At 35.5% G+C, this 144179-nt stretch overlaps 10 protein-coding genes, 5 long non-coding RNA genes, 1 other non-coding gene and 2 pseudogenes across 16 annotated transcripts; 7 read left to right on the top strand and 11 right to left on the bottom strand.

The window, feature by feature from the left end:
- Positions 1-4211: 4211 nt before the first annotated feature.
- On the bottom strand, positions 4212-4849 carry LOC124458351 (G2/M phase-specific E3 ubiquitin-protein ligase-like). The gene is made up of 2 exons (XM_047008382.1): positions 4806-4849; positions 4212-4590 (listed from the first exon to the last, which is right to left on the bottom strand). Exons 1-2 carry the CDS (start codon positions 4837-4839, stop codon positions 4325-4327), a joined length of 300 nt encoding a protein of 99 aa, XP_046864338.1. The 5' UTR covers positions 4840-4849; the 3' UTR covers positions 4212-4324.
- Positions 4850-7319: 2470 nt separating this feature from the next.
- Positions 7320-8289, bottom strand: LOC124456922. The gene is made up of 4 exons (XM_047007228.1): positions 8038-8289; positions 7879-7923; positions 7701-7772; positions 7320-7511 (listed from the first exon to the last, which is right to left on the bottom strand). The coding sequence occupies exons 1-4, from the start codon at positions 8122-8124 to the stop codon at positions 7320-7322; spliced, it is 396 nt and encodes a 131-aa protein (XP_046863184.1). The 5' UTR covers positions 8125-8289.
- A 4763-nt stretch (positions 8290-13052) lies between these two features.
- LOC124457663 (reticulocyte-binding protein homolog 2a-like) lies at positions 13053-13552 on the top strand (the record flags this gene model as incomplete). Its single annotated transcript, XM_047007878.1, is given in 2 exon segments — positions 13053-13215; positions 13218-13552. Coding segments are annotated over 2 exon segments (468 nt in total), but the record flags the coding sequence as incomplete, so codon positions are not given.
- Positions 13553-32585: 19033 nt separating this feature from the next.
- Positions 32586-36558, bottom strand: LOC124456920. The gene is made up of 3 exons (XM_047007227.1): positions 35803-36558; positions 35429-35740; positions 32586-33101 (listed from the first exon to the last, which is right to left on the bottom strand). The coding sequence occupies exons 1-3, from the start codon at positions 36556-36558 to the stop codon at positions 32661-32663; spliced, it is 1509 nt and encodes a 502-aa protein (XP_046863183.1). The 3' UTR covers positions 32586-32660.
- Positions 36559-40859: 4301 nt separating this feature from the next.
- Positions 40860-41207, top strand: LOC124456919. Its single transcript, XM_047007226.1, has one exon. The coding sequence runs from the start codon at positions 40860-40862 to the stop codon at positions 41205-41207; it is 348 nt and encodes a 115-aa protein (XP_046863182.1).
- Positions 41208-45639: 4432 nt separating this feature from the next.
- LOC124458013 lies at positions 45640-46329 on the top strand. Its single transcript, XR_006952948.1, has 2 exons — positions 45640-45835; positions 45969-46329. It is a non-coding gene; the product is annotated as an uncharacterized LOC124458013 (long non-coding RNA).
- A 266-nt stretch (positions 46330-46595) lies between these two features.
- On the bottom strand, positions 46596-49011 carry LOC124457556. The gene is made up of 7 exons (XM_047007788.1): positions 48911-49011; positions 48601-48715; positions 48392-48473; positions 48072-48251; positions 47885-47974; positions 47696-47773; positions 46596-47604 (listed from the first exon to the last, which is right to left on the bottom strand). The coding sequence occupies exons 1-7, from the start codon at positions 49006-49008 to the stop codon at positions 47591-47593; spliced, it is 657 nt and encodes a 218-aa protein (XP_046863744.1). The 5' UTR covers positions 49009-49011; the 3' UTR covers positions 46596-47590.
- A 158-nt stretch (positions 49012-49169) lies between these two features.
- Positions 49170-51096, bottom strand: LOC124456918. Its single transcript, XM_047007225.1, has 6 exons — positions 51060-51096; positions 50533-50998; positions 50260-50338; positions 49871-50144; positions 49548-49624; positions 49170-49192 (listed from the first exon to the last, which is right to left on the bottom strand). Exons 1-6 carry the CDS (start codon positions 51065-51067, stop codon positions 49170-49172), a joined length of 927 nt encoding a protein of 308 aa, XP_046863181.1. The 5' UTR covers positions 51068-51096.
- Positions 51097-59614: 8518 nt separating this feature from the next.
- On the bottom strand, positions 59615-60335 carry LOC124458051. The gene is made up of 2 exons (XM_047008162.1): positions 59954-60335; positions 59615-59801 (listed from the first exon to the last, which is right to left on the bottom strand). The coding sequence occupies exons 1-2, from the start codon at positions 60290-60292 to the stop codon at positions 59661-59663; spliced, it is 480 nt and encodes a 159-aa protein (XP_046864118.1). The 5' UTR covers positions 60293-60335; the 3' UTR covers positions 59615-59660.
- Positions 60336-62286: 1951 nt separating this feature from the next.
- Positions 62287-63117, top strand: LOC124457997. Its single transcript, XR_006952939.1, has 3 exons — positions 62287-62483; positions 62595-62744; positions 62873-63117. It is a non-coding gene; the product is annotated as an uncharacterized LOC124457997 (long non-coding RNA).
- Positions 63118-76680: 13563 nt separating this feature from the next.
- On the bottom strand, positions 76681-77436 carry LOC124456917 (protein ALP1-like). Its single transcript, XM_047007224.1, has one exon. The coding sequence runs from the start codon at positions 77434-77436 to the stop codon at positions 76681-76683; it is 756 nt and encodes a 251-aa protein (XP_046863180.1).
- A 5245-nt stretch (positions 77437-82681) lies between these two features.
- LOC124457728 lies at positions 82682-83414 on the top strand. The gene is made up of 2 exons (XR_006952755.1): positions 82682-82774; positions 82951-83414. It is a non-coding gene; the product is annotated as an uncharacterized LOC124457728 (long non-coding RNA).
- Positions 83415-83686: 272 nt separating this feature from the next.
- On the bottom strand, positions 83687-84392 carry LOC124457727. The gene is made up of 2 exons (XR_006952754.1): positions 84117-84392; positions 83687-83999 (listed from the first exon to the last, which is right to left on the bottom strand). It is a non-coding gene; the product is annotated as an uncharacterized LOC124457727 (long non-coding RNA).
- A 15094-nt stretch (positions 84393-99486) lies between these two features.
- LOC124458029 lies at positions 99487-100369 on the bottom strand. Its single transcript, XR_006952953.1, has 2 exons — positions 100299-100369; positions 99487-99914 (listed from the first exon to the last, which is right to left on the bottom strand). It is a non-coding gene; the product is annotated as an uncharacterized LOC124458029 (long non-coding RNA).
- A 9760-nt stretch (positions 100370-110129) lies between these two features.
- Positions 110130-113673, bottom strand: LOC124456916 (annotated as a pseudogene).
- Positions 113674-130509: 16836 nt separating this feature from the next.
- Positions 130510-130584, top strand: Trnaa-agc. Its single transcript has one exon. It is a non-coding gene; the product is annotated as a tRNA-Ala (tRNA).
- A 4881-nt stretch (positions 130585-135465) lies between these two features.
- Positions 135466-138036, top strand: LOC124456914 (annotated as a pseudogene).
- LOC124457979 lies at positions 137870-139667 on the bottom strand. The gene is made up of 2 exons (XM_047008105.1): positions 139428-139667; positions 137870-139327 (listed from the first exon to the last, which is right to left on the bottom strand). The coding sequence occupies exons 1-2, from the start codon at positions 139624-139626 to the stop codon at positions 137997-137999; spliced, it is 1530 nt and encodes a 509-aa protein (XP_046864061.1). The 5' UTR covers positions 139627-139667; the 3' UTR covers positions 137870-137996.
- Positions 139668-144179: the final 4512 nt, after the last annotated feature.

The following is a 144179-nucleotide window of genomic DNA, read 5'->3' as shown; positions in this document are numbered from 1 at the left end:
TAAAGCCTCTTATTTTACAGTGTTGCTTGCCGTTACTAACTGCATAAGCATAATTCTTAGGACCGCCACAGACAAATTCAGTAATGTGTTCGCCTTCACCAATTTCATTGGTCAAATCTCCTAAATAGTCTCCCAAAGGAGGCTTTGGAGAATTAGGCTTTGCAACATACACACAACTGTCAGTGTCTGCATACAGTGCATGATGTCCTAGTAAATCTAACAAACTGTAGAGCTCCAAACGTGCCCATGCAGTTGTAAAAATACCAATAAAAATATTTGTTGTTTTATTTTCTTTTTGAAACTCCCAATCACGCTTGTATACAACTTCGACTAATCATCATTCAGTAATTGTATGTCGTGAATTTCAGTGTCTGCACTATTTAGTCGTTTGTAAAATACAAGTGGATCGTGAATAAACTCCGTAATTAACATATCATTACGTTGTGCAAATTTACAACACAGCGAGTTTAAACAAAGTTTTGCTAGTGCTCTTAACCCAGGATTTTTCACAATTTTTTCCTTATGCAATAGAATTCCCTCATGCTTTAGATAGTCGTCGATATATTTTGCCTGGTCTGCGTCTGAGTTTACCCAATACGGAAAGCCCAAAGCTTGTTTCAACCTCAAAACGAAATTGACATATTCACTAAATAAACTGTCCGATGTTTCTTCAAAATGCCAAATTTCATGCACCTCCAAAATTTGTAGCCTTTTTCAATTGCCATGTTCATTTCAATGGTCGTAAAAGTCCCACAAAATGAACGCTGGTTTTCGGAATGATGGCTTTCTGCAGAGGCATTAACAGCACACCGCTTAAACCGCGGAAACATTAATTTACACCATTAACTTTGATTGAGGGGCACGGGATGAAACAAGCCTGCCGGTGCCAAAACGCGACACTTAATCAAACCGAAGTAATTTGGAAGATCTTCAAAATTTTTGCAAATAATTGTAGGGTGAGCTATAGGATAACGGTGATTTTTCATAAAGCCTTGTAAAATCGTTATTAAAGATTTTCTCATTTTCTTCGGCCTTACGAAACAGTTTAAAACCCTCAACTCTTCCACCAAAAAAGCTATCGGCAGGGTAAAGGTCTGTTATAATTTCATGTGTGTTTAAAAAATGCTGCATTTGAGGAGTTTGTCTGAGTTGCTTGAAATCATGCTCCCATATGGTTTTTACTTTATATCCTAACTCCGTTAATCTTTTTTAATGCTCAATGGTTCGGTTATATGCTTCTCTTAGCGTTGTACCTGTACGGTAAGGATTTTCACTCTTCAAATCCAGGCAAAAGGGTAGAACTCATACACGGTGTTTGTGTCTTCACAAAATCCATCGACATAATGTTTATTTAACAACGGATCATAAATAACTTTCTCCCCCCCATGACGAAGAGTGTGTTTGATTATTGCTTTTTGTTTGAAAGGAAACAAACTCCAGCCACTCAATGGAACTGTTTAAATACAGTTTATTGCTATCGCGATACATATTCTTAGGTACAATGCCAATGGTAATGATAAAACTCGCGGTGCTGTCTTGCTGTAATGACAATCAGCAAAATCATGCTTCTCATTTTAGAGTGTGCGTCTAATGGAATCCAACATATGGTAATTGATTCATTGCAAGCAGAATAATATCTTGGGGGTATTGTATAGTAAACACACACGCAGAGCGATACATTGCAAAATGTTTATTGTATGAAATTTTTATGTTTAGGTACAACGATAATCCATCAGTGCATGCATTATTATTGTTATTTATAACTGTTCGGTGTTTATTCACCATCCTGGAAAGGCCTTTGTTCTTTATCTCTGTTTCTTGGCGGCTGTAGTTTTCTCTCCATTTTCTTTATGTTCCTTTCCCCTGGATTCGGGCTCATTTTCCACCTTTCTCTTTTTCTTAATAATTCTGCTATTCATTGTAGTGTCCCCCCAGTGGAAAAGGCTACACTTTTCATCGTCTGGGATGGATTGACATCTGAGGAATGGTCTTCCCGGATTATCGATAGATTGGGAGACCCAGAGGCTGGCAGGATACCCGCATACACAGAAAGGAATCTTATTGGGCTTAAATTCTTTCAATACTCTCATTTCGTATGCGTCCATAACTGTAGGGTACCTTTCTTCAGGTCAGAACAATGTGCATCCCTCACTCCTGCATTTTACGTAAGCGCGTTCGTCCTTACTGGATACAATTCTTTCCAAACCAGCACCGCAGAAACACCGATATTTCTCAAGGGACACCATGATGATCACGTTTTGCTCTTTCTATCCTCGGGTTTAACTCCTAAATGAAAACGCAAGTGAAGCAAATGTGCTGTGAGAGCGTTTTTGCCGCTTTTTTAAAGTGTTGTACTACACATAAATTATCATTTACAGATTTTCTTTGAAGAATAGATTACACTCATACAGTGAAATGCTAAATTCACGTGTAAGATCAACACTTATTCAAATCGGCAATTTCCATTCAGTCACATTGTCAAGCATCTTCCCGAAGGTCCTTATCATTAACTGCATCGTTTCCCTTAAGATACCACACTTCAAATAGGCAATTTCCATTCAGTCACATTGTCAGGCATCTTCCCGAGGGTCCTTATCATTAACTGCATCGTTTCCCCCTTAAGATACCACACTTCAAATCGGCAATTTCCATTCAGTCACATTGTCAGGCATCTTCCAGAGGGTCCTTATCATTAGCTGCATCGTTTCCCCCTTAAGATACCACACTTCAAATCGGCAATTTCCATTCAGTCAAATGAGGGGTAAGAAAAGTTAGCAAATATTATGTGGTATTTCTATAGTACTACATTTGTATTGAACTCATTTCATTTTAATCAGTAACAATTCAGGAAGAGTTGGTCGACCAAAGAAAATAATTCCAAGGGATGTATTGGAAAATTTGCTTCAGTTACGACTTACGATTGTGGAAATTGCCAGACAGTTGAAAGTCGACAGGTCAGTGGTCTACAAAGCAATGTCGGAGTATGGGTTGTATCGAGAAAACTTTTCACAATTGTCACAAGACGAAATAGAGAAAGAAGTGGACGCCATTAAACAAAATCATCCTAAGGCTGGCGAGGTCATGGTTCAAGGGTACCTTGAATCTAGGGGTCTTTACATTCAGCGACAAAAAGTGAGAAAAGCCATTCATATGGTTGATCCATTAGGTGTCAAAGAGAGAAAAAGTAAACCAATAAAGCGTCGCATTTATACTAATCCTTTTCCCAATTATATTTGGCATATTGATGGGAAAAATAAACTTGTTAGATGGAGACTTGTCATACACCATGGTATCGATGGTTTTAGTCGATTAGTGGTATTTGCACATTGTTCTTCAAACAATCGAGCAACTACTGTTCTATATCACTTCTTATGTGCTGTCTTGAAGTATGGGCGTCCTTATAGAATTCGTACCGATCTTGGTGGCGAAAATGTTGACATCTGGCACAACATGATTTTAACACGAGGCAATGAAACTAAGCCAGTTGTTGTAGGGAATTCAGTGCACAATCAGATAATCGAAAGACATAACAGAGCACTAAATGAACAAGTTCTAACAAGTTTTAGATCTGAATTTATGCACTTGAAAGTGAAGGTGTATTGAATGTCAATAATGACACGGATATATTTTGCCTCCATTCAATGTATCTGCCACGAATCAACAAAATCCTTGACGAGTTTGTTGCTGCTCACAACAGCCATAAAATATCTACAGAAGGAAACAAAACACCTGAACAATTGTTTTGGGTTAACATTAGAAATGCATACCATGAAGATGATATGCTACCAAACACAAGCAATCTTGACATTGAAGAACTAGCGTCAAGTGATTTACCTCACGTCAATGTACCAGATATATCATGCCCTTTGCAAGGTGACTTAAAGTTGCAAAATTTTAGTACATTCATTCAATCTCTTTCAGCAGTGAGCGGAAAAGCAGCATACCTTGAGGCTGTTCGTTTCTTGGGACAGTCAATGCTTGATGAGCAGAACCCTGAAGATTTGCATGCACAATAGATGACTTGCCTTGTTTACTTTTGCTAGCAGGCAGATTTGGTCTAGGGCTTTTGGAGAACATTAGCAACAATGGTCAACCTCTCTTGGGATTGATCTGCCAGCCAGCAAAACGTAAACAAGACAAGTCATATATGAGTAGTAAAAAAATATAGTCTTCACTTACTATTTTATACAGTAATGACATGCTAGGAGGAATATAGATACGTCAGTTAGAAATACGTTGTTTTACATCATTACCAAATCGTAAATTAAATCAACACAAATATTGCTTAGACTCTAACTTCAACAGCTTTCTTATACATGCATGTCTATGGAGCACCAAATGTAGGTGAGTTCAGAATCCCATCGTTCATCATTTCTTGAAATTCTTCATAACTAAGATCATCTTTATCATTATGAAGTGGCAAATACAAAATGTGAGCGCAGGTGTTGCTTTTGGGACGAACATCTTCCCAGAAACAAATAGTTGGTTTGTCATGAAATCCTAAGGGAGGCTCTTCCTCCAACCCAGTTGCAAAAATCATAATCATCGGCAAAGATACAAGAGGCTCTGAAACATTGGCAAAGCAGTTTGCTAGAGAAAAATAAATAAAAGTTGTACTTTTGAAATGGATTGTTCGTCAAAAAGCAATTATTTGATAACACGTTTGATAACAAGCAATTGAATAACGTTTATTATGCAATTAATGCCTGGGGCATTAAATAGACCCTAGAGGTTATAGATACGAGGCGTTTATTTCATTTCTATCACTTCGATCTTTTAAGGTGATGGAAAAGCTTTTAAAGTACCTTCGCACTCTTGTAGATAGTCACGCCAATGCATTATAACGAGCTCCTCCTTTCACGTCTTCGACAACCATCTTCTGAAAATCTGGTGTAAATATTCTGTCAACTTCTATCGCGGTCAGCGGCTTGCTACGATGGCGGAAGTATGGGCGGAAGAGAAGTGGATTTCCTTTACTAAGCTAAGAACACCCAGTGTTTTAACCCGTCCTTGAACTGCTCAATTGCACTTCTCGCTTTATCAATTACAAAATTGACAAAGCTCTTCCACAAGCTGTTTTCTTGTTTCAAACTTTGGAATGCCGTGAAAGCCAGCTTGTGCAAAAACATCAATGGCATCATCAGATCCTACTATAGTTGCAAACGTTGTTTCTTCTGTAGTAGCACTGATCTACAGATGGGAAGTATGATTTGTGAAAATGCCAGCTCAATATCGAGATACAACGTCAGACTTTTCACTTTTGATAAAAAAGCAAATATTTACCCGTTCTATGATACTTTTTACTTCACAATCTTGTACGTCGTCGATACATGGGTGGCAATTTTCTTCACCAAATACAATGAAGTCATACATAGAGGGGGATAGACAATGTCCTGCAGTTCCACCATTACACAAGGAAACGGAAAGAAGTTTTCCACATTGAAAATACAAGTTTTTCCTCTTTGCTGGATGTAAAGGAAACACAATTATGCTGTTCGATACGTGCTTTTGTAGCTATGTAGCTAAATTGACAACGTACATTAATCCCTTCGGCTAAATTTAACAAAAATTTATATCTACGTAATTCAGTTTTAGCATGAAGACAATCAACGCACGACTACCTTCTTGGTTTATAACCAGCACCTTTTTCGAAGGCAATCCCAGGAACGCGTTCGAAGAAAAGGCTCCTGAAACTGCAAGGCGGAGAAATTCTCGTGTCGGCCCTCCTAGATACACAGCACCCTCGCTAGACCCGATTTCGTCGGCAAACATGACAGACAACGGACGTGAAGGATCAAATTTTTTTCTTCCTAGCTTGGCAATACCGTCTTCAAATACATGCTTGCGGCGAACGTTAATAATGTTTTTAGATATGGCTACGTCACAGGATTTTCCAACCATCACTTTATCTATGTGGTCATTCAAAACAGTACTAACCATTTGTTGCGCGCTTGAATCGCTAAAGACAAATAACCAAGTAAAAAAAATTAGCATGGCATCTTGTCTTCCCTTAACGCTTTTTTTAGCTGATTACCATACTTTGCTAAGCCCATGCTATTTTGAATAGCTGCCTGCACCTCATCGTTGTCATCATCGCTAATTTCAATGGGGTCTGGATCAAGCAATCCTAAGAATGACCTAAAAGAATTTAACACAGAAGAAATTTGTTACAGGACACTCTTTCATAACAGCATATACATTGCTAAAGATAAGCTGTACATAATTACTCGTTTTTTATTCTACTATGTCATTGTAATTATCATGCATATTAATAAACTGGAAATAACATAGTCGTTTGTACGTTATCATGTTTTTAAAGTCATAGCAATAAATTTGTCATTCCAAAATAGCTGGTGAATATATAAACCAACAATCACAAACAGAAACAGTAAATCCAGACGTTGCACAATAATTTTTAAAACAAAAATCAGTAACATAGTGTGTATCCCAACCTACTAGTGTAAAATGGTATCTGACAGTAATACATACTGACCTATAGTGATTGCTCTCAATGGTGGAAGTTGTATGATGGCTAGTTGATCCCTCTGAAAAACTTTGTGCAGCACCTAGTATAGTCATCGATCCCTCATAATGACTTTGTGCAGCGCCAGGTATAGTCATTGATCCCCCTGACACACTTTGCGCAGCCCGAGGCGTAGACATTGATATATTTAAAAGTTCGTTATCAAAATCATCCTGAAATTTTCATTCAAGGCAATGGCAATATACATTGAAATAGAAAAGAAACCAACACTACAATGAAGAACAATTACTGCTACAACAGACATAGCGAAAGTATCACCCTATATGACTCACTTCAACAATTAAAGCTCCATCAACATCCTCATTTTTCCCAATTTTAATTTTGGAAATGATGTATAAACATCCTTGAGAACACAGTGATATGACCTCTGGAGCATTCCATTGGAAGGAAGTTGATGTCTTAGGAATGTAAAGGTTTTTTGTACCTTTGGTTATTCTATAAAGATAAAACAAATTAGCTACTTTATAATTGGACACTTTCTTCTTCAATAAATATCATGGTGGAAATAAAAAATATCATCATTACATCATATCATCAAAAGTATCGTAAATAATGTCTAGCAATGACTCAATCACAAATTTTGTGCATATTGATATTGGTGACAGAATTCAATATAAGTGTAGTAAAACATAAAATACTTGCCCTAAGTAGTCAAATGGCAGCAGTTCACCAGGTAGCAAGTCAAAACTGAGGCAAATATGCTTGTTATTTCACGGGTAACATCCTTTGCTACCCATGGAGTTTAATGAGATTTTTCCAATTAAACCCATATTAGCTAAGCAACCTTGGCTATTTCCACGAGGAATTGGAATATCTTTGCCATTTTCTGATGGTAAAAGGCAAACAACATCTTTGTGTAAAGCTTTGCAGACTTTGATTGGGATGTTGATGACCTTTTCCGTTTTCTACCACCAACATTTGAATATTGAATACAACTGCTTTCAAAAATCGATGGAAGAGGTCTGGTCTGTAAGACATAATTCATTTGATTGATTGCCTGTAGTAAATTGCCATTGAAAAGCCACATTGAATCATAGTTATATAACAATGAGGTGCATTTATAGCAATTTTTTTAAGCAGACAAAACAAGGTGTTAAAAAAATTTTGATAGTGCAGTCATGCATGATAATAATCAGACAAACATTGGCCAACTTACAGCGCTAGAGCTACTTGTTCTACTTTGTGACAACTGTGTGAGCGTTGTCTGACGCTGTGGCTGTCGCTGGGGCTACGGTTGGATTTTGGAAAAAACTTTAATGTTAGATAATAATTTAAACGTTTTCAACGGCACATATTTCACAAGAAGCCTGCACCCATATACACTAGAATGTTACCTGTGGTTCATTATTATTTTCATCGGCAGTAGCTGCATCAGAGGACTAAAATTGTAAGAATTTTATCACGTAAAATCGACGACCTCGTTATTCGACGCATATCACACAACATTGAATATTTACAAGTATGAACGGAGAATATTTTGCTTTGTATCTTACCTCTTCATGTTGATCTCGCAGTGCCTCGTGTACTGCTCTTCCTACGGCCTCGGTAATTGCTCTTTGGAGATTGTGCGTTTGAGACATATTTATTTGACAAAAAAGACAAATAGAAAACACGCCGAGCGGGAAACTTACAGACAAAATGAAAATTTTTGCGACAAGCGATCTAATTTCAATAACGCGACAGTGCGGAAATGAGTGCTTATCCAGGGGGGGACTGAGAAAATTATTTTATTGCTTGCTGACGTCATTTGGCACGCCAAGGGTCTCGAAATTATTTTGGTTATTTATAAATAACCATTTTTCCGCGTGCGCAGAAACTGGTTATTTATAAATAACCATTTTTTCGCGTGGGCAGAAACTGGTTATTTAATAAATAACCAATTTTCGGCGTGTGTAGAAAATGGTTATTTAATAAATAACCAATTTTCGGCATGTGTAGAAACTGGTTATTTAATAAATTTCGATGTTTTCGATTAAAAAATTTTCGATGTTTTCATAAAGTGGTTATTTAATAAATAACCAATTTTCGGCGTGTGTAGAAAATGGTTATTTAATAAATAACCAATTTTCGGCGTGTGTAGAAACTGGTTATTTAATAAATAACCAATTTTCGATGTTTTCATAAAGTGGTTATTTATTAAATAACCAAAATAAGAAATTGGTTATTTAATAAATCAGGGAAAATCACAGGGTTATGCGGTTAAATAATAAAACCACAGATGGCGCCCCATACATATGAGGGATCATTACCGGACAGTGCAGCGTCCACACTTAAAGCTTTAGGGTTTGAAGGTTTTGAGAATATTAAGGCATGTCTACGGTTACTAGCCACTCTTCCAGTTACTTCTTGTGAGTGCAAACGCTCTATTTCAGCACTTCGCATGCTTAAAACTTACAACAGAAGTACGATGGTTGAAGAACGCTTAAATGGACTTGCACTAATGGGAATACATCAGGAAATAGAGCCTACTGTTGATGAGGTGATCAATAAATTTGTGTATGGAAACCGGCGATTAGAACTGAAATTGTAAAAATTTGACTCTTTAGGCTTGGTCATTATAGTTTTGACGAGAAGGAAAGAAAGAGCTTCTAATTTTTTGTATAGTCATGATATCTCATAAATCTTAGTGACAAACGTGTCACTTAGCCTTAATTTTGTATATTAAATAATTTCACTATGGGTAATCCTCTGAGCCTGCGTGAAACCATTTTGAAATTACTTGTACGATGTATTGCATCATTTTAATATGTCTATTCAAGTTTGAATTAGGAATATTGGATGCAGTATTTCATCTCTTTCTCGTAGCACTTTTTAAAAGAACATTGAAAACGTCAATTTATGTGTGTCATACACAGCACAATTGCTTTTGTATCTCTGTGAAAATGGTACAAATATACAACATCTTCTGTCACTAGACTTTTAAAATGACCACCACTAAGGTTGTCGAAACGTCAGTCAACATCAACACCAACAGTCCTTCTAAGGACTATACTAACCAGGCGATCTACATCTTAAAATATATATGATGCGCGTTTTGATGAAGTTACCTAACATACAAGAAATATTCACCTTTTGTAAGGTCTTAATTAATGCATATGCGTTTTGATCTGGGAATAACAACAACTTTGTCTAATTGTGATACTTGTGAAGGAACAATTGACCTTATGAAAGACCAAATATTTAACTTCATCATTAACAGGGTTATTGACATTTGGAGTCATGCTCTCAAAGGAATTAATAAGTTAACTGTGTCACCAGTCAATAGCATATCTTTTCCTAAACAATACCTTTTTATAAAAGAAATCAGTTTGAGCTTGGAGTATCGTCAAAATTTATGGAAATTGAATGTTTAGGTCAGCGTTTCGACGTTTTCTTTAGCGGTGGTTTTTGTTACTTTTCTGTTTAGCAAAATAACCATTAGATTCAGATTATGTGTGTGCATATTCTTGGGGCGAGGTTAAAGGATTAGAATGACAGGGATGATGTAGAAAACTGAGCAATTTTACATCTTTGAAATGTCCCACGTTGTCGCTTTTTCTAATCAAACTCCTGTTGCTTTGTTGCAAAGGTGTGAAAGGCGAGTATCTGGCGCCTTAAAACCAGACTGCTCTCTTTTTGTTTAAGGCTTCTCATTATGTTGAGGCTGTCCATGTCGGAATTGCATTTTCACGTGGTGAGGGTGCCATTTCCTAGGCATGCTGATGAGCTCTGATATAGGGTGAAACAGTCCTTATAATTCATCATATTAACAATGTTGCATTAGCAGAATTTTTAGCTAATGCTACCACGCCCATTTATTAAAATTTTGTTCGACCATGCCCTTCCGACTAAGGAATTAAAAATCCTGGACCCGCCCCTGTAGAATATAGAATATTTTACATCACTGCTATTTAAGAATAAAAACATTTTTTGACAGGTGTAAAGGTCAGCTCTTATGAATAGTCAAATAGTCACTTACTGGACACCAATTGAACATATTATAAAATACTGCATACACCTGGTTCTCTGGTGTTCGACGATTTGATCCTTCCTCACTGAAAGGTTTCAGCAAAGTGGTTAATCTTCTGGGTGTTAAAGTTTGTACTTGGCCAGCCTCAAAAATATTCAAAAATGTTAGAAGTGCACAGCCAAGCTACACATAAAAATTGAAGTTGCGTGAATACAAATACAAAATGCTGATTTTAATCAACAAACAATTCCTCACCTTTGTTTCAAATAATGGTCAATTTTCAATAGTACATGAAATTATGTTACCTGGTAAATGCCAATTTTTTCAAGCCTTCTTGGAGTTCAACAATGCAAGCTTCAGAACTTCTTTTCAGGAGAAAATATTTTGTGTGTCATATCATCAGGAATAAATCTTGGGATCTTGCCATTCTGAATAACACTTAAACCTTAAACATAAAATTTCAAATTAATTCTTTCTACAACATGTAATATTTCCCTGGTGCATAAAGTATCTGTAATTATAAAGAAGTGTTACAAATTCACAACGCACACAGCAGTATTCCAACTGGGACATATTTTTCTTGCATCATTTCTCTTAAACCCTTGTCAAAGAACATGTCTTTTATTTCCATTTATATTAGGCAAAAGAGCTCCTTGCGAGGGCCACCATGATGATCATCAGCCACGTATATATCTGCAACATATTCTTTGGGATAAAATATATATTAACAGAATTAATGCAATGATGGTTATAAAGGTTATTCTATAATATTTTCAATTGTTGGTAGTTTGTTGGTATGACGACATTACTAATATTTGATGATACTGCTGATGCCGATGGAAAACTAAAGCTAGATGTGATATGAATGCATAGGTCGCAAGTATATTTTCCCCTAACCTCCACCCATGCTTGACTACAAATCTTTTGCACCCCAACAATTGTTAATCACAGTGAGGTCACGGCAATTTGGTGAATAACGAAAAATTTCAAACCCACAGTAGCTTTTAAGTTTTGGATATCTGATTGGTTGTCCATATTGATCCAGATCATCAGACGTTATTTTCTGAACAACTGTTTCCTCATTGTCATCCAAATCCAATCGGATTTTTTTCACACCTAGACCAGCTTTATACAAAACTTGTTTATCAAACGACAATGGTGTTTTACGGGATGTTATCTCAGCCAAGCACACAAACGTCTGGGTGCACGAAGTTCCCTTGGCCACCCGCTTATTTCCACTTCTTGGATTAATCGTTGAAGAAATTGCTCTACTTCTGCTAGTGTGTCGGCAAGCATGACAAATAGAGACTCGCTCTTCCATGGCAGCAGCAGCATTACTTGTTGATTCACTCGCACTGCTACTATCGTTCGCTTTTTTGGCAAGCAGCACGTAGGAAAATTCGATCTCCAATGGTACTTATACCTAATCGAATCAATTCGTGATCAGATGCTGCCAGCATGTCGCTCACCTCAATTATTTGACTTAAAAAGCTTGCTGTTAAGGTTGACAAATTAACTGACTGAAGAATGTTCTCCATTGTATGTTAGATTTTTAAAAAAGACTCAAAGAAACGTTCTTAAATATAGCTTTAGTCACAGTAAGTTAAGCACATGTAGGCAATCAGGTGTTTCCACTTTAACAATAGATAATGACAGATCACTGACCGCATGTACAACAACATGGTGACCACATGTACAACAATATGAGCAAAGACATGATTCAATACAGCACCACAACATAATAGTGACCTTAAGATTTAACGACACGCTCATCTACAACGCGAGCGGAAATTAATTTTAACCAATGCGCATGTGCGGGCGTTGTTGAGGTTTGTCGTGCTTCTACGACGCGGCGTCTTTGCTTAATCCCACGTCGTCCTACATCGAAGGTGGAATTTTTCATAAAAAAAGTTTTAAAGTAAGTATTTCAGCTTTTAATTCAACTGTTACAATTGTCTGTGGAGTCTGGTATGTGATTGATGTGTTGATATTTATCTGTGAGTAAAATATTTTTGCATTTTTGCTTTTAGCAAGGCAAGAAAATGGCAAAACAGTTTTCATCAGCATCAAGTGATTGCTCATCAAGTACACCACGAAATTCACCGTCAGTTAAATTAATTGTTTAGCTAAATTAACATCCAGTGGCTTTGAAATTTGTCTTACTTTGTAATAATGGTTTGTGTTCCCCTTTTATGTTTGCATAAAAATACTATGCAACGGGTACTGATATATCAATTTTGGCCGCTATATATTTCTAAATTGTGTTAGAATCAGTTTTGTTTTGAAGTGGACAGCAAAGCATGATGTCTAACTGTGCAAAGAAGTAGTTGTGTCAAGACTTTTTGAAACAAGAAAAAAATCCCTTGAAAGAGGAAGGTGTGGGAAGCCGTTGCTAAGAAGTTAGAGCAACATGACCACCTTTGCTTTCGTGTTGACCAGCGTGCAGTAAGAGACAGAGTGCGAAAATTGCTTGCAAACTATTGCAAGAAAGAAAGAGAAGAAATAAATGCAAGTGGCATTTCTTCAGAAGCAACCGAGCTGGATGATTTACTCGAATAAATTCATGCTAGAGAAAAAGCTAGTGATGCTGTTGCTGCTGAGGCTACAGCTGCAGAAAGAAGAAAAAATAATGCAAACAAAGAAGCAGCAGAGGAGATAAGAAGAAGGGCTATGGAAAACCTATCCGAAACCAGGAAGCGAAAGGAAAGCAAGCAAGGTGGTTCTAGAAAAAAGTTAGGAAAGGAGGAGATTCTACTTTAGAGTTTCTAAGAGAAAAGGGGGAGAAAGAAAGAAAATTAAGAGAGGAAAGCTTACAATTGGAAAGAGAGAAAAAAGAAATACAAAGGCTGCAATTACAGAATGAGAAAGAAAGTCAACAGCAATTCATGGAGAAACAAAATCAGTTGCTGCAAAACATGATTGAATTGCAAAGGCAACAAAACCAGCAAATTCAAGCAAATCAAATGTTACTGGTTCAACAACAATCACAAGCCCTAGTAGCTCTTTTATCAAAAATTGCTGACAAATAAACTAATCATGTTTTTTTTAACAAAAATTGCAGACAAATAAAATAATTTGTAATTACAATGTATGAGAAACAAGAAATATTCACAAAAAATTATGAGAAATATGTTTGAAGAGAGGGTGGCTCCAACTGAAAAAAATCACTTGTCATCTTTGATTGAAGACAAGTTAGAGCATTTTTAAGCAGTGATGCAACTATATACATTTTGCCCACAGAACTTAAGCTAATTTTTAGATTCTTCTTAAAATCAAGGAATTTAAAGTAGTTTATAATGTCACCAAAAATCCACTCCACTGATATTCTCACAGCACTCATTGACTTATTGAATTCTTCCATTGGCATAGTTAGTGGTAGTTTTCGGTATGGTGCTTGCAAATGAATGTGCAGAGGATATGCGGGATCTCCATATAGGCACATGGGTTTTCCCTTCCAATGAGCAAACTCTTCTAGGTCATTCAGAAGTCCTGACTCAGCCAGCATGGCAGAATGATGCCTTCATCCTTCTAAAAGAAAAATAACTCAGTTTGTTTTTCAACAGAATTTACCCTTGATATTGCATTTACCTATTGGTCCAAACATGTTTGCAATTATTCCATTTGGAAGTGTAACTGATTGGAACTTAAGAGCATGGACCCTCTTGTGACCATTGTACACTATTCGTTGCATTTCACCTGGTCTACAAATCTGCCTTACTGTCCCATCAATGAGACCAAAGACATTATCAAGAACTGCTCTTTTTTGATAGATGATTTCAGTATAAATCTTCAGATTTTCTAAGCTGAGCAACTGGTGATTCCAACTGGTTATTTTGTGCCCATACCTCTCAAAAATGTAGTCAACAACGGTATTCATGATCATGCTGAGCTCTGGAACAGACCTTCCAAACTGCGGTACTAGATCACTGTATCTACATGGATAAGCAAACCGACGAAGGACAAGGCAGAGAGCTTCCAGCCCATCACAAACTGTTCCTTGTTTACATTTGAAACGATGAGGAAAATCTAACGCTTCAGCCAGCAAAGGAATTTCGTGTTTCTTAAAACGAATGTCTACAGCACATGTAACTTCATCAATTTCCTCCAAATCAAAAGATGAATAGTCGCCGTGTTTTAATTCTGGGTTCTTTGAACGCGAAATATCATACAAAAGCGCAAATTCTTCTTCGTTTATCAAAACGGCGTCATACGGTGGCCCGTATGTGCAATACACGAATAAATATGAGCGCACTAACTAAAGTTGAAATGCATAAATAAATTTTTCAGTACAAAATTCAAAATATATTGTCGCATAAAGAAGTTTAAATGCATGAGAAAATTGGAAAATACACAACTAAATATTTCACAATATACCAACTCCTTTTATATAAACATTAACATAAATACTTTATGCACAAATATATTGTTCTCAATACACAACAAAATGTCGCATCTGTGAACATCAACGATCATAAGGGAACACTTTACGAATAGTCCTGTTACTGCCATTTATCCATAAAACGATTGCAAAACGAAGAAACTACTTAGATTAATTACAGTTACAGCGTATAATGCAGCGTTTTCGAGCGCATTTTATTTTGGAAAATGAATAGTCAGAGTCGCGCTGAAAATCCATCTTGCGAAGAGATTATAGAGCGTTACTTTAAACAAGGCTTTGATTACCAAAAGATACTTTGTTTTTTGTCTCAATACCATGGCATCATAATTTCTTTGAGAACCTTAAATACAAAACTTCACTATCTTGGGCTTAAACGAAAGAACTATAACTTAGATAATGTTAAAACTCGTATTCAGCAAGAGCTTGACGGTCCTGGCAGTTATCGTGCGGTTTGGCATACATTGCGAATTGAAGGTATGCAGGTTCCAGGAGATGTCGTTATAGTTATCCTAAAGGAACTTGATCCTCAAGGTGTACAACAAAGAAAGTCCAAAACTCTTCGTCGTCAAATTTATCACACCCCAGGCCCAAACTATACATGGCACGTGGATGGATATAAGTTAAAACCTTATGGTTTTCCAGTTCATGAGTGCATTGATGGCTACAGCCACAAGGTCCTGTGGTTTAAGGTCTGCAGAACTAACAATGATCCTGCAGTAATTGGACACTTTTTTTTTAAATGCTGTGAAGGAGTTTGGAGGTTGTCCTACTGTACTTAGAACCGACAATGGAACTGAAAATACAATTTTGGCTGCCATTCAATCTTATTTTCGATGTGATGGGGATGATGAATTTGCTGGTGAGAAATCACACAGGTATGGTACTTCACCCTCTAATCAGCGCATTGAATGCAGGTGGTCCTACTTGCACAAGAATCGTTCCAGTTGGTGGATGAATTTTTTCAAAGACCTTGTTGGAATTGGTCAACTTTGCCTATCAAATCAATTGCAGAAAGAGTGTCTGTGGTTCTGCTTCAGTGAACTTGTTCAGTCAGATTTTATATCAGTCCAACTACACTGGAACACACATTACATACGGAAGTCTAGGTTTGAAACTGTTGCTGGACGACCAGATGAAATGTTCTTTTTGCCAGAATGCACAGGTGTTCAAAATCATATTAAGTGTATTTCTGATGAAAAATTTCATGATATGTCAGAATATTGTAATGGATATATAGAGGAAAGCCTTTATCAGGAATACCTTGCAGAGATTGCACAACAACTCAGCTTTGCCAAACCAACCAATTGGAGAGAAGCATTAGACAAATGTAATAGGTTGTGTCAGATTTCACAAGGCATGGAATGACCTACCACTTAAAATACAAGTATAAATACTTAATTAAAATTTAAATACAAAAAATTTCATGTCATAGTGTAAGAAAAGCATGTATTTTACAATTTACTAAAGATGCCACACCATTCATCAATGCTGTTAGAAGGTAATGTGACAAATTACCATCCTTGGTTCTACTATTTACAAATAGATTGAATGTATTTGTGCATGTCTGTGCACAAGGGATTGCTTTTTCACTATCATACACAAAATTAATTACAGGCTTTGGGTCAAAGCCTATAGATGGTATGCTAGCAGCCCCAGTGGCAAACAACAGCACATGGCTCATTGAGTTCCACATCACAATCCTCCAAACTTTATTGCAAAGTACCATCTGAAAAACCAGGAAAGGATTAAGTAAGCAAAAGGTATTGCAAAGCATTATCAGTAATAAATACACATATTACCTTCAATTGATTTCAAAAATGCAATGAACTTTGCCATAATGACTTCCTCAGGTATCCTTCTTTGGTTGCCCTGAGGTGCAAAGGCAGGACTCAATAGCTCCAAAACTTCTTGCACTGATAGGTTACCATGTTTCTTCTTTGCAAATATGTGATGGGCCATTCCTTTGTTCTTTCTGATGAACTCTAATACCAATTATGATGAATTAGTTGTCTCATATTTTATTTTGTAATAAAATAATTTTACTTATTCTTTATCTACAAACAATAAAACAATATAATGTTAAAAATATCATACCCCATAATAAGAAAGTCCTTCAATAAATTGATCCAACATGGACTTGCATTGTATTATGACAAAGTATTTAGTTATCTCTTTGACCAGGGTGTCTTGTTGTTGCAGGGCAATGTTCAAGGGCATACCATCTATGTCTAATTTCCATGCACATTCCTTCCACAAGTTGTCAAGTTCCATTAGGGATTTTGCTGAATTTGACTGAGAGTAAAATAAAGAAAGTGTTCAATGTGTTTGATAAACATTTAACTTTGATGGAAATAGCTGATTAAAAATGTCCTAATTCTTTGTCGATACATAATTACACACCTCCTTTAGAGATGTTAGAATGTTGCTATTTCGAACTTCATCAACAATGGGAAATGCCTCATCAAACCCACCCTGAATATATTGACATACACCAGGGCCAAAGATTTGTGGTAACTCTCCTCACTGTACAATCATAGTTGCCAACATCTTTCCAACCAACAGCAAATGCAACACTTTGCAATGCCTTGAAATTAGCTCTTATAACATGGCCTTCTGGTGTATCTAAATCAAAAAATCTTGCTATCTAGTTAAGTTAATCATATGTTGAATAATACAAAATATGCATAAAATTGCAAACAATGATGCATAAAATTTATGTTTAAATTTTGGCTATAGTAACAAAGCAGTTATGTACAACATACGCACTGACAATTATATATGCCTGATGAATAAAAATTGTAAACAATTCTTATGACGCACTTAACAAGGTGCCACTTTCTTTAGATATTGCACCAAGGAGCAGATGAAAACACTCACGACGAGGACCACCATTATCGATAGCATCCTCTTGCTTCTCAAATGAAGCGAAAGTGACACACAGGAAACTATACTTCTCCAGGAACTTTTTCCTTTCAAAATAAGGTTTTGCTGTATCCCACATGCTTAACTGGCTTACTACCACACTACGGGGTTCCCCATGAACAACTGCAGCTGAATGCTCCTTTATCAACCTAACAGCATGTTCATAGTCCAGGCCAACAGATTGATCATTCAGTGACACTATATCCTCATTACTTCCAAGTTGTTGGATGCTTTCATTTACAGCTTTTTGGACAGCCATGTTCTCATCTAAACCAACAGGCCTACAATAGAAATTAGGTTGAAACAAAAGTGAATTACTGAAAACATTACAAACTCAAACTAACATAAAAGGACAAGTACTCACAAAAATCAGCAACTTCGGAATGATTACATTTAGCTTTGTTCAGATTAATCGATGGTTCATCAACATTTTCACTGGATTTGCCAATTACATTATTTGATGATGGTACATTGTTGCAATCAATCCAGTCATCATCAGAATCACAGCCCATAGCTCTCTCTATCACACGAATCTCATTTTCCTCATCACATAACCAATTTGTAATAGGTAGCATACTGGTCTCTTTCTTTTCAGGTGCTGGACAAAGATACATATTAATTCAGCTATAGCTTTTAGCAAGGCCTTCCTTGTATTTTCTCAAAGTGAACTCTTCACAGCTGCCAGGTATCTTTTTAGCTATTTTTCCATCAGGAAAAAGCAATACGTAACCCCGGTCTGGGCTGAAGCTTCTGTCATAGTCTTCCCACTTCTTCACTGATCTTCTTTCCCTTACTTTGTCATAGCTCATGTCTTTGGTCAACTTCACAGGAAAAGATTTGCCACGTTGTACTTTCGCCTCACCATACTCGTATTCCATTAAACCAACGTTGATAATGACCTCATCTTTTGACTTGCTGCGTGTCCCTTCTGCCTGTCAATTTCTTTTATTAGGTTTAAAATGGGACTGCCTCTCAATTTCTTTTCGTTTTTTAAAATCGGCGAATGTGGCTGCCTTTGATGGCGTTCCACTCGTGAATTGATTATTAGTACTGGAAGTAGAAGCTGAGCGATTTATCTCGGCGTTGGCACCTCTTGTTTCACTTTTTTTTCGCCCACATGACGGGCAAGTACACAAAGCTGTCTTCTAATTTATGCCCACAAAAGCAACAATACATTTTGCGTGATTTTGTGGCGTCTGAAAGGAGTTAGCATGCAAGTTTGTCGGAAATGAGAATACCACTCAATGGAGAATACCAGAGAATACACATGTGTGCTTTGGTTTGTTGAAAGCAAGCCAAGTTGGGAACATGTGCCATTGACACCAAACGTCCCACATAATTCATAATCTTTCCACATGCAACTTTGTATTTTGTATTCAAAATATTTTATTTGATTCTACATTTCAGTGCAAGTGAAAGTAGTGTTTTTGACAGCTTTTTGTCGCGTATTATTCAATAATTAACACTTAATAAACCTTATTTACTTGTATCTAGTAGTTTGATTTATGTTATGATTATTTTGTTGGAGATTAATAATTTTTTTACGCACTTACATATTTATTCGTGTATTGCACATACGGCCCACCGTAGCGTCATAGCAACAGCTATAGCATTTCTTGTTTTTTTGAAGAAAGCCATTTTTTGAAAGTATAGGTTGTGAACTCACAATTCGCGTCGTTAAGGAAATCCAATCTTAATGACTTAACTTACAATGACACGCGGACGCATTTCCGCCATGCCATGCGCGCCAAACTCGCATCGTAAAATCTTAAGGTCTCTATTGTCAAAAGCACCACCACATAATGTCGAAAGCACCGCGTATAATTCTATAAGCACCGCATATAATTACTAAAGCACCGCGTATAATGCTTTAAGCACCACATACAATGACGAAAACACCACGTATAGTGCTAAAAGCACAGCATGCAGTCCTATTTCGACAGCCTATAACAATTAATAATGACTTAAGACAGCTATGGCTTTCCATATGCATGCATACATTTTATTGATATCATATATGATTACTATGCTGACACTGAGGATTCAAAATGGCGCATGTTTTAGACTATCTTGGATAGTTTTTCCGCAGAGTTTTTGAGATGCGTTATGGAGGGGATCGAAGCCAACGAACCAAATCGTGTTATTAATCATAGAAATTCAAAGTATCAATGAGATGGAAAGTGGAACATCACCTTGTCAATCTGGAACATCAATAGACTATGAGAGTAATCCTGAAACCACAATCCAAGTTTTATATGTATATGGGAGTAGAATACGATATACCTGTTAAGCATTTGCAATAAATAGTTAAATATGTAATAAAATAAACATACCAAAGACTGCAAACTGATATTTTGAGTCAACATTTCCAATGATATACAAGTACCCAAGGTGGAGAACTTAGGAGGAACAATCGATTGCCCAGATTGAATCTCCAGTCTTGTGGAAGGAGTCTCACATTGACAACCAAAATTTTTGAAAAAGCAAAAATTAACCATATAATTTGAAAGCATGTTTAAGCACAAAGAACAACAACAACAAAATGCAAAATGGAAACATCATCTTTTCAATTTAAAAGCCACTGCTAGTGAAAGACAGCAACCACAATACAAATTCTATATATGGGATTAGAATACAACAGCAATTCTAAGCATTTTCAATACATAATAAAGTTAGTAATAAAATTAACATACCAATGACTGCAAAATGATATTCAATGAGTCATCAACTCCAAGGATTTACCAGTAACTAAGGTAGAGAACTTATATGGTACTAACACCTTCTCAAGTTGAAGCTCAAGGCTTGTGGAGGGAAAAAAGTTTGTGGACAACCACTCAAAAAGAAGTTAACCATAAAATTTGAACACATGTCTTCAGCACAGATACAAAAAAACAATGAGATGCCAAGTGGAACATCCCCTTTTCAATCTAACAGCCACTGTCAGAGAAATACAGCTACCACAATCCAAATTCTATACTTGGGAGTAGAATACATTGTTTGACCATTTTCAATACATAATTCAATAAGTAATAAAAAAGCAAAAACAAGACTGACCATTGCCTTTACACTTTTTATTCAATATCAGGACAATGACCACGGGGATGTCCTTTCATTGGTGCTTTGCACTTGGTACACTTGCAAGTTTTTTCATTTTTGCATTCAATCTCATTTTTCTCAGTTACCTGCACACACAATACAATGACATAAGAGCCAGATAACAAATACGGCTAACCTGACGTTTACTCCTTATTTGACTCTGAAGATGACTACCGCTAAGGTTGTCGAAACGTCAGTCAACAATAACAAAAACAGTCCTTCCCAGGACTTTATTAACCTGGACGATCATCATTTACAAACATGTAACGATACTCCTGGGTTCAAACCATTTACTTTATGATTTATATGATTAATAATAAATTTATTTAAAGATAATCCACTTGTATAATTATAATTATTTGGTAAGCTCTATATATACACACATTTACTAGAAATAACTCAGTTAAAAATTGATATATTTGATCCATTATATTCAGAGTGTTATTCTTGCTGCTTCTCTTAATTCTATTGATTTAAAATGGAACAAAATTTAAAAAGAGCAGAAGCATATATTTCTGATTGGGAAAAATAAAATGAACACGATTTGTTTTTAAAGAAAAATGTGAATAATGGAGTATTTATTTACTTGGATGGTTGCTGTTATAAACATTTTTTGTGAAATTATTATTCAGTTTTATCAATATTATTCTTGCTTGATGTTATATTAATAAGTTTTGGTTTGTATATTGGATATAAAGATATAGATGGCATCAATCCCTCATGAAAATTTGGAAATAATTAATTATTCTTATATGGAAAAAGAAATGAAGAGAAAATTAAATTTAAGAAAATTGGTGTTAGAAGATCATGCTACTTTAATTTCATTAGTTCAATGATATATTGACTTGTTCAAAGATTTGTTAGTTTCATATAAAAAATTAATTATTTTTGAATAAAAAAACAAATAATTAAAAAAATTATAAAATTGTAAAAAAAAAACAAAAAACATTTAAGCATGCACTTAAGAAACCTTCAAGGTTATCATACAAATAGTAGCCATATATGTAATATATGTACATAATTAGCGCTATAAACTTCCGTTATGTTATATATATGATTGACATGCACTGAGGCAGGACTTCATTATTAGCACATGTAGAGCACAAACGTGTAAGCTGACATATAGCAGAATAAACGTACACTTATAACTATCAGTGTTATTACAATATATAGTAACAAAAACATGTAGTAGTTCCTCATTGACATCAAAAAAATGCAAAGCATCCTAATTAGTAACTTCTAGAAAGTCACTAATGTCAAACAAATTGAAAAGTCAAGGTTATGTTCTAAATTTAACCAAAAAATTAGTATCAGCTTGTATTAAGTACAACTGAGGGCAATCATACCATAAATGGGAAAAATGAAAGAAAATACAATTTTTTACATTAAATTCGAGTAGTATATAAAAGCATACTTGTTAAATATTTCTTCTACATACTTCTTAAATTATAACTATGTACCCACAGCAGGTACTATTATAAGACAAATAGAAAACGATGAGTTATTCAACCTGAACAATTGGTTCAAGATCAGGTAATTGCTCATCCCGATCAAGTATTTACAAGTCTTCTTAAGAATACTAATGATTGGATAATAAAAAAAAAGGAAATTGATGGTTGTCACTGAAACTATAAAAAAAAGAGAGGACAACCAAACAAAAAGCTTGATGAATTCAACAAAGAAATCAATACAAATCCTTAATACTCTTGCAATATGCTATATTTTTAAAGCAAAGAAAATTGTAGTAGTAGACAGTTTTATTCACTTATAAAAGGAAATATCATATGCAATAATGAGGATGAAGTAAATTTTTAAACTGAAGTATCTGAAAAAAGAAAAAAATTACTTGGTCAATTAAAACAACTCCACGAAGAAATTAATTTAAACAACAAAATAGAGTATTATTTTAGAAAAAAAAAGTGAAAATACGATCATATAACTACTTGTAAATACTTAATTAGTCATTCATACAAGAGATAGTAATAAAATGGTTTTTCCCATCATCTTCATTCAAATATCCTTGTTTATATTCTTATTCCTCCAGTTTTTTTAGAAAAATTTTTTCCAACATCTTTATTTATGATTATATCTCTATAGCATATTCTTCAAAATATATTTCTTGAAAAAACTTGTCTTTGAAGTAATGTTTATATGGAATTTCTATTAAAAAAATGTTCGTTAATGTACCATCCTCCTCATTAACACCAGCATAAATCAACACAGGTATCACTTAAATTTTTTCCTTAGTTTTCCAAAATGCATAACTAAGTTTTCCTTAGTTTTCCAAAATGTATTAACCAATATTTGGAAATAAATCAGCTCAAGATATCAGATAATAAAAAAATCGTTTTAAAATTAATTGTTTCATGCAAGCATAATGTAATTTAAGTCCACATTTTAACAATAAATGTCCAGTAAATGTATCTTACAAACATATTCAATCATCATGTGCACTATCTTTTTTGCAAGTATGATAATGAAATTTTTTTTCTTTTCGATACACTAACCACAAATATCACAATGAAATGATCTATGTGATCAAATTCTACAAATACCGCATTTTACACAATGATGAAGATCTTTTGAATAATCATTGTAAGCATTACAATCCACAAAAAAATAGTCAGCCACCTTTTTCTTACACTTGTTACAATATTGATGAATTCCTTGCTCAAATCCACAAAAATTACACATTTTCCCAGAAATATCTTTTTGATTAACATTTTTTATTGCAAAAATGATTTTTATTATGAGAAAATTAAATGGATAATATTTTTCACAACATTTAAAATCAAAAGAACAATATTTTTTATAGTGTTTACATTTTGTAAACATACATTGATACTTCTGTATCCTAGACGTTTTTTCCATCAATCTATTTTCACATGAAAAAGGTAAGCTATAAATATACATGTTCAACTTATTCGGGTACATAAAATATTATTTTTTCAACATTACTGTTCATTGACGAATTTCATTTGTTCAAAATGTTGATGTTTATCATTTTTTTTCATCCAAATATTTTTTTAATACTTTAATAAATGATTCAATATGAGATTTTTGTTCCAATATATATTTATTTTCATTCACAGCAATAAAAGAGTTTTCTCTCAACACATGTTTATTTTCATTTAGATCAAGTATAATATTTACAGTGTTTTCTTCACATTCATCAATAAATTCAAAAACTCTACAATACTTTTTCCGGAATATCACTGAAAACAGCAACACTTTTCCGGAATATCACCATCATCAGTTATGAATACAATAGTTTTACAGCGCCAATCTGCCATTATTACCAGCAAGAAATGATATTATGCAATTAACACTTAAATATCACTGACTTCAGGTTTGTTTTATTTTGTCATTATCAATATGTCTTTCATTGGCTTTCATTGGGAGGGAGGGGGTATAAAGGTTGAAATATTTTCCAATACAATGAGCATTATAAGTATTACAATTTTCTTGAAACAAATCCCTTGAGATAAATCCATAACAACCAATATCACATGGCATTTAATTATATATTATCATTTTCCATACCCCCACTAGTTTGTATGTCAGTATTTTACATGACTCAGATGAAGATGCTGATCTTCCAAATATTTATCTTTCAACAGCAAAGGAAGACTGGTATGTTATTAATCATGTACCATTGTTTTAGTGTTGCCTAATTTTTAGTTTTCCCCAATCATATCAACTATTCATTGATGCCATCGTTGAGGATATCTTAGCTTGATGTAGAACAAGTAAAACATTCACAACTATTTTAATTCCTAATGTGACCTAAATTTTTTCCTGTAAAATTACATCTTCAAAATTAACACTTGAGAATGTGATGAAATCACATGTTTGCCTTGTCATCAATTCAGATAAAGGATACCAAAAGAATTTAATTAATACAAGAAGACACCATTGCTGGAAAGATGCCTTAAGCAAGTAGTCAAAACCAAATTTTATTCCAGAGAGGAAGTTAAGTGTTAGGTTTGCTGATGATGTTGGAACATCAGAAGGCGTTGTTCATCAAGGAAGGCCTACACGCGAATTTCTAAGATTAGCTATTAAATCAATGTACGATACATCAGGAATGTTTGGAGGTATTGATGTAAACATTTGATTGATTCCAAATTCAGAAGGTATGTGCAACTAGAATTCTAGAAATGCTTGACTACAGTTTCATCCCCTTATAAGCAATATAAATATTAGAGCCCAACAAATAAATTTGAACATAGTCATAAACAATTTGGTATTGTGAAATTTTTTAAAATAGTAACATTTCGTCTTGACTATGACATCTTTAGACTAATAAGGAGGTTAACAAGAATTATAGATAAATATAGAGATATTTACATAGTTTGAGGTATCCGATTACTGTGGATGTGATGTATAGTTAGGGTTAGATGTTGAGACTAGAAAAGCTTAAGAGGTATGGAGCTGCCTTGAGTGTTAAGTGAAGGTTTTAGTTAGCCATCAACTCCAACAAAAATGTTAAGGCTAGTTGTGACATAACTTCTCTTTTCACCAACATTCCCCTTCATGAAACAATGAATATCATTTCTGATCTTATTACTAACCATAAACAATTTCATGGACTCACCTGCACTGAATTCAGTAATCTAGTAACGTTATCTTTCAAAAACTGACACTTTGTGTTTATTGACTGCTTATACCACCAAATTGATAGCGTTGCTATGGGTAGTCTTCATGGCTCTCTTTTTGTCAACATATTCATGTCTTTCCATGAACAAAACAGGCTGAAAAACTGCCCCTACAAATTCAAACCTATTCTCTACAGACGATATGTTGATGACTGCTTCCTCCTTTTTAAAACACTTTATCACGTTCCTCTCTTTTTAAAGTACATCAACCATCAACACTCAAACATCACTTTCACCTCTGAGACAGAAAATAATGGACGACTGCCATTTTTAGACATTGAGAGTTACCGCTCAAACAACAAATTCTCCACCTCTGTATATCGTAAACCCACATTCACCAGTCTCTTCACAAACTTTCACAGCTTTATGCCACTTTCTTACAAACACAACTTAATCTTTGGCCTATTACACTGCTTTTTCAACCTGTGCTCTAGTTATGAGACTTTTCTCGCCCAATTGCTATCCAACTAATATGTTCGTACAGAAACCACCTGTCCTTAGTGCCCCAAAGAAATTAGTGTATTTCTGTCTCCCATTCACTGGCTGTCACTCGTTACAAATCCACACACAAATCAATCGTCTCCACAACGTTGCTTTCCCTCATCTCAATGTCAGATTCGTCTTTTGAATTTATTTTTTCCCTATAAGGATAAAATTCTTGAGTCTCTGAGATCTGGTGTTGCTTATTTATACATGTGTCGATGCTGTTCGGCGTCCTATGTGGCTCAAACCACACGCCACTTACACACCAGAATCTCGGAACACTCGAGGATCTCTCTTTTGACTGGAAAACGCTATACTAACCCATTAATGTCAAGTATTCTTTCTCATAGTAATTCCTCCAACCACCCTGCTACACCCGAACAACTTTAAAATTAACTCATCCTTCTCCAACACATTTGACCTCATGATCCACATCTCCTCATCTCCAAACTAAAACCTTCACTTAACACTCAAGGCAGCTCCATCCCTCTTAAGCTTTTCTAGTCTCAACACATCACCCTAACTTTACATCACATCATACACACACATCCACAGTAATCTGATAGTTCAAACTATGTAAATATCTCTATATATATCTTTACTTCTTGTTAACCTCCTTATTAGTCTAAAAATGTCTTGAGTCAAGACGAAATGTCACTATTTTAACAAATTCCACTAAACCAAATTGTTTTTGACTATGTTCAAAATTATTTGTTGGGCTCTAATATTTATATTGAGAGTCTGTGTCCCGCTTGGCACTTCATTGGCAACAATATTTATAAACAATATTACGATTGCTATTTTTTACATTCATATTTTTACTTATATATGCAAAGCTTGCTCCAAGAGACATTATTTCATGGCTGGCAAATTGTTAGCCATTTCCATGTGTAATGGTGGATTGACCGGAAACTGTCTTTCTAAAGCAGTTTATTATTATCTGGTGAAAGATGTTCCTGAAAAACTGCCCCCACTGTGAAAGATGTTCCTGATTTTCAAACTTGCACTGCTGTTGAGAGGGTATTGTATGACTATTGGATTAAGGTTAAAGAAAAAAGCAAGATTTAATGAGACTAAAACGATATATCATTTTACTGCCTGCCTTAAAATCTAGTCAGAAACGATAGTGCAACCTTGCATTGTACATGAATAATTTACTTACTTTAGTAGCTAATGGGAGTAAAATTGATTTGCGAGACATGAAATGTATTGTGAAAGTGAAATATAATTATAGCAAATATCATATGAACCTCCCTGTACATAGTTATCTACATATTGTTTTATTGTAGATTATGTCCCCAAACTGAAATGATGAGAATCAGAATTTTGTGTACAGCAACTTTTACATTTTTTCCAGCTGGCAAACTCAGATGCTGACTCATTTCCAACAGCTTTAACAATTACGTGGAGCAATGTGGTTATTCCAAAAGGCATTGCAAAGAGAACAAACAAGATATGGCAAATGAACTTTGCCATTCCTAGCTATTGATATTGTTCGAGGCGCTCTTGATCAGATACACAAAAGGCTTCAAACCCTTCATGTGCTAGAGCTTATGAAAGAGCATACTGTTTTGATACGACAAGTATTTTGTGGTAAAGACAAAAAACTAAAAGCATCCAATGTTGATTTTTTGTTCACTCCAAATATGGATGAACCCGGAAGTAACAAATACCCCCAACAAGAACTTGCACTTATGCATTGAGGGATTATCTGCAAGATTGCTAAGGTACTGTAAGGCAGTTCATTGACTATAATTCTAGTTTAAAGTATTTAACAAATCTAAGATGTTAAGTTAGAATTCGTAAGTGTGCATTATTAGTTATGCAATTGAAAAATCGAAGAAATTAAATAATGCTAGTCGACATCAACATGTATACTGGTCTCTGTTTAGCTGGACGATGTGGTGCTATTTTGGAAGATGTACTAACCTTTGCAACAGGTAGTGATGACACCCCACCCCATGGCTTTACACCAATGCCTTTACTGCGCTTTTGGGAAGATGTTTATTCCAGATCAAACACATTTGACACCACACTTTACGTTCCTCTATTCCCTGGTTCAAAGGAAGAAGTGGAATATGATATTTTTAAAGAAAAAATTGAAGATGGAATTTTAAATTCTCCTTCTGGAATTCCACAAGGTTTTTTCGCAGTTGTTTATAACAAGTACATATCCAATTAGTTCAAAATTCTTATAACGTGTTTATAAAGCCTGGTTCACACTAGTCGTAAGAATTGTCGACGTATTTACACCGATAGATACGATTTGTTAGGGATGAATAACACCGAAACGTTCACACTTGCGTATTACGCACAGTAAAAAACTTAAACATGGTGGCTGTAAATAGACGTATCTTGTTGCATGGACAATTTCTTTTGCTATTAGCTATTGTCCATATGAAAAGTCGTTTGATAAAGCAACAAAAAAAGAAAATAGAAGGCGAAAGCATTGGGTACGACCACATTTGCAAAAAAGAAAAGAGTATGGCCAATTTCACTCACTGTTTTACAAACTACGATCTTCAGACCAAGAAGAATATTTTTCAGGTAGCTACATCCTACATGGCTTAACTTTGAGAGTAAATTGAAAAACAAGCAACATGCATTCTCATAGCCTATTCTGTTGCATGATCATTATAGTTATGTGATATCTTATGAAAAATTTAAAGATGATTTAATGAGTTAAATTTATATAGCTATTAAACATGATTGATAATGGCTCCCATATCATGATTATTATTACATACCTCCAAATGAGTCCAGAGCGGTTTGACCATTTGTTGTCATTAATGGGTCCACATATTACAAAACAAACGACATGCCTTTGCGAAACTATAAATCCATTTGAAAAGCTGGTGATAACGTTGAGATTTTTGGGCAGTGGCGATTCTCAGCAATCCCAATCTTTAACTTCCAAATAGGACAAAGTACTGTTTGTGTAGTAATGAAAGAGACATGTGTTGAAATTTGGAAGGTTTTGAGCTCTCTGTATTTGAAAGCACCTGAAACAATAACCGATTGGAAGGAAATATCAAAAAACGTCTTTGACGAAAGGGATTTCCCACAATGTCTACGAGCACTAGATGGGAAGCATATAATGATTGTATGTCCAGCAAGAGGAGGTTCTGACTTTTTTAATTACAAAGGTTTTCACAGTATTGTACTGTTAGCGATATGTCTGTTTATTGTGTCGTCCCCACTGTACCAAACTTCTTTAAATTCGCGTGCTTGTTTAGTCTGTGCACGTCCGAGTATTTTAGTTTCTGTCCAGTCGAATGTGTGGTTGTTTCCGTGGGTATGTTCTGCCCATAGTGAGTTCGGATCTCATCGTTTTATGGCGTTTTTGTGTTCTGTGAGTGGTTTTGATTTTCTTTGATGTTTATCCAATGTTTTGCTTTGAGCAGTCTTTACATAGTATCATGTAGATTGCATCAGTTGTATCATGAATTGTTATTTTGTCTTTATGTTTGGTGAAACACGATTTGAATTTATGTGTGGGTTTGTGGGCAACGTTAACATTAAACGTTTGAAGAAGTCTGCCAATCAGTTCTGATGTTCTGTTTATGTATGGTAACATGACAATATTTACTGTTTTGTCTGGTTTCTTGTTGCTTTTGTCAGTTTGTGTTTTGTTTTGTATTTTGTTTATAGTTTTGTTTATGAAGTTTTTAGGGTAATTGTTTTTAATAAATGTGGAGTATAAGTAGTTGCATTCTGTTTTCTTGGCTTCTTTGGGGTTACAATGAGTGTTTATCCTGTTAAAAAGTGTTCCAATGCAGCTTATTTTGTGTTGTGTTGAGTGATTGCTGTTGAAATCGAGTATTTGGTCTGTGTGGGTGGTTTTGCAGTACACTTAAGTGTTTAGTGTACTATCATCTGTTCTGGTTGGTAGGATGTCGAGGAAAGTAAGTTGTTGGGCATGCTCTTCATCTTTACTAAAGGTTATGTTCTTCGTGGTATTGTTTATGGTGTGTAAGATTTGTTCAGTTTTGTCTTTTTTGACTATGGCAAAGATATTGTCGACATATGTAATTGAAAACTTCCTTATTCTGATGAAGGCTCGGAGCAACGAGTCGAAAGCTGAATAACAATTATTTTATACAATCTGGAGAATCTTTTATTTTTATACATTAAATATGCCTGGATTACCAATCTTTAAACTTATAAAATCGACATATGGGATATTTATTCTCAAAAGAACAAGAAAATGGGAATTATTCACACGCAAAGAATCATACACATTGGAGCAGCTTACTTTCCTACACAAATGCAAACAACAACGAATCCTACCAAACAGCATCAACTACCGACAACCATTTAAAACAACTCACGCTGCACAAATTGCACAATCAAATGAAATGGTACGTATCTACCAACATAAACTACAAGAACATCGAGAAACCGTAACAAGATACACTACACAATCAGATGCCAAAGCCATTAATGAAGCCATCGAAAAAGTAACATCCACATATAGAACAAAACGACATCACGAACTTCATCGAAGATTACAAGAATCAAGATCATACATCAACTCCATCCCAACACAAACGAATTTGTCACAAACATCTCGAGGAAACCACTAACCCAACAACAAACTAAAATTCTAAACAAAGGATTCAATTACAACATTAAAGACACGAAGAAACTTGACTACGTTGCCGACTTGCAATCAGCTTTTAAGCACACAAACTTAACAGACCAAACGAAAGAAGACATTTGTCACAAAATCACCAATAATCTCTACCATAAACCACCAGTCACTCTAAACAAGAAAGAACTACGAGCACATAAAAACCTACAAAACGACGACGAAATAATCATATTACGAACTGACACAGCACGCAAAACAGTTATCATGGACAGATCAGAATACATCGACAAAGTCAAAACCCTCCTACAAGACACCACCACTTACGAACCTCGCCACGCAAACCCCAGCAAAACTACCACCAACTGCATCAACCAGAAACTGAAACAACTAAAAGACAAAAAGAAACTGACCGAAAACAACTACACAGAAAACAACTACACAAGAAATTGACTGAGTATATCGGTGGATTAGGATAATGCCCTAACATTGTAATGGATCACACCTATGATTAATATGTTACAAATCTGGTATAATGCTCTTGTTAAATATCTATGAATAGATGTTTTATATTTTTTCCATGGTTAAACTATTCCATCATCATCATCATCAGCCTTTCACACCACTGCTGGCGGATGGCCTCCACATCTTTCTCCACTCTTCACAGTCTTGGGCTCTCTGGATCCACGTGCTGCCCGCTCTCTGCTCGATGTCATCTCTCCATCTCCTTTTTGGTCTTCCCTTGCCTCTTTTCTTGTCCCACGGGGTCCATTCAGTTATTTTCTTTGCCCAATCATGGTTTTTCATTTGGGCTAGATGTCCTGCCCACTTTCCTTTGGCTTCAATAACTTTCTCGATGACATCCTTAACCTTTGTTCTTGCTCTCAGGTCTTCATTTCGGATCTTATCTCTCCTCGTGAAACCGAGCATTGATCTTTCCATACTCCTTTGGGTGATTGCCAGTTTCTCTCTTTGATGGTTGGTAAGTGCCCACATCTCTGCTCCATAAGTCATTGCTGGTAGTATGACAGTGTTAATGATCTTCCTTTTCAGACACATGGGCATTCTTTGATCTCTCATGAACATGCTGTACTGTCCAAATCTCTTCCAAGCTGATGTTATTCTCTCATTTATTTCTCTCGCCATCTCATTTCCTGGTGTTAGTACTTTTCCCAAATACTTGTACTCTTCAACCTATTCCAGCCGTTCTCCATCAATCAATATTCCTTTTCTTCTCCTTCTCTTCGCTATTTCATTGCACATGATCTTTGTCTTCTTTTTGTTCATTTTCATTCCATCTTTCCTCCCTTCTTCGTTCAGATCGTTCAAAAGTTTGCTGAGGTGTTCTTCCTTTTCAGCAGATAAGATGATATCATCTGCAAATCTCAGGCTGTTCATCCTCTTTTCAGGGCTTGTGAAAAGACTAGGGACACATGCAACAAAGCTGAACAGATTCGTTCATCAATTTCTGAATATTTATGGAAAGAAAAAACCTCTGGTACAAGCAGCACGTAAACATAGCAATTTATTACCATTGCTCAGTGGCAAAACCAGGTTGTGCTATATAAATTATAGATCATTAGTAATATTTATTTGTGTAGAAGTCATTTACATGGAGGGAGCCAGATGATATTTTTTTAGCATGACCAAACTGGCTAGCCAGGTTATGCCAATGCTCAAGGCATTAAATTGGAATGTTTACTTGGTTTTCATTGAAATTCTATGCACTATATACTTTATTAGAGATAACTGAATGTTTAGGTGAGGGTCATAACAGAAGTATTCTATGTTTAGGATTTTTTAGTGAATTATTAGACTTGAAGAACTTGTAAGATACACTTCATGCAGCTATAGTAAAATGTAATGTTCTGTTCATTCTCACATTTCTCTTAAACGTAAAAGAATACCTTCTTACAAAAACACTAACAAAACAGTCATATTTAAAAAAAACAAAAGAATGTTTCTCAATTTGTGTTCAAATAAAGTATTTGTAAAGAAATTAAAATACAAAAACAGTGTTATAAATGGTGATATGTACGAGGGCTATTAAGCATGTTCCATGTCATGTCCCCATTGCTAGATGTTTGTTGTTGTGCACTTGCATTTGATTGATGATCAAATGAATTCAATTCCAAGCCCCGATTGGTATTTGTTAAGTGTCCAACTGTACAGTCATAAGCAGATATTGGGGTTTGGCGATAAGTTTGAGATGATCCTGGATGTAAATTTTGTAGAACAATAATTGCCATTTGTTCCATAAATTTTTTGTCTTGCTCTCTGGATTGCTGCATTTCCTCTTTAATGATATTTATTATGTCCTTAGTGGGATCATTTTCCACAGCAGTTTTTAAAACTTTAGCTGACTCTAATATTGCATCAGTCAATAACTCAGAGTTTCTTATATGTGGTTTTTTTTGCCACAGAAAAGCTTGACCCACTTGATGGTTCACTGTCAAACATCAACTCCAAAATCATTTTCTAAGTTATTTTGATTTTCTATGTCTGTAACAGCATCGGGTTCAATCGCTTGCTCAGGCTGGCAAGAGTCACGAGACTTTATCAGCGGGTATAACAAAGTAAACCACTTACTGTAACCCTTTTCATCCTGGATCCGTTTAATGCCAGGGGCGGTTCGTATTGTAAGGCACATCTTCTTACAAATGGCAACACACCACTTGAATTTTATTCTGATTTGTTTGACATCGAATGGGAAGATTTCCTGGCCTGAATTGATTTGTTTCTTTTACAATCTACTTACAACGATATTTTGTTGGCTCATCACAAACAAAACAATCTGCATCTGCCATATTGTTTCATGACTATTTTTGCTGAATTGCCGCCATGAAATAGAACGCTGTCTATGATTGGTTGAAATATTTTTATATAATTAATGAATTTAATTCAATGCGACTGTAGTTCATCGTCTATTTCTAACACGCATTTGTGTCGCATAACGCGTCAATCTCCGACGAATCTAAGGCCCGTTTTATACGTCGAATTTCAGTCGAATTTAATTCGTCGAATTTAATTTTTAAACACTTCGACGGAACTTCGACGGAAACAGCATACGTCGTTATCATCAGTTTATACGTCGAAGTCAGTTCATCGAATTTAATTGCTAAGCCTGCAAATCGGGTTAAATTTAGGGTAGCCTGACCTAACTTATATTTTAAATATGGCGGCTGTTACAAGAGCTATCGTGTTGAGGCAAATTTTGAAAATAAGAAGGGAAAGAAGACAAAAGCAGCTACAAATATTAAATTATTTGAGAAATAGGAAATTACGTATTGCCCAGTTATGTTCACTGTTGCTCGCCCTTACAGCTAAAAAACCATCGATTTCGCGAGTTCGTTCTTGTCGCCGCTTGGAAAGAACAACACAATGGAGTCTTTGGTGGAACTCTGTATGGTCCAGTTACTCCGAAAAGAGATTTAGAGGCACCTTTCGCGTGTCACGAAACATTTTCAATTTCGTTCTTAATGGAATTGCAAGAACCGAACTGCCAGTATCACCAGCTTGTAGACTAGCCATTTGCCTTTACAGATTGGCACGAGGTGATTACTATTACACACTGTCTGAGATGTCGGGCCTGGGGGTTGCGACAATACAAGGAATTGTTATCGAGGTATGCCAAGCAATTGTTTTAAATTTGTGGCAAGATGCTTTTACCCGACATTTCCCCTCGTCTGAAGAACAATTGAGAGAGAAGATGATTGAGATGGAGGAGATTTGGCAATTTCCTTGCTGTTGGGCAGCTGTTGATGGATGCCATATTTCTATTAAATGCCCAGATGGTGGAGCAGAGGCTGCAAGGAATATTATAACTTTAAAAACTTCTATTCTATTGTCTTAATGGGTCTTGTTGATGCTAAATATCGATTTGTTTGGGCAAGTGTTGGGTTTCCCGGCAATACTCATGATGCAATGATCTTGCAGGCAACACAGTTATGGAAAGACATATCAACAAACAATGCCATTCCTTCCATATCTAAATATATAGGTGGGGTTGAGGTTGGTCCACTCATAGTTGCTGATTCAGCATTTCCCTGCACAACATGGATCATGAAGCCTTACACATGTGCAGTACTTACACCAGAACAAAGTAATTTTAACTATAGATTGTCTCGTGCAAGGATGGTTACAGAATGTGCTTATGGCCAGCTAAAAGGAAGATTTAGAGTTTTATATAGAAAGTGTGAGTGTAATGAGCAAACAATGAAACCAATCACATTAGCATGTATTGTGCTGCACAATTTATGCATTGAAAATGGCGAACCATTACCTACACAATCAGATTTGGCTGCTGATCCGACAACAATGGCGAGACGAGACCGGAAAGCTGTGAGGGAGCTATTAAATATGCGGAGTTGTGAAAAAGTAAAGGACACTTCTGTCCAGGCTGTAAAGATAAGAGGGGTTTTGAAAGATAAATTGTGGAAAGAAAGGGAAGGACATGGTGTCTGTTAGTATACCATATTAATGATTAAGATTGAACATCAAAATTTGGTTATTTTAATATAAGTAAAATTTATTGTAAATTGTTTTACACAAAATTTACAAATATAGTAAGAATGTTACTAAAACTACTTCAAAAAAATTAGAATTTTACAGTTTTGGAAAGTGTTTGAGGCACTGTGGGCAATGAATTGTTCAAATCTATGTTATTGCATGTATGGTAGTATGTAGAAAAAACAATAAATTTAACAAAGATTTTTATACAATGGAAAATACATTTAAAGTTTTGTGTAGGTTTTTTTATTTGTTCAAATGACGAACTGTGCCCAACCTGATGGTGGCAGTTTTGGCCACTTGGTCGTGTCTGAGGAACTAAGGGAACTGCAGGTTGTTGCCAATGTTGTTGTGGTGGAGGAGTTTGAGAGACCATCGGAACTGCAGGCTGTTGCCAGTGCTGTGGGAGTTGTGCTGCTTGGAAATACCCTTGCTGATGATTTTGATGATGCATGACAGGAGCATAACCTTCTCTTGAATGTTGATTTGACAAAATTTTGATAAGTTCCATCTCATTTTGCCTTGATTTTGCAGCATCTTCTTTCATAAATTCTATGAGTTCTTTTGTGGGATCATTTTCTATCATTGACTCCAGCAATTTCAGAACTTTGATTCCCACATCTGACTCACGTTTCTTTTTCCTATTTCTTATGGGGACAAACATATTTTCTCTTTTTTTTGTGGAGGTTGCTCTATTTGTCTGTCGTCATCATCATCATCATCCTCGTCATCGTTGTCCTTGTCAGGGAAATTTACAGGGGTGCTGGTGCTGCTTGAACTTACACTCGCAGATGGCTCAATTGCTTGTTCAGGCTGACAAGAATCCCTGCTTTTTATTAAGGGAAATAGTCCATCAAACCATTTACCATAACCTTTCTCTTCAATGAATCTTTTTATACCTGTTGCTGTTTGTATAGTAAGAGCCACTTTTTTGCAAACAGAAACACACCATTTAAATTTTGTTCTCATCTGCACAATGTTAAATGGAAAAGATGGATGCCTTTCTTTAATAAGAGTTTGGTCATAAATTTCTGTGTTTGTTGAACGCCGATTGTTCACAAAGATTAGTTTCTTTTTGTAAGTCTCATTGTTTACAATTATATCAACCATGTCATCAATATGTGCAGAGGTCCATATTGATCTTCGACCAGATGCTTTGCTTTTTTCTTTTCGTTTAGCTGTTGCTTCTTCGACATTATTTTCAAAGTCAATTGTACCTGCAACGCTTGACAAATCTGAAACACAATCATTGCAGTACCCAACACTAACACCTTCAACCCAACCGTGTGCACTTTCATCTATTTCAGCAGCTGAGCAAGTCGATCGATTGCAAACGAAAGTAGCGCAAGAAATACATGTATATTTTGTTATGTTCTCACATGAAAAACAAGGTTGCTCGCTCGCCATCTTGAATATGCGTATATCGTGGGACCATAGATATAGTAGGTCTAGATCGCTGACGAGTGTGACGTAATATAAGACTTATTAAGACGGCAGCGTGACATTCATGATAAATCCAAGATGGCGCGGGAACCGGGCAAAAAACTTGGGGCTACTATTAGGCAATTGTTGTTTTTTGCAGTTTACTTCATTTCAGTATTTTCAAACTCTTCCAATCAAGTTTTATTGGAAACAAAGCGTTATTAATAATGTTTTGAAGCCATATTGGACAATTATTATTGGAATACGTGCGAAACTATCGCTAGCGAAGTGTTGTGTAAATTGTTCGTTTGGTTGTCTCGAGGCGTTTGTCTACCAAAATAAATGGATTTCGTCTGCTTTAGGTCCCGTACTGGTTCGTCCACGTTGAAATACATCATATTGAATACATACAAAAAGATGGGAAAATTAATCTTCATATTTTTTACATAAATTTCACTTCAAGATGCTATTCGTTCTTTCATTCTTCAAATATGTGTTGGCACTTAACAGACACAGTCTTAATCGTTTCCAAAAAGGATGAGTTTTGTCAGCTTTTGTCGCTTAGATGGCGCTCCTTTATAAACTATTCTCTCGGAGTAGAGTTTGGAGAACTGGTGTACAAATATTTTACTGTACACATATGTAACTGAAAACTGTAACTGTATGGCAATTTTCTTTACACGTAAAATTTCATGTATTGAATGGTAAAATATCCGTAAGTTTTTATCTTCTTTACGTATCTTTGTACATAGGTGTCATAAAATGAACCAACTGAGCAGTATGATACAGTTTTGTCTCGAAAGTCATTAGTTGTATGTTAACAATGTGATGCAAATTAGACATTCTTAGTTATAAAATTGTATTGGCATTGTAGAAGAAAACAAATAATAAGAGTAACATGATAATAATAATAATTGCATTTATTTAATAAGGATAACCTCCTCAGTTTAGAAACAACTGGTGTCAAGGATGGTGTTTGTAGCTATAGCATAATAAAAACATATACTATAACAAAGTATATTGAGGATATAAGTCACATATATTTTATTCAAAGCTACATCTAATAATAATCTGGGACATAGCCAGCATTTTTATTTGGTCATGCTATCCTAATGTTGCTGTGTTCACTGACTGTAAAAACAAGAGATTTTTAATGAAATGAACAATGATGCAGTGAAATTTACATAGCAACATCGTCTGGCTATGCCACCGATAATATCTATATCAAATATTTTATAAGATAATATATAAATTCAATAAACACCTTAGCTCTGGTAACAAAAAAAGTACTTTATACAGAGCTTTATAACTCTCTCCAAAAATTGTATTGTAACAGTATCTTGAGTTATGCATTTGAATGTTACTATGTCAGATTTTGAAATAACCAGTAATATAACAAGCTACTGAACATACATATGTTTTCTTCTCTTTCGTATAACAACTTAGCTGTAATATCTCATCAGTATAGCAAATGAGATGAGGCAAGTTTCCTTCAGTTACGTTTCCCAACATTAATAGCTTTTCTAAGATCTAGTCAGTAAACAATAGTGCTGCAGTGTTATGTATCTCCTTGCTCCCCTCTCCATTCAACGTCGAATGGCCTTGCTAAACTGTGGATGAATCTCACATATCAGTACGAGTACAGTGGGAGTACCTTCGTAAATAAATTGCTTTTTTGTCATAAATGTTCAGATTGATTTTCCCATCTTTCTATAAATTGTCAATATGATATATTTCAATGCGCAACAAACCAGTATGGGAGCTAAAGCTGACAAAATCTGTTTATTCTAGTGGATGAACGACTCGAGACAACTAAACGACCAATTTACACAATATTTCGAAAGTGATATTTTCGCCCGTATTTTAATAATAACTGTCCAATATGGCTTCAAAACACTTGCAATAACGATTTGTTTCCAATAAAACTTGATCGGAAGAGTTTGAAAACAATGAAAAGAAGTAAATTGCGAAAAACATCAATTGCCCTATAGTGACTCTATGTTTTTTGCCCGGTTCCATCGCCATCTTGGATTTATCATGAATGTCACGCAATATGGCGGCTCGTCAGTAATCTAGACCTACTATATCTATGCGTGGGACACACGAGGCGAAAAATATTGAATTGTGGGATAGAAATGTAATTTTAATAATTTATGCATTAAATTCGACGCGATGGAACTTCGACGTTTAAACTGCTATCTCATTTCTGTCGAATTTTGGCGAATTATTCAACGGACACTGTCGCATAATTTGACAGCGTCGAATTTAATTCAACGTGTCGAATGCAATCAGTTTAGACGTCGCATTTACGTCGCATATAATCGGCTGCATTAAATTCGACGAATTAAATTCGACTGAAATTCGACGTCTAAAACGGGCCTAATTCACTTTGTCGAATTTAATTTATGAGATGTAAGTTTCCAAGTTATACGTCGCAGTATCGTCGAATAAAATTGCGATATTTGAATTCGTGTGAATGAAATTCGTCCGTATAGCGCAGGCCTTAGACAACACTAATAAATAACTCAAACAAAATCTGTTTGCTGTCATCACATCTATTGAAAAATTATCTTCAATACTTATGGATGATGATGGAATCTGATACTAATAACTTCAACAAAATCAAAAATATAAGTTTTATTATAAAATCTAGATGCAATATTTTTTTTCAGCACTTTAAAGTATTTAATACTCAATGCAGTTTGTGTTATGAGAAAAATTGCAAGTTTTAATGTATGTGAAACAAGTAAACGCAAATACAGCATGTTTGTGGGGTCATAAGGTTATATTTGTGCAAAAAATTTGATCTATAAAATTCAAGCATTTATTTCATCTACTTCACTTGCAACCATACACTTATCGCGAAAGTAGTGAGAAACAAACGGTGAAAGCAAACAAAGAAAAATGGGAAAATGCCAAAGAGAAAGAATATTACGATACAGAAGACGTCAAGCAAAAATTAAACAATAGAATAGAAAAAAATATATACAACCAAATAACGAAAGAAGTTTGCGATGAAATGATAGATTTGATTGAAAAAGAAGCAATTAAATTTGAAGAAGTCACCAAATCAAGACAAAGACAATTGGAACACAACATGAAATTAAATGAACTAAAGAAAAAACAAAAAAAAGGAAAAAAAAGGAAAATGTAATTAGAAAATGTAAAGATTACTTAGATTTTATTTGTTTGATGTTAATATAACCGAAGATGAAAAACAACTACATTTTAATCGTTTAAACAAAATTTTTGATGAACTATGTTAAATATATTCAGAATAATATTTCACTTTTTCTGTCATCGTTTTTTGATATCACACTCACTTCAATTTTGAAGTTCTTCATCCAACTTGTGCTAATATTAACTTTACTTGACAATTTTCTTTTATTTTTTGATAATCAGTTAACAAATTGTTTAAACAATCTCATTCATCTTGTGGGGCATTGGGGCTCTGAGGAGGGGAAGTACCTTTGTGTCTGGCTGCTGCACTCTACCTGGTAGGGTGGACAGGCATCACTAGCCCCCACTCATCCCTGAATCTCTCAAATGTGGCTCCAAGCACCATGCCCCGATACACAGTCTCAGCAGGCGGGCTAAACCATGTGAGGGGGTGGTGTCTACACTGCACCACTGGGCGGACGAGCAGCGACAGGCAGCCAACGGCCAGGGCGGAGGGTCCACAAGTGACCCAACAACCAAGTGCAAACTCCTGCTGGCTAGAAGCTCTAGCCACCAGGTACTCGCCAACACGCACAGAACCAGCGTGGAGAGTCATGGTTCAATCCCACAACATCAATTCACGCAATTCAAAATGGCCCTCAGTCCCCGGCAGCCGAAAGGCAGAGGGTGCAAAGAATCTCCAGGTTCCCAAGATCTATATCTCTACATACAATGTGAGAACTTTGAAAGATGATGAAAAACTACTTGAACTGATGCAAGAACTTAATGAAACAAAAATGAAATGGCATATAATTGATTACATCCTCGTGAACAAGAAAGAGATAATGTTGAACATTGAAGTGATCAACACAGTCAAAATCGGGAGTGACCACAGAATGATCCGCAGCACCGTCAGAATGAACACAAAGATAGAAAGAAGCAGAATGGTGAAGGCATCAGCACCAAAAATCAACATCGAAGGACTGCTTCAGAAGAGGGAAGAATTTCAAATTGAATTAAGCAACCGTTTTGAAATTCTAGAAAACGAGATTGACGACGTTGAGGAAAGTGCCGCGCAACTAAGCGATACCATCCAGCGATGCGCAGAGTAGGTTGCAGGAAAAGTGATGAACAGGAAAGAGGAAAAGCTGAAGTCAGATACCAAAGCATTGCTTAAGAAACGGAGAGAAATGAAAAGAGTGACAACAAGAGAAAAGATAGAATATTCAGAACTGTGCAAGACAATCAGGAAGAAAACAAGACAAAATCTTAGAGAAGCAAACACCAAGAGAATCAGAGAAGCAGTTGAAAGTGGCAAAGGGTTGAAAAAGAGCACAACAGGAGATGGAAAGAAGGCTCTGATTCAAGCACTGAAGGAGAAGGATGGAAAGGTAACAACAGACAGAAAAGAATCCTCGAGATGTGCAGAATTCTATCAGGCACTATCGAAGATCCCTCCCAAAACATTCAGTTGAGACCAGCAGAAGAGACTCCAGTAATCATGAAATGTGAAGTGGAGAAGGCAATCCATCAGATGAAAATGGAAAATCACCCGTGAAGATCTTGTGGTGATAGAGATGATAAAGGCGGAGGTGACATCCTAATGGAAAAACTTCAGCATCTTTACAACAAAGCCATTGAGACGGAAAAAGTGCCAAAAGAGTGGAAGAACGCCATCATTATTTTACTCTTCAAGAAGGGAGACAAGGAAGATCTTGCAAACTACCGCCCCATCAGTTTGCTATCCCACATCTACAATTTGTTCATGAAAATCATCAAGAACAGAATCAGTGGCACTCTGGATGAACATCAACCCCCAGAGCAAGCAGCATACAGGAAAGGATTCTCCACTGCAGACCACCTGCATGCTACAGGACAAATACTCGAGAAAACCAACAAGTACCAACAACCACTGTTAATGGCATTTGTAGATTACGAAAAGGCATTCGATTCCATCAAGCATGCCCCAGTATTCCAATCACTTGAGAAACACGGAGTACCAGGAAAGATCGTAAACAGCATAAAGGAAACATACAGAGAAGGCACAGCACAAATAAGAACAGAAAAGCTGAGCGAAAAGATCAAGATAAAGAAAGGTGTCCGCCAAGGAGATACACTGTCACCTATCATGTTCACTGCTGCCATTGAAGAGATCTTCAAAAGAATACAATTGGAAAAAGGCATCAACATCAACGGAAGAGTAATGAACCACTTAAGATTCCCAGATGACATCATCTTGTTTGCAAACAAAGAGGAAGATCTCCAGGAACTTTTGACGAAACTGAATGAAGAAGGAAAGAAAGATGGTATGAAAATGAATAAGAAAAAAACCAAGATCATGTGCAATGACATCGCAAGGAGGAAGCAAAGAAGAGGGATCACAGTTGACTGAGAGAAGTTGGAGGAGGTGGAGGAGTACAAATACCTTGGAAAAATGTTAACACCAAGAAATAAAATCAGTGTTGAGGTCAATCAAAGAATCAATGTCGGGTGGAGAAGATTCGGGCAATACAGTCACTTTCTAAAGGAGAAGAACATCCCAAACAGTTTGAAGAGGAAAATAATGGACACTGTCATTTTACCATCTATGACATATGGAGCAGAAACATGGGCGCTTACAAAACACCAATCAAGGAAGCTGGCAGTCACACAAAGGAGCATGGAGAGGAGCATACTAAATATCAGGCTAAAAGACAAGATCAGGAATGAAGTAATCAGAGAGAGAACCAGGGTGAAAGATGTCATCCAAACACCAAAAGAAATGAAAGGCAGATGGGCAGGCCATGTGGCAAGAATGGAAAACAACAGAATGGTACCCAAGAAACTGCACCAGAGGAAGAGGAAAGCCAAAGAGAAGATGGAGAGACGAGATCAAAGAGGAAACTGGAAAGACCTGGATGAGGAGAGCTAAAGACCGAATCGAGTGGAAGAAGTTGTGGAGGCCAGCAGTGGTGTGAACGGCTGATGATGATGATGATGATTCATCTTGCAAAACTTGAATATCTTTTATATATTGAATATGACTTGCTTCATTTTGCACTGGCTTCTCTTTCAATGCATCTTTCAAAGCTTGAATTTTAAATATTCAATAGTTTTTGCTTCATTTTGCGCTAGCTTCTCTTTCAATTCTTCTAATTCACTCTGCACGTCAAGTATTTCTTTTGTTAATTCGCGAATTTTTTATAATTTTCGCTAAGTTCAATGTTTACAACATCATCATCACATATATAATAAAATTTTCTTTTCAACCAATTTAATGTGTTCGGTCTTGAATCTTCTGATGTATTTGGACTTGAATTGTCTGATGTGTTTGCAGTTGATCCTTCTGATTCCGGTGTACAAAACGAACTCAAATCCATTTTATAAAAACAAACTAAACAAATATATGACACGCTAGTTCTTCAATGCATACAATTTCAAACAACGAGTCTTTATATATGAGCATTAATTGATTTTTTCACAAAAAAACAAATATTTTTTTTTGTACAAAACCCCAAAACAACATTTAAGCATAAAAATATGAAGCTTTCAAGGTTATCTTGCATATAATAACCATATATAGTAATAAAAACATGTAGTAATTCTTCATTCACATCCTCAGACAGAATTCTGTCTGAGGATGACTTTGAAATAAAGTCGAAAATTTACAGTTTACTTCTCATCTTGTTTTGATTCATATTTTGCAATCTCAAGATGTCTTGTTTCTTCGGAATTTATTTTATATTATACTTCTTTAAATTGTCGGCTGGTCATGGTTTTTGGTACAACCAAGGCTATGTAACAAGTTCAACCAAGGGTAATCATACTATTAATGGATAAAATGAAAGGAAATATAATTTTTATGTCAAATTCAAGTAGTATATAAGAGCGTACTTGTTGAAAATTTCTTTATTATAAAGAAAAAATGGAATAAACAAGTCATATGAAAATTTTTTACTTCATTTGAAAGATAAAAGAAAGAAAAATCGTTTGGATATGTTTATAAAGAGAAATAAATATAAAGAAAAAAATTTGAAAAACAAAAGAAAATCAAGAAGAAAATCAATTTCAAGAGGAAAATCAATTTCAAGAGGAAAATCAATTTCAGGAGAATAATGAATATGTTTCTCTAAAAACACCAATACCGAATTGGACAAATATTGAGACAAATACCTAGACAAATTCTGAGACAACCTGCATCGAAAGTCAAAATCGTGCATCATCATCACCAGATTCTCCACAACCCATGGATGAAGATACAGAAAAGTGATGGTAAAACTCGTTTGAATACTTATCATGATGATAGTCAAAAATCATCTCCTTTACTCATAATCAATAATGTATATTCATCAAAAAATTCCCCTACTAAAAAAAATACAACTCTAATGAATTGAATGTCTCCAATCTGAACTACAAGTATGTCACCAAGCACGTATTCTTTCTTAAATTACAATATCCCCACACCGCGCACTATTTTAAGAGAACTTGAAGACACTGAATTTAATCAAGATGCTCTGAAAAAATGTTGAATTGGGACAACGATGGCGCTGCCTGAATGAAAGCCAACGAGAAGGCTATATAAATAGGGCAAAGACAGATTGCTCTGTCTTAGACCACGAAACGCGCAAGAAACGAGAGTTGAAAAAAATTTTGAAGATGGTATGTTTATTGGGTCAAAATAAACGCACAAAACTATTTTTGTGATCAGTTCCAATTTTTATTAATGCTATCGGTGCTATTGTTTAGTTGGATGCTTTGAAAGGAATGAACATTGATTACTTTTTCGTGGCTGCCGTGGAATCTGGTGTTGAAGTGCATGGCTCAAAGTCTGCCTTACAATACTGCAAAAGAAAGAGCATCCCCCAAAGAGGTTTGTGCCTTACAATACTGCAAAAGAAAGAGCATCCCCCAAAGAGGTTTGTGGTCCTTATTTTACATCATGCCGGAGAGAAAATATATTTTTCTTCTCAGGACAACCTAGAACTTGTGATTATTGTTTCTTATTTAATATTTTAATCTAATACAAACTTTTTTGGTTGTAGCAATTGAGTCAAACGACAACGTTCAGACTGTTACCGAGAATCGCATGGCAAGATTGAAACAGAAGAGGAAATCTTTGCGTGATATTTTAAATCAGAAATACTGTAAGTATGAACTTGTAACTAATTGTAAAACTTTTTAGATTGAATATGAAAAGGTTGTTCTTGGTCAATATTTCTTGAAATAAATGCAATTACTTCTGAATGAAAATTTGTAATATTAGAAGCAATGATTAGTAAAAGGAGTTGCACACAATCCTGCAGCAACTTCAGTAAGAATAGCTTATACTAGTTTCAAAAAAAATATTCTAAGTGAAGCAACTGGAATGGACAAAACAAAAGTGCCATACACTTCTCTTTTGAAAGGGGATTTGAAATATGTATTATGCAGAATTCCATAACACGCATCATTACGGGATCCATCGACTATGGGAGAAGCAGCATTGGATTTATTTATTGAAAAATCAAATGAGCTTACGTTTGTGGAAATGGAGATAGTGAAGGAAATGATGTTCGTCATGCAGAAAATGTTGAGGAATGTGACAAAGAGCAAGACAATGGTGGCCACGTCTAAGAAGTTGTTGAAGTTAGCAGTGAGAATGATGATAATAGTCATGGCGAACTTGTTAACAACGTTTCCGACGAATATGTTGGTCATGGACAAAGAACTGATAATGTTGATAATAGTTGTGAAAATGGTGATGTTCCCGGTGATAGAGAAGATGTTGTAAATAATGGTGGCGAAGATGATGGTAATTCTGGGAATGTATTTTGTGAATGAGACGGAACTGTTAATGAAGGTGACGGACACAGGAAGGGAAGAAGTAACAAAAGAAAAAGAAAAGAGGCAAAGTCCAGTGACAGAAAAAGTGTGTCTTGTGAAAAGAAAAGAGCTAGTCATTTGACATCCTATGACAAATGTAAAGCCTTTCTTTGTCAAGAACCATCTTCCAAAGATAATGGAATGGTGGATTGGGTGTTGTGTGATGTTTGTCAACAATGGTACCATTGGGATTGCGTTGGCATTACGACGAAGCCGAAAGGAAAATTTGATTGCGGATGCAATGATCTTACTTTACTCATGGGTAAATTATACATCCACTTTTTCTAAACTACGAACTGTTAGTCTGTTCATTTTTGTGCATCACCGATTTATTTGCATATATAAAAATATGTTGTGAAAGCTATGTGACAGTGAAACTATGATATTTTATATAGGCCTGCATATATTGTATACGAAAAACTGAACGTTGTCTCTGAAATAACGCTGAAAAAATTTATAATTGTGCGCGTGGAGTTCAAGACGGTGCAGACTCTGAAAGTGACTAACCTTGTTGTCTACCGAAGTACCTGAAAGCTGTAGTGGATCTTGTAGTGGATACTCTTATGACTCAATGTCGTCTAAACATACTATTGACGATGAACTAGCGCTGTTTTTATAGTTTAGGTTTACTGAATAAGATTTTCTTTTTTAGCTAAGTTCTATTCCTTTATCAAAAAATAATGAATTCTTGTACAGGAAACAATTATACTTCAATTTTGTCTACAATTAAAATAAAAGATGCTTTTATTTAACAAAGAGTTTTTTTCAACGCATTTATTATCCAGCGTACGTAGGTTGGGCGGCTATTAACCATGTATATATAACATCAATTTTCACCATATACTACGTTGTATAACTACCAAAAAGTTACATATGACAGTTCAACAAGTATTTATTTAACAAAAAGTTTTTTTCAACGCATTTATTATCCAGCGTACGTACGTTCGACGGCTATTACCCATGTATATATAACATCCATTTTCATCATATACTACATTGTATAACTACCAAAAAGTTACATATGACAGTTCAACAAGTATTTTTTAAACAAAACGTTTTTTTCAACGCATTTATTATCCAGCGTACGAACGTTGGACGGCTATTACCCACGTATATAAAACATCCATTTTCACCATATACTACATTGTTTAAATACCAAAAAGTTACATATGACACTTCAAAAAGTATTTATTCAACAAAAAGTTTTTTTTCAACGCATTTATTATCCAGCGTATATACGTTGGGCGGCTATTACCCATGTATATATAACATCAATTTTCACCACATACTACATTGTTTAAATACCAAAAAGTTACATATATGACAGTTCAAAAGGTATTTATTCAACAAAAAGTTTTTTTCAATGCATTTATTATCCAGCGTATGTACGTTGGGCGCCTATTTCCCATGTATATATAACATCAATTTTCACCATATACTACATTGTTTAAATACCAAAAAGTTACATGTGACAGTTCAAAAAGTATTTATTCAACAAAAAGTTTTTTTTCAATGCATTTATTATCCAGCGTACGTACGTTGGGCGGCTATTACCCATGTATATATTACCCAGCGTACGTACGTTGAGTTTTCCCTTTCCATGATCTTTAATACCAAATCATTACAACAGTAAATACCAAATCATTACAATTATAAGGCATGGTCAGACAAGCACCTGCAAGTTGCATATACATCTCTTCTTGTACGTATGTATAAAAACAAGAAATAATTTTTTATTCGATATTACAACTTATTATTCACAATGTTACGACGTACATAGCTTCAAAATTTTCCCAGTTCATTTTTCTAAATTCACACTGTTTAAGACTTTAATATCTCTAGAAACAAGTTCAAGTTTTCGAACATACTTTTTCATCTGATTAAATCGAACAGTCAGTTCACTTGGATCAGTGCAACCATTCCATCGATGGTGAAGATCAGCGTACAAGTCCAGGTATATAACGTACTTGCATTTCCAAACTTCTTCTGTAAGTTGTTGAAGATTTACGTATATTTGTTAAAAAAAGTTTTCTGTGGGCAAAACATTTCCACATAATGAGTATCAATAATTATGTGTCAAATCTGTTCCTTAGCTACAAGCCATTATTTCTCAATTACTAACCAGTCTCAACTTCACGACCAAAAAAAGTCGATTCGTCCTTCATCCACTCACGAATATCATCTATTGAAATCCTGTGAGCTTTAGATAATGAAAAAAGGAAAATTTACTGCTTTCATGTGAGTTGTAAATAGTTCATATCCAAAATCGGAGTCAAATATAACCACACAGCAAATACAAACATATACTCACACGGAAAGCACCTGCATAACTTTTCAATATCTGATTTTGCAGTTTCTTCCACGTCAACAGCTCGCTTAATCCTTGCCATCAGCAAATTGCCTCAAAAAACAAAATTTAATTCATACCTGCTATTACATAATATGATGACATGTTAGCTATGTATTTGTTCAAACAAAGAAACAAAAACTAGTTATACCTAAATTAATCTTCGTTTTCTTTCCATAATGTAAAAGAGCATCACTGAGTACATCAACTCTGTGACTTGGACGCATTTCTTTAGTCATTCTGCTAAATTTGCGAATGTAAGCCCACAATCTCTCCAACATCTCACCGTCAGTTAGGCCAAATCCTTCTTTACGACGGGGACTAAATTTAACCTTTTACAAGAAAGATTTAGTAAACAATTATTGATTTTTTATCATTTTATCATCTACAATACCATTACTTATGACAGCATAAAAACCCAGGTATTGCCATCTGTTAATACGTATGAAAAATAAAAACAATAACAACTACCTTGGCATCGTCCAACATGCCCATAGCAGTGAAAAATTGGAATTGAAAATTGAAAAATGTCAATAATTGGATCCTCCAAATTCTTTTTGTAAAAAACAAAATAAAGAAAAACATGTGAAAGACTACCTTTTCAAAGAAAAAAAGTGTTGAGGGAAAGTTATTGACTAAGGAAACAGTTAACAAAGCAACTATTGTCAATTGAATATTACCTGTAAGTGTTTCACTAACATGCATGCAACATCATACAATATGTTTATTTTGAGTGCAGGTTTATCAGCATTATCTTTCTCTAATTCTTGGAGAACATAAACTGCATAGCTCAATCTATAAAATATGTAGAATATTTTTTTAAATAATGCAACCACATGTATGCAAAAAGCTTCAGCACTTGCACAAAGCAATGAAAGTAGCAAACTAACTGAAAAAAGTAAATTTACACCATCAAATGCAAGCATCTTAACCACCTCTTTCAAACCAAGAACATTTAGGTAAAAATAGAGAAAAATGTGTGTAACAGACCTCTCTCCATGTTTCAAATTTAAGAATTTTTTAGGAAACTCATGTCGACAGCCTCGCCCAAAGATTGCTGTTTCATCAAGAGCTGTGTAGCGATTCATTGATCGAACAGCATTCCCAGCAAGAAAACCGTGACACTCCTATAAGTATCAATATGTAACAAACAAAAAAGTATACAAAAGCTTTATTTCCCAAAGCCCATGGCACAAATTTATTGAAAATAAAAACTGTGTGGTAGAGAATGTAAAAAAATCAAATATATTCAAAGCACTGTAACTTCCATGCCTGAATTTTCATTAGAATAACAAAGTATATTAAAGCTACATTGACCTTGTTTGATGTAGGTGTGGTATAATTGGCAACAAATTGATCAGCATGTGTCTGATCATAGACCATCAGCTGTTCAAATAGAGGTTTTCCAATACTCTGCCCAGCTTTTTTCCTTTGTCCAATAAAAAGAGCATCAAGAGACTCAAAGATCATACCCATCAGTCTTCAATAAAATGGTGAAGGATAAAATCATGCAATGTATTTGAGTTCAATGATGCAAATGATGCAGTCAAAAGGTGTTTGAGATAGCATTGCTAATGTTCTTTTTACTAAATTGTCATTGTTAAACGAGTAATACGAATATACTCACTTTTGGACAAGCAGGTATTTCCTTCATCAAGCTCAGGAATAACACAGCTCAACATGTTTAGTATATGTCTGTGAATTCTGAAAAAAACAATGACACAAAGAAAGCAATTATGCACTCTTAAACAAATGACATAAACAAAATACAGTGCAATACAGTAATACTTGAGGAAAAATCCTTTCCCATCATAAACTTTAGCATTTTGATTTCCTCCAATTAAATACATCTTAAGATGAGATTCTTAGGCTATAAAATTGACTGCAACTTTCCCAGCAATTCATACGTAGTACAGCAGAGCAATAAATCAGTGACCTACACGCAGTTACCTGTATTCTTCAAAAGCATCTATAATGACAGGATACATTTTTGGTGTTGCATAAGAAGAGAATATGTGGTTATGATTAAACTCTTCAAATGACTGACAAATGCTTTTTATTGATGCCTGGCATTCCATCTGCACAGAATGAACCAATTCAAAAAACTCAATTGCAAATGCAATTTTAGGTTTTGTAGGTGTTCCACCCCAAAGGCCAAATTGCAGAAGTTGAACAAACTCTGCAGAGCATGAGCAAAACTGTACCTCAACAGTACAAAAGGTGCCTAAAAATTGTAAAAGATCCAAAATTATAATTGTGTTGAACCATCCCAGCTAAAATGAAGAAACGTTTGCAGCACATTTTACATATAACATACCTTTAACATCAACAACAGAAACACTTCTTGTGACGAGCTGTTTGGCATGAACAATCATACACCAGCATGTTCATGAGTTTATATGGCCAAAACATGCCATCCTACAAAGCAAAGAATAACCTCGTAGAAATTAGTTGCAATCAATCCCCTTTCTTGCATTCATAAAAAATATTAGATTAGTGCTTCGTAGCATGTTTCACAATGTAAACTCTCTTTTTATTTTTGCATTTTTTGTTGCAAGTGTTGAGAGAGTTAACTGTAAACACTTTTATAATATCTAGCTCATAAAGGTTACCTTAAATATTTCAACATGATGACAAATATTTACGGTTGTGCGCATCTTTAAAATACAGTTCTCACAATACTTTGCCATTGGACCACAATCGCTGCACCTAAACTTTGCTTCATTATCACAATGAATACACTTCAGATTGCTCCAATTTTTGCCAGCAAACTTAAATGTATTCTTTATAATTGAATGTCGCAAATTTTCCCATGCTTTTTGTTTTCTTTCAACTTTCTGGTAATAAGAAGCTGATTCTTCACAATCATGGTGAACATCACTTTCAAGATCACTGTTATCTTGTTCCATTCCCAGTTCATGTCCTTCCAATGCACCACAATTATCAGGACTGTTAATACAACAGCTTCCTCTATGATCCTCAGTAACCAATTCTGACAAATCCACCTCCTCTCTCTCAACATGGCCATCCTCATCATGATATGTGACAGCTACAGTTGCTTTAAACCTTTTATTTCTCCTACAAAAACGATAAGAAATGTTGAAAAGTCTAACAGCTATAAGGCCATTATTTGGTGTACCTTGGCATCTTTTAAAATTACCAGCAAGAAAATCACAAATATTATCGATATTACCAATGACAGAATAACATAAGTTAATCGACCAAAGTACAACGTACGTATCTCCCACGACTACCAGCCGACGTTTTGTACCCGTACTTTACCGGCTATTAGCAACGTCTCATAAGACCATTGAGTTCTATAATAACAGGAGCGGCTATCTCAAGCGCGGCCTTAGATATCTGATGATGCCAAAAAAATGGTGGATTTCGTCCTTTGCGCTGAGATTTACCGAAATTGAACGCTTTTCCGAAAATTTCACAATTTCCCACTCCCTCCTGAGGAAAGAGTGAGGAAAATGTATGTATGTATTTGGGCAATTTTTTTAGCAATGTTTTTTATGAAAATCAAGGTAAAAACCATAAATTCATAACAGCGAGTCAACTGTGGTTGTCAGTTATCTGCTCCTACGAGGATGCATTTATAACTATCGACGAAAGACCTGTATGTCGGCTACACATGTATGAATGCAGATGTGCATCGTTTTCTTACCAGCGTCAAACTTGTTTGATCGATTAAACTCTTTAGTCTATACAAAAAAGTATATCATAGTTAATCTCCACGGTTCACGAGAGAGAAGTTAGATTATTTGTTATCATTGCTATTTTGCTTCTTTTCATGCAATGGGCAATGGCTTTTTTCGCCACAATTGTAGGATTTTTACTTGTTTCTTTAAAAAAGTACATATTAAATCTCTGGATATTTACGGATTTCCTGTAATTGAGTTTCATATGAAATTTCAAAAAGACTCAAGTCTGCATAGGTTTGGTAAATGAAAACAAACAATATTGTATAGAAATTACTTTAAGTAACCTTTTTGTGATGTTCTAAAGTGCAACTGCATCAAATACTTGTAAAGTCGTATCACATTTTGATTTTGTTGTATTGATATATGAATTGGGCAAAATGCAAATAATCATCAAAACACTTATGCTTCCACTGGTGTTTATAATTCATTTGTAGTTTTAATACTTCTACCTTTCTTTTTCACTTTGTTTGTTTTGTTTTTCCTATATTTGCAATAAAAGTGCACTATAATTTGAACGATTAACACAGTTTTCACCTCAATAATAAATTTCATAAGCAGTTGGTAGTGCATTTTGTTGAGTATCCACATCTGGTGTTTTGTTCATACAAGAATGATAAAGTGCAAGTAGATATGTCATAGCTAGGCAATAAAACCAAATGAATTACATATCTATAGTGTACTCTTATGCTAGAAGCTTAAAAGCTTTTTAGAAATTAGAAAGTTATTGGATTATATTACCTCTATATCATCAATCTCATGATAAAAAATAAGAAGCAAAAAATTTGTAGAAAAGCTTTGAAAAGTGAAAAACTTTTCTTTAAAAAAGCAGCAATAATGCCTATGATAAATCTCCATTCTGTACTGTAATAGGTAAATAAGCTCAAAATTTTCTTAAAGAAATATAAGAAATATATAAGAAATATACAGTACAGTAACTTTAATGGTTTCATCACTGAATCTTTAATGCTTCAGTATAGTGCATTAGATATTAGTAACATTCAAACAACACTCAACTAAAAAACTTTGATAAAGATATGACATGATTTAAACATTAAGTTACATAAAAGCCAATGGCTTATACAGTTTGAAGCTTCACATCTGCATCGACTCATCATCAATCTCAGTACAAATGTTTACATAAAGACAAACTTTATGGCCTTCCATTTTACATGTTTGTGAATTGACATTTCATTAAGCATCAAAACACACACAACCTTCTTGCCATTTTTCTTTGGATCATGAACTTTAACTTCAAAGCATTCAAAGCATCCTTAGTGAATCCATTGTCTCCATCCATAGAATTTGACCACGATCAAATTAAATAACTCTGGATAGGGCAGACAATAAATCAATTATCTTTACAGCATTATCATTTTTTAAGACTCTGCCTGGTCAATAACATCTTCCAGTCATCTTTACTTCTTGATCTTCCCTGCATTTTTTCAGCAAATAGAACATAACAAGCTCTGCTCCAAATCATGGGTACCGTTGGGGCTGATCATTTCTTTTTGATAATTACTCCCAGAGCAAAATGTGTGCAGGGTCCTTTTTGCTTTAGGGAAACTATTTTGCAAATAAATGGGTAAATTTACGATTTCATGGATTAACAAATGACAGAAAAGTATGCAGAATTTTATAAACAAAAACAGGAAAACATCAGTATATTTGGCGTTCAAGTCAGTCTTAAAAAATACGATCTTTAATATGTATTTTATGGCTTTTCAAGTGAATGTATAATTGCTTTTCAATCGTTGATGGACTAACAAAACAAACAACTACCTCACCTGTGAGAAGCGATATGTTCCTTTTTGTGGAAACTACGACATCCAACAATTGAACGATTGAAGTGTTAGCATTATAAAAGAAATGCCAAAAAAGAATCGTCACAGAATATGGAACTACGATATCCATATTCTGTGATATCGTGTTTGTTTTTGAAAAATTCTTTATAACTTACTATAGACACCAGGGGGAGGTCGAGAATATTATTTTTCTGCAAAGCGATCATTTCAGCAGAAATACGTCCTTTGGCCGCCATTTTTTGGCGTCCTCGCCCCAGTAAAGTTAGCCGCTCCAGTTATAGAACTTCGAGAACATTATTTTTCTGCAAAGCGATCATTTCAGCGGAAATACGTCCTTTGGCCGCCATTTTTTGGCATCCTCGCCCCAGTAAAGTTAGCCGCTCCAGTTATTATAGAACTCAATGCGTAAGTCGAATGGGGTGCAGTAATCAAGAATTACGGCTGTAACGTTGTCCAGCGGCTGTAGATTGACCCGAGGAAGTCCTCGTGTAAGTTTGACATATTAAAATGTCAAAAATGGCAGATGATGAAGAGCTGCGAGGCTTTCTTTTGAGTATTAAAAATTGTTTGACTACAGCAAGCGAGCATACCGGAATAAAGATTCAGTTATTGCTGAACACTGTAACAACAAACTGGAGAATTATGCCAACCTAATTGTTGCCATGGCTGTTGCTGTGTCTGAAAACGAAGAGCTGCAGGCAACTAACTTTTCAGAGCAATCATCTTTGGACACCCCCAATGAAGTTAGTCTCTCTAAAGCACTTTCAGACATGCTATGTTTCTTAGAAAATGAAATATTAAAGCTATCTCAAGTTGTGGAAGCATTTCCTTCAAAAACCTCCAGTAATGTTCTTTCATTGTTGCCATGCACAGGTGGGAGACCTGCCTTTGACATAACAAGAGAATGCCACGCCTCCTATATCAGGGAAACTCTATGAGAAAATCTAACATTATATCTGAGCATATTTACTATCGACTTACATGTTCAGTACCACGACCACCCAGACTATACGGATTACCAAAACATCACAAACCACAAATACCCATGCGACCAATTGTGTACCCCATTCGTCTTATGCATTGAGTACTTGACTGACATACTGCAACCACTTACAAGCAAATCAAAACACAAGCTACAATCCACTGAAGCTTTCATTAAAAAACTGAGCACTATACAAATACCGGACAACTATATAATAGTGTCTTTTGATGTGAAATCACTGTTTACCAGTATTCCACTTAATCTGGCACTTACTTGTACAAAAACCCTCTTTACAAACACCATGGACGTACTGCCTTTACCGACAGAAGACATTATGGAGCTACTGGAGCTCTGCCTCACTTCGACTTACTTCCAGTACAAAGGTACACACTACAAACAATTACATGGAACAGCAATGGGCTCACCCGTTTCTGTTGTAGTTGCTGAAATTGTAATGAAATATATGATCACGACTTACAAACATGCACAACCTTTTTGGTTCCGCTACGTAGATGACACGATCACAGCACTACATGCAGACGAGATTGATGACTTTCACACTCACATCAACAAACAGAACAGCCACATACAATTTACCAGGTTGCTATAGTATAACAGCTTAACTAAGCTTAATGTTTCACAAATTGTATGCTTTACTATGTACATTTGGTTATTAAACTGTTAAACCTCTCCAGCAAAGACAACTTTTGATTTAGATGTATGACTTATCTTTCTTTCCAATGCTTGCTTGAAATCTTCCCAAATGGTCTTTCTCCTGACTGTGATTCGCTTTGGTTCTTCTTGTGATAGTTCCTTCCGATCAACTCTGGAAATTTCATCAGCCAGTGCTTTGCTCTTCTCAGTTTTTGACATTGCACAGAGGTTTTCACCAAGGGTATCATTTCTTTTAGCATTTTCGTTTTGGGAGGAGTCAAAAAATGGTTCATCAGCCTCTAACAACCACATACTACAGCTATCTGCATGAGTTTCTATATCATTTATGGAGTAACATTTCAAACAAATAGGACACTGTATTTTCTGATGTTTGGCTGAAGAAATAGATGTACTAGCAGCATCATTATAAACTAATGGAAGTTGAGAGGACATTTGAGCCATTTTCTCTTGATCATCGACCAAAATATGTGTGCTGGCAGTAACAGGGTGAAATGACGGAATAGAGTAGACTCTTGTTCTTGAGTGATCTTACATCCCTCAAATGTTGCATGTGTCAATTCCTCAACTGACAAATCTGACATAATGCTATCAAAGTAGTACGACAATAAACATACATAGAGAGTAATTCTGCTGTATTGCTTATCAATTTCTTCCTCGTAGCATTTTAAAGTAAATGCTTCTTCAGATCCTGGAATCGTATTACATGGAATGCTTTAATAACGGCTCCAACATCCAGAGTGATGTGCATATAAGACATGTTCGACTGTTTTGCAAGTTCTCCAGAGACCTTGAAAATCTGGATGATAGTGTCATACTCTGTTATTGGAGTTAAAATTGTTGTAAGACAAGTCATCGATGTCTTTTTGCTGTCAGCTTTTTGCACTTGGTTTATGATCCAACCTCTAAATCTTGGATGGATTTGATCATTGGAACTGATAAATGTGATTTATTTCCACATAATTAACAACAGCGAGCACATTTTGTCAGCATCTGTGTTTCCCTCTCTAATATTTTCTCCTGAAAACATTGATGGATTCTTTTTAGGATGAACTGTTTTGTAAGCATTGTTTGTCATCTCATGGAGCTCAATTGATCGTTTGCTGGATTTTGGTATACTGGCATTTTCACAGCACAATGTACAACCGTATACTTCTTGGAACACGATCGTTTCTATCAAAATTATCCCACCAATATATGGTTGGTACCTGAGAATGAAATACATTTACGATATGAGTAATCATATCAAGATGTTCTGTGCGGAATGTTAGAATCAGTCAGAACTTTGGTAAGATAAACTATTATCTTCATATTCTTTTGTATTCACTGATTAGTTGAGTGTATTTTATAAACATTGAATATATACAAGAGATATACAAGATATTTCTGTCAGCAATCCAGAATGAACTTGAAGAAGCTGAGACAAAGCTGAAAGAAATGTGTCCACCTCCAATGAACACCATGCACACTAAACAATCCAAAGAACAGGCTCTTAAAGTGCACATACAACTATTTTTAGTTTTTTATTCTCAAATAGATTTTGGATAAATAATGCAAATGCCATTTACAGAGTTTGAATAACTTTTTTCGTTTTTGAGTTATATTTCGGCAAAGATGCAAATAAAACCTGAATTTCAACGTTTTGTAAATGTCGAGAGGTCTAATCTGAAACGTGGGACTTACTTGTGACGTCATTTAAGGAACACAGACCGACTACCAAAACAACTTCGATGTGTAGTTTTCGGTTGTTCTAACGTAGCCAGTTCGGAGAAAGGCATCTAATTTCATCACATACCACTTTTTAAAAACTTAAGAAGCGAAGCTAGGGGTAGAAGAAAGCGATGGGTCAACTATGTGAAAGCCACTCGCAATAAGTGGGTCCTCACAAAGGATTGCGCAGTTTGCTCGGAACATGTCACAAAAGATTTGTTTTCTCGGCATCTCGGCAATTCGACTAATTTTGGACCTTGACTCATTTGAGACAAATTCGGAATCATTGCTTACCCAAGCATATATCCTTGAAAAGATGACAATGAACCTACTACAATAGATTGCAGAATGTTGAGTACCTTGAAAATTATACTTATGCATATCTACATTTTACCTGGAATCTGTGTGAAAGTATATTTCATAAATGTATGCCATTTTAGATGTAAAGAATATGGATGTCTGATTATAAAAAAGAGGTTGAATCAGAGAATATTTCCAGTACAAGTAGCGAACCTCAAGAGCAAATAGAAGAAACAACTTGTGATGAGCCTGTATTAAAAAAGGTAAACTTATATGATTATTACACCAATGCTGTAAGGGTTAACGTAAATTATTGTTTTGTATATGTATTGCTGCTGTTTCTAATTTAGGAAGTAGCTGTGCAATGTGAATTACAATGCCAAAATTGTTTAAAACTTGAAAAAGAGAAACGTCGTTGCAGGAACTTATAGCTTGGGCAAAGTATAAGCTTCAGTGTAGCAGAACTTATGCAAACAGTTCTAATATGGATATGCTTGCAGTGGGTAAGTGTTTTTTGAGATGATGCGCCTGTTAATTTTGTTTCATGTATGATTCTAGGTCAAGAGAAGACTTGCCAACGTAATAGGATCAGCCATGTTTAATAGACCCTTTGCACATGACGTCACAGCTGATGTTCAGCTTTTCTGGGGGTCAAGTAAGCTGCCGCCATTTATAAATAAGTATTAGGAAGTAAAACTTTCGGTCATCATGGTTCACTTTTGCGCTGTTTTTGCATGCTCGAATCGATCTAATAGAGAAAAGAATAGACGGTTTTTTCGCCTACCTTCTGTCAAAAGTAATGTGAATGTGAACAAGAAGCAACTTCAACTTGAAAGGCAAAAGGAATGGCTTCAACGAATTCGCAGGGAAGATCTTACGCCAGAAAAGTTTGCGAATGCTCGTGTGTGTAGCGATCACTTCATATCAGGGACAATTGAAAAGATGAGAAGATCTGAAACTGCTAATGCCCTTATAGCAATGTCAAGCGAGCAGCCAATGAGGTTGTTGATAAAATGGACACCTCTGAACCAAAGGCAAATGAAATGTCAACACAGACTGATTAAACTGTCAATGAGCTGAGGTTACTTGAAGATGAGGTGGATTTTCTAAGGAAGGAAAATTCTGATTTAAAGAAAAAATTATTGCAAAAGGAACTAAATGAGGATGCATTTAAAGATGATGATGAAAAGGTACTCTTCTATACAGGTTTACCTACCTGGAAGCTTCTTTTGTGCCTTTACAGCTTTGTGTCTGGCTTCTTGTTACAATCATCCAGGTGTAGGCTTAGCCCTTTCCAGAGACTCATTCTTACATTAATGAGATAAGACTCAACCTTTCTGGTAAAGACTTAGCCTATAGGTTTGGTGGAATCCATGAGGCAACTGTTTCCAGAATTTTTATTCAAATGATGGATATTCTACATAGCAGGCTTTGTCCACTTACCCATTGGCCTGATCGAGAAGCCTTATTAAAAACAATGCCCATGGATTTTCGCAAGAACTGCCCAGCATGTGCTGTGATAATTGATTGTTTTGAGATTTTCATCAACTGTGCACCTAATCCTTTAGCCAGGGCACAGACATACTCATCATACAAACACCATAACACTGTCAAGTATTTTATAGGAATTACTCCCCAAGGTAGTTTAAGCTTCATATCTGATGGATGGGGTGGTCGTGTCAGTAACAAACACTTAACACAAGAATGTGGTCTTCTAGAAAAGCTTACCCCAGGGGATGTAATTCTAGCTGACAAGAGGGTTTGACATACAAGAATCTGTTGGATTGTATTGTCCTCGTGTAAAGATACCAGCTTTACAACAGGAAAAAAGCAATTAAGCGGGATTGAGGTGGAACAAACTAGGAAGATTGCTAATGTAAGAATCAATGTGGAACGTGTAATTGGCAATATTCGAAAAAAATATGGAATCCTTTCTGCAACTCAACCAATAGACTTTGTTGTTTCAAAAGGAGGAAAGACCACACTTGACAAAATAGTAACAGTCAGCTGTGCATTGAATAACATGTGTGATTCAGTAGTCCCATTCGAATGAATGTTTATTATTTAGAGGCAATAGTGGATCTAGCGTAGGTCAGAATACGTTGATATAAATATATTTCCCATTCAAAATACTTTACAACTAACATTATTGATGATGTTCTGGTTCTTAAATATTTTTTTGAAATTTCTAACCAGCAACATTGCTGTTAAATTATTTTGAATTTAAAATTAGCTACTATAATGTATTCTGACCTACCCTGGATCTGCTAATGTATGTAGCTTTATACATTGAGTCGTATTCTTTTTTCCTGATGTGTGCGAGAGTAAAATTTCCCAAGCAGCTCGGGAAGGATCCTTTTGATAATAATTTCTCTACTCGAGATACATTTTCTTTCCAAAACTTCTCATCGGGCAAAATTCTTTCTATGTAGAGCATTTTCTCACTCCACACAACAAAATCACAATAGCTGCGTGCACTGTAAAACAATTGAGCTTGGACCTGAAATGAAATAACATTATAACATTACTGTTTAGTACATGTATGCAATATATATTTGTGTGTTGACTCAGCTGACACTGATTACATGGGAGCAGCTTTCCCCTAAACCAGCCATACAATCACAGCGACCAAACAAAATCTTCCCTTCCTTCTCACAGATAACCCATGGAGTCAGTGGCTTCTCTGACATTTTTTGCGAGTGATTTACCTAGATAGCAACAAATGATTGATAAGAAATATGGAGGGTGTTTGAACAAATCATTGCTAATTTTTAAATGTAATAAATTTAGCGTTTCACATTTATCTATAAGAAATAGAAGCAGATATCGCTTATTGAAGATAATTAATGAACACACATACCTTCGCAATCATCAGCCGATTATCGCCAAATTCTTTTAACAAAACTTCTCGAACCCAGCCATTCGCAAAGTTCTGGTAGCACAAAAGACTTTTGTAGTTCATAAGCTCGTCCTGTGAGTATGAGCTTACCGAAAACAATAAATACATGCCCACGTTTATGTAAGAAATATTCGGCCATAATTCCATACAATCTTCCCAGTCGTTTTTTGGTATCTTGTATGGGTCAACAGAATGTATCAATGAAATTCTTGCCTCATATCTCTCCCTACATTCTTTTGACCTTATACTAGCGTAGTAACCGGGCAGGAAACCTTTATGAGTTGGTTTTTTTGGAGGCATTTTACTCAATTGGACCTTTCACACAGTATTGCTTATAGAATAAATCATTTGCTTGCCATAATCATAGAATAGAGAAAACATTGAATAGAGAATACAATGCCATTGACCCCCAGAACATAACTTCCGGCGCTGACGTCGCAAAAATGTGACGTCAGTGCAATAGGTCTAAACCTCAATACTACCAAGTAAGCTTGCATGCACCCCTGGAAAATTATTGAAGTTAATTACTATGAACTATGGACTTAAACTTGTGTAGCTGCACATTACTGAAGTATTTTATTTCAAAGAAGAGTATGACAACAACAGCAGCAATGAAGAATCATCAAATAGTAGGAAAGTGGTTGATTGTGATAGTTGTCCTGATGAGGAGCTTTTGGACCCAAATGATCTTAGTGGTGACTCAGACTCAGAGAGTGATCTGGGTGCTGAACAAAGTTATGAGACAGAAGAAATAATCACATCTAATGACATAGATGTGACTCTGAATCAGAGCAGCCAAGAACATTTAAAATGTAAAAATTTTTGGATGAGAACTATACTTTATCAATCACCATGGCAATGTTAAAATAGTGGTGATTGTTAAATAAATGAAAGTTAATCAGCTTATTTAATCAGTCACTACCTTGATGACACAAATGTGTGCCAGTATGTAATTGTATTTATTGATAGCTACTATTGCATTTCATAAATTGAGTTTTTTCTTTTGTAGAGTGCTCAACAAAGACCCCAACCTAAAAACAGAGAAAAAATTCATTGCGTTCTTCACCCAACTGTTTGCACTTTTTAAATTGAGATATTGCAAAATGGTTCAATGGCAAAAGTGAAAGTTAGTTGTTCCAATCAAAAATGTGGAGCAAACACAACATGGAATCGTCAACCAGTCATGACTGAGACTTCCATTCCTGCTGGAAATTTGCTATTGTCATTAGGTATTTTGGCTGCTGGAACCTCTGCCACAAAGGTGACCAGAGTTCTACAGCACATGGATTGGCATGCATTTCATTGAGTACATACTTCTCTCATCAGCATGTAAGACTTATCCCATGATGTAAAAGAAAGTCATGAAGAAATTACTACAATCAAAAGAACAGCTTGAAAGTCTTTCTAAAATTCTGTGTAGGAAAAACTTTATCCTGCATTGGTGATCTACGGGAAAAAATACCAAGACAGTTTGATAGAGAAAGTGATGGCATGTAAACAGTCTATTGCAATTGCTGGGGATGGAAGACACAATTCCATGGGACATAGTAGTAAATATTGTGCATATGCAACATTCTGTTGCACAGTACCTCAAATCATTAGTTTTTCTCTTGTGCAGGTACATTTCTTTGAATTATGTGATTTTCTTCTTTAAAATTATTTACCTATTTTCTATTTTGTAGAGAAATGAAGTTGGAAATAGCACTGGTATGGAGTTTGAGAGATTTAAAAGATCAATGGATTTCTGTAAATCTTGCAATATTCCAATCTCCATGCTAATCACTGACGGGCACACACAAATTGCCAAACATATGAGAATTGTCCAAATATTACCCACTACTTTGAACTTTGGCATTTGAAAAAAAGTAATGATTTTTTTTAATTAATGAAGCAGTACTTTATGAAGTAAAAATTTAACATATAGCTAGTATACAATTTACTACCTACACTGGCATTAATAGTTGAATTGTTTATCTAAAACGTATTTTATATTTCATCTTAGAAGTGACCAAAGTCCTGACCAAACTTGAAAAATATACTGGATGTTAGTCTTTATCAAGCTAGATAAGACCTTGTTGAACCATTTGTACTGGAGTGCTACATCAACACCTTCTGGTAACGGCAATGTGATTGTTGCTAAGTTTAAATCTTTCCATGTCAAAAACCAACACAATGCATTTTCCGACCTTTTATTTGACAAATGTGCTCATGATTCCAACATAAAACCACACAAATGGCTAAATGAAGGTAAAAAACCTAAAACAATTCTTGTTCCTATTAAAAAGAAGTATTCTGTGTGTAATAATCCTTATTCATTGCTATGTTGTTAGATTCTACATCATACAATAAGATGTATGCAGCTTTAACTAAACCAAGGTTGATTGTTGGAATCATGAAAGCTTCCCCAATGTCTGAAACAAGTGCATTGAAGGAATTTCACTCAGTTCGCACCCAAAATGATCAGCTACTCTTTTCCTGGAATGTTCTGCAGGTATTCTATGAAACATGTGTGATGAAACACCTATGTGTCATTACAGTTTTTATTACCTTGTGCCAATTAAACTCTTTCAAGAAATTGAATGCAATTTTATATTTCATGAAGGTATATCCTTGCTGTAAATCCCTTCAACAGCAATTTGGACAGGGATAATCAAGAGGTTAATGTAGTTCCCCAGGTTAAAGTGCATTATGCAAAATTAAATTAAAAATGGTGAAGCTGTTGTAAGAAATGTAAAAGTTGCTCAGGATTTTGGTAAGGTTATTTATTATATTTCTCCTACTGCCTGATGTCATGTGTTAAATGCCATAATAATCAAAGCCTTAATAAGAAATGATTACCATAAAGTTAAATTTTGAATAATTTGCACATTGCTCCTCCAGAGTATGTTGAAGAAAAATATCATCAAGTGTTGTGCTCTGCACTCATTGATGAGGAAACATTGAGAAAAGCCAAAGGTGATCTTTTTGAATGACTCAATTGCCAATGAATTCCATGTTGGACAAGCAATCAAGAAGTGGAGCTATATCAAAAAAAAGCAAGAAGACAAAGCATGCCAGCTGTACATTTTCCCCCAACTAAGCCAGGTTTTACAAAGAGGCATTCCTTGCTTTGAGTTAATTTGAATCTTATTTTTGGAACTGACTCACTTTATTGTTTGATATCGCTGAGTATCACCTGTACAAGAAAAAATCACTGATCAGAGAAATGAGAGGGAAGCACTTCGATGCACTGTGTGGAAGAATTGGATGAAAAGCCATAAAAATATGTGTCCATTAAACTACTGTCCAAAAACCCAAAAGCAACCACTTTTTTAGGAGCTGGTGTTATGAACCCAGTTAGTTGGGATTCAGTGAAGTGTGAAATGACTGCATGGAAAGAATAAAAAGATAAGGAATTGGCGATTGTAATTTTGTATGTTTTGTATAACAAGAATAAGTGTGAATTGAAGATGCAATACATCAAGAGTGGCTAAAATCATTCCACACTTCACCGAATCCCTACTAGCTGGCTCATGCACACTACACCTAAAATGATATATAATGTTATGTCATTTTACAAATTGTCCTCTTCATACCCTGCAAAATGTTCATTTTTTTTAAATTAAAGTTGTTTGAATAACATGGTAAGCACAACCTGGAAGTGGAACTCTTTTGACTCGAAGAATGCCAAGTACCATTCTTGCAAATTGTCTACATGCAACAACTCGAAAAAACCTGAAAAGGCGTAATACACAAGGTCCATTAAAACAGGTAGGAGTACATAAAATACAAATTTTGCAATTGTGCATTCATAGATAACCCAGACAGAGGCATTTAACTATTAATTGTAACAAACCTTTGCTCCAAGAATCATTTACAATATCTAACTCCATCTCGTCTTTGGTAAAGATTGGCAGCTAAATTTAATGCGCATTGATTGAGGCAAATGGCATCAAATCCTGGATGGTCTGTGATGCATTTTGGCTGCCTTCCTAATTCGGATACCACTAATGATCTTGCATTTCAATCATGCAATTGATAATTATGTTGTAACATCTACATTCTTTTGGATTAACCAAGAGAGGAACATGGCAGTTACCACAATTGCACCGAAGAAAGTTATCTGTCAAAAGCTTTGGCAACAATAAATAAACAAATTTTCCAACTTTTCTTACCAAGGATCAAGAGGAACTTCATTTTGCATTCTGCGTTTGAGCTCTTCTGTTTGGGTCTTTCTTCTCTCTATTATAGTTTTCTAACCACTCATCATCAGCAAGTGGTTCGTTTTCATACGTTGCAGCTTGGCGGTACTCAAAATAGGCATCGGTGTTTCAGAGCGCTTTTAATGACGATTGATCTTCGTCTTCTAAATCGAATTGCAGCCTGTTCAATTCAATATTTTCTGCCATTCTTGCTGTACTCCACTCAGAATCGGATGTCGACATGTTTCGTACAATTTTTATATTAATTTCAAAGCAATATATAAAGAATTGTTATTTCACGCTGTATTGTTTTGTATGCAGCACATTCATACATTCATCTCAAACTAATTTTGAAAATGCAAACTTTATCCCGCTTTTGCTCTGCTGCATTTTGAGTGTACTTCTTTTGTGTGTAGCTAACTGTCGCAGGTATAAAAAACACTTTTTTTGCATGGAAAAGTTTGAAAGAAGTTGATATTATATTATCAAGAATTCTTTATTTCTATGTATGCCCACTTGAATGTGCTCCATGAATCAACGTTCTCTGCTGTCCACATTAAAATACGTGGATATATACGTGTCCGCTTTGAATATTTACGATTTGTATTTGTTATACCTATCAAAATATACAAAACAATGTGTTGTTAATAAGAGGAAGTATTATTAGTTTTGAGGGCCGTTAAAATTCGCTTACAATTGAAATTTTAAAACCCAGTTCATAAATTATAAGATATGGTTTATATATATGTATAACTTGCACTTTCACACGACTATAAATTTGCTTTTCTCTAGCAACTACGTTCTTCATTACCATTAAAAGAGTTGTATCCAAGTAAATCTTGAATGGTTAGTGATGCTTGAAATGAAAAGAACTATATTTTCGATAGTGATTAGTGCATATAACTTATATATATTAATATTATATTTTAATACATAAAACAAAGACACATTGCCTATGAATCAGGATTTTACGCAATGCTTATGAGGTATTTCTATTGACAACAGAGAACGTGCATTTTAAAGACCTTGGCTCTAACTGTACAGTACAGTCATAACAAATATCAACCATTAATTCAAGATTTATTTGGATACAACTCATGTAATGGATATAAAACACATTATTGCTAAGTAAAGAAACTTGCCAATTGTGTACAAGGAAAAATGGAAGTTGTGGTTTTACTTATATAATCTATCCATAGCTTATGAATTATGATCCTAAACGAAATGTGTTTACAACTTGAAGTGGATGTACGGAGTTTTCAATGGTAATGTCCGCAAACCATGCAGCCTCTAATAGAATTTACATACTGGGTACATTGGGTATATCATAACTATAAAAAGACAAAAGACAAACAAGAGTGCTTATCCATTCCCTTCTTGGTCATAAATGCATCTTAATGAGCAAACATCAATTCTCGTACACTTTTGTACTGATAGAAATTACTATACGAAACTAACAATAGCATGCACATATGAGTGGTATGATTTAGCTTAGTTAGCTACACCCGACTGGCAGGATCAGTCCACAAGTTAAGGTAACCTTGAACGAATATTAATTGTAAGAAACAAATAAGCTTCAAGATTACAATGTTTTAAATACTAAGTAACTTAAGTTTGTCCGAGAGTTATATTTTAAAAAAGAAAGTTCTTTCGAGTTAACTTGAATAGCTGCCTATATCATATTGCTGTGATCACCTGCAAAATACATGTCAATCTGATGCTGTAGATATTTTTTTGACAAGTTGAACTATAACAATTTACTTATGTAAGTGTGTACAAGACTTTCCATCTGGCAAGTTAAACTGTAAACTGTTTACCATCAAAAACAAGGGTATTTTCATGTTCAATGTAAAAATTAATAGTTGGACTAAAACCTTTGGCATGGTTACCTTGCTGTTCCTCAGTATGTTTTTCTCCATATCACATGCTCATTTATTTGTAAAGTTTCTTAATTAGCAATTACAATATTTTAATTTGTTAACATTATTTTTTATGGATTTTGATGTACTGGAATTAGATGATACAGAATGTGTTGATGTATCTTCAAAAAATTTGTAGGTTCATCAAATATTTATTGCAAATGAAATACGAGAAGTGTTATAGCATCCTAGAGTCATAATGATTGTGCCCAACAGTGATATAGCAATCTCAATACTTTGGGGAACTGGTATTCATTTGAGTGCTTGTTTTGCCATGGTAAGTTCTTAAAATAATTGTTTCTTCTGGATTGAAACATGCATTAATTTTTTACTTCATTTTTGGCCAAGGTTTCTTAGAGCTTACATATACAGAAACACAAAACAGCTCAGCAATATAAATAGCTTGTGCACCAACTTTCATTGATGCTTTCAACATGCCTAATTTTGCAGTGAGACTAAAAGTGGAATACCCAGCTTGTAAGTTGTGATCCTGCTCCGTAAATTTTAGAACATCATTATTTCATTTCTATTGAGATCTATTGTTTAAACAGTAAGTGAGAACATAAGAGTCAACATAACTGAACTTAAGATGCGGGGTGAATACACCAGTGATTTTTATGTAAATTTACCATGTGTATGCAGCATATCCACTGTGCAAAGAATAGATTTCAAAAGAAATGGATATTGATCATGTTTGGAAATTTACATTGCAAGAATAAAACTTGCAAGCTTGTTGAGCTAGGCTACCTCTGCTAACATTTGATTTGATGGTTATCAGTGCCATCCTGGACATTATGGGGGTGGGTGGGTGCTGATTTATTCATGCATTTACTTGTGACCAAGTTGTTTCTTTTGAAAGCAATTCGTTTATACAATTGAGCATTTTACTGTAAAAAGAAACCAGTCAGGCACAACTGAAGTTATAAAACACTTTTAAAAGTTATGTTAAAACTAAAGGAAATTGAAATGATGACCTGTTGTTATAGTTAAGAAATGGAAAGCAATTACTTTGTTCAACAACTCAACAAGAAAACATATAAATTAGTTAGTACAATGCAGGGAATACTGTTTATCAGGTAAGACTCAGCGACACACATATAATTAATGTTCATGTGCTATTCTGCCCCCTCGTTATCATCTAGCAAAAGTTTATCATATATCAAACGTCTACAAAGTGTACACTGTGTATTAAAACTGTATTTTGAATTGTTGCTTTTATTGTGTTTAAATTGTGTTTTCAATTGTATGCATGTTGCTGAAACTGGGGATTAAAAATACACAGTTGTCTTGCACTTATAGGTTACGTAAATGATGTTATTAGTTTCATGTTTGTAGATGTAAATCGTCCAGTTCAGTAGAGTTCTGAGAAGGACTGTTGTTGTTGTTGTTGACTGACATTTTGACAACCTTAGAGGTAGTCATCTTCAGTCCTTCTAAGGTTGACTATGAAGATGACAACCGGTAAGGTTGTCAAAACGTCAGTCAACAAAAACAAAAACAGTCCTTCTCAGGACTCTACTGACCTGGACGATCTAAATCTACAAACATATGACGATACTCCCGGGTTCAAACCATTTGCTTTATTATGATGATTAGTTTCTGTGGTAAAGGAATCACACAAGTTGTTACTGCTTGTCTTGTATCTTCATGTCTGTAATATTACTTTTTGTATTATTTGTGTATAAATGAAATTATTGCTTCCTATGAAACACATCCAATTCCCTGAAAGGTTTGTACAGTAATTTTCTGGAAAAAATTATTTTTACCTAATTGGTGGTGCACTCCTATGTTATAGAGGACTAGAATTTTTTTAGACAACTTCTCAAAAGAAAATATGAAGTAATTGCTCTACTGCAGTGGGCTATGCATGTAAGCGGGATGAAGAAGTTATGGCAAGATAGTAATGAAGATAGTCAATTTACAGATCTTTCATCTACAAATACTATCCCTGCCTCTACCTCCCCTTCCGTGTCGTTTGCTGTTTCCCCTTCTATTTCAACATCTTCATCTGTTCCAACTGTGGCAGCTCATTCCAGAGGCCCTCTTCCATCTCAATACCACAATATTCGACCACGACAAGGCAGAAAATGCTGTAAATGGACTTTTTTGTAGGCTCAGACCCTTCATCAGAACCACAGTTATCATGTGGTGGTAATGTATTATCACCCATCAACCACTGGAGGTCCAACTGTCTGGGATTATGCTGCAACTCATGGTTTGACGACAGATTTTATTAGCAGCAGTGGTGTAATTGGAAAATCAGCAGGAAACTTGTTTCAAATAGGGATGAAGAAGTCATGACAAGATAGAAATGAAGATAGCCAATTTACAGATCTTTCATCTACAAATACTATCCCTGCCTCTACCTCCCCTTCCGTGTCGTTTTCATTTTCCCCTTCTATTTCAGCATCTTCATCTCTTACTCTCTGTAGTTCTTTTACAACTTCTCTTCAAGTTAGTAGTGCTGTTTCAACATTCATTCCTATACGCAAAGATCTTCATCTTGATACGATTTTCGCGACTTTAGAATCTCTCTTCATCTCTGCTGCTACCAATACCAATACAAATGTCTTCTTTAAGCACTAATACCACTCTGGCCTCTTCTAGTGGATGTACCTCCTTCGTCGCTACAACATCTGTGTCAACCATATCTAAAATGACGGCTCCATCTGTCCATACAACAACTTTAGCACAGGTTAGAAATAGTGTACATGGGTGTTGGCATTAGAATGGTTGATTTTTTTGGTTCTTAGAAGTTTTCAGGTTGTTGCAAAACAAGTTCGATCTTTTGTTAATTAATTTTGTCATCAACATTGAACACATTTGGCAACAATAGGCATGTCCAAACATACATGACTACTTTCAGCTTTAAAATGTTAAAACTTGATTTGGTTGTTTGGCAGCTACATACCATGGCGATGATGCATAGCAATATTTCTTCTGTCATAAATAGTAATTAACGAAACAAATGGCTGTCTTGAATTTAAATTGTTTCATGTATACCTAGGAACTGTTGTATCATTGGCCAACGAGAATGGTGTAGTGTGTGGTTTTGGATGTGTCTCAGGAATGTTGAAGGTGCATAATGGGCCCATGACTCCCGGCTACCTATCTGTCTTTTTTACTAGTGTAGTACTGGCCAATTTGTTGCTGGACCAGATGATTTTACTCACAATATATATGTACACAAATCTTCCACATTTTTTTTATGGATTTTATTGTTTTCGTAAAGAAACTTTCTTGTATATGTATAATATAGTAAATTTTCTATTTTTGTGCCTGATCTTCGAGTGGAAATATTTTTGTTTGATTTCATTGTATTATAAAAAGAACAAATTTTATATTATGCGTGTCATATCACGTAAGAAGTCCAAATAAAAAATTTCCGAGTCGTGAAATAAGACATTTATAACTACTTTGAACTTCACACTTTTTGTACGGCAGAGGATTTTCTTGTAAGTTATTTCTTGAAGTTTTCACACAGTATATCAATGATTGGAAAATGGCGATTTTGATGGAATAAAAGTGTAGGGTAAGGCAGCGTGCTAAAACGTTTATACATGTTTTAGAACAGTGGAATGAACATGAGCGAAAAACTTAAGTTTCTTTTTGTAAGATGTTTACAAAAATATATTGTTAAATACTTATACTTAACAATCACATGTATTGAAGTGCAAATTTTAAACATATTTTTGCACATTTTCAAAAGGATTCAATCGCCCATGGAATGGTCGAAACAACACGACGTTTTGTTATGTCGCGAAATACTAGCCGTTGACCCTTTTCAAGCAAAACAAAAAACAACTGCCAGAGCAAAGTATTGGGAGAAGGTAGCTGCAAACTTGGAAAAAATAGATAAACCAAAATTTAAGGTTTCAACCCGTGCTGTACGAGACAGAAACAGCCGTTTACATGAAAAATTTAAAAAGAAAGCTCGGATGAAAATAGTGCAAGTGGAATATCAACAGAACCGACAGAGTTGGATACTTTGTTAGAAGAGCTATCAGAGAGACAATTGTCCTCGGATGAAGAGCGGTTCCAGAGTTATCAAGAAAACGAGAAAAAGAATGAGCTGGACAGAATAAAGTTCCTAGATATACAAAAGAAAGCGAAGGAGAAGTTAATGACACACACATTTTGAGGGAGTCAAGGAAACCCCCCCCCCAAAAAAAAAACAATGGGTTGTGTAAATATAAGAATTGACTTATCTGGGTGCACGGTAAATCCCAGCAAGTGAAACAATCTTAAAGTAGCTATAATGTTGTTAATACAATCATCATAAGTCATTGATTTTAACCAAGAGTCATCAATGAAGCCAATTGATGTATGTCCTTGTTTCCTTAGGTGTGCAAAAACTGGTTTTAGTAATTTAGTGAATTTCCGAGGACATAATGCTAGTCCATTAGGGAAGCAAATAAACTTGAATAGCTTCCCTTTCCATTGGAATTTTAAATATTTATGGTATTAAGTATGGATTGGTACAGAGTAATACGCATCTTTTAGGTCTATGGAGCCCATGTAGCAGCTTGCGTCATGGACCTTATCGCAGATTGTATCGTTTCAATTTAAAATATTAATTCAATTATTTCAAATTTACAATCACACAGAGTGCCATCCTTTTTTGGGCAGGTAAAAATGGGAGAAATGAAATCTCCGTATTCACGATTACTTTGTACAATAGCCCTCTTGTTAAAGAGTGTCTCAATTTCATGATCTATCAGTTTGGTTGGTGTCTCTGTAAATTTTACATTTTGCATAGGTGTTGTCAGCGAAGGAGTTACAGAAAATTCAATTTTCTGACCAGTCAAGGTCTCTAGTATTTCTGCATCAGAGGTTAAAGCCTACCATTCTGAAACATAGGCAGCTAATATGCCTGCTTTAAACGTTTTAACTTTATCTTTAAGGTAAGCTAACAATGACGGCAAAAGATTATTGTAATTATTTACCTTCAATTTTGTCAAAATATTTATCGCTGTTGTTTCTGTTGATCCACCTGATGAGCACCACTCACTGCGTTTTTAATTTTATTTGATGCCCGTATATGGTTTAACTGAGTTTGCAATTTGTCTCCAAAAACCAAAGTGGTTACTGGCACATGTGAAGCGCACAATGTGGCATACTCCCTGTTGAAAATTGGGCGAATAACATCGCGTCTTTGAGCCAAATCACAACTGATATGGCCCATAATAGCATGGGCGTACATGTTTTGACGAATCAGGCTTTCAATGTCTACTTTGTTGTTTTCTGCTCGAGCCATCAACAACATATCTTTTGTTTGCGAGACAATATTACCAACCGTTGTTAGGTTAGTCTGCAAATAGGACAGTTTTAGATCTTTGTTACGTGTTTCTCTGTCGAGACGCCCACAGATTTCTGCGTTGACTTTTGAGGTGATGAGTGGGTCACAGTTAATTGGACGTAAGTGAGAATCACGTTTCTGGAGAATTTATAATTTTTGCAAGTTGTTCTGAGATTTTTGGGGCGGTTTTTTCCTCATCGTTCATGGCCTGAGCAATTTCCTCCACCAGAGGGTCATCGCAGTTGTTAACAGCCATATTTGTTGCGACTTTGTTGTTGTCCTTAACAACTTTTGGTCGCTTACGTCTGCCGCCTACGCGTCCTTAATAAGTAGAAATATTAATGTGCACATTAGTTCGTGGACTTAATGGACCAAAAAACCTGAGTGGATATGCAGATCAGAAAGTAATACTCACCAGAGTAAACAATCACAGTTATTAGGTAAACAATCATAACCTGCGTATGTAACGTACCTGACATGACCAACTGTGTGATTTCCCATGCATTATAGAGAGTGCTGATGCAATATTTCTAAAAGCATTTTTATTTTCTTCCAATGTAACACGTAGAGCCCACGGCCAATATTTGCATATATCTTCCCACATATATTTAACTTTATGGGGTTGTGAAAAATTCATATGCAAGTAGTGAGCATAGCCATAAATTTCTCCTCTGAACATGTTCAAAGTTGTAAAACCCGTTTTCCACTCACCATTTCGCTCGCAGCTGGCGAATTATTTCGCCAGTGACGTAACTTTTGTTGACGATTTTTTGGCCGCTAGGGGAACTTTTTCTGCCGCTGCAGTCGTTGAAAAATTTCAACTTCCATTCGGCGTTTTGGCGACAAAAAAACGAGCAACCAATCATAAATTAATAATTAATCACGTGTCTTTTTTCACATTCAACATGGCGGATATTCGGTTGGAATCAATATTGCAAGAGAATGAGGAATATGAACACCAAGTTTCCATTGATGGTGATACAGAAAATTCAGTTTTTGAGGAAGATGGAAATATAGATTGCGAACTTCTTGTAGACCTCGTGCGAAGTTTTCCTATTCTTTGGAACACTAAACTTAAAGGATACAAAGAAACTAACAAAAAAAATCCGCATGGAATGTAGTTGCATCGCAATTAGGAGTCGAAGGTTAGTTTGGGAAAATAATTTCCCTTGTCTGACGATGTAGCGTAGCCTGGGGCAAAGTGCGACACCGGGGCAAAGTGCGACATTTGCCAATGATTATTAAATATCTGAGCCGTTAAACTAAGCTGCAGCTTAAGAGTCAGTCAGCAGCTTCTCTGTCATCTGTGTCATGTAAGAAAAGTGAAACATCGCAGAAATTTACAAACGGAGAAAGCATGGCGGCCGTCTCGTGAAGTCAATTCACGAGTGAATTCAAATTGTGCTCGATAAAGTTTTGTTGAGTTGACAGGTATGTTGAAAAATTTTATTCAATACATGGCAAATGCTGGTAATTTCTCCATAGTCTTGCGGTTTGGATGTCGTTACTTGAACTGAATCATCGTTTTTCAAAAAAGTTTCTACGACAACATTCATATTTGAGTTTATCAAAACCGCACTACTTTGGGGAAAAGTGAGACACTCGCCATATTTAAAAGTGATCAAAATATATTATGTATCTGGCTTCTTTTGGCTTGGGTTTCTGTGTATGCATTGTTTGTTTTAAGTGACTATAAGCTCAGTTGACTTCACTATAATAGAATATGTATTTGAAATCTAAAGTCTAGTTTCATTTTTAGCAGAGCCATGGTTAGAAATTAAATTCGAAAGACAGACCACGGGTCCTGGAGTGAGAGTAATATGAAAGAGGCAATAAAAAGTGTCATCAAGAATGAAATGCCCCTTAGACAAGCAGCCAGGACTTTTGGTGTTCCAAAGGACACATTGAATAGAAGATTGAAGAAGTTGGATAAACAGAGTACTGATGATAACATTGATACCATGTGCCACAATAAGCTTGGAAGATTCCGCACTGTTTTGTCCAAAGACCAGGAGAAGCAGCTGGCCAAATACATTACAGATATGGATAATGCATTTTTCGGACTAACTATTATGGACCTTAGGGTAATAGTTTATGAATTCTGTGACAAAAATAAGATTCCAAATCCTTTCTCAAAAGAAAAGAAACTTTGCGGGGAAGATTTTGTCCGAGGGTTTTTAAAAAGAAATCCAGACCTGTCTTTACGGAAACCACAAGGTGTTGCTTTAAATCGAGTATATGGGCTGAACAGGACTGCTGTGAGGACATATTTCAGTAATCTTGAGAAACTTCTAACTGAGCACAATTTTCAACCCCACAGAATTTATAACTGTGATGAGAGTGGAATTACTAGTGTTCACAAACCGGTGAAGGTGGTCGCAAAAAAAGGAAAACATTGTGTTTCCTCAGTAACTAGTGGTGAAAAGGGAATTACCACAACTGTTCTTTGTGCGGCAAGTGGTACTGGCCACTACATTCCACTCATGATGATCTTTAAAAGGAAAAATAAGAAAGATTCTCTCACTGATCATGCACCAGTTGGAACTTTGCAAGGAGTCTCTGATAATGGTTGGATCAACACCAAGCTATTTCTGCAATATACAAGGCATTTCATTAAGTATACCAATTGCACAAAAGAAAACCCTGCTCTGATGATTTTTGATGGGCAACAAGACCCATACAAAAAGTCTTCAATTAATTGATCTTGCCAGAGATAATGGATTGTTTCTTTTGTCATTGGCCCCCCATACAACTCACAAGCTGCAACCTCTGGATAGATCTTTTTTCAAGCCACTAAAAACACATTATAATAATGCTTGTCAGAAGTGGATGAGAAATCACCCTGGCCGAAGAATCCAAACCGAGAATTTGGGAGAGCTTTTCTATGAAGCTTATGTCAAATCTGCTACCATGGAAAATGCTGTCTCTGGTTTTCGCACAAGTGGAATTGTTCCATTCAATCCAGATGTAGTACCAGAGCACGAATATATGGAGGATCCATGTTTGTTGGTTACCACTTCCTCTGCTACAAGTGGAGAGGTTGCAAACAGTGTGGATGAAATTGAGGTGAACGTGCCAGAAGCTAGAGATAATGAAAGCCATGATGAATGTCTTTACTTGAATGAAAGTGTTACCACAAGAGCAACAACACCTCCAACACAAAGTTTGGCACCTGCTACATATCTTGTTTCTTCTCCACTTGGTGCTGATTTTGGCGCCAGTCCAAGATCATCCACCCCAAAATCACCAACCCCAAGAACACAATCCCCACAATCCTCAACATCATTTGAGGATATTTTTTTGGCAACGCCTAAACTTTGTTTCAAAAGAAGTCGCCGTGGCGAGGTATCTGAAATTATAACAAGCTCCCCATATAAAAGAAAACTACAAAGTGAGAAAGAGCAACAGGCACAGAAGAGTTTAAAAACAAATAAGAGAAAAGGCAAGGCAAAGAACACAAAGGTAAAGAATAAAAGAAAACCAAAGGAAAAGAATATTGCAAGACCTGTTCTGACTGAATGTGAGAATGATAGATCAGACTGGATCTGCCCTGTCTGCAGTGGGAATTGGAAAGAAAGTGAAACTGATTGGATTGTTTGTACGAATTGCACTGCTTGGGTTCACGAGGAGTGCACATCAGACGAAATTTGTTTCTTGTGTGATTAGATTAGTTGTTTTTGACTTAAACATTTACATTTTGAACACTTACATTTTAGCTTAAGCTTTCTATCGATTAATTAATCTTTTTATCTTAGATTTGTTTTTACAAATGAAGTTTATATATTTTTCGAGATGTTTTCTCAAATTTTTCTCCTCCGGTGCCCTATTACCTATTAAAAAAGGTCCCTAGCTAAGTGTCGCACTTTGCCCCAGGTAATGGGGAAAGTGAGACACTTCGACTTGTCGGATATTATGGAATACTGAAACGATACTTATTATATTTGAACGTTTTTTCATCCATTATTTATATCAGAAGGGCCTTGAGATTTATTGTGCCAATCTTTGAGTTAAACAAGTTTTTCCCAACCGAGATATATCCAAAAATGTGAAAAAGTGTCGCACTTTGCCCCAGGCTACGCTATATGTAGTTAACATCTCTCAATTTCACTAGTTGTACATTTATCTTAAGCTTGTAATATAATTGGCATTTTTAGTGAGTATTTGTCGTGGAAAGTGGAAAAACATTCGAGATACCTACAGAAAGTGTCTTAAAAGGAGGGATCTTGCTACACGGTCAGGTGCAGGGTCTAAACGTTTACCAGAGTGCAGGTTCTTTAAAGAACTGGAATTTTTGAGTGATTCAGTGTCCAATAAAACTACTATAAGTAATTTCACCTTACAAAATATTGATGATGGTAACTCAGCTGTTATGGCAACTGGAAATTCTGTATCTAGTGATACATCTGGAGAAGTGCCATCAGAAGTATGTTATTCATCACATAGAGAATCTCCCACCTCATGTAAAGAAAAACCCTCAGTACCAGTTAAAAAGAAATTTCGTGTCAAAGAGCGTGAAGACATAAGTACAGCATTAGACTTACAGTTGTTAAACCATTTAAAGAGACAGGGAGAAACTGGTGGAAATACACCACAATCTGATAATGAATTTTTTTGCAGAAGTCTTGTACCTACTCTTGATCGCCTAGATAACAAAGCAAATCAGATGGCCAAAGCAAAAATCCAACAGCTATTGTTTGATGTGCAGTTTGCAAACAATTAATATATCAACAATAACTAAAGGACTACTCATAGTAATATTAAGAAACTGTCAAAAACAATTATTTTCTGATAAGTTTATTGTTTGTAATTCTTGTTTTTTGATCTTAACTTTATGTTGTTCATTAAAGTTTTAATAAGTACATTAAATGACAGTATCATCAATTCATTATTTGTTGAGCATTATAGTTTGACATTTTCTTGCTATTACTGCAGAAGCTCTTCAATAGTAATCGGTTGTTGATCAAAACTGTTAAATACGCTGTCCACTACATTCCATTGCCATGGTACCTCTCCTTGAGGTGAGTTAAAATATTCCTTAAAGCTATGTCGAACATTTTTGGCATCTCTTGAGTATGTGTTTGTGCAGCAATTACGTATATTTATGCAGTTGTTGTCAGATGCAACTTCTGCCCTCCATTGACCATTTCACTGACCATTGCTATCAGTGTAGCCATGAGGACAATATCGTGTTGCTCTTCCCTTGTTTGTATCCTCCATCAAGTAATTATGCAAAACTACTATAGCTTGTGTAATTGCAATTACCAACTCTGTTTTTGCAATAATAGGTCTTCACAGTATGCGAAATCGTGATGCAGCAATACCGAATGTATTTTCAATGACCCGCCTAGCTCTCGAAAGTCGATAGTTAAAAATCCTTTCTGATCGTGAATTACCACCACCAGCGTAAGGCTTCATAAGATTTGGCTTCAATGGGAATGCCTCATCGCCAACCAGAACATATGGTAAAACTTTATCACTTCCCTTGAGAATTGTATTTTCTGGAAAAGACAATGAATGTTGATTTATTCCATAACCAATCATACTGTTTTCAAATATTCCCCCGTCACTAATACGACCACTATTGCCAATATCTACGAGTATAAACTGATACTTGGCATCACATACAGCAAGCAACACAATACTATGTATTTTTTTGTAATTAAAATATTCTGATCCAGATCTGGCAGGGGGTTGCATTACAATATGTTTTCCATCGAGTGCTCCCAGACAATTTGGGAAGTTCCACATTAGTTCAAACTCCCGAGAGATTTCTTTCCATCTCTTAACTGAATTTGGTGCCATTATATAACCCTTTGAGCTGAGGACTTGCCATAAGACTTGGCACGTTTCCATCACTATTCTGCCAATTGTTGTGGGACTTATTTGATAACTCATGGCAATAGTTTGTTGAGCATCACCCGTTGCTAAATACCGCAATGTGGCACTAAGTCTTTCACTTGGTTCAATGGCCTCCCGTCTTTTAGATGATTTTGTTATATGAGGTGCAATTAATGTTAAAAGTTCCTCATACTTTTGAGGAGTCATCCTAAAGTAGGTAAAGAAATATTTGTGATCTGCCAATAACAGATCCTTGACTAAGAGGTGAAATTCGCCTTTTTGTTTACGTTTGGCAAACGTTTTTCTAACCCAAAAACGTTTTTTATACTTATGGCGACGTAAATGCCTCCGAAGTCTTTGTCTTACCGCAACAAAAATAAAAAAATCCCTTTCTGTGGCATTCGAAAACCAAATGCTCGCCATGTTGTTTTAAAGCAGTTGACAATGAAATTTCGCTAAGCAGTGGAGATTGAAATTTTCGCGCTGGAATTTAATTTGCTACGAAATTAATTCGCCAGCGACGAGCGAAATTATGAGTGGAAAACGGGCTTAATGTAAATGGTTTGAACCCGGGAGTATCGTTACATGTTTGTAAATGTCGATCGTCCAGGTTGGTATAGTCCTGAGAAGGACTGTTTTTGTTTTTGTTGACTGACGTTTCGACAACCTTAGCGGTAGTCATCTTCAGAATCAAGAACATACAAGTTACACAAAAATCTAAAATGCATCTATTTCTTTGGTAAAATCATTATTTCCACAGTACACACCTCTTTGTGTATTTCTATTGCTCGAAGTGCTTTGCCTAGGCTTATGAATAATCCGTTTGCCACCTTCGCTTCTTTGAATAACTTTATCTCTACTGGCATTTTCCTTCGTAATAGTTTTACTGCTACCTTGAACACCTCGATTTGTAATAGCATTAACATTGCTTATTGCAGACAGCAGCTGCTCATCAATCATTGGTTTCCTCGGCCTACTGCGATTATGAGACATGTGTTTGCATAAATAAGAGGTGAAACCCCGATGTGTTTGATATTTCATACAAAATACTCATACAGGGCAATGTAGAATATCTTCACTCCTATAACAAAACAAAATAGCGCGTGCTAGGTTTTTCAGTTTTTTCATTTTGGCAACTGGCAAAGGAGCCATTCATGTCACCAGACCTGTTGTTGAATGGACGTTTCTTCAAATTGACTTATAGAGTTAATTTTAGGGTATTTTCACAATTGGTGTATAGAGTTAATTTAAGGAAGAGACTGGGTTGGTTATACTTATGATATACACAATGTACATCCAATTCAAGTTGTAAACAGTGGCGTATCTAGCAGAAAATTTTTGTTCACACTATTTTATGTAGAGCCATGCCCTATGATGTCATGATTTTCAACCATGTGTATAGTAAGACATAAGTACTTTATTGAGGTTTAGTGAACAAATTTTAAACTGCAAACAAACAGCATATAAGTTTCTAACAAATCAAAATAAAATTTACAGTCTCAGGTTAAGATCTCAACTTCATCATCATTTCAGTAGCCATGACTCTACATGCAGCTATTAAGTTCACCCACACTAAACTCAAGGTAACATTTAGTGTTTTGACTGTACACATGATAATGAATGACATGATGTTAAAGGAGAAATGTCAGTATTAGCATAACTGACCTCAAAACTTTTAAATTCACAATAAAGCGATAAAATAATAATACAACCACAAATATTCTTATATACACGTGCATGTCAAGTATGAAGCAAAATTCAATTTTTGAACAGTCACAATATTCCATCATCACATCCTTTTGGAGTTTAAAATCAAAACATTTATAAACTTTCAAACATTTTCAAATCTTTAAAAATAACACACTTGAGCTAAATATTTATAATCGCACATTGCCAGGGGTGGGAAAGTTAGTTCAAACATAGTGAGAATTAAAATTATCTTTGAATTTTCTTCTAAAAGGACAAAAGCACAAATAGCTTGCAAAAAACCTTGATAGGTGAACTAAAAATAGCTTTATACAACAAAACCAGTTTGTGAGCTAATCAGGAAATAAAAAAGTAAAAAGATATTTTGTTTACGACAATGCTAAATCACCGTTAAAATGAGCAGACTTCGTAAAGACTGCTAACAGGTTGTTTCTTAGGCAAAATTAAACATGGTGGCTGTGGCAAAAGCTATTATTTTAAGGAAAATAATACGAATACAAAGAGAAAGACGACAAAGGCGTCTTCATATATTGTTGGCTTTCATTAATAGAAGAAGAAAGATTTGTCAGTTGTGCTTGTTAATGCTAAATCTTATTTCTGAGGAGAATGAAATACCTAGAATTCGTTCTTGTAGTCGGCTTGAAAGAACATTATCATGGAGACACTGGTGGGTATCTATATTGTTCACCTATTTAGAAAAGCGCTTTAGGACTACATTTCGTGTATCACGAGATATTTTCACGATGATTCTCTGCAAAATTGAATGTGATTTAGAAAAGAAAACAATGTCAGAGCAACCGGTCTCACCAGCATGTCGATTGGCTATATGTCTTTATAGATTAGCACGTAGCGAATATTACACTCTTTCTGAAATGTCTGATGCATTTTCCTTCGTCAGAAGGACATATGAGGGAAAAAATAATTGATATGGAAGAACTCTGGCAATTTCCATGTTGGTCTGCAGTTGATGGGTGTCATATCTCAATTAAATGTCCTAATGGAGGTGCAGAGGCAGCCAAAGAATATCACAATTTCAAAAATTTTTATTCAATTGTTTTAATGCGTTTGATTGATGCCAAGTATAGGTTTGTGTGGGCAAGTGCTGGATTTCTGGGCAATACCCATGATGCCATGATCTTACAGGCAACCCAGCTTTGGAAAGATATTATAGACAACAATCTTCTTCCTGCTATTTCAAAAAAGATTGAGGGCATTGAAGTTGGTCCTCTTATGTTGGTGATTCTGCTTTTCCTTGTACAACCTGGATTATGAAACCCTACACGTTCTCAACACTCCAACCTCAAGAAAAAAACTTCAATTATCGTTTATCTCGAGCTAGAATGGTGACTGAATGTGGCTATGGCCAGCTTGAGGGAAGATTTAGGATTCTTTTCAGGAAATGTGAATGTAATGAACAAACAATGAAAGCAGTCACATTGGCTTGTGTTATTCTTCACAATATTTGCATCGAACATGATGAACCTTTTCCTCAACAGCCTGACATAGCTGCTGATCCAGCCACTTTGGAACGACGAGATCGGCAAGTTGTGAGAGATATGCTTGACATGCGAAAATGTGAAAAAGTCAAAGATGCATACATTAATGCCGGGAAAATACGAGCTGCATTAAAAGAAAAGTTATGGAGACAATAAGACGTTTGAAAAACTGCGAGCTCTATCACTTTATGCATTGTTTTATGTTATAAGATTCACGTTATGCACTGTAATTAACAAAAATTTTTTATATATGACACATTGATAACAAATAGTTATAGTTTTATACCATAATGTTTAATAGTTTTTATTGTTTATGTTTTTTAAACGGATAAAAGCAACAAAATTACATTTTAGTGTATTTGTTCATTTGAGAATCAAAGGGTGAACTAGCTCCAGGCATTGGATAGTTAAGGGAGGTGTTTGTGAGACCATTGAATGCACCCAATGCCGTGCTGGCGGATAGCAGGGTTGAGTTGTGAAGCATGTCTTTGTGCAGGTGGTGCTTGATTGGATAAAAGTTTAATAACATCTAGATCTTTCTGCATCTTCTCTCATGAAATTCAAAAGATCTTTAGTTGGATCATTTGCCACCATGTTCTCCAAAATTTTTAACACCTTTGCAAGTGGCTCTTCCTTGTTTTTTTTCTTTCGTTTTTTAATTGGGACAAACATATCCCTTCCTTTTCTTAGAGCAGGCTCTTTTGTTTTTTCTTCAATGTCCTCCTCCTCCTCATCACTTTCATCTTCATTAACAGGCGTACTACATGTACTTGAACTTGTGTATGTGGAAGGCTCAATGCTTTGCTCTGGTTGACAGCAATCCCTACTTTTAATTAAGACAATCAAGGCATTGAACCACTTTCCAAATCCTTTTTCATCAACAAAACGATTGATGCCGGTAGCAGTTTGGATTGTAAGTGCAACTTTTTTACATGTGCCGACATACCATTTAAACTTGTTGCGAATTTGCTCCAATTTGAAAGGGAATGCTGGGTGCCTTGCTTTCACCTGCGCCAATACCTGTTGGTAAACTTCGGTATTCGTTGATCGCCTATTATTTAAAATAATACTGTAAACTAATTTCTTACAGAATGAAGAAATATACCTACTTTCTCTGCTTAAAAAGACATCGTAGTCGCGACTACGAATTTTTTACAAAACATCGTACTCAGATTGATGACGGCTACGTGTTTTCGCGCCAAAATGACGTAAATCGTACTCGTAGACTCTGCTAAAACTCCCTAATATCGACCATATCGTCAACATGTTCTTGAGACCATAATGATCGCCTACCCGACGATTTCTTCGTCACTTCACCGTCTTCAGCAAGTGTGCGACTTCGTCGTCTTTGACACCTTCGGCCTCGATGGACTGCACATTGAAAAAGCAATTGTTGCAGTATGCAGCGCACACCATTTCTAGCCAGCCTTCTACTTCTTCGTTCTTTTCTTCCACTGGCACGATGGACGATTACAAACAGATATTTTGCATCGAATACATTTTGTATTTTGTTGCTGTTTCTACGGTGGCTCACAAGGGCCACCACACAAAATAAAAATATTAATACACACAAAATAAAAATACACACACAAAATACATTATACACACACAAAATAAAAATACACACGCAAAATACATTATACACACACAAAATAAAAATACACACACAAAATAAAAATACACATACAAAATAAAAATACACACACAAAATAAAAATACACACACAAAATAAAAATACACACACAAAATATGATTGCGGGCGCTTGCAGTGTCGGCTTACTCGGAATTGCTCGTAATTGATCGTTTTTGTTTTCAAAGTTCTAATGGTTCCAACTTCCAGAGTACATAATAAAATTCATTGATTTCACTGTGATCAATTATTTCAAAGTTGCTTATGATATTGCTCCCCGTATTCTGGTTAAAATTAAGGTTAATGTGTTGTCCTAGTTGCGGCAACAATTCCGGCTCAGTCTCGGAATCAAACACGTACTGTGAAGGTTGTTTATCAGAGGAAAACATTACACGCTTGATAACAGGTTATTTCAATCGTGGTTATCCGTATGGGGCAATCGTCAGACTTTTGCAGACCTCCGGTATTCTGATGTCTATACGGACGTTGAAGCGCCGCTTCAGATCTTTGGACTTAAGACGAAAAGGACAAGTCGTTGATGAACAAAATTTAAGAAATGTTATAGAGTATATAAAAGCCTAGGAGCAAACGCTTGCTGGCACCTCGACGGTAAGATTACATTAATGTAGTTTCTATGAACCTAGAAGTAACAAATACCCCCGACAAGAACTTGCACTTATGCATTGGAGGGATTATCTGCAAGATTGCGAAGGTAATGTAAGGTAGTTCATTGACTATATTTCTAGTTTACAGTATTTACAAAGTCCTGTAGTACTAAGATGTTAAGTTAGAACTTGTAAGTATGCATTATTATTTCTGCAGTTGAAAAATCGAAGAAATTAAACACGGCTAGTTGCTACATCAACACGTATATTGCTCTCTGTTTAGCTGGACGATGTGGTGCTACTTTGGGAGATGTACTAATCTTTGCAACAGGAAGTGATGACATCCCACCTCTTGGCTTTACACCAATGCCTTCACTATGCTTTTGGGAAGATGTTCGTCCAAGATCAAACACGTGTGATACCACACTTTATCTCCCTCTATTCCCTGGTGGTTCAAAGGATGAAGTGCAATATGATACTTTTAAAGAAAAAATGGATGATGGAATTTTAAATTCTCCTTCTTTTGGGATTCCATAAAGTTTTTTAGCAGTTTTTTATAACAAGTACATATTCAATTAGTTCAAAGTTCTTATAATGTGTTTATAACACTAAATTTCAAGTTTAGTGGCGGAATGCTACGTATTAGCATAATGGTATTCAACAATTTACAACAAATCATGTTTCATAATATAGTTTTATTTGCTTTGCAATTGGTTGCAAAAACCTTTTTGCAACAGTATATTTCTATTTCATCTTTGTGGCATGGGTATCATTATGCCAAATACTTCTTACATGGTAACTTTTCATGTTTGTAGATGTAGATTGTCCAGGTTAGTAGAGTCCTGAGAAGGACTATTGTTGTTGATGTTGACTGACGTTTCGATTTGACTCTGAGGATGCTTATTGCTAAGGTTGTTGAAATGTCAGTCAACATCAACAATAACAGTCCTTCTCAGGACTCTACTAACCTGGACGATCTATATCTACAAACATGTAACGATACTCCTGGGTTCAAACCATTTACTTTATTTAACTTTTATTATGTTGTGTGATAATCTATATAATTAACACTAACTTCATTGTGGTACATTAATTAAATGTTGAAAAATTTCAAATCCTTCATTTATGTCTTCAGGACATGCCAAATTTTTGTTTTCCAAGACATAATCAAAACATTCTTTGTAAATGTCCTCACAAATGCATGGGTCAATTCTCTCTTCCATTTCACTCAGCTTATCAGCAGAAATCTCTATTAGGCAGTTTTCACCCCTATAGTATTCTGGCAGAAAGAACAAAATGTCTGGAACTCCTGATACGGTTTCATGTTGCGACCTACAAATGTAGTGGCTATTTCAGTGATCTTTTACTTTTGTTAAATCTTTTTGAAATAACATGTTAAAAAAAACCACAGTGCCTCCATGTGGCAGGTATTACCCAACTCCAAAAAACCTTTTTGTGCCATATCTTGGAAAAAGTCAATCCACCAGCCTGACCTAGTTTGTCTCAGGAAAGACCACCATGCTTCAATTCTTTGATTTGAAAGAGAGGATCCATAAACATGAGCTTTCTCCCCTGCCCATTCATCATCTCCATCAGCTCTCAGGTAGCATTGCATTGCAGACAATAAAACATTTTCTGTCCCACAATGTGCAGCCTCCAAACTCCTTAACAGCATTAAGAAATATTTCTGCAATTACATTTGGATTTTTGTTTGATCTGACAACCTCAAGCAACAGAATTCTCTGCTGTAACCACAAACAGCACCATGTACTGCAAACCCATATGGTTTAAGTTTGTCATATCCTTAAAAAGGGAAGAGTTTGTTAGACATTTGCACTCAATAATGTGCTACAAAAAAGCTAGGTTTGGGTAACTGTTCCCCATTATCTATAAGTTTGATTAAAAATTCATAGAAACTACATTAATGTAATCTTACCGTCGAGGTGCCAGCAAGCGTTTGCTCCTAGGCTTTTATATACTCTATAACATTTCTTAAATTTCGTTCATCAACGACTTGTCCTTTTCGTCTTAAGTCCAAAGATCTGAAGCGGCGCTTCAACGTCCGTATAGACATCAGAATACCGGAGGTTTGCAAAAGTCTGACGATTGCCCCATACGGATAACCACGATTGAAATAACCTGTTATCAAGCGTGTAATGTTTTCCTCTGATAAACAATCATCACAGTACGTGTTTGATTCCGAGAATGAGCCGGAATTGTTTCCGCAACCAGGACAACACATTAACCTTAATTTTACCAGAATACGGGGAGCAATATCGTAAGCAACTTTGAAATAATTGATCACAGTGAAATCAATGAATTTTATTATGTACTCTGGAAGTTGGAACCATTAGAACTTTGAAAACAAAAACGATCAATTACGAGCAATTCCGAGTAAGCCGACACTGCAAGCGCCCGCAATCATATTTTGTGTGTGTATTTTTATTTTGTGTGTGTATTTTTATTTTGTATGTATATTTTTATTTTGTGTGTGTATAATGTATTTTGCATGTGTATTTTTATTTTGTGTGTGTAGAATGTATTTTGTGTATGTATTTTTATTTTGTGTGTGTATTTTTATTTTGTGTGTGTATTAATATTTTTATTTTGTATGTGTATTAATATTTTTATTTTATGTGGTGGCCCTTGTGAGCCACCATATGTTTCACATTCAACACATGTTTCATGCTTGCCCGCCATTTTGAAATTATGTGTTCGTGGAACACCATTGAGTTCTATAATAACTGGAGGGGAAACGTCAACAAAATTACTACAAATTATTAGCGCGCGGCCGCGTGGTCAAAAACATGGCGGATTTTGGTTGTCAAAGTCAGCGGAAAGACGCGGGCTCATAAAATGAAATTTTTTTCACCCACCCGGATTAGACAACCACAATTGCGATTATATAAAATTTCAATGCCAAGCACAAAAACTTTTAGAAATTTTATCTTTAAAACATGCTTAAAACTTGTTTGGTATGCGGATGCTGAAGTAATGCCAGAAAAGGAAACATTTCATGACACCGGTAAGCAACGTTAGATTGTTTACCATTTGAAGTGTTCAGTGTTTTGTTTTAAGTCAATACTTGATGTGTGATGGTATATATTTTGTGAATGTTTTTACTCCTAAGTTATAGTTTAAGTTATGTATATCCAGTCTTATTTGTTCTTTACTTAATCGCTTGCTAGACGAGGCAAAGCAACCAGTTCTTATCGAGATATGCATATTGTAAAACTCCTTGTTTCAACTGAGTTGAAATGGAGGATTTTTTCATGATATTTTTCTGAAAATATGAAGTAAATATTAAGGAAAGAGCTGTATTGAAATCAAATGCAATGCGGGATTAATTAATGAACTCTTTGGTACATGTCGTACAATAAAAAATACCTGTATTAAACAGCTAGCCTGGACAATGTGACAGATTATGGACAATCATGATGGTGTGTAAAGGTTTGCTTTATGCTAAAAGTTTTATAAATACCATCTGGTGTTTCTGTAAATAAATTGTTTGTTGCACAGTGTAGTAAACAGGTTAGTACATCAAAATCAAGATAAAAACTACATTGTTCAATAATGTGCCAAATTTTGCTCCTACCTTGAAATATTTGCTCAAGAAAAGCTTATGATGACATGCATGAAACATTAAATATAGTTAGTACTGCATCATCTGACAAAATCCATACGTTTTTCAATTCCAGGTGATTAAAAATTCACGTAAGATGCATTGGTTGCAATGAAGTTGAATGTAGAAGAAGCAAAAATTGATGGCAAAGAACTTTTTATGTCTTTTGAAGAATTACGATATCATTTAAAAGAATAAGAGTAGCAATGTAGTAAAAGAAGTGACATCTGTCTTCAACATGAGACTTTTCCAATTATGTATAGTTACTTTGTACAAAATACTATTTTAGATAGACTTGATTTTTAAGTCATTCACTGATATTTTTACCAAAAGACAAAAAGAAAAATTCAAAGGCATATTGTAAAATTCAAAAGTTTGTCAAGTTGTTTGAACCTAGAAATAATTAGTATAGGTAACTGTAATTTGTAAGGACACAAGAGAAAAGTAGTGCAAGAAGGTTAGCATTTTAAAGAATTAATAAGTTCTTGACATACATTACACAAGGCCATAATATTATAAATGTCTGTACAATAACAATTATACAACATGCTAAATATCTTCACCTACATTATAATTATTTAAACAGGTTTGCTTTCATGCAGCAATAAGAAAAGTGCTATGTCAGAGAAACCAATGCACTTTAATTTAAGATATAGTATTTTCAATGGGAAATTAATGTAGTTCTGTTCAGTAGTAGATCCATGGTTGTCAATAACAATCCAGTTTCTAATATCTTGGCTCAAAACAGAACCAGCAACATGATTTTCTGAATTTCGTTCTTTTGCTCTCCTAGTTCAAGATATTTTCCTCATAAGTTCTCAGTAGATTTATCAGAATATCATAATACCTTATAAGACACCCGGAATCAATCCTACCAAAAAAAACTCAAAAAAATTACATACCTACTTATAATATATTTCCAGTCGACTTAAGTCGTAGGGGTAAGCTAACTTTTTCTAACTCCTTTTTGGACATTCTAACTAAGATTTACCCATCTATTTAAGAAAGACAGTTGCACCAAGCTGTTAACAAACTGTCAAAAACACAAGTAATGCGCATGGGATTATGCCTTAAAGCTTAACGACACAACGATTCAGTATCTTCTTTTCCACTCCAGCTTGTGCACTCTCAACATACTTTGGACATAACCTCAACATCCAATACCTTACCAGTTACAAGCGATATTCCACTAACTACTCCGTACAATGATGAATACCCTCTCCGTCTCCAAGTTCTATCTGCAGAAATACCAACATCACAAATGCCATCATCTTCGGAGTCATAAAACTCCTACACGCCTTGTGCTGCTCTCTCCATACTGTCATTAGCTACATGTTTAGCAGCTGCATGGATTGCTTGAATATGATCAGTATAGGAATTGGCATTCATAGGTGGCAACATATTCATAATGTTACAAAACTTCACCAATCCCTGATGGCCAATTCCAATATTTCTCATAGACAATACAGCCCTCCTGTTTACTTCGAAAGGTTTTGAAGTGTAAAAATTTTCGAAATAAGAGCACTTTGGCAGAGAACATTGGATAGACATTGAGGATGAAAGTCCCATTTTGGCCACAGCATTTCCTTTCAAAACCACATGTCCTGGCTTACACTGGGGACACAAGAGATTTTTTATAATTGCCATTAAAATTGTTATATCCACTAAGCGAAATCCACTCTCACATTCACTATCATCATCGCTTGATGTATCTGTTGACAACTTTCTCTTAGAGGTGGGTATTGAAGAAAATTCGGAGAAAGACACGTGTTGTGATTGATTTTGGGAGGAAGTGCTATGTTCATCGCTCGTCATTATTTCTTCATTATTTTCTTCCCTTATCTCATCAACATCATCACTTTCAACTTTTAGAAAGCGATTTCCATGAAATCTACATTTTTCTTAGCACTTCTAACAAATTTTCTTTTAGGAGGCATGATCGCATGAACATAAACAAGTAAACATCTTTCTTTTGCTTTCTATGCACTTGAATTTCGAAATTAGCTTAGCAGCCAGGCATATTATTCAAGCTAGATACCACTTCTCTGTACCAACACACATAATTTGAACTTTTCAAACACTACACTAACTTTGAGGGGTGTTTTTTTAAAAAATTTAATCTGGTTTCCATGGTAACCAATTAGAATATTCTGGTATGTGTTATAAAATATTAAAAAATGCCTTTAATAATCATTTTTGGGTTAAAAACCGTATTGTATATAAAAGATCAAGGCTTTTACTATAGGATAATACTGTTTTTAAAAAAACTCATTTTTCACCATTTTTTCCCTATTGATCCACCTCAAGACTATTGACAAATCTTCAATCCTTTATTATTATCTTTTGTTTCTGAATCTTTTGACACATAAATTCAGAGAAGACGGCAGAAATGTACATAATATCTTTCATTTCTGGATAAATCTTAAGCGAGATTTTTCTTTAATTCATCTTATAATTTCTATACAGGAACACAAGTATATTGTATGCATTTTACCTGTTGCACGCGATTTATCAGACAGCGATTAGTTTCAGTTCAGAACTTGTTTCTTCCAGAGTATCTTCATGCGTGGGTTTGTATGTCTTAGTCACATTCACTGTTAGACGTTTATTGTATTTTAGTATTCTATTTCATAAATGTTTGTTGTTTTGTCGGTGAAGATGAAGACATTGTTTGATGCGTTGATTTTGTTCATGTCTTTGTGTAATGATTTTAGGAAATCGTTGTGGATGGTGCGGAACTCAATGTTTTCGATTAGCAGGGCAAGGTCGTCTTTGAAAGGTTTTAAGGATGGGACTGGTGGTGTGTTTTGTTTTTTCTTTAAGCCATAAGTATGCGGTTCCCACCAAGATATTCTACTGACACAAAATACGCATAAGCTACAGCTGCGGGGAAAATATGAAAGCTTTTATATCTAGACCCAACAGGACTATTTTAAAAGGACTCAACCTAGAACTTACTTAAGAACAACCCCGCAAAGAACTGTAACTGCAGACAGAAACACCTATGCTCAACAAATGGCAATTGCTTGAAACCTAACATGATTTACAAAGCCGACGTGACAACAACGAAACAAAAACTTATATAGGTGTTACTGCATGCGCTTTTAAGACACAATCCCGAAACCACATAAAATCAGTTACTAACATCAAATGCCACAACGAGACAGTACTTTCTAAACATACCTGGAAACATACATTGAAAGAAAACAAACAAACCTACAAAATTAAATGGGACTTCATCAAACAACTTCTTCTACCTCCAAACAAAAAGAAAGACTACTTATCCTAAAGGGACGTAAAAAGAACATTTTAAATAAATGTTCTGATCTGTTTAGTGTATGCCATCATGTAACCTGATACCTTTAATCGATTTTATGTATTCAGTGAATAATAAACAATCTATCAGTTGCCTCAAGATCGCCTACAGCGTGAAACTCCTAGTAGCAACAGCAAAATTTTGTCCATTTTCTTTTCTTTTATATATATATATATTAAATGTGTATACAATGTGCCCTCCCGGCTACTATCACCATAGTGCAATTGGTGACTCCTGCACTTGGGAAACAGGATATACTGTTACAGGATATACGGCTACAGGATATACGGTTACACATTGTATGGAATTTATTGTAAAGTCACCAGAGTGCTATAGACCCTTTCCACATGACGTAACAGCTGATGTTCAGCTTCTTCTGGGGGTCAAGTAAGGTGCCACCATTTATAAATAAGTATTAGGAAGTAAAACTTTCGGTCATCATGGTTCACTTTTGCGAATAGACGGTTTTTTCGCTTACCTGCTGTCAAAAGTAATGTGAATGTGAACAAGAAGCAACTTCAACTTGAAAGGCAAAAGGAATGGCTTTGACGAATTCGCAGGAAGGTGTTACGCCAGAAAAGTTTGCGAATGCTCGTGTGTGTAGCGAACACTTCATATCAGGTTAAAAACACTTGTCTTTATCAGTACCAAGATACTAGTGTTCAGCTAAATGGTTAGCTAAATAAGTGATGTGTTATTTGTGATAAATATCTTTGTATTATCTGCATATATTTTGTATTATATTTTTGTATGGCATTTTGTATCCCATGCAAGGAAGCAGTCAGCAAATGGGATTTTGCCTTAAGTTTCGATCATCCTTTCTTGTAAATGTCATAAAATAGAATGAATTAATTCCTACAGGCAAACCAGCAGACCTACAAAAGAAAGATGACCCAGACTGGGCTATCATCCAACAAAGCATCATTTGACAAAATAACTGCACCATACCAAAAAAGCACTCGACGAAAACGGGTACCAATACACACTAAAATTCGACTCAGATGCTAATACCAAACGAAAAAACAGACTGACAAAATATACTTTGGTACAACCCTTGATTTAGCAAAAACATTGACATGACATGAACATTGGCCACAAATTCCTTTTATTAATCGACAAACACTTCCCCATAGACCATAAACTCAGGAAAATATTCAACCGTAACACCATCAAACTCAGCTACAGCTGCATGAACAATATGGAACAAATAATCAACAATCATAACAAACATATACTGAGAGCATCAGACAAAACTAACGACAACACTGCGAACAAAAAGACACATACAAACACATGCAACTGCCAACAAAAACGAAACTGCCCACTTAACAGAAACTGCCTATAATCATCCGTCATCTACCAAGCTACTGTGAAATGCAAGGACAATAACACTGTAATATAACTGTGACATACATTGAACTTACAGAAAACGAATTTAAGACTAGACATAGAAATCACACTGCCTCTTTCCACCACAAAACACTACGAAACTTGACCGAACTAAGTAAGCACATTTGTACGTCTTGTCGCAAGCGAAGCTACGGAAAAATTTAGGAAGGATATTTATTCATTATAATCCTCCCATCCATAATACAATTTCTCACAGGATCTTCTAAAAAGGATACAATCGCTAATTACAGATAAGTTTATCGTTTTCCTAACGTTATTGTTCATAACTTTTGTTCCATTTATATAGAAACATTTAAAGTATGTCATCCGAATCATTAACCGATGACGAGCACGCCGTGTCTGAATTTTATGAAATCAGCGCGCCGCAACGGCCTGATAGTGCTCCCATTAGCAGTGACTCACGTTTATACTCATTGTTTTCGGCTATGGAGGCTAACATGTCAGAAACCAATAAATATGTGAAAGGTATATTTGACGAGCATAATGCCGCCAAAAAGCGACCACGTGCGTCTATTGAAAACAATGAATTATTGATAATAGACGAAGCCGAACAAGGCGAACAGCATGAGCACTCGGCCCCAAAGAGGGCAAAAATTGCCACAAAGTCTGGGCACAATTCTGACGGCAATGACCGCTCATTTGACCAGCAAAGTCCTGAGTCTGAAAGTACTGAGGGAAACCCTGAGATTGTGCATGAACAATCAGACGATACTTTGAGTTTATTCGGAGGACCAGAAATTGATTCAGAAATTGAAAACGCGGTCGATAACGATGATCTTCTTTCTGAAATTGCTCAAACACTATCTTCTAGGGAGCAAACCGGGGCCCCCATTTCAGAAAAATGGCAAAAATCATAAACGCCAAGCTTAGCGAAGATTTCGACGCTACCAAATTAAAAGAAATTCCTAATAAGTACTCGGCCTAAAAATTGCGAGCAAATGTATGTGCCGAGAGTTCTGTTCTGTTGAGGTGCCATGCATGATGCATGCTTGGGCTACCATGTCTCTCCAACGTTGACGGTTACGAGCACAGGCAAAGATTTCTGCAGTGTTGGCGATTCCGGTAACTTTCTTAACTCTGTCCAAATACGTTATGCGTTGACGGCCGAGAGTAAATCAAGAAATATGGCAAAAAATGAAGCCATTTACTAAAAAAGGGGATATCAAAATGGCGAATCTACAAGATTCCACCATCAAAGGTTTATCAGGGCTTGCTAGTAGCATTGACAACCTTTAACAATGCGGGGAAAATAAGACAATTCCAAATTATAGAGCTCTTATCCCAACACTGCTTGATGCATCCTGATTTTAAACGGCTCTGTGCAAGGACTCACAAAGTGGGCCCTCTTTTGTTTGGGGAAGACCTAGCAAAATGTGCTCAAGATATTTGAAGCTCCAGTAAGACAGTAATGAATCTAATACCCAATCCAGGCCAACAGGCGCAAACTATTTTTACAAAACAGTTTTCATCAACCCAATCACAGCAAACCTTTTTATACCAACAAGAGAGGGCATGGTTCCCTCCCAGAAAACCCCAAAACTTCCAGAAAAGGAAAACATTCACCAAGAACTAGAGTTATTAAAAAATCAGGTAACACAATTTTCCGAATTTGTTGAGCATGTACTTAAACCTTATTTGACCAGAAAAGTTAATTCATTTCAGCTGGTCAAATTAAACTACGCCACAATGAATGGGCAAATCTTACTACAGACCCCGATATTCTTGAGATGGTTTCAAAGGCAAAAATTTCTTTTGAAGGTCTTAAACCAGTTCAGCACCAGTCTCCTAACCCTCTTCCTAAACAAGGAAGAAGCAAAATCGATGAAGCTATTCAGGCATTGAGAGATAAAGGAGTAATTATTTCTAGTAAATTTGATTCTACTGAATTTGTATCACCTATCTTTACCACTCCTAAAAAGGATGGTGGTGTCTGCCTGATTTTAAATTTAAAGAAACTAAATGAATCGTTCGAAAACTATCAATTTAAGATGGAAAATATCCACACTGTACTTAAACTTATCACAAAAGATTGCTGGATGGCCTCTTTAGATTTAAAAGATGCCTACTATAGCATACCTGCCCATCCAGAATCTCAAAAGTTCTTAAAATTCCTTTACAAGGGAAAATTTTACCAATATACAGCATTTCCTAATGGCCTCTCCTCTTGCTCGAGGAGATTACTAAGCTACTTAAACCAGTTCTGGCCACATTATGTGTAAAAGGTCACATTGTCATTATATACATCGTTGATTTACTCTTGGTAGGCTGTTCCTATGAAAAGTGCCTTGACACAATAATAGAAACCTTAATTTTATTAGAGAAGCTTGGTTTTGTCATTCACTCATTGACATCTGCATTTGTTCCAGTACAAGAAATAATTTTTCTTGGTTTTTTAATAAGTTTGCGAACCATGACAATTCAACTTACCAATAGAAAAAAAGAAAAATTGCTCTCCCTTATTAAAGCAATTCTAGCACCTGCCAAAGTTTATCTATACCAGTTGACGTCCTCCTCTATTCAGATGCATCTCTGACTGGTTGGGGGGCCGCCCTAGGGAAAGAGTACACTGGAGGAAACTGGTGCAAACATTAAACTGAATATCACATCAGTATTCTAGAAATGAAAGCCGTACTGTTTGCGCTAAAATCGTTTGTTTCTAATCTAAAAAATAAACATGTTAAAATGATGGTAGACAATAGTACTACAGTGTTTGTCATAAACAATATGGGCACTAGTCATAGTGCCATATTAAATACTACAGCATTATAAATCTGGGAATTTTGCATAATGCACAAAATCAAAATATCTGCCACACATTTACCAGGGTCAAAAAATGTAATTGCGGATAAAGAGTCGAGAAAATTGTACCGTGAAGGTGAATGGAGGTTAAATCCCGTATGTATCAAGATTGCCATGAGAAAGTTTAATTTCCAGCCTGAAATTGATTTGTTCGCTTCACGACTAAACAAACAGTTTAATCAATACTGCTCTTATCGACCAGACACTGAGGCAAAATATATTGATGTGTTCTCTATCCGTTGGAACAACTTAAAGTTTTATTGTTTCCCTCCTTTCAGCTACATCTTACTAACTGTTCAAAAAATTCTACAAGAAAAAGCCAAAGGCATTTTGGTGATACCAAATTGGCCAACGCAACCTTGGTATACTCCAATCAAACCAATACTTTTACAACCTTCTCATGTTTGTCCACCGTCACAAAACCTGCTCAAACTACCAGTTGCACCAACAGAAGTGCATCCACTAGTAAAAAAGCTAGAGTTGAAAATATGTCTTGTGTCAGGCAACAACTAACGTCAATAGGTGTCTCTAAGTTCAGCAGAGATAATCATGGCTTCTTGGAGATAGGGAACAAAATCCCAATACCAAACTTATATAACTAAATAGAGTCAATTTTGTGTTGCTACAAAACGTGAATTTTTTTAATCCCTCTATTACCACAATTATTCAATTTTTAACTACTCTTTTTCATTCAGGGCTATCTTACTATGTTATAAATTTTGCACACAGTGCAGTATCTGCCATATGCCAGACCAACATCACACTATTCCATTTGGGCAACATCCTTTAGTGAAAAGATTCATGAAGGGTATATTTGAATTAAGACCTACATTCCCTCGCTACAATTCTATTTGGGATGTTAATATTGTGTTTAATTACTTAAAGAAATAACCCCCTATACATGAGTTAACATTAAAAAATATTACTATCCGATTAACGTTCCTTCTTCTAATACTAAGTGGAAAACGAGGGCAAACTATCCACCTGCTAAATTTAACCGACATGAAACAATCTGAATCGAAATGTGTATTTTCGATCCAAGAAAAAATCAAAACAACTAGACTTGGTCATCACATTCCTCCTATTACATATGAAGCCTACCCTCATGAACCAGAACTCTGCATTGTACTGCACTTGAAGGAATACATTGATCGAACTAACGATTTGCGCAGTTCTATGTACAAAAAACTTTTAATAAGCTTTATAAAACCACATCAAGCAATTTCCCGGAATACTATCTCACGTTGGTGTAAAACACTATTAAACGCTGCAGGTATTTACACCAAAGAGTTTGGCAGTCACAGCACTCGAGCTGGATCCGCTTCATTTGCTGCAACACAAGTAGGGGATATGACGAAAATTGTTGAATCGATTGGCTAGTCGAATGCAACCACTTTTCAGACATTTTACAATAAACCAATTAAGAAAACTTGTGGAAAAATTAAAATTTTAAATATAATCAATGTATGTAAAATTTGCCACCATCTCTTTCTGTGGTTAACCTTTTTTGCAGGCAAACTACTTTGTTAATAGACACATTACATCCTGACTCCATTGCTTGCTGTGAAATCTCGTACAACTCTGACACGACCATAGCTGATGACGTGGTAGAATTTAAAAATTAAACAAAACTTACCTTAAGTTGAAGTTTGATTTAAATTCTACAAGTCATCAGCGGGGAGTGGAAGAGTTGTACGCCCATTCCCAAATTGAATTTTCCCCACCTCAAACTCTTCCACTCTTGCAATGGATTCCGGCTGGCTTTGAAATCGGGCTCGTACAACTCTTCCACTCCCCGCTGATGACTTGTAGAATTAAATCAAACTTCAACTTAAGGTAAGTTTCGTTTAATTTTTAAATTAATACGCTAACTTCCGTCATCTAACTTGTAACTATACACCTTGATTAATACGCTAACTTTTGTCATCTTGTATATATATTTTAAGCATTTAAGTATTTATTAAATCCCCTGAAGAGTGATTATTAATACCACACTCCGAAAATCAACACTGAAAAACTTATTATTGATTCATACACCAAAACTATATTTTCTTGCAATGGTATTCTTTATGAAAAACTTGATGGGGTTTCCATGGGGTCTTCTCTCGGTCCCATCTTAGCTAATATAATTCTCATTGAGTTTGAAAACAACATTGTTGCTGATTTGATCAACTCAGGTGTCCTTAAGTTTTACCGACATTTTGTTGATACTCTTCTTCTTATGCGACATTCCAACATTCCTCATGTTCTTACCAAATTTAATAGTTTTGATAAAAATCTTAAATTTACTTTTGATGATTTTTCTGACTCACATGTCCACTTTCTAGACCTCAAAATAACCAATAATGATATTGATATATTCCAAAAAACAACTCATACTGGCCAATATACACATTTTTCAAGTTTCAAACCTTTCAACCGCAAAACTACTTGGATCAATTCCCTATTTTTTTGCGCATTTAAGATTTGTTCTAACCAAACATTATTCAAAAAACAAATTCAAACACTCAAGTCTTTTAAGTCATGGAATGGTTTCCCTCTTACATTTCGGAAATTCTTGATTCATAAACTCAAAACCAAAATCATAACTAAAAATAACCCCCCCCCCAAAACAAAATACTGAGAATGACCTTAATAAAATTTTCATTAGAATACCATATATAGGCAAACAGGGTGAACGTTTGGTTTTCAATCTTTGTAAAATTCGTAGTTTAAAAAGTCCCATCAAACCTATAGTTATATATGAAATAAAAAAGAGATCAATTTTCTGTCCCAAAAAGGACAAAATTCCAGAACTCTCTAAAGCCAATGTTCTACATGAATTTAAATGTCCAGGTTGTGGTCATACATACCAGGGGCGGATCTAGGATTTTGGATACCATAGGCAAAACATTATGACGTCATTCAGTGCTAAACCTATGACGTCATACTTTGCAAAACATACTACACTATTTATGCTTTCGATAAATTGTTTAAATCAAACAGTCTAATCATTCAGCTATGCAGAATCTTGTAGATCTCAATCGTATAAATACATAAAAACATTGTATATTTATACTTACATATCACAAGGTCGTTGATTTTCACTATTCAGAATATTGAATGCACACAAGACTGTTTCGCCCATATCAGGGCTCATCAGCATGCCTAGGAACACTTTAACGCAAAACAAAAAATCGTGATCTGGCATGGACAGCCCTGTGAGAGCCGAATTAAGCAGACTGGTTATGGCGCCAGAAGTTCGCCTACACACCTTTGAAAAAGGAGTTTGGTTAGAAATGGGTGACTATATGGGATATTTCATGGATGTGATATTGCTTAATTTTTCACACCATCCCAGTCAATTCCAACCCTTTACCCCCCACCTAAAATGAGCACTCTGGTTTTGAAGGCCAGAAACTCGCCTTTCACACCTTTAGCAAATAGCAAAAGGAGCTTGGTTAGAAATGGGTGACTATGTGGGACATTTCATGGATGTAAGATTGCTCAGTTTCTTACACCATCCCAGTCAATTCCAACCCTTTACCCCCCACCTAAAATGTGCACTCTCATTTGCCAACAAATGAGCAGAATGTAAATGTAATGTAATAGTCAAAATAGAGCTTTGTATAAAGAGTCTTTGTGAAGACTAAAATTTGGTGTAAGGAAAAATTATTCTATTTATGCTTAACAATTTTGTGAAAGTAAATTTATGTCGACAACGGCCGAGTACCATACACGTACTCAGCAGTTTTAAGATTGGAATGTATATAGGAAAAAACCTTTATCGGGCGAGCTATTAGTGATGCAAATTCTATTGACGTTACTATTGTGTACAACGCACAATAAATGGTTAACATATGGACATTTCAACAAAATAAAAAACTAGGATATGAATAAATTCATGCAAATTTTAGCCTTGTATTTCCAACAGCAAAAGTATTAATAACCTCACCAATATCTGGTACAATTTCCTGATGAATTTGCATCAAGGCCAAACCATTTAAGCGTTCCCCAACCATGGTACTTCGCTGATAGTTTTTAAGTGTCCTAAGGGAAGAAATAGATCGTTCACATTCACAAGAGGTAATGGGGAGCGTTCCTAAAATACGTAGTAAAATTTTAATGTTTTCAAATCCGGCGAAATGAACAGATTTTAAAGTCTGGGCAATGTTGTCAGGAAGGAGGCCGCAGTGGGTCTCCCAATAAGTGTACCACAACCTAAGTTCAGCATCTAAGGCCAAAGGATTTGGCAAATCATCATAATAAAAGTTAGCCACAGTTTTGAATGGCTCTTTCCAATCCACCCCATCTCTTGTCATGGACATCATTTTCGTCGGTACAATGCTAAGGCCTTTATAGACATTCACACTCTCAAGGTCGAATCGTGATTCTAAAGAAGATTGCAAATGATCTAGTAGAGGAAGAGTAATTGCACGTTTATAATACTCAGAAATGGTTGTGTGGGGAATATTTTCCCTGGTCGTTTGTTTGCGCACTGTTCTTGGTTTCCATTCTTCAATGCCAACTTTTGCTGCCAGTTCAAGCGCGTCATACCAGGTGTCATGATAAAAATCAGAGGAATTCCTCATGTTCACCACCTCAGTTTTCAAAGTTGAAATTAAATGAATACCATCCATTATATCGATACTCTTACCCTGTAATAACTGTGTTACTGGAAGAGTTGAATCAAGAATATTTCTCGTGATAACTAAAGCAACGACGAAATCAAACCTGTCAATAAGTTGAAACAAAGATGAGGCATCAGACTGAAGCGACGGTTTGAACTCACCATCTAGATTTTCAGACATATCGTTAAGGGTGGTGTATACAGGTACAAAAGCTCTTGGAATGTATCTAAACCTTCGATACGTTCTACCCATCTAGTTTTGCAAACGTCTGTTAATCTAGTCTTTTTCGAGTTTGTTTCTGAATTACATATATGTTTTCAAAGGGAATATTGCGAGTTTGGGAAATTTTAATAAAATTAGTGGCATTGTTAACATGTTTCAACATATCATTGACAACACGTATACTCAAAGAATCGCAAATGGATAAGTTTAACCTATGACTATAGCAGTGTGTATAAAGAGCCTTTGGGTTAAGCTTTAAAATTTGAGCTGCTAGACCATTAGTGCAACCAGCAACTGAACCAGCCCCATCATAACCTTGCCCCCTACAATCATCTATTGATAAAGTCAGTTCCTTTAGAGCCTCTAAAAGTAGCTTGGCAAGTTGAGCACCACTTAGTCCCCACTTACAAAAAAGAAATGAAATGAATTCTTCCCTGATATTCATATCGGTATCAACAAAGCGCAAAACAAGAGACATTTGTTCTTTATGTGAAGAATCAGATGCTTCATCAGCAATAACAGAAAAAAACTTACTTTTTTTGATATCAGAAATAATCTGATTACTGATTGATTACCTGGCCACAACATTTAATGATTTTATTTTGACTTGTTTTAGAAATATAACTTCTATTCTTACCACAATTCTTTAAATGATTTTCTAAAACTTTATCCCCTCTCCTAACTCCATAATTGAGTGTTTCAATGAAATTACCAACCCCTCCAGATGAATAACAACCAACAGTAGGGTGATACTTGGAATCATCACGATGCCCACGAAGAGGTAAACCTAGACGTCCACAAAAAATGACAGAATCAATAATTGGAGATAGTATTTCCCTATTCTGTTCTATTTCTTTCTTGATACCAGCATCCATGATCATCTCGATAGGCTGCAGAGTACCTGATATTTGGGAACGCAAAGCATCAAAATTGGTGATGTGGATGCATGCAAACCGACTTCCCTCCCTTTACTTTTTCCAGCATGTTGAGTGAAAGAGCATTTAGCATTCTTCCAATCTTGAAGAGGTTCAGTAAACAACTTTTTTACTTTACTGGCCTTGCCTGGGAATCTATTGCCAAACAACACACACGATAGACAATACGCACCATTTTGTGAAGGTGAATAGCAAAGCCATTCATGCTGGTCTAGCCAATCATGCCTAAATGATCTGCCATTAGATTTAGGAAAATGATACTTTTTATCTGGTTTATATACATTTTTTATCAAATGACATATTTCAGAATTATCCATACCCTTAACTTTCTCCCTATACAAGGAAACATCAAAATTATGGGTTAAAACAGCAGGTTGCATATCACCAGAAGTTGGAATACCAGGCAATAGTTCCTGGGATGATGTGTGAAGCAAAAGACTATTGGCTTTATTTAATGTCTGAACAAGAGCTGCAGCAGAAGAAAACTCTCATTGGGCATCCTTTTAAAAGTTGGTTGGGCAGCAGGCCTATTAGTTGAAGTAAAAATTTGAAATGTCAACTGTTTTGGTGCAATATTTGGAAAAATTTTGACAAATTTTCGTTTCTCTGTTGTTGAGCTGCTAGAATTAGACTGTGTACAGGAATTAGACAATTTTCGCTTCAACCTGTGGGCATGGAAAATGAGAGGCACAAAATGATTAGACTGAAAAGTCTCACCTGGTTGTACAGATCCTTCATGACAAAACAAAATATTAATAGCATCCAAACCTCTTTGGCTTAATAACCGGGCTGAACAATACGATTAAATAACAATTTATATCTACTTTCACCAGAATCAGGATAAAAGTATGAATTTTTCTACCTAAAACAGAAGATAGGCCCAAAATACAAAGAAAAGATGACCATTTCTGGTCATTACAATTTAAAATAGCCTCCTGTTTTACCAGTTCATCTGTTGTATATCCAGTGTCTAAACATTCTTTAGACACTGACAAAGGCAAAAGATTGTTTAAGCTTTGGGCAAAGTAATCACTGTGCTCACTTATAACAGACAAAAAGCATGGGTGTTGAGCATAAAAGCAGCATGAATAAATAGCTCAAGCGATGTTAAAATTCAAAGTAGGGACCAATGCATTGTTACCTACCAGAACTAGGAAGCTGAACTGTAGAGGCAATTGCCAGAAGCTTCAGATCTTAAAAATATTCAAGAAAAGAAATTAATATTTTGTTTGGTAGATTGATTGCATTGTATGAATGAATTGCTGACTGTAGACAAAGATATAGCCTAGCGAAATTGATATTTAACCATTTTACACGTATATATAAATACTACAATACGATATATATAATTATAATATATTTACCTCATTGCAGTACAAGTCTTTCCGTCATGAGCGTGCTTTGGCACATATATTTCAGCTCCAAAATTTCGACACAGAGTATGGTCGGGGTCATAAATTCTATCTAACAGCTGCTCGTTAGTAAACATAGGTCAAACGTCGACCAATAAACGAGAATAAAGCTCATTAAGGCATTTTAAATCGTTTTTGGCCAACGCAGACTGAGCAGTCTCGTATAAATTACCACAACACAATGAAGACATTATAAAATATCACAAAACCGTAAACTGAGCACAGAGGCTGTTCAGAAACAATACGAGTGTATGTTAATTTTCAATTGCCTAATTTGCCTAGCTCAACTATGCTTATCAACAGCAATGATTGGTTGGAATTGCTCAAGTTAGGCAAAAAATTGACCAATGAAAGCATACGGTTGCAAAAATTGCCCAATCAGAATACCTATACACGATGTCAAGTTAGGCAAATTCATCTTGTTTAGGCAAATTGCTAACAACCAATCAAATGGCTAGATCGCCTTCTTGACTTAGGCAAAATGGCTGCTTTGCCTAACGACACGGAGCTTTATAGATAATCATACGCATCTGGACTACGATTCATATCAAAATTACGTCATTTAATTGCACAACATTTCTAAACAAAAGTCAGATGATTTGACTGCGATAAAGTGCTATTCATAGTTTCATAATTCGATAAATTCGTATCGAATCTAAGTCGAAGTATATTTTGGTAATTTCACCATACCATAGGCACTTGCCTATGGTGCCTACCCCTAGATCCGCCCCTGATACATACATAGGAAAAATTGAACGAAACCTACACACAAGACTAACCCAACATGCCACTATTACAATAATTCCAGTGCTATTCTCACAACATTTACTCATTTGTCCAGACAACAACTACATCTCACACCTTTTCTTACTTCTTGACGTTGATTCCGACCCCGATCTCACACGCGTGCCACTTAATCCTTGTAATTTGATTTCAAGTAACACCAAAATCGTATATCGCTGCAATAATAATAATCCTAATCAACTTCTCCTCTTAGAAGCGCTTTTGATAAAACGCAATATGCCACAACTTAATAGTGCTGTCAAAGCTTGTAAAATTATCTCTATTTTAATGTATAAGTATACTGCCCGATTGTTTAGTCTTATAGTTCTCTAATTACATAACTGTCATTTCTGCTTGTAAATATTATATAAAAGTTTCGCAGCCTGCATTGTAAACTATAAGTCTGATGATGTCTTTGGAATAAAGACGAAATATTACATCATCTTTTGTTACAAACTCTTGTACTATCTTGAATATCAAGAAAATGCGATGTCCCTTTTCGGAATTTGTTTTATTTTGTATTATTTGAAATTGTCTGCTTGTGGTGGTTATTCCTAGTCCATTATCTGGCTACTGATTATAAAGAATTATCAACTAAAAAACCCTTTCTGCCCATCATCTGGCTGCTGATTCTAAACAATTATTTATCGAAAAACCTCCCTAGCCCACCATCTAGCTGCTGAATATAAACTTTTGTTAAATGGATAACCTTCTTTGTTGACCATCAGATTGCTGAATATAAACAATTTCTATATGAAAAACCTTCCTATTCCCCCGTCTGACTGCTGAATATAAACATTTGCTAACTGAAATACATTCCTAGTCCACCATCTGGCTACTGCTTATCTGAATATAAACATATGTTAACTGAATAACCCTTTCTGTCCATCATCTGGCTGCTGAATATAAACAATTATTATTTGAAAAACGTTCTTAGTCCACCATCTGCTTGCTGATTATAAACAATTATTAACAAAAAAACCTTCCTAGTGCACAATCTGGTTACTGATTATAAACATATGTTAACTGAAACATCTGTACATCATCTGGTTGCTGAACATATACAATTATTAACTAAAAAACCTTTCTAGTCCACAATCTTGCTGCTGATTATAAACATTTGTTAAAGTGGTTATATCACGAATTTTAGCTCCCCTTTTTTATGAGCTTAATTGAAAATTTGGATTATTTGAAGAACTATGACATGTCGCTGGACTTAAACAGATAAATATAAGTAGCTTAATTTTGCCTCCAAAGTCGGGTACTATTTGCGAATTTTTTACGACGCCATATTGATACTTGTGACATAGATAGTTGAACACGTCTGTTTCCGCAAATATAATATTATATTAAAGTAAATGGTTTGAACCCGGGAGTATCGTTATATGTTTGTAAATAATGATCGTCCAGGTTAATAAAGTCCTGAGAAGGACTGTTTTTGTCAACAACAACAAAAACAGTCCTTCTCAGGACTTTATTAACCTGGACGATCATCATTTACAAACATATAATAATATTTTCGAAGTACGTCTTATAGAAGTTTTATGTGGTTAGTTTTTGGACATATGGGAAATAAAAGGTATCCCTTACTGGCATGTGCATATGACAAAATAAGACGGCAGTTCCTATGGAATGCCATAGCTGTCTTATATGATCAGTTTTCAATATATGATGATGAAACTTCATTATATGATGATGAAACTTCATTATATGATGATGAAACTTCATTATATGATGATGAAACTTCATTATATGATGAAACTTCATTATATGGTGATCAAACTTCATTATATGATGATCAAACTTCATTATATGGTGATGAAACTTCATTATATGATGATCAAACTTCATTATATGGTGATGAAACTTCATTATATGATGATCAAACTTCATTATATGGTGATGAAACTTCATTATATGATGATGAAACTTCATTATATGATGATGAAGTCATTTAATTGAGCCCGTAGTTTGTTCGTACGGAAATTTTTATAAACTTTATGTTGTTTATGCGATCTTACGAAAACATAAAAATATTTTACGTTAACGTCACGATGGCCTCCACCTCCACGCCAGCTTTGCAGATGAAGAATATTTTGGAAACTTTAGGACTTGTCTCATTATATGCGAGATTCAAGGAAGAAAAAATCACTCCCGATATTGTTTGTATGCTCTCTCCATACGATTTTCATCAGTTGGGTATGTATTTATCAAGTGAAATAATGACTCTGCGAATTGAATGCACTAAATATGGTACAGCAAAGCCAGCTAAGTTGAAACAAGATGCAGAAAGCGCTAAATATGAAATACTAAAAGCATTATTAGAAAGCTACATTGACGAAGGATTTCTTATTAGTGAAATAGCTACATTGCTATCAGTCTCAGAGTCTACAATTTATCGACGTATGCGTGAATATGGACTTAGCAAGTATGAAGTAGATGATGGAAATCATTAGCCAGAAACAATGATAAAACAATTTCTGGTTGGCAAAGGCATCAAGGTGCAGCGAGGACGATTGCGTGACGCCATACATCGCGTTGATAGTTATGGTGTAAATGATAGGAAGAAAAGGAGGTTGCATCGTCGAGTTTATAGTGTGAAAGGACCAAACCACTTATGGCACGTTGATACGAATCATAAACTTGTAAGATGGCATTTTGTTATTGTTGGTTCAATTGATGGTTTCAGTAGATTACCAGTGATGCTTGACTGTACCAATAACAATTGAGCAGATACAGTCCTTGGGTGTTTTCTAAATGCTGTGGGTGAATTTGGTCTGCCAAGCCGGGTTCGAACAGATAAGGGTATGGAAAATGTGAGAATTGCTGATTACATGATTGAAAAAAGAGGAAGCAATCGTGGTAGTATAATCACAGGAAAGAGTACTCATAATCAAAGGATCGAGAGGCTTTAGAGGGATGTTTTTCAAGGTGTGCTGAGTTTCTTTTACCATATGTTCTATTTCTTGGAAGATGAAGACCTACTTGATCCCCTTAATGAAAATCACATAGCTGCATTGCACTATACTTATATGAATGATATTAATGAGAAACTTCACATCTGGCAGAGCATGGGCGAATCATCAAATGTGATCAACCAAGACTAGTCCATTAGGGCTGTGGATTGCTGGTCAGCAGCAAAATCCAATTGGAATAAATATTCCCATTCCAAATTTAAATGAATATGGAGTGGATGGTGACATTGCCATTACAAATGATGATGAGCAAGAAAGCAGGCCTATTTTCCCCCCACCTGCTCTCAATTTAAGTGAAGCATGCATAAATGAGCTAAACCAAGTGCCACCAGAACCAGCTAACTATAAAATTGACCAATACATTCAAAATTGTCAAATAATTAACAGATATTATGGTTATCAACAGTAAAACATGTGCATGTTTTTATTATTTGATATTGATGCAAATATGATATGAAATTAGTGGATTTCGGAGTGGGCGGAGTACCATGGATATGATATTCAGCCTACGACAGGTTCAGGAGAAATGCACTGAACAGAATATGCCCCTCTATGCAGTTTTCATAGACTTTACTAAGGCCTTTGACACTGTCCCTAGAGGCGGCTTGTGGGCAGTACTGAAAAAGTTTGGCTGTACTGATAAGATTATCAATCTCGTGAAAGCGTTTCACGAAGGAATGCAAGCTAAAGTCACTCGTGGGAGCGACTGCTCTGAGGGATTCGCTGTCTCAACAGGTGTAAAGCAAGGGTGTGTGCTGGCTCCGACACTGTTCTCATTCTACCTGGCTGCCATGCTGGAGGTTGCCTTCGAGGACACAAGGGAAGGTATCTACATCCAGACTAGACATGATGGGAACCTATTCAACGCCTCACACTTCAAAGCAAAGACACGCACAACACGCCAGCTTGTCAGAGATATGCTTTTGCAGACGACTGTGCTCTGGTTGCTCACAGTGCAGCAGAGATGCAGGCATTGGTGGACAAATTTGCACAAGCTGCCGCTATGTTTAGCCTCAAGATAAACATCAAAAAGACTGAGTGCCTCTACCAGCCAGTAAAGCTTCTACTCCCTCCCCCAAAACCCTGTGCAATCACCATAGACGGACAACCTCTTGTCCAGACCACAGACTTCAACTACCTGGGTAGTACAATCTCCAGCAATGCTAAGATTGAAAAGGAGCTGAGGAACAGAATGGGAAGGGCGAGTGCAGCGTTCAGTCAACTAAACGATCGGCTGTGGCAAAATAAGCATGTCTCGACCAGAGTTAAAGCCAAGGTCTATCAGGCGGTGGTGCTGACAACACTCCTTTATGGAGCAGAGACATGGACAATCTACAGGCTTCAAGTGAAGAAACTGAGTGCGTATATGATGAGACAACTGCGGGACATTCTGAAGATATCATGGCGGGACAAGATCGCAAATGCTAAGATTCTCCGTCTGACTGACCTGCCACACATGGCTGACATGCTGATTCAAAAGAATTTAAGATGGATTGGTCATGTCCATCGTATGGAGAGATCTCGTTTACCACGCCAGCTATTGTACAGCCAACTAGCAGAAGGGAAACGAAACCAAGGCCGACCTCGACTCAGACTCAAAGATGTCATGAAACGAAACCTAAAGAGAAGAGACATCAACGTGACAACCTGGAAGCAACTGGCTGAGAACAGACCGGCCTGGAGAGCTTCAATCCAACCATAGAACAGTCCTCGTCGCTTACGACTGACTGCATGATGATGATGATGATGATGATATGAAATTAAATATGTCCAAAGTGAGCAGAAGAAAATGCCTCATCATATAATGCAAACAGAACCTCAGCAGCTGGTAATTGCTGAGTGTTGTTTGAAGCATAGGGAATTGTAATTACATTTATGCAAGTGTTGGTTGTTGGGAGAAAAGAGTTTGTCATCTCAGTGAATCTTATTTTTGGGGCAAGTTTAAATCCCAGCAATGGCTCTTCATCTGTGGCGGTCCCAAATCTCAAAATCCACTCTAATTTGATGTCTCCTCTTCGACCAGCTACAAAAAGATCTGACAAGTATATATATATACATATAGCAACATACAAGTGCATAACCAATATGGAAATTGAAATTTGGTACATAAATTACCAGCAATTTCTTTCATGTACTTGCTAAACAATGTATAAACTTCAGTTTCATATTTCCTTCAGTTTGAGCCAACAGGGCTAAGATCAGGAACAAGAAGTGCATTTATCTTCTTTAATGTTAACTTGCTAAATGGGTTCGGCTTGAAAATTTCTTGTACAGTTGGTATTTTACAACAAATCTGCAATTATTAAAAAATTGATAGTTAAAAAAGAACATCACATTAAATTGAAAGTTAAACTTGATTTTAAGACAACATACCTGGTATATACCAACTTTTTTAAGACCCCAAATTAAATTTTTGATGCACTCGGACTTTTGCTCTTGTATGAATGTCTCATGCATTATGAAATCTGACAAAAACTGAGGAAGCTTTCCATTTTGCAATATACTCAGTCCTTAAAAGTGAAACATTGAAATCATTTTAACGTAAAAATAATGAACAAAAGTACCAATTTCATCAATATACCTACCCATAATTGTCCCAATGGTAGTGTATTCATCAGCCAGAAGTTCTCGAATGCCATCCTCGAAATATTTTTCTTTTATTTCCAGTAAAATTAAAAGAAAAAATTCTTTACGTGGTCCATCATAATCTTCAGCTTGCTAAAATGCATAATTGTTACAAAATATGACAAAGTTGGAAATATTACAAAAACCTTAAACATTATTGGAGATCACTGATTTACCTCTCCATAAAACTGAACATCTAAGTTAAGAAGAGGATCCTCCAGTCCCGAAATTTCCTCTATGCCTGTTTCCAAAAGATTGTGCCGATCAACCAGAATGTAGTTTGTAGCTCCTTCTGGGCAGACATCTTCACTTTCAACTTCCAGACTCCGACCTCGTATCAACCTGGTCTGCAGTAACCGAACAACTTCTTTTGTGGTAAAGGTATTAGATGTATGGCAATAATCAACAATTACATCAATGACTGAGTCAATCCCAGCTTTTCCTTCCATATTTGGCATTATTTCTTCTACAGTATTAACGTTTTCACAAATGTTTTCAAGATTTATAACTTCTGGTGCGGTGTTACTTCCCCCTACATTCCCTTCTACATGGACATTTGCATTTATTGCACTTGTGCCTTCTGCTTCAATAGTAACAGCAGCACTTCGCTCTTCACACCCTGATTCTGTTGCTGAAACAATTCCCTCACCAGAGTCAGAGTCAAACAAGCCTGATGTACATGTATACAAGTGATTTCTCAACTCGTGCATAGGAAATTCTTTTTGGCACATTTCACAAGCCAGCGTTATGTGATTTACACTTCCCGGCTTCTTTGACTCAGTTGACAAATTTTTTCGAATTGGTCTGATGTAAATCTTAGACTGAGCCTCAAGATTAGCCTTCAGATCTTTTGCTGACCAATGGCATTTGATCATTGTCAATTGTCTGCTACTCGACTGACATTGTAACAACTCAAAGCCGCCACCTTCTTTCAGTTGTGGGAAACCAAGAGTCTCATCATTAACAATATCTTTAGACATGATTTTCTCGGCAATTTGCGTTTCGTCATCCTCAGCAGAAAACTTTATTTTTTTCAAACCCAAACCAGCATCATTCAAAGTTTGTTTCTCACTTGCCCTTGGAATGACGGTTTGCAAGCGATTAGCCAAACAAATGAACTGAGCCGTCCACGTGCGACCAGAACGTTGGGGAGCTTTTCTCTTTCTGTTCGACCCTCTTTGTCGAGGATTGAACAATCTGGCACGTTCCGACGCAACGGTTGCTGCTGAGACAGTGGAGATAGACGGGGAGGTGTTTTCGACTTCAAAACCCTCTTTTCCTTGGCACGTAGAACGCAAACGAATACGATCACCCATCGTAGATACGCCAAGACGAGATAATTCCTCATCAGACATTGAAATCACGATTTCAGGATCAATTCTTTCTTCCTGAAATCTTTCACGCAATGCAGAAAGCCCTGCGTCATCTAAAATTTTGTCCATTTTTCAACAGTGGTCTTAAGTCTTAAACACGGCCCACGAACTAACGAACAGCGCAAATAATGCAAACAAGTGCGAATTGCTGTTAATCATTGAATGATAAAATCGAAAGAACGGAAGTTTGTTGTAACACAAATAAGAATTACGAAAGGAAGTTTGCGAAGGTTAAAGGTTTATCCGGCTAAGATTACAAGTTTTAAGTTTCATCATCATATAATGAAGTTTGATCACCATATAATGAAGTTTCATTACCATATAATGAAGTTTCATCATCATATAATAAAGTTTGATCACCATATAATGAAGTTTCATCACCATATAATGAAGTTTGATCATCATATAATGAAGTTTCATCACCATATAATGAAGTTTGACCACCATATAATGAAGTTTGATCATCATATAATGAAGTTTGATCATCATATAATGAAGTTTGATCACCATATAATGAAGTTTCATTACCATATAATGAAGTTTCATCATCATATAATAAAGTTTGATCACCATATAATGAAGTTTCATCACCATATAATGAAGTTTCATCACCATATAATGAAGTTTCATCATCATATAATGAAGTTTCATCATCATATAATGAAGTTTCATCATCATATAATGAAGTTTCATCATCATATAATGAAGTTTGATCACCATATAATGAAGTTTGATCATCATATAATGAAGTTTGATCATCATATAATGAAGTTTGATCACCATATAATGAAGTTTCATTACCATATAATGAAATTTCATCATCATATAATGAAGTTTCATCACCATATAATGAAGTTTCATCACCATATAATGAAGTTTCATCACCATATAATGAAGTTTCATCATCATATAATGAAGTTTCATCATCATATAATGAAGTTTCATCATCATATAATGAAGTTTCATCATCATATAATGAAGTTTGATCATCATATAATGAAGTTTCATCATCATATAATGAAGTTTGATCACCATATAATGAAGTTTGATCATCATATAATGAAGTTTGATCACCATATAATGAAGTTTCATTACCATATAATGAAGTTTCATCATCATATAATGAAGTTTCATCACCATATAATGAAGTTTCATCACCATATAATGAAGTTTCATCACCATATAATGAAGTTTCATCATCATATAATGAAGTTTCATCATCATATAATGAAGTTTCATCATCATATAATGAAGTTTCATCATCATATAATGAAGACTGATCATATAAGACAGCTATGGCATTCCATAAGTTCCAACCAGCTGACAATGACGATTTTGTAGGATTTGTGGAAGAGGAAATCTCTTGAAAATGTTCAACTGTTGTATTTAGGGTTTGTGGGATTAACTTCAAATTATAACAAAAACTATATTTATATGTAATATGATTGTTTGATTATGTAATATGATTGTTTGATCTTGTTATAATCTCGTTTGTTCTAACTCTGTTGTCACTCTGTTGCATCTAATCTGACTCTCTTGTTTTTGGGACAGTCCTTTATTTTGCTATGTCCTGCCATTAAATTTCTGCAGACAGAACACCTTGGTTTTGCTCTGTTGGCAGATGATTTGCCACCCTTTGCCGCCTTTTCTTGAGTAAGGACTACTGAAACTAAAATTTCATTATACGATAAGTCAATCAAGAAGATATTAATCCAAATGACGAAAGAGTTTGGTGTTACATACACATTGAAGAAAAAAGAAGGATAAGATTAACTTAATTTTAGATTATTATTATGCACCTGGTGTTGTTGGAGGCATATCTTCAACAACAATGGTTTTTCTGGCATTTCTCTTCATCCCAGCTATTTCTCTTCTCTCTTTTTCAAGCATGGTGTTCATGGGAGCAGGTGCCATCTTATTCAGCTGTTCATAAGCTATCTTAAGACTGCCATTTTGAGATGCTCTCACATATGTCTGGTAGATCTCATCAACATAATCTAACATTATAATGTCATATTTATTGAAATCATTGCAAGAAAAAATTCACTCTTGCTAGAAAAATTTGAACATTTGACATTCATGCCACTATAACATTACTTACCAAAGTTTTGTTTTTTTTTATATCTCGAACTGTGGCTTCACCCCCTTTGAACTTTGGATATGATATCTTGATCATTGGTGTGCCATCTTTATTTAATTTTGTTTTGCGGGACAAATTTGCATTAAAGTGAATAGCAGCTAGGATGTGCCTAATATGAGGTAGATGTGTCTTAGAAAATTAGCAAACCACTGACAATCAACATTTGTTGTTTTGACATAATAACCTACCTGCAATATATAACAGAAAATGAATATGCATTCATCTTTGGTGAGAACTGGTTTATGGTTGAGTGGAATCCTTCCAAACAACTAGTTTGCTCCCAAGGAGAAGCTTGCTTAATGCCCTTTACAAAGGACTGGTTAAGCATTGCATCTCTTAGCTTTATGTAAGCTGGAGAATCTAAGTGAATGTAAAACATAAGCTTTCTCTAAAGTAATAGTGCAGGGGTTTTTTGGAACAAAATGGACAGGTCAATTTAGATGAAGCTGTAAACAATGAAATCAACCAACACATACCAGGAAGAATCCACTTTCTTGGAGTGATTTCACCATGAGCACATTTATCATACAATGGTTCATCTAATCCATCATGCTTGTCAATGACATGACTCAGGAATGACTTGAATTTTGCAAGTATAACCATACCATTTCCTGAATGTGTTGATGTAGCACTCCAATAAAAATGATTAATGCACGGCTTTACCCATTTGGCCAGTTCTTCACAATCTGCCTCTTTTGCAAGTTTGTTCAATACCTTGTGTAACTCTTGTAATAAAAGTATGTGAAAACTGTTTAATACTTTGGGTTGATTCTGTCGATATGCTATATGTGTATTGGATACTGATAGAAACTTGATTTGCATTCATTTAACAACAACTTACTTTTTTTCAAGTGCCATAGGTCAAAATAGTGGGTAATTCTTGGTTGTTTCTCTCTCATGTATTTAGCAATGGTTTGATGCCTGTCTGACACCATTGTGGAAATGTTCAGACCATCATCCAACAAAAAATTCAAACACCTCTGAAAACCTTCGAATTCCATTCCTGTGCTGCTTCCAACCTCATTTCTCTACAATTAAGGAAGAGACACAATCAGCATAACCTTTGAATGATAGTCACATTGCTTGAGGTTGAATTTTAAAATTTGTTTATACCTGGATCAAACTAAAATCGATTATTTCAGCTGAAGTACAACAAAATATTGTATAAGCACCATATTTTGCACTATGACCCATGCTGTCATGTCGTGCGTCACCAGAAATGGTAATTGATTCCAGAGCCTGTAATCTATCAAGAATCTTTCTTTGATAGTCTTTCCAGTGAAGAAAGATTGTCGGAAGCACCATTTTCTTAAGTAAGAATAAGAAATACTATCAAATTCTTCGAACAAAGAACGGTCCAAGTATTTTTAATGCAAAAGAACATACCACTTGGTGTCTATAGAAAGACTCATTAGATATTATAGCAAGCCCCATGTGTCAAAACATGTTGATCACTTTGGTGGAAGATCCTTCAGAAACAAGTATGGCAAAACTTAAAAGGAAGTCTCCTGCATTTACTTTTGTGTTTGGCAAAAGTGGCTGACTTTTCCAGATGTTATTCCTTTTATCGCACGCGGGGTTTCCACAGGTTGTTTTGACAACAACTAGTGTACCATCTGTTACCATTTTTACGAGCGGGTTATCTGCCTTGCAAACATGGCAAAATTTAAACAGTAACATCAACTGGGATTGGAAAACAATGTATTTTTTTTTCTTCTGTATGTTTTCTCTAGGATTCCTAAACGAAGATAGAGTCATACGGGTGCCATCAAGACATAGAATGATTCACAATTAGATACCATTTACAAACAAGTCAAATATTTTACCTTCTGCATTCATCTTCTAATTCATCAAATTCCGATCTTCCCGATTCAGCCTCGGCTTCTATTTTAAAATCGTCGTCCGCAACCGTGTCCATTTCAACTTCACTGTCTTCAGACTCTTCATTTACGTCGTTGCCTGCCGTCATTTCAGATTCAGCTCTGCGCTGAATGACCTCTTCGTCATTCAGTATATTGCACTGAACACCTACATAATAATAAACAAATCGAACAAGTTAATTTAAAAAAGTTTCATAAAATTATCATTTAACATAAAATGTCTTCTTTTAATTCTATTGCGTGAGTTTAGCAATACAGCTATAATAACCGGCACCACGGCTGATAAATGCCGGAAATATTATACGGGTTTCCCCTGTAGTGAAAACACGAAACGTGTGCAGTACTTATGTGCCAAACACGATACCTTTAGAACGTTTGGCTTTCACTAATTCATCGTATTTTGCTTTCAGAGCTACATATTTGTTCCATCTTTTCCTTTTCTCTTTCAGTAGGTACGCACAACCAACACAACCATCTGTCTGAGTCAAAGTGCTGTTTGTCTAAAAGAAAAAGTCTTTCTTAAAATGTATGCATAATGTCAGTAGGGGTCAACATATGTTTTGACAGAAAAGCTCACGAATGGCAAGTCAAATTGTAAGATCGCACTATACTAGCAGGAATAAAGGTATATACTATATACTTTGCTGCAAGGAACATCGCTTGGTATCTCTTCATCCACATTTAATTCCATTGGCACGCAGTGTTCGAAATCCTCTGAACACTTCGACAATACACGCTCTAATGTTTTCGTGGATCAATAGGCCTGACCGGATCCTACTGTGACGTCACTAGACTGATTTGGTACCAATCTCTTATGCGCGGTAAATTTGAGCTTCCATTGTTTTGTGCAATCTATGCATGCACACACTTGCAAAACTTGTACTGCACATGCTCACTTCACGCATTTTGCTTCTAAGTGGAAACATTCTTCTCAAACAAAACTATCATGGAGATCAAGCATTACAAATTGCACATTTAGACGGTGTTATGGACAAACTTCGCAGAGTTACATCCCAATGGCTGGAGCGTAGTGAAATTTTCTTGAGTGTATACTACCAAATATATTTGTGGAAGAGACACATCTTGGTTCACAATGGACAAGCTATGATTACCTGGATAACTGTAAATACTACACAATAGTTTTCACTGCATTATAAAGTTTAGTTTTGAATTATGTAACATTGTTTATTAAGTCCCATTTAGTTTATTATTAGTTAAATTCAGGGCAAGAACAATGGAAAATTAACATTACTTGCACAAGATCTTGTAAAACGGGTATAGATAAAAAGCAGACGCAAAACGCGCAAAATAAAATGCTTTTAGTCTGTTCGTAAAATACGCTTATTCTACGTCGAAAAATAAACATTGAAAAAGCTAAAATAAAAACGAAACTAAATGATGTTTTTTAAGAGACATAGGTATAGACAAACAGTGGAAACAGTTTCGTGCAGCTCTGTTTTTAATGATTGTACAATGATATTTACAGCTAAATTTTGAAAGACTTAATTATGCAGAAATGAATAAAAAAAAAAACCCAATTATGTGAAGAGTTTGAAATTGTATATTTAATGTTATACGTTCATCTTTTTCGACACAATTTACTTGAAACTTAATTTTGAGGTGACCTTTTTGTTCGCACTGCATTTAAGTCAAACTTAAAAAAAAGAGATCAGCAGAATAATAAATAATTTTTAATACCTAAACTATATGACAACACCAAAATAGATTCTCTTATGTACAAAATTATGCCAAATTCCCGAAAGAATATCTCATGCTCATTCTTCAATCTATATTTAATACAATAAGGCACATGCACAAGTGTTGCCGCAAAATGGGATTGTTCACTTCTTATGCAGCCTCTGTTAACATGGTAATAGACGTTTCCTGGACGTTGTTTTAGCGTTTCTTCCTTATCATAATATCCTCTCAATGTTTTCAATACAATTACTAAATCATAAGGAGGATTTCTTATTAAACCACCTGGTTTAAGTTGCTGACTGCATCCATAGCATGTTTTGACTTGAGGTGGACAATACTGCAGTAAATACAGTAGATACGACTGATAAATTGGGTTAGGATATCCAGGAGAAATGCAGATATCTTCAGATAATGGAAAAGGGTTAATCAGTTTGGAGGGTTGCGATATGAGAGGATGTGCGTTTTCACATACTAATTGACCTGTTATGTTGAGCCGATCGTAATACCTGTATGCGTGGATTCTTGTGGATTGCATATTTGTTGTGCATGTTCTTGCAAATTTTGGAGGTGGAGATGGAGATCTTATAAGTTCTGTTAATGTTTTTGCTGTACTTGCTGTTTTGGCTGCTTGATTTGTGTTTGCTGCTGTTGAAAATAATATTCCCTATAATTTGTGGCTTATTAAGAAGAACCTGATGTTGCCGTGATTGCAAATTACTCTGATTTATTTGATCCACAATCATTATTGAATCATTGTCTTTCTTTTTCCTACCTCCCTTTCTTTGCTTGGTTGCTAAATTATTTCCCTTTTTTCCAACACCTTTACTGGAGTTGAAGGATGACAAGAGTTGTAAAGTAAGTGAGATTTTTTGTACGTTCTAGCCATGCAACATATTCTTTTAGGCTGCTTGTTTTTTCTGTTATTGCCACAGCATGTTTGCAAAAGTTTGCTGAGGCCCATCCAGGGCAGTTTTCACACGTAACTCTCCCACTACTTTCAATGAATACATAGTGAGGTCTTCCCGATGTTTCGCTTGAAACGATTTACTGTTTCCTCCTGAGGCTGAAACTATAGCTCCATCCTGCATTAACAGTTTATGAGCTTTTCTAAAAACTCTTTCCATGATTTGACTGGTACACTCGATAGGTTAGTGTCTTCGGGTGTCACTGATAAGAATAGAGAAAGAGATTTGTCTTCTTTAGTTTGCTCATCCTCTACGAAAAAGGTCTGGTCCAGTTTTCTTTCGTGAGCCTTACGTTGGGCAGCGCTCTTAGCAAACCATTGTTGTTTTGTGAGTTGAAGATGAGAATACTTCTCGATTAGCATGTAGGGAATTAAGTAAAGCACTTCTTACATCTTCACATTGTTGCTTGATTAGTTGTCTCATTTTCATTGCAAATGTTGACATGTCATTTTCTTGAAAGTTCACTGCTCTTTTTATGATAGCATTGGCAGACTCGGGTAAATTTGTGTAGAATGGTGTGGGTGGGTCTCCCATTCCACAATTCCTTCGAACTTCTGTCATCATACTTTTTGCGATCATTTGCGTCTATTAGAAAATTTATTTAGAGACATTTAGTTGAAATGTAAATTTAACAAGAATAAACTGTTCAATCACTATAGACACAAAGGTTTCTTGAAAAGGAAACTTATGGAATATATTGTACAAAAATTTTTTTTTTATGATACAGCTAGCTTTTCATATATAAATTTGAAGAAAGATGGCTCTTGATTTGCACTCAAAAAAGAACATTCTCTTTTATATCATATCTTTTTCAGCGCATTGAGATAGGAGAGAAATTCACTTTCATCGATGGAGTCTAGTAAGCCTAAAAGATAACGTAAAATGTGCAGTGTTATAAGAAATGGCAGTTTACTAATAGGTTTTTGCAAGCATACCCTTATCATAAATTTCCCCTGATCTTTTTCCAAATATGTCATCAAGAAAAATATTGTGTGCTGTGTCCGACACATTTGATTTTCTCAAATGTAATTTACAGTTTTCGCGGCAAATTGCGCCCAAATCATCGTAAATGAATTGCATAGCACATACTGTTCTTTATGGCACTGATAAAAGCCTCTTCCCCATCTGTCGCAATGGCAAGAACGTTTTTTATGTTTTTATTAAGGGAAGTCAATTTCCCAAAGAAGTAATCATACGATTCAGTTGTTTTGGTTTGGCTAATTAGAAGAGGTCCTATTGTTAAAAGATGATGACCTTCTATTCTTGTTACAACTTTCAAATTGCAATATGTCGTAACAGTTAAATTGAAGTTTCCTAGATTGAGTGTGGGATATGCAAAAATTACAAAGTTTTGAGGATCCGTGCAGAATTGCTCGATCTCATTAAGCTGCCAATGGTAACACAGAACACATCTGAGTTCAGGAGCAGCTGATACGTCACAAATAAAGGAATCTTTCCATTGGCTTAATTGCTGCCTCTTGCACTCCTGATTTGCTTTGTTTTGAATCGGCAATTTTTGGCTTGCATTCTCTTTCTGAGAAGGTCACTTGCTGCACTGGCAAGTTCTGTCTTCAATGAAGAATTAAAATTAGTCATGGTCAAAAATCAATGCCAGTAAAATGATTGGGTCCAAAACGTTTAAAAATGCCTGTACCTTCTAGATATGCCACATACTGCTTGATGTCAGGAGATGTCTTACTTTTGTAATATATTCTCACCAATGTATAGAAACCTTCATTTTTATTGGTTTTACATTGACCTACTTCGCTTATCCTTCCCTCAGAGATACAAAATCAAGTCTTTTTCACCCCCATTGTTTTCCAAGCACCCATATTGTCACATTTCCAATCATCCCATTCTTTAAATTCAGAGGCATCAATCAAGATTGTAACGTTATTTGATACATTGGTGGGTGTAATCTTACATACTCGCTCAGGAGGATGGGGTACAAGCAAAACTTTGACTCTCTCTTTTGGCGAGAGGACTTCTTTACCACTCTTAAATTGCGGAAGTGATAAATTTTTCTTGTAGTATCCATCAAAAACTCTATACAAATAGTATGGAAAAAAGTGTAAGAGCATTGAGAAACGTAGGTATTCAAGCTGATTCATTCATACCCTTCATCATTTTCGCTCATTGAACTTCTTTCACTGAAATCTTCGTCATGGACATAAACGACAGCCTCTTCCGAAACGTCCTGTTTAAAATGTAAAAAATATCAAATTTCAGTTTGTACAGCTACGAGTCATAAAAGGCAACAATACATGAAAAGACACGATCATGGGTCAGGAAAGGACAATTTTTCTTGTCAAACGGTACCATGTACGTAGTTTATAAATTTTGCTTTTCCACTTTTAAAAAAAGCCAATCTTATATTACTCAAATCATACGACAAACAAAATATGTATTAATTGAAACCATAAGTAAGTAAAAGCTTTGCATGCACTTTTGCAAAGAATTTCCTACAGGTAATTTCCTTTTTAAAGATAAGATAAGAATATTTGTTGACGTCCCACTTCTCTGCTGGTCCACATTTCTTTAAATCAATTCGTTTTGACTTTAATTCACTGAGGTAATAGTATGTGCTAGAAATAATTACTTGCATCCTTTGATACGAACGGTAGCTATGCTGCAAAACATTAGTCAATGCTTCTTTTTATAGATGAATTAGTGATTGTTTGAAACAATTAATTTTAACAGAATTTTTAAAATATGTAGAGGTGCTTTATTAACACCAACAGTCATCACATCTATTAAACGAACATCTTTAATAACCGTGCAAGGTACAATCTGATACTGTCTTCAGAAAAATACAAAAACATGAAATTTTTTTATTATATGAAGTATTTTTTATGAAGTATTATATGAAGTTAAATGAAGATATGATCTTCGCACTTTGCTGGACAATTTAAGCAATCGTCTCAGGACCTGAAAAAATCAGGTGACTCAACGGGATTCGAACCCATGACCTCTGCGGTGCCGGTGCAGTGCTCTGACCAACTGAGCTATGAAGTCACACAGTGGTGAGCAGGTCAATATTGTTGGGCTCATGTTTTCTCGTGAAAGGAATGTAGTATGAATGTTTTATGCAGTGCGGTGTTTGAAATTAAATGAAGATATGATCTTCGCACTTTGCTGGACAATTTAAGCAATCGTCTCAGGACCTGAAAAAATCAGGTTCCTTTCACGAGAAAACATGAGCCCAACAATATTGACCTGCTCACCACTGTGTGACTTCATAGCTCAGTTGGTCAGAGCACTGCACCGGCACCGCAGAGGTCATGGGTTCGAATCCTGTTGAGTCACCTGATTTTTTCAGGTCCTGAGACGATTGCTTAAATTGTCCAGCAAAGTGCGAAGATCATATCTTCATTTAATTTCAAACACCGCACTGCATAAAACATTCACAAGTATTATATGAAGTATTTACAAATAACACTGTGCAACAAAATTGAAGTGAAAAAAAAGTACAAGACATATAAGACCTGTTTCGGTGTAAGAAAAGTATGCTGATTCCAAATCTGACATTTATTTCTCTGGATTAGGTGCCATTTTCATGTACTGTAATATTATATATTAAAAAAACACATATATATATAAAACAACGAAATCACCAGTTTAAACAACATTTGTCCTCTTAACTCTCTTGTGTAGAGTGTCATCATCCTTTTTTAAATTCCAGCAGTAGTCTGCCAACATACCAGTGTTCCATTTTCCTTTAAAACGTTTTTCTATTAATGAAATATCTTGATGAAACCTTTCGCCATGTTCATCACTCACATGGCCAAGATTCTCAGCAAAAAAATCCAAATGAGAGTGGAGCACATGAACTTTTAGAGACATGTTACATCCCATATCATGAAAATGACGCAGTAGATCATTCACAACTTGCACATAGTCTTCTGAACGATGTTTTCCCAGGAAGTTATCACAAACTTTCTTGAATGACTCAAAGGCACATTTTTCTTTTCTCGTGAGATGTGTGTCAAAAATTTCATCAAGAACAATTTTTCGAATTTGGGGACCTACGAAGATACCTTCTTTTATTTTAGCTTGACTTAATGAAGGAAACTTTTCTGCAAGATATGCAAATGCCAAGGAATCCTTGTCTAGTGCTTTCACAAACTGCTTGAACAAACCGAGCTTAATATGCAAAGGTGGTAAATGGATTCTATCACTTTGCAGAAGTGGTTTGTGTTTGATGTTATGTTTTCCCTGCTCAATTTCATCTCTAGCGGGCCAGTGTTTGCGTACATAGTGTTCAGCTCTTGCTCTAGAGTCCCACAAGCACAAGAAGCAACAAAATTTAGTATAGCCTGGCTGAAGGCCAGTGAGCATGGCTATAACCTTGAAATCTGCACAAACATGCCATTTATGGACTTCATACTTTATGCTTGTTAAAATAGTTTTTAAATTTTCATATGATTCTTTCATGGTTGTGCTGTAAGCTATAGGAACAGGTGGCAGGGTGTTCCCATTGTGAAGCAAAACAGCTTTTACACTTTCCTTGGATGCATCTAAGAAAAGTCGCCAGTTGGTGTTATCATATGGTATTTCCAGTTGTTCAAAAAGTTCAATAATGTCATTGCAGAAACATAAATCATCTTTCAAAGTGAACAAAAAATGCAAGTTTTGTGCACGTTTTCTGTATAATGTTATTTTCACACCTTTTCTAAGAAGATTTCGTTCTTTAAGCCTTGATGCAAGAAGTTCACTTTTGTCTTTGGTTAAATAAAGATCTCTGCATAAGTCATTTAGAGCGTCTTGAGAAAATAGTATTGGTTTATTATTGCTTTCTGAATTAGAAAATTCTACTGATTCATCACTGTAATGTTCATCCCCACTGCTTGAACTCCACATTTCCTGATCAGGGGGTTTTGGTACAGGTAATTCTTTTGAGTGCTCAACTGGGCATATTGCTGATTGCAAATTTGGGTAAACAATGCGTTTCTTTTTTTTCGCTGTTGTACAGCCCGTATAATCTTGCTGACAAAAATAGCAATCATTAGAATGATCTTTCTGCTCTCGCCAAATCATTGGCACACCAAACTTCATGTGAACATTCTTTTTTGCATACCATGCGCTCAATGTTTTCACACATGTAAGGCAACAGGCATGAGGAGCCCATGGCTTGTCTTGGTCTCCCATATCACAATGAAAGTACTTTGTACAATTTCTTGATATTGCTGGTAATGCTGCGCCTTTCTTTAGCAAATGTTAATTCGCCACATATGTAGCAGAATTTGCTTGGATCATTTTGCACTGTCTTGAAGTCATCCTCAAAGCCAAAATCTAAAGAATAAAGACAATTATCAAATAAGGTTCTGAGCTATAAAAAATTAAAAAAAACCTTGACAATTAATATTTTACATTTTTCTGACTTATATTGAATTTAAAAAAATGAAAAGTGCAGAACATCATTTATTATATATTTTCACAGACTAAATTTTTTTAATTAAACTACCTACGTGTTTAAAAATCAAAAATTTAATAAAATAAAAGCATTTTAATAGACTTTATGGACTGCAAAGTCGTCAGTATCCCATTTTTGACGCCATTACTGAAATAAACGTACTAAAGCATATGAAAAGAGCCATAATATCATTAAATAAAACAGATTAAAACCAAACAACATATACATCGCAAGTGAAAACAAATATGGCTGATGTGTTGTCATGCTTTGTCTACCCACCCTCCACTCCCTACTGTCCCTTTTGTCTAACAACCCTCCCCTCCCTACTTGCCTTTACTATACTATCCCACATTTATTTTGAGCAATATCATAAATATATGTGCATCCCATACACGGGTGAATCCAAAACTCTGTTTAGGCATAGATTAAAATATTAATTGTGAATTTTGAAATCCACAGTCGTGAATTTCAGTAATGGCGAATTTTGAAAAATCTATGCCTAATTCAACAAAACGAAGGCCAGACATGAATTTCTCATATTATTGTGCATATAAAAATGACCACAGATTTTCTGTACTTTTTTGAGTGTTGCACAGTGTAATTATAAGTGAATTTTAAATTATTTTTCAAAAAAATACTCCATTGTGTTGTTTAAATTAATTACTTGGTTGAGTTCTTTTAATTGATCAAGTAATTTTTTTCTTTTCTCAAATAGATCATTTAAAAAATTACTTCCTCCTTATTTTTACATATGATATTTCCTTTTATAAGTGAATAAAACTGTCTACTTACACAATTTTGTTCGGTGTTTAAATATAACATATTGCAAGTGTATTCAGGATTTTTAATGATTTCAGTGTTGTATTCTTCAAGTTTTTGTTTTTTGGTGGGACGTCCTCTCTTTTTTTATGCTTTCAGTAACATTCATCAATTGTCTTTTTTTTCCTTTCCAATCAGTAGAATTCTAAGGAAAACTTGTAAATACTTGCTCGGGATGAGCAAATACTTGATCTTGATTCAAAGTATTATTATTAGGACTTGTAAATCCTTGATCTTGATTCATTTCTTCAGGTTGATTAAATTCAACGTCTTCTAGTTCTCTCAAAATAGTACGCGGTGTGGGGACATGAATTTATGAGAGAATTATACGTGCTTGGTGACATAAGACTTGAGATTGAGATTGGAGACATGATATTCATAAGAGTTAAAGATGCATCTTTTTTAGGAGAATTTTTTGATGAATATACATTCTTAATGGGTAAAGGAGGTGATTTTTGAATATTATGAGGATAATTATTCAAACAAGAATTTATTTTACCATCGCTTTTTCTGTATCTTCATCCATGGGTTGTGGAGAATCTGGTGATGGTGATGCACGATTTTGATTTTCATTGCAGATTGTCTCAGCATTTGTCCAATTCGGTATTGGTGTTTGTAGAGAAACATACTCATTTTTTTCTTGAAATTGATTTTTTTCTTAATTTTCTTTTGATACTCTTAAATTTTTTTCTTCATTTCTCTTTATAAACATATCAAAACGCTTTTTGTTTCTTTTATCTTTCAAATAAAATAAAAAATTTTTGTATAACTCGTTTGATTCCATTTTTTCTTGATAATAAAGAAATTTTTAACGGACATGCTACTTGAATTTGTTGTAAAAAATTATATTTCCTTTCATTTTATCCATTTATGGTATGATTGCCCTTGGTTGTAATTGGTACAGCCTGATACTAATTTTTGCTTAGATTTAGAACATAACCTTGACTTTTCAATTTGATTGACATTAGTGAGTGTCTAGAAGTTACTAATTAGTTTTGGACAATCCATCATGCGACCTAAGATGTCATGAGAAATTGGCAAAATATTGAAAGCTGGTGGTCTTGTATGAACAGCTTCTTCTGCAACAAATGGTTTTTGTCACTCCTCTTTTCATTCCCAATATCGTCATTGTCTTTGGAAACATACATCAAATCACTCCCTTTTAAGCTGTTGATTTTTGATAATTCTGTATCGTCTCCTATTTCTCTGAGCGTTATTAATGCGTCATGTGGCATGTCATTGTGATACATGTCATCTGCCATGTCATAATTCAAGTCGTCTGGTATGTCATCGTAATTCACATTATCTGCCATGTCAACGTAATTCACGTTATCTGGCATGTCATTGTAATTCACGTTATCTGGTGTTTCACCGTAATTTGCATCATCTGATGAATAAGAGCCAGCTATATTCACTTCTTTGCAAGCAGCTTCAATTGCAGCATCTTGATTCTCTGCAGAAAATACTTCATCATTTGTGGGCACATTTGGGCTGATAAGTCTGCTAACTTTTTGTATGACCATATATTCATTTTGTTCAGTCCACAAATGTGAATTGGATTGGTTTGCTTGTTTTGAACTATTTTACACATGTGTTACACTCTTTTTTTCATCCAGCCACTTGTTTCCTCTTCTGTTTTCTTTCTGCATACCAGGGCACATGAATAAAACACCATCAAGACAGTTGCTAAAACATTCTCCATCTTCCTTATTTTTTAAATGCTTTAAACCAATACATCTAGGATGATAATACTCCATGTATCGTTGCTTCTCAAAATAGCACACTAGTACCATCCAATGTCTTTTCAGTGGCAAAAGCAATAAACAGCTTGTTCGTTGCAATTTGGAGTGTATACTTTGGGGGTATGAGGCTGCCTACTTGAAACACGAATATGACTGGAGGGTGTAGCACATGCTGCCTTTTCGTCAAGAAAAAGTTTCCAACGTCTTCACTTCTACTTGCATATTTTCTGCTTTGCTGACTTGTATTTTTGCAGACTTATCGTTCTCCCCTTATCATGTCAATAATGGAAATTCATTTATGTCAATCAATACATTCTTATGGCCTGATATAGGAGTTTTTTTTGCTGCATCTCCTTTCCTGTTTCTCATGTGCATGCATACAACTTCTCGGAATGCTAGAGCCAATAACCTACAAATACAAAGATTATGACAGAAGTTTTACAATCGGCTTGCATTCTCTATTTTCATGCCTTGCTTGTAAATTAGCTTTTACAATAATAGAAGGGAAAAATCTGCTCACATTATTGCTCCATAGGACTTTTTTCTTGTGCCGATTCTGCCATGTTTCATTGAATGGGGGTTTCTACAATTTTGCAAACGACTATGCATTAGTTGTAAGATGGCGTTTGTCAACAAATTTTATAAAAATCCTTACAGACAAATGTTTGTATTTCACAACATTTTACGTAATATGGTTAAACGTAATTTTAGCCTCATTTAATCACATGGCTTTATTATTTAAGTCAAGATTTTGAACGTTTCGTTGCTTCATTCTGGCAAAAACTTTTTGTTTATTCAAATAAGTTTTCATTATTAGCTATGTCATTCAAAAAATCACTCATGCATGTAATAATTCTTAAATAAGAAAAATAAAATATACAGTTAAGCCTGTATTTAGCTACCAACGTGTATTAAACGGACACTTTGTAAAGTCGCGAATTAAACCTCGTGTAATTTATAGTAATGAAATGTCTTCAGCGATGTTTTTTGCCTTTGCTGCTCGCTCTCGTATGTCTCCTGAAACCCTTCCCAATTTCATCGCCACGACATATAGAGATATTTGGGCGAATTTACTAGTTTGGATGTCCACACTCCTCCAAAACTTTAGCCCAAAAGCTACCAATTTTCCACCTTTTACATGCATGTTTGTTGGCACAATTAAACAATACCATTATGCATGCAGTTTCTTTAATGTTCTCCTTAAGAGAAAAACATTCTGCGACTTTTGCTTTTTGAAATAAATATAACTAAAAAATATAACAAATTCTCCTTAACAATTCACTCAAATAAATGCAAGTTATGTAGAATAAAGAAATTGATAAAGATAATTCAAATATGCTCACAGAATAATTTATTATTTAGTTTTTTAGTATTTTAGTCTTGTGTAATTCTGGTTTTTAAATTGTAATTGATCTCGTAGTTTGTTAGTTTGAGGGCCACAAGTTTTTCACACTTGTTGTGTCACGTGTTACCCTCTTTTAATAAAGTTTCATCATCATCATGAAACTTTAACATGAAACTTTAATAAAGTTTCATCATCATCATCATCATCAACTATGTTGATTTATGTTAAATGCAATGTTGTATGTCTTTACGGACCACAAGTGTAACAACCTGATTGTGAAGATTGTGAAGAATAGGGTGTAGTGCAAACTGCTGCAAATCAACTTGACTCAGTACAAGCTTTGCACATCAATTGACAAACGAGCTCAAGGATTGTTTTCTAGCTAATCAAATATGAGTACATTTATATTTAACTCAGTCCTTGTTATTGCTTTTTCATTTCTTGGCCGACCGTTGATTTATCACATTTAGGCCAGGCTCAAACGTCTAGCTTCACAAGAGTCGATCTTTATTCCAACTTTAAAGCTCATGTGAAGGTTGACATTTGAATTAGTTTTGACTGTTTTAATTTCGAGCAATCTTACAATAAATTTCAACATCACAAGTCAGAAATATCAACTGCATGTCAATTTGGATTCAAATGTCCTACTTCACATGAAACAAATAATTTTCATTTTAACACAAACATCCCTCCACATCTTTGTTTATTTAGTAAAGTTATTAACATGTATTTTTCCTCTCACAGTACCATGTGACGATAACAAAACTAACAACCATTATGGCAACATGGCATGTGCTTTTCAGATTTCAGATGATCGTTATTGTGCTTGTTATGATCAAACAAATTATATTGGTTTGATATGTGAATTACCAGTATGAAATTAATGTTATACATATGAAAATAATGAGGAAACAATAGACTGCATGATTGGTAGAAGCGTTGGTTACTGTTCTGCATGTCACAAATCCGAGCCCAAAGCCAAGGAAAACAAAAGTGATGGCAAAAAAAAACTCTCAAACAGAACAAGGCTAAGAATTCTGATGTAACTGACTATACAACTGGGAGGTAAGGAGAGATTAATTTTGTAAGATAGTGTTCTCACATTAGACTGTCACATTGAATATTTGCAGCCTCTCACAAATGCCTCAATGGAGGTATATCCAGGGAGACAGAAATGATATGCTAAAAGGGCACCTATAGAAGCTATATATTAAGCTATAAAAGGACCCTTTAAGGTAGTAGATACCAGCAAAATCATGAATTTTATTTTTTTAAAATTTTTCCATACAACCCTTCCTTAGCATATACATTTTTAAGTTTTACCTTTTGTTTTGTTGAAAACATTATTTTAATGCTGAAAATTCTATGTTTTTTGAAGATGGTATTTTAAAGTCCATGGCGTTTCTATGGCAACAAATTTGAAAAGTTGTTGTTTTCCCCATTTTTTCATTAGGTTAATAAACAGGGTAACAACCATTGAAACACTGGTTACAAGGCTAGAAAGCGTGTATGTGAATAGCTTAAGACCTGGGCTGGGGTTCTCCTATAGAGCCTGGTATCTAATTTGTATATCAAGCGTGACCAGTACATGTTCAACGGTTTTACAGTTGTTATTCAAAAGCTTTCCAAAGGTTTTCTGGCAATGCCTAGAACTAAATATCGATCTTTGAGAAGACCTGTTAGATCAAGGAAACGTTCTAGAAAACAAACAAACAAACAACATTTGTATACCGGCCAGTATTAATCCCCGCCAAGGGGGTTGACCGGTCCATGAAGGAAACGTTCTAGAAAGCCGAAAGAAAATAACGACGATGGCAAAACCAGTATTTCAGCGAAGAAAATTCCTCGGGATAAAAGCTCATCCAGCCATACGACAACATGCACACCCTGAATTCCCACTGGTTATTGCTTTCAAGACGTAGCTATGCTTGGTCAAATTATATCAAAATGTGCCGTTTGCAAAGGCTGTTTGAAAGGTAGATTACGGCTGTTAGAAAAACCTGGAGGATGTGGATTGGCTAAAACAATTGGTGTTACAATGTTCTAACTCTTCTTGTGATACCTGTACTGAGCTCCCAACCTCACAAAGAGTGGTCAAATATAAAGGTCAATTTTATGATGTGAATCATCGAGTTACTTTGGCTATGAGAGTAATTGGAAAGGGAAGATCAGCTTTGGTTAAATTTTGTTCTGTTATGGACATGCCAGGGCCAGCAGCAAAAAAATCCTACAACACCCATGTGAAGGCGTTTTCCCATGTTTCACAGGAAGCCGCTGAGTATGAAATGAAAAAAGCAGCAAAAGAAGTGCGAGCCAAAAGCAATGTGGGCAAGCATGAAGCATTGGATATTGCACTTTCATGTGATGGTACCTGGGCAAGAAGAGGTTTTCAATCTCTATATGGTATGGTGTCTGCTATTGAAATTGATAGTGGTAAAGTCCTTGACTTTGAACTGAAAAGTAAGGTGTGTTACCAATGCCATTGCAAGAAACATCTTGACCCAGACTCAGAGGAGTATATTCATTTGATGGAAACCCATAGTCCTAAATGTAATGCCAACTTTGACAGATCTGCTAAAGCAATGGAAGCTGCTGGTGCAGGGGGGATCTGGCTACGGTCATTGGAGAAGCATAACTTGCGTTATGTTGATCTTGTAGGTGATGGCGATTCCTCCTCACATCGCGATGTTTTACGCTCGGACCCATATCGAGATGTGAAGGTACAAAAAATTGAATGTGTTATACATATTCAAAAGAGGATGGGAGGAAGGCTTAGTAAAAGGAAAAGAGATTTGAGGAATACTAAATTGTCTGATGGCAAAACAATAGACCATATGCCTTATTCATATTTAATGAAAATGCGCGCTGTGCATTCTGGTCTTAGTAGTCACGCTACTACGGTAAACATCAACATGGCCACTGCGGATAGTGAGTGTGTAGCTGTTCTTTGTCGTCTTTCAGAGGTAACTCAAACGAATGAAAACCCTAGTTCTTTTCAGAACTCTTGCACAGGTATTCAGGAGTTTGTTACATCTGAAGCTTATGGCAAGGAAATCCCAGAAACGTCGACGAAGGCGAAGATAGTTGGTGTAAATTCTAATACCGTTGCAAGTCCAGATGAAGAACTCGCGACATTTGGTCGCTTAGATTGGACAAAGTCTTTGGCTAATCTTCCATCTTTTACGCACGAGAAGCTTGAGCATAAGCTAGTTGAAAGTAGAAGAGGAAAATCCGATAATTATGCGCCTAACGCTTTTAGAAATATGAAGAAAGGTTACGGTCTCTGGCGAGAAGGATATGTAAAGAATACAATGGTAAAACACTTGTTCCTACTTCAAATTGGAGGTTGTATTTGTTGTAAAGGCGTGTGTTGGTGCATTTATAAAAAGTGTGAGCTACTCTGTATTTGTTCATTTAAATCAGAGAACTGCTGAAGTGGAGTATAGTATTTGTAACTGTAAAGCAGGACAAGGTAGACTACATCCAAGCCATGGCCATTTCGGGCTAATAACCAGGCCACAATGGCTTAAGTGTGTATTTTCTTCCAGTAAAGATTTAGGTTTGTATTTTTCAAGAGCAATCTTCTCATTATCTATACCCAAATTTAGTGGTTGAGGTATATTTTTAAAAAATTTGTTAGATTTGGTGATTGTTTTAAGCAACAATGTAGGGTGTATAGTTTTTCTTTGATTTATAACTTTTCCAAAAATAGAAGCAGTTAGTCTTTTCCACCTTTCATCATACCAAGGACTTTTTTTTTGTTCCATTGTATTCATGCATATTTCTTTGGCTTGGATAACGGTGACAAAAACTGTTTTCAACATTACATACAATTGTTGTTTAGAATAGCCCAAAGGAGGACTATAATCTGTAGCCACATTCTTAAAAATCTTGTTTATAATACATAGAGATGGATCTTCAGGCAAAGACTCCACCAGCTTGTCCTGCTTTACAGTTACAAATACTATACTCCACTTCAGCAGTTCTCTGATTTAAATGAACAAATACAGAGTAGCTCACACTTTTCATAAATGCACCAACACGGGCCTTTACAACAAATACAACCTCCAATTTGAAGTAGGAACATTTGTTTTACCATTGTATTCTTTACATATCCTTCTCGCCAGAGACCGTAACCTTTCTTCATATTTCTAAAAGCGTTAGGCGCATAATTATCGGATTTTCCTCTTCTACTTTCAACTAGCTTATGCTCAAGCTTCTCGTGCGTAAAAGATGGAAGATTAGCCAAAGACTTTGTCCAATCTAAGCAACCAAATGTCGCGAGTTCTTCATCTGGACTTGCAACGGTATTAGAATTTACACCAACTATCTTCGCCTTCGTCGACGTTTCTGGGATTTCCTTGCCATAAGCTTCAGATGTAACAAACTCCTGAATACCTGTGCAAGAGTTCTGAAAAGAACTAGGGTTTTCATTCGTTTGAGTTACCTCTGAAAGACGACAAAGAACAGCTACACACTCACTATCCGCAGTGGCCATGTTGATGTTTACCGTAGTAGCGTGACTACTAAGACCAGAATGCACAGCGCGCATTTTCATTAAATATGAATAAGGCATATGTCTATTGGAGGTCGCAATCGTGTCACCGACAACCTAATTGACATGTTCCAAAGGTATTATGGGAAAGCTCTAAAGGAAAATAAGGGGAGTATTGATGGCATGGAGAGGGCAGTAAAAGCTATTTGGCACCATTATGCTTTAACAAAAGACAAGCAAATGCACCAGTATTGCCCTGAGGGAGAAAATTCATGGTGTGGTTGAAAATTCAACGGGATTGAGTCACCAGAATTTTTCAGGTTCATGAGACAATTGCTTAAATTGTCCAGGAAAGTGCAAAGATCATATCTTCATTTAAAGTGAAATTTTTGCTAATCTGATTGGATAAGAGCATCTGAGCATGCTCAAACGCAACATTTTATGTCATCTGGTCATGCTGATTTTGAAAGGCATGACCAAACTTAATCCTGTGAGTAATTTTCTTTATGTGCGAGGTTCGTGTTTATAGACTGAAACATTACAAAACACTATCATTATAACCATCATTTATTTCCATGTATATATATGCTGTCAAAGCAGATATCTTTGGTTATTTACCATGAAAGCTTTTCCTTGCTTAATAATCTGGCTACTAAAATATCATCGTAAACCGAAGGCTGATGCCGAAACTGTAAACCACATTGTGTGTTCAAAGCTTTCGAAAGAGTTGATACACAAAAAAAGATAGGCTTTATTGAAGAGCAAAGTCAAAAAGCATCGAAAGGCCAGTGATTTTGCTGGCCCTGCCTATTGTTCCCAGGATTCAAGGATTTCTCTTTGAATCTCGATTTCACGTCATGGACGTTTAAATTTGAGAAACTTATGACCAATTTGTACATGATAACTTCTAAATAGAGAATAAAATAAAGAATAAATAGAGAATTTTAAAGAGCTTCTTGAGTGCTTTGTTATAATTGATTTTGTCTTCAGAAGGTATTTGCATCACATGCTTCATTGGATGCATGTTCTGCTTATTGTGTCACCAGACATGTTAAATGATTTTGCAGACGTCACGGGTTCAAATCCCGTTGAGTCACCTGAATTTTTCAGGTTCATGAGACAATTGCTTAAATTGTCCAGCAAAGTGCAAAGATCACATCTTCATTTAATTTCAAACACCGCACTGCATAAAACATTCTTTCATATGACATTCCTTTCACGAGAAAACATGAGCCCAACAAAATTGGCCTGCTCACCACTGTGTGACTTCATAGCTCAGTTGGTCAGAGCACTGCACTAGCATCGCAGAGGTCATGGGTTCGAATCCCTTTGAGTCACCTGAATTTTCCAGGTTCATGAGACAATTGCTTAAATTGTCCAGCAAAGTGCGAAGATCATATCTTCATTTAATTTCATTTAATAGATATTGAATATTGTTTTTAAAAAACATTTTTCATACATTTCAATTTTTACTTGGTTAAATGTTGTTGTTTTTGGGATCGTAGACTCTCCAGTGTAAGAAGTTTGCAAGTGAATAAGAGACTCCCTGTTTGCAAGTGAATAAAATGACTCGCTGTTTGAGAGTGAATCAAAGTAGCTCTCAAAAACTTCTTTCATAAGCTCTCATCGGATACTTGTGATTTCAGTCCTTGAGTAAAGTTGATGAGGTTTAATTCTTTGCAGGCTGCTATACTGAGTATTGGCTCACTGGGTGTATCTGATATAAAGAATTCCAAATCGTACTCTTCTTCTCGGTATTTGCAATGCAGAGTACATACAGCTTTAACAGGAACTGGCTTGCTGTTGTATGCGATGAGATTAACTGCTTGCTTTTTTAACGGTATTCTTGTAGTGCCAGCTAACGATTTATATGTTTTAACTGGGATGACGTTCACTTCTGCCCCAGTATCTAGTTTTAACTTGACTTCAGTATTGTTCACGCACAGTGTTGCATATTCCGCTTGATTGTGATTGATTCTTGTTTCGTTTATGGCAGCTTGTATTGTATCGAGGAAGAGGAAATCGTCGCTTACTTCTTCTTGATTAGATCCATTGTTAGATCCCTTTGTCTCAATTGGTCTTTTGCAGCTAGAGGTCACGTGCTTAGGTAACGCCATACTGGAGAGCACGCTTTCCATTAAACAATGGCGAGTACAAGGCAATTTAATATGTAGAGTAAATTTTCTTTGTTTTTGTGGCGATTCCGGCTAGACAACACTAACGTAGTGTTAAAGATTATAATGCTTCACTATACGAAAAATAGAACGCTAGTTCATATTCACATATATAGTTCAGTCTATTTAGTCACGTGATATTTTTGTATATATAAACTATTGACATTCCTCTGAGTCGTTCGTTACGATTATAGTTTTGTATTGAATCCTCTTATTTAATTAGCTCACTACATTAAATAAATGTTTGCTCAAACCAAACAACTTTGCTAAATATTAACAGGTTATGGGCCCAGAGAGCGCCTGTTCGGTTTGAGGACTTGTTGAGTGTAATTTATAGATAAATTAGCCTTATTTTTGACAAGTTTTGACAATGGTGTCAGGTTGTTGCATCGAATCGAAAAATTTAATGGAGAGAACTTTCATCTTTGGAAATTTAAGTTACAAATGATCCTAGAAGATAAAGATCTTTGGGATATTGTTAATGGCGTTGAGGTTGAGCCTTCTGTTGAAGATTCTACTGAAACTCAACGCAAACAATTACAAAGACAAGAAAGAAAAGCTCTCGCTACAATCTGTTTATCATTAAAGGACGAACAATTGTCAATAGTTTGATTGGCTGAAACAGCGAAGGAAGCATGGTCAAAATTGGAAGACCACTATGAAGTAAAGTCTTTGGCGAACAAACTGTTTCTTCGAAAGAAATATTTCTTGGCAACTATGGGGATTGATGAATCTATGACTGAGCATATTAATAAAATGAAAGCTTTGGCAAGTCAGCTTGAAGTGCTGGGTGCATCTATAACAGAGGATGATCAGGTTGCAACGCTCTTATGTAGCCTCCTGGAATCCTACAGTAACTTGATTACAGCTTTAGAGTCTCGTGCTGATGATTTAACATTGGAATTTGTAGTAGCAAGGTTGTTGCATGAAGACTACAAACGTAAAGAAAATTTATCAAGTGCAGATGCTAGAGAAGATGCTCTATTGTCAAAAAATGAGAGAAACAATAAAATAAAAATAAAATACAAGAAAAAAGGAAAATGTTACAATTGTGGAATCCCTGGACATTGGACAAGAAATTGCAATAAACCCAAGAAAAATAAGTCAAGAGACCCCAAAGAAAGAAAAGAAGATACATCATTTAATGCATCTGTTGAACATGCATTATTTTGGTCATCGGAATCTAAAAATCATAAAGACTTTGAATGGTATATAGACTCAGGAGCATCCCAACACATGTCATATGAAAAGAAAATGATGGTTGGCTATGTTCATTTTGCAAGCCCACAAAAGGTACGTCTGGGAGATAATCGTGTTGTCCAAGCATTTGGAAAAGGAAATATTTGGCTTAACATCAAAGCTGGTAAGAAATATAAACCTGTAAGATTGGTGGATGTTTTGCATGTTCCAGACCTTGCGAAGAATCTATTTTCAGTAAGTGCCACGACTAAGCAAGGATATTCAATTCATCTTCAAGAAAGTGGATGTGTTATCTTTGACACATCAGGAACTGTCATGGGATCTGGTAAGCTACGAAATAGCTTATACATACTTGATGCAAGTTTAAAGAATGATAAATTCCATGATGTCAATATGGTTAAAAAAGATCATCAAGAGGATTTATGGCATCAGAGGTATGGTCATTTGAGTATAAAGAATTTGCAATTATTGAGAGATCACAAATTGGTTAATGGGTTGGATTTTGAGTCTACAAAAGAACCTAAGTTCTGTGAAGGTTGTGCAAAGGGCAAACAGAATCGAATTTCATTTCCCAAAGGACAAGCAACTCAAGCAAAGGAAATTCTTGAAATCATTCACAGTGACGTTTGTGGACCTATGCAAGAAAACAGTTATGGTGGTAGTCGTTACTATGTTACCTTTATTGACGATAAGTCCAGATTCACAGCTGTTTACTTTATAAAAAGAAAAAATGAGGTATTAGAGAAGTTTAAGGAATATGAAGCTATGGTGACAAATTTCACAGAGAAGAAGATCAAAATCCTTAGATCAGATAATGGCGGTGAATATAGATCCAAAGAGTTCATGAACTATCTTAAAGAAAAGGGAATTCAACATCAATTAAGTGTACCTAGAACACCACAACAGAATGGTGTATCCGAGAAAATGAACCGAACTATACAAGAAGCGGCTAGGTCCATGATGTGTCATGCAAATCTTGAGAAAAGGTTTGGGCTGAAGCTGTATGCACAGCAGTCGTTATTAGAAATCGAAGTCCTACAGCAGCTGTTAATGGAATGACACCTTATGAAAGCTTCTATGGAAAGAAACCAGATGTATCGCATTTTAAGGTATTTGGATGTACTGCCTATATGCATGTATCAAAGGAAAATAGAAAGAAATGGGATTCGAAAACAAAAAGATGTATATTTGTTGGTTACAGTCTTTCAAGTAAAGGATATAGACTTTTTGACCTTGAGACTCAAAAGGTTTATATATCCAGAGATGTCTTGTTTAATGAAGATGAATTTATCAAACAAACAAAGAAAGAAATAGTTGATCTCAATGAAATGAATTCAAGATTTATTAAAGAAGAATTTACGATCACTAATCTTTCTTTACCTTCACCGAATCATAAAGACGATACCACAATAGATCCTAATCAAGACATGAATCAGTCAAACATTTTGCAAGAAACAGAAATCGAAGAACAACCACGACGTTCATTTCTTCAACGAAAACCTCCAGAAAGATATGGGACAGTGATTACTGGAAATTGGTGGGAAAGTAACACAGCATTCATAAATGAAGAGCTAAGTTTAACAGAACCCACAACCGTAGATGAAGCTCTAACTGGTCCTGATAAGAAGCATTGGAAATATGCCATGGATGATGAATACGCAGCTCATATCAAGAACAAAACATGGACATTAGTTGATCTTCCCGAAAAACGAAAAACTATCAATTGTCGTTGGGTATTTAAAGTAAAATACAACGTGGATGCATCTGTAGAGAGACATAAAGCTCGTCTGGTCGCAAAAGGTTTTTCTCAGGAACCAGGTTTGGATTATGACGAAATTTTTTCGCCTGTTGCAAAGTATAAATCAATTCGTTCTTTGTTGGCAATTGCAAACCAGCTTAATTTTGAGATACATCAAATGGATGTTTCCACAGCCTTTTTGAACGGTGAATTGGAAGAAGAAATTTACATGTCCCAGCCTGAAGGATACATAAAAAAGGGAGAAGAAAAACTCGTCTGTAAACTGAACAAGAGCATTTATGGATTGAAACAGTCATCACGATGTTGGTACATCACCATCGACCAATTTTTGAAAGGTTCAGAATATCTACAATCAAAATCAGACCCTTGCCTGTATATAAAGCGAGAGGGAGATGATATTATGGTTATTGCCTTATACGTTGACGACATAATTCTAGCCAGTAATAATTTCAAAATATTGCAAAGAGAAAAGGAAGCATTAAGAAAACGTTTTGAAATGAAGGATCTTGGAGAAATAAGTTGTTGTCTTGGAATTCAAGTTGAACGAGACAGAGAAAGAAAAAGAATGAAATTACATCAATCGAAATATCTTACTAATTTATTGGCAAAGTTCGGTATGGATCAGTGTAAACCAGTTGCAACACCTGTTAGTCAAGGAGCAAAGTTGCTACCCAATCAAGAAGAGCCAGTTGAAACTACTAAGTATCAAGCGTTGATTGGAGGATTGACATATGCAGTTTTACTGGAACAAGACCTGACCTTGCACAAGCACTGGGAATAGTAAATCAATTTTGTTCGAAACGCGGAAAAGAACACTGGATAGCTGCAAAACGTATATTGCGATACGTCAAAGGAACAATTGATTACGGAATTGTTTATGATGGAAAGAAAGAAGTTGATATAGACTTAAAAGGTTATGTTGATGCAGATTGGGGAAGTAATCCAAATGGAAGGAAATCGCAATCAGGATATCTGTTTACTTTATGCGGAGGAGTAATCAGTTGGGCTAATAAAAAGCAAAGTGTCGTAGCACTTTCATAAACGGAGGCAGAATATGTTGCTGCATCTTTGGCTTCTCAAGAAGCAATGTGGCTACGTGCACTGCTTTCAGACTTAAGTTTTGTTCAAAGAAAACCCACTCCGATTAAAGAAGATAATCAAGGAGCTATAGCATTATCCAAAAATCCAAAGTATCATCCTCGAACCAAGCATATCTATATCAAATGTCATTATATCCGTGATAGAGTATCTAATAAAGAAATACCTCTTGACTATTGTCCTACAGATGAAATGTTAGCAGATTTGCTGACCAAACCATTAGGCAAGACGAAATTTCAAAGTATGAGAGAACTCATGAAAGTTAGAAGAACTCTTTAAATGTTTAATTGATTAGTTACAGTTCATATTTTTCGAGAGGGAGTGTTAAAGATTATAATGCATCACTTTACGAAAAATAGAACGCTAGTTCGTATTCACATATATAGTTCAGTCTATTTAGTCACGTGATATTTTTGTATATATAAACTATTGACATTCCTCTGAGTCGTTCGTTACGATTATAGTTTTGTATTGAATCCTCTTATTTAATTAGCTCACTACATTAAATAAATGTTTGCTCTAACCAAACAACTTTGCTAAATATTAACACATGGCGTCGAATCAAGGTAAGTGACAAGCAAAATTTTTCATCAATTCTTTTTCTTGACTTTTAACTGAAAAGGAGTAAATTTTCACTCATTCTCGAAGATTCCGCAAGTGTTCAAAATAAACTTCAGTGCTCAGCGACTTTAAAGCCAAAAAAAGATCAAGTTACCACTGTTGTGTGCCTCTATGTAATGGAGATTCCAGATATCACCAAGACCTGAAGTTCCATCGCATTCCAAGTGCCAATGACGGCAAAGAAACCCGTAAACTTTGGCTGGTCAAAATCTGAAGAGACGAAGGGCCTGATTTCAAGGTAGCTTTGTATTATTATAAAAAGCTCTTGCATATTTCTTCAGTGAATCTTAGATAGTGCATCATTTGTAAATAAATACGCACTAATGCTATGTTTTGTTTTAACTTTATAAGATATCAAGCAGCACAAGGGTTTGCTCGAGACACTTTTTAGAGGACGATTACCTACCTCCTGATAATGCAGGACGGTGTTTATTAAAAAGGGTCTGTTCCCAGCCAATTTGACTGGTCTTCAATGACTCCAAAAGAAGAACTAATTAGCACTTGTACTGGGTATGGAATTGTCAATAATAAGTTTATATTATCGCCTTCACCTGTACCGTTTCTTAATGATTAAAATGTTATTTGCTTTAGAGAGACACAAACTGAAGAAACTGCAATTGAAGAAACTGGCAGTGAAGTGTGCACAGTCGATCCTTTGCTAAAAATGCAAGAAGAGTTGGAAGGATTAAGATTGGAGGTAATTCTGAAAACCCAAGAATTAAAAAAAAGTAAGGAAGAAACAGCTTCTGTTATGGAAGAAATGAATGCATTCAAGGCCCAAGCACATAAAGAAATTGAAAATACCAAGAAGGCTGCTGCCGAGGAGTTAGCACTATCCAAATTTGGTTTAGAAAGATTTTCAACTAACAATGACTTAGATTCTACACAGGATTTGTTTCTTATGAACACATTAAGGCTTTTTATGAAATCATAAAACCAACTGCTGAGAGAATGACCTATTGTTATGCTACAGGAGATAGAGAAAGTCGTCCAAAAGCACGAACCATGCTAGTTATAGACGAGTTGTTTATGTTCCTGGTTCGTATTAGATTGGGCTTATTTGAGCAAGACCTTGCTCATAGATTTAAAATACATATATCCTCTGTTAGCCGAAAAATAGTTACATGGAGCAATTACTTATATTTCATGTTGGGATGTCAAGTAATCTGGCCTTCTAGGGAAAATGTCAATAATTACATGCCCCAGTGTTTTCGTAGGCTTTACCCAAGTACTAGAGTTATAATAGATTGCACAGAAATTTTCGTACAAACTCCCAGCTCCTTATTATTACAGTCACAATTATACTCAAGCTATAAAAGCAACACTACCCTTAAAGGTTTGGTTGGGATCTCTCCTCATGGGGCAGTCTCTTTTGTATCTGGGTTATATATTGGAGCAATCTCAGATAAAGAAATAACTAGGTGTTGTGGCATCTTAGATTTAATTGAGGAGGGAGATTCAATATAGGGAGACAATGGTTTTGATATATAATATCTGTTATTAGAAAAGAAAGCAATACTTAATATTCCCCCCTTCTTAGAGAGTAATGTTCAGTTTACTCAAAATGATGTTCAAAAAACCAAAGAAATTGCAAGTGTCAGCATACATGTGGAAAGGGCTATCCGAAGGATAAAAGAGTATCATATTTTTGATTCTGATATACCACTTACTTCATTGGGGTCAAATAATCAAATATACACAGTTGCATGTTTGCTTACCAATTTCCAAGGCCCACTAATTTCTGATCCTAGTAAGAATTAACAATTGTAAATATTGGATTACAGTTGTCTTGTCAAAAAGAATTAAATGTAGCTAAAAAACATGTAACAGACTATGACTATGAGAATAAAAGAGAGATTTTCACAAAATTGTAGAAAATTATCACAAGTTTACGACAATCACTTTAAAAAATATTGAAAATAAAAACCATCAACCTTATTTTTTGCCTCTTGAAAAAAGTCTTTGTTAAATTTAATCCTATTGCAAACAAAATGTGTGTCACTTATGTAGCTAAAAAAGTCACACCACTCAAGACCTGTCAAAGCTAACTGACACTGTACTTGGTAAAAGTAAATATCAGTGTTCTTCAAAATAAAGTCATTTGTAGCCACATTTTTTGAAAGATATCTAACATTAGCAAATTCATTTTCACCTTCCTTGACAACTTTGATTTCCAACAATCCAAAAGGGTTGCAACAACTCTCAGCTGCTTGTAGGTCATATACCAATCGGTCTGGACTGCAGCCCAACCAAGGACATCTGGGATGAATAATTAACCCAGAAGGAAATAGATTCACAGACCCATTCTTAGCAACATTAGCATAGGCCATTGCAGCTGTAGATTCTAAATCAATGCCTCTTTTCATAGCTGCAGTTATGACATGACGAGATGGATTGAGCTGTTTTACAAGATTTTCAAAATCTCTCGACCGTCTTGCAACAATCCCAAACTTACTTGCTGTGATTCTTTTACTTCTTAACATATGCCACAAACTGTTTGCACTTTGAGTGATTGTTTTCTCTTGGATATCAAGTGACTCTTCTTGAGTAATCATTATAGCATCTAAAGAAGCTTGTTGTTGCTTTGTGAGACAACTGGAACAATTATTCTTAAATCTCATTTCCGCTGAAGCCAATGGTAGTTTTGGAAAGTTGGTACAACTGAAATCATTGATAACATAGTCTTGAGAGAGCTTTTGCTGGTAAGAAAGAACACATCCTTTAGGAACTTCTCCAAATTTACTTTGCACAAGTGGGATACTTGCAAGGTTCTTTTCACTTGGAAGTATACTTGCTATTAATGGTTTGCTTTCAAAATCATCAAAATTTTCTTTTGTCATTGGTAAATAAACATTTGAAGGTGAATATAGTGTGCTTTTAATAAATTTGGTGAAATTAGCCCCTGCTCTTGGTTTTTTGACAAGCACATCTTGAATCTTCTTCTCTTCTATCTTTTTTCCTCTGGGTACACTCCATCTTTGAGGCATACTAGTGCATGTCAATGAATCGGGCAATGAGCGAAGACCTAGCTGTTTGCAATGGGCTAGAAAGAACAGCAATCCAACGACATGATGGCAGTATCCCCCAACACCAGCTACACATGAACACCTTGCAGAAATTGAACTGTTAACAATGTTGATCTTGGTTTCAAGTACATGTGGAGGCTCATTTTTCTTCATTGATCGATAGCATCGAGCATTTATGACAGCTAAATCATCCTTGGTTGTAACTGACAAAAGAATATTAAAATTTTTATGAGATCAAATTAATCACACTCTGAAAGTAAGCTTAGTAACTAAAGAAAACGCGAACAATGATTGGCAATTCACCTTTCATTTCATGTAAATATCCAGGTTCAGCAAAAAACTTGTAGGCCTTTGCGGTACTCTGACATCCTGACAACTCTTTTGCATACTTCTCGACAAATGCAAAAGTCAAGTTAGGAAGAGAACTTATGTCTTTACTTTCGGTACACGAATCATCTGGAGAAGCATGCATAAAAACATGAAAATACATTAGATTAATCATTAATACCTTCCCGAAAGCCAAATCTCCTACTTGTGACTCATTTTTCGATTAAAAAAAGTCAAGAAAAAGAATTGAAAAATTTTGCTTTTCACATACCTTGATTTGACGCCATGTTAGTGTTGTCTAGCCGAAATCGCCACAAAAACAAAGAAAATTTACTCTACATATTAAATTGCCTTGTACTCGCCATTGTTTAATGGAAAGCGTGCTCTCCAGTATGGCGTTACCTAAGCACGTGACCTCTAGCTGCAAAAGGCCTGTTGAGTTAAATTTTCCACTTGAGCGACACATCTTGGCGTAATGATTTAATTTTTTGCATTTATTACATTGCCGACCAAACGCTAGACATTTTTGTTTAGGATGTTTGTTTCCACAATGCATGCATTTCTTTTCTATGTTATTTTCATCACAATTTTCCTTTTGCCTTTTATCAACGTGTTGTCTTTTAGAGATGTTTTCTTGTCGTGAATGACGAGGCCTGTGGATACAATTGATTTCTTTGTCGTTATCAAACAGTTTTAATTGTTGTAACGACAATTCATCCGCTTGACAGATTTCAATCGCTCAAGTGAGTTTCAATTTGGGTTCTCGAAGAAGTCTTTCCCTGACTCTTTTTGAGATGATACCACTGACAATTCTGCTGCAAGTTAGGTCCTCCTTAATCTCACCCCACTCGCAACTTACTGCCAAGGTCTTAAGTTCAGTTACATAATGGTCGATGGTTTCCGACTTTTCCTGATTTCTTGTCAAGAATCTATGTCTCTCCACAATTAAATTTTTCTGTGGTTTACAATATTGTTCAAATTTCTGAAATAGTATTGGTTCTGCCACTATTTGTAAGCCATCTTTATCTAATTCGAATTAAAAGGTATAAGTAATACTGTATACTCCGCCTCCATTTTGACCAAACTTCTGATAGATTTGGCATTTCAAAATTGAGTTTGCCTGGTCCTTTTATATCGTTAATTATTGCGATCCTAATCCTGACACCATGTAATATTTTTTATTTTTTTCGATTTGTCTCTGACTCTGTCAGTCAGACTACTCCCTATGTACACAATAACAGGTTTCTTATATAGATAAAAATTAGCATAAATGTATATTAATCATGTTTTATATCAATATATTACAATGATGATCATGATGATGATTGGTGTGACAATTGCATAGCAACTGCATGTTGATACCTTTGCTAAAGATGATGATGTGTAATGATTGCTTACTGACTTTAAAAAGGATGGTGGTGTGGGCTGAAAGGAATGGGGTTCCTTGGAGTAATATTGTAATATCCTTGGTGGGTCAGGTTCGGGACCTGGTTGCTTAAGCTTGCACCTAACCATCCATGTGGTAAGTACGGTAATGACACATATTAATTTAGGTTACATAGTAACCAAGGTTAATATCAGAGGAACCAGCAACAGCATGGGACTGAATGACGTAGGAAGGCATATAAGTAACTAAGTGTAAATGAGGTGACCATTATTCAACACATTCGTAAGCTGATCGTCCTAGAAAAATTTTTTCTTATCGAAATAGTTTTTGATGTGATAAGGTGCAAGTATGTGGTGGTCAGGGTGAGTTTTGCATGGTGTATGTATTTACGTCACACAATGTTTTTGTTTTTCCATTTTTATTGTCGGATGTGGACAGTGTGTTTGAGTCGTATCTTCTGGTTCCAGATGTTGACCATCTGCTGCCTTGAACAATTTGCATTTCAGACGTTGACAGTCTGCTGGGTTGACGAATTTCCATTTCAGACATGGACGGTCTGCTGGGTTGAAAAATTTTCATTTCAGACATACTTTGAAACTAACATAACATGACTAAAGAATAGCACTTGCTTCCATCTGTAAAAAATTAGTTGTTGAAAATGGTAACCTTTTGAAAAACAATCCAATTCTCATTTCCGAATGCAGATTGTTTTATAATTACACAGTTTCTGGAAGCAGTTTCCACTCCATCTGAGCCTCTGCAGATCTTTTCACTATTTGCATTTGCTCTGAAATAATGGCTTCGCCCATTGACCAACCCAATGTTGAGAGACTTAATTTCTTATCTCACTCCATTCATTTGGAAACAGAACTCCGCAATCTTTTAGCAAGGCATAAAACCATTTCAGTGCCATTCAGTCTTACTCCACTTGAGCTTGACTTAAATGTCACTTTTGGATTTACGCAAGTAACTAGAAATAAGAAATGTAACAATTACTTTATGAATTTGGTCTATGGGCAATTAATTATTGAATTTATTACATACGTTTTTTCAAGATAGTTTGTGCTCTATTGACTTCATTACTAAGTCCACAATAATTGGCTGTTCTGTTTGAAGCATTGCATGAGACACTTGCACTTGGTTGGTCTGGAATTGCTTTATCCACACTGGCTTGGATAGAGATCATCAATACTTACCAGCCGTATATTACCAATGTTATAATTGTGCAAGTAGTCATTGGCTATTGCTCAATTTTTTCATGTTATGTGGTTAAGGCACTTACCATCTCAGCAAATGCTACCAAAAGTGCATGAATTCTTAAACAGCGCTCGTCGATGTTTGGTGCTTTAATGGTAAATTGTTGATGAAGCTCATTAGTTCTCGTTATGCAGACATATTTGACAGATCTGCTAATTGCCGCCATGGTCTCCAAAGCACTAGACCCTCTTTCCATTATTGCATTGTTTTGGAATTCTGCATTCTGTTGATTCTCGATTCTCCAAGGACTTCTTGGTCCTTCTTTAAAGTGAATTAGGACAAGCCTTCCAAGTACTCTACAGCACGAGAAGAAATTACATTGGTGCATTAAAAAGAAACCTTATTCCATAAATACAGAAAAATCTACCAGGGGTCATTGTTCAATCCCTCTTAATTGACTTAATTGACTTAAGTGTCTTAATTGACTGTGAACATCGGAATCGTTCAAGGAGCTGCTTTGAAAACACATGTCCCAGCAACATTTTCAATAACTGTGGGGCATTTAGTGTGTCGAGCACGGGAGGCAACGTTGATCTACTGCACAGCCTGGGGATGAATCTTTTCCTTAGCGCTGAAAAGAAGTTTGATCCATTTCCTACAAGACTTAGTGCAACTTTTGAAGATTTTGTCTTTCCAAGTCTGTTTGTTCCACATACGTTGGGCAGGGAGGGGACAAAATCCCAGAAAATACACAATCATTTCATAATGAAAGCCTAATAACATTCCAGCTATTTAGGAAGAAAACTAATTAAATCAGAGATGAAGTTTTGCCTACTCTTCATATTGTATCTACATATAAAATTCACTATTTAACTACCTCAAAACTTAAATAAACAACAGGTTAACAAATTACTATTATTCTTTTCATGCTAAAATGGTTCAACATTAATGTGACAAATGTATTTTTACATCTAAAAATGTCTGCACGTTTATAATAAACTGGCATTACTTCCCAAAATATTGGACATATTGCAATAAGCTAACCAATAGTGAATACAGCAGCAATACCATTATGATGCAACATGGACATCAAAGGTTACACCATTTCACCTAATGTTAAGGAACATAAAGTCAGGTTTACTTTAGGCAATTGAGTTGCTGTTCTTTCTGATTCCAAGATTGACTTGACCCATATGATGCTGGTCTCTTCTGCAGTAACGACGACACCGTCACTGTTCAATTGCAGGTTATCGCCCAAAACTTAAACTTCTGAATTTGGTTGTCTACCAATGCAGCAAACAGCTTCGTACGCTTCTCTCACTTCGTTGATTCGGCATTTCCTGGAAGCATTATTTTGTTAAAAGTTCAGGGTTTAAACTGTTCATTGATGTCAATTTTATTCATGAAGTAGCTAGAAGTTACTTCACTACAAAACTAGTTAGGTTTATTTCATCACTACATGAAAGAGTTATCACCCTTGTGTATCACGGGGATAGTTTATCTGATTGAATAATATGAATTAGTTCATAATTACATTTTGTGAAATAGGGCAACAAGACAACGTCTCCAATACAGTGAAAAATTTGAAAAATGAAATACATCTTGATTTATTTTAAAACAATGGCTTCAATAATTTGGTTTACCTAAAATAGTTCTTTATCTGCCACTTGATAAAGCATTTGAATTCATGAGGATCGAAGTCACTTGTCAACACACCTGAACAATATGACTTATTTAAATTGTCCATAAATTTTGATTCACTTCCAGAGAGTGCACCTTTGTTTCAGAAGAAACCCAACTTAAACAAACACACACATTTTTGCTCTGCATTTAAATGATGAAGAACAATGACAATATGGAAACAAAGAGAACAAAAAATTCTTGACTTACCTGGACTCTTCACCCAATGACCAAAATACACGACATTGAATGCCACTGTCATCGCCTGCGTCAATGTGTTTCAGCAATGACATTGAAAAACTAGTTTTTTCAACATACTCCGATTCTCCATTTTTCTCCTCATACGAATTCCCATGGTTTTTGCAGTGGTTTAATGTTAGATCCACCGTATTTCAAAAAAATTGGGGACCTATGTTAGTTTTGTACATGATACCACTAACAAATTAATGTCATATGTTAGTACA

This window comes from Xenia sp. Carnegie-2017, unplaced genomic scaffold, assembly GCF_021976095.1.
Source record: "Xenia sp. Carnegie-2017 unplaced genomic scaffold, XeniaSp_v1 HiC_scaffold_6, whole genome shotgun sequence".
NCBI lineage: Eukaryota > Metazoa > Cnidaria > Anthozoa > Malacalcyonacea > Xeniidae > Xenia > Xenia sp. Carnegie-2017.
The sequence above is the reverse complement of the archived record's forward strand: the minus strand, read 5'-3'. Positions and strand labels throughout refer to the sequence as shown.

What these genes read in the sequence shown, in the direction of transcription:
- LOC124458051 (XM_047008162.1), bottom strand. Translation starts at nt 60,292, where the DNA reads ATGCCTCCAAAAAAACCAACTCATAAAGGTTTCCTGCCCGGTTACTAC. An exon ending in ATCGGCTGATGATTGCGAAG is followed by an intron (nt 59,802 to 59,953) that starts GTATGTGTGTTC and finishes GTTGCTATCTAG; the next exon opens with GTAAATCACTCGCAAAAAAT.
- LOC124457556 (XM_047007788.1), bottom strand. Translation starts at nt 49,008, where the DNA reads ATGAATCGCTACACAGCTCTTGATGAAACAGCAATCTTTGGGCGAGGC. An exon ending in AATTTGAAACATGGAGAGAG is followed by an intron (nt 48,716 to 48,910) that starts GTCTGTTACACA and finishes CATATTTTATAG; the next exon opens with ATTGAGCTATGCAGTTTATG. An exon ending in TGTTAGTGAAACACTTACAG is followed by an intron (nt 48,474 to 48,600) that starts GTAATATTCAAT and finishes TTTTACAAAAAG; the next exon opens with AATTTGGAGGATCCAATTAT.
- LOC124456922 (XM_047007228.1), bottom strand. Translation starts at nt 8,124, where the DNA reads ATGTCTCAAACGCACAATCTCCAAAGAGCAATTACCGAGGCCGTAGGA. An exon ending in TGCGAGATCAACATGAAGAG is followed by an intron (nt 7,924 to 8,037) that starts GTAAGATACAAA and finishes TTACAATTTTAG; the next exon opens with TCCTCTGATGCAGCTACTGC. An exon ending in GAACAAGTAGCTCTAGCGCT is followed by an intron (nt 7,512 to 7,700) that starts GTAAGTTGGCCA and finishes TATGTCTTACAG; the next exon opens with ACCAGACCTCTTCCATCGAT.
- LOC124457979 (XM_047008105.1), bottom strand. Translation starts at nt 139,626, where the DNA reads ATGATTAATCTAATGTATTTTCATGTTTTTATGCATGCTTCTCCAGAT. An exon ending in ATATTTACATGAAATGAAAG is followed by an intron (nt 139,328 to 139,427) that starts GTGAATTGCCAA and finishes TTCTTTTGTCAG; the next exon opens with TTACAACCAAGGATGATTTA.
- LOC124456919 (XM_047007226.1), top strand. Translation starts at nt 40,860, where the DNA reads ATGAACAGGAAAGAGGAAAAGCTGAAGTCAGATACCAAAGCATTGCTT.
- LOC124456918 (XM_047007225.1), bottom strand. An exon ending in ATCATGTTGAAATATTTAAG is followed by an intron (nt 50,339 to 50,532) that starts GTAACCTTTATG and finishes TTTGCTTTGTAG; the next exon opens with GATGGCATGTTTTGGCCATA. An exon ending in GATGCTTTTGAAGAATACAG is followed by an intron (nt 49,625 to 49,870) that starts GTAACTGCGTGT and finishes TGTTTTTTTCAG; the next exon opens with AATTCACAGACATATACTAA.
- LOC124456920 (XM_047007227.1), bottom strand. Translation starts at nt 36,558, where the DNA reads ATGGCGAGCGAGCAACCTTGTTTTTCATGTGAGAACATAACAAAATAT. An exon ending in AGAAAATATGTTTGTCCCCA is followed by an intron (nt 35,741 to 35,802) that starts TAAGAAATAGGA and finishes AAATTGCTGGAG; the next exon opens with TCAATGATAGAAAATGATCC. An exon ending in GCCAAAACTGCCACCATCAG is followed by an intron (nt 33,102 to 35,428) that starts GTTGGGCACAGT and finishes TTTTGGAGTTGA; the next exon opens with TGTTTGACAGTGAACCATCA.
- LOC124456917 (XM_047007224.1), bottom strand. Translation starts at nt 77,436, where the DNA reads ATGACTCCTCAAAAGTATGAGGAACTTTTAACATTAATTGCACCTCAT.
- LOC124458351 (XM_047008382.1), bottom strand. Translation starts at nt 4,839, where the DNA reads ATGCATTGGCGTGACTATCTACAAGAGTGCGAAG. An exon ending in CTATCTACAAGAGTGCGAAG is followed by an intron (nt 4,591 to 4,805) that starts GTACTTTAAAAG and finishes ATTTTTCTCTAG; the next exon opens with CAAACTGCTTTGCCAATGTT.